Here is a 112,984-nt window from a genome sequence, read left to right as displayed (position 1 = left end):
GCACCTTCGGAGGGCAGTGCCTGCCTGCAAACAGACCCAGTCCTGCCTGCACTCAAGAGACCCAGTGGGTACGATGGACTAACTCAGGTGTGGAAGGCAAAGAAAGGGAAACCACTCCAACTTCTGCTATGGCCAGTGAGAAACCAGTCCCCTGTAAAGATGTGAAAAATGAACTGGTGAGCACCAAAGGCTTTGGGAAACATTTTCTATCTGTTCTCTGTACTGCCCATTTATGTTGGCCCTCTTCACCCTTCCCTGTATCATCCCCCACTGTTTTCCTTCCTCTTCAGTGAGGCATTACTGCTGCTGAGCAGGTTTGCACACTGCAGCCTCCTCTCTCAGAAGGACATGTAGTCCCTACAGAAGGGCTGTCCACGTGGTCATGGGCTGGCCCAGACAAGGGATCGTTTTAAGCACACTCTTTTCCCCAGCTTTCCTGAATCAAGGCTCAAGACCCATAAAGATCATATAGGCAATATGGTCTGGGGATGATCAGGAGATTTTTTTTTTAATAGATTATGATTTTTTTTAATATATGAACATTTTTGTACACAAAATTATTTATTGATTTTCACTGTAACACTGAACGCATGCAGGGACCTTCAATGCCATATGACACAGACATCAATCCAATGCTACAGCCTCTCATTTTGATCTCCCATGCCCTTAAGGTACATCTGCACTGCACCCTCAAGACTGTGCAGGCTTCGAGGCTGTGAGTACAGCCTCAGCATCCAGGCAGCTGCAGCACGGATAGCACAGAAAAGAGTCCCGACGCAAGTTTCTGGGTGCTTACAGCTCTCCATAAACTGCTGTATGGCTGCAGGGGCTTTCAGAGCAGGACTCCTGGGCTGCAGGTGGTAGAAACGGGCCCTCTGCTGTATCCGGAGTCAAAACAGAGCCTCAGAAAGCTTATGTTGCCTAATGTCAGTAGGCTGGGAGGGCGCGTGCCAAAATGGCACAACTCACCTTCGTCTGTACCCCGAGACATCAACGGTTATGGTTCAAATAAAGACCACTGCAAATGGGGCAAAAATCAGCAAGCCTTTTTGTATGGACGTGTGTGTGTCTGCCAAAGAAAAGAATAAATGGAAATCACAATACCTGAAATCGAGTGAGAGGATTTTTCATCCAAGAGTCCAGACTACACACTCTGCGCTTGGTGTGCCAGCCCAGGCTCACACATTTCAAACCACCTTCCCCTTCAAACCTAGCTCTCCAGTCCAGAATGGAATGGTATCTCTGGCTTGCGTGACACCAGCCTCACATCTTCACCTTCACGCCTGCCTGCCTGCAGCCTTTCTCTGAGGCTGGTAGATGAGGTGAGCCCTAGTTTCCCCTGCCCCTGGGCAAGGCACCGATCCAGCACCTCCGGGGCAAGTCAATCCTTCCCTTTGCAAGCCTGGGAACAGCCAGGCAGCCTCTCCCAGCCCCAAAGACCTGCCAAAGGCCTGGCTCTTCTTTTATTGCATTAATCTAACAGAGATATAATCTCTCCCTAGGAACTTCACCTTTTCTAAAACAAAAGCATTATTAATTTTAACTGTAGAAACCACACGTTATGTCAGAGAAAGGATGTAAATAGTGCACAGACGTCAGTCTTACATACATTCCTACGCTGTTTTACTCCAAGCCATTGAGCTCTGAGGGAGGCAGAAAATACTCTTCATCACCTGCTTTATTGCGGCAGGGGGGCACACTGTGTTTTCCCCTTTACACCCTTTCTGGTGCCTGGTCCCCGGTTCCCAGGCCCGGACACATCAAGCCAGCCAGGGCCGAGTTAGAATTGCTCTCACGTTCTGCTCCAGAGACCAGGAGGGCTAGGGACATTTCTGGGGCTAAATGAACTCAGGATGGGTGTGAGGACAACCCCAAGCTGCACCAATGCCAGTCATAATCCCAAATCAACCACTCCAAGCTGCTCATTCAGCAGGAACCCAAACATCCCACCACGAGCCATCACATTTGGGATAAAACAAGACTCTCTGGGGACACCGCGATCTCTGCAATCACCCCTTGCTGACCCAAGACGTCTCCCGTCCGCAAACTTAGGGAGGGCAGGGGTTTACAAGCCAGGCCGTGTTCTTGTTCTGCCTCCCAGCCGCATACTAGCATCTTGGGAGAGGTAGCAAAGAGGGAAATGGCCATCAATGAACCCTATTCATATACACGAGAAGGTGGACAGAGGGAAAGTGAGCCCACGCAAGTCCAACCAGCAAAAACAACAAACCCTAAGAAAACCCCACTGTAAGCATGGGCCCTGCTGTGTGCTCAAGGATTGTCTTCCCAGAATGTATTGGCATGAAGGGATTATCCATGAGGCTGATGGAGATCAGCCAAACCTCCCTGGCGCAATTCCTTGGCCCAGCCCGCTTCCCAGGCTCATTACTCAAAGCCGGGTGCACCCCAGAAGCAGGCACTGCCGTGTGTCCCAGTTGCACCAAGGCGGGCCCTTCCCTGGGAACCAGCAGTGCCAGGCAACACAGCCGACCTGCTGCTGGTTCCTCTGTCATTACCTCCTCGACTACTGGCTTGCAGCACACCTCCTCGCAGTGCAGTTAAACAGGTGACATCTTTCCCTGATGGAGGGTTTTATGGGAGGAGGAAAAAACACCCCAGACGTAGAGTACCTGAGTTACATGAAGGGGTCCCGTTAGTCAAGAGCCACTCGGTCCTTCGTACACACATCCTCATGGCAGGTGTCTGCTGAAAAGTACCACTGTTATCTTCATCTTCCACATTTCAAAGCAGGGAAACTGAGGCACAAGAGTTGGGAGAACAAAAAGCCTCAGTCAGAGCAGAGAACAAAGCTGGGCCCCGGGGCCTCGGGCAGCGTCCGACTGAGTGGTCCTGCTGCAGCTACATCAGTTACGGAGCCAAGCTCAGACCTGCGTTAGGAGACAGGGGCACAAACATGTCTTCTGGTAATGGTTTGAATGGCAGCTACCGCAAACGAAGAGCTATGGGAAACCAAAGGAGCAGCCCTGGGGCTCCAGTGTCTTGTGAGGGATTCCCAGATTTGCTCACTTTGGTGTAAAAGCTACCGTGGCCTCCCAAGGAGCTGAGCACCTGCTGCATGGCAGGGGTTTGCTGGGAGTACTGAACCCTTGAGGGAGCCTGGAGTTAGGGACCCAGCTCCCACCAAGCCCAAGGAGCACCAGCTACTGCAGGAGTGTGGAAAAGGCCCCAATCCAGGCCCTGGCCCAAGCCACGCGGCACCAGCACCAAGGCCTTCGCAGGGAGAGCAGCAAGGAGGGCGTGAGTCAGAGGATAGATCAAAAATCACTGCTCAGAAAAGAAGCAGGGAAGACCACATCCGAGGCCAGAACTGAGTCACCGTCCCATCCCCGCCAGGGTTTTGCATCCCTTCCTCTACTACTTAATCATGTTATTTGAGGGCAAGTTTTGTTTTATTAGAGGAAAAAAAAGAAATAAGCCTTTTATCTGGGTGATTTGCTCTGAGGTGTGTCGGGGACAGGGGAGGGATCAGAGTTAATTTTTACCTGTCAATGTGGCAGCTGGAAAGCGGATGCGTCGAGAAGGTCACAGGGCCGGGAGCGAGGGCTGGCTTTGCTGCACGAGGCAAAGGGCAGCCCACAATGCTCTTGGGTTTGCTGGGAGTCCGGGCAGAAGTTGATGACAGAGGGGCATTTCTCAAGGACCAAGGGAGGGCCCAGATGGTGAGGAGCAACGCAATGACACCAAGAGGCAGAAGCAACCTCCGCGGAGGGCCAACGGGGAGAACGCAGAGGCATGCTTCACATGGGGAGCCACCGCGCACCGGCCGCTGGCGCTCAGCCCCACTGAGCCCAGCCATCTGCTCACCTCCATGTGCAGATGGAGTCAGGGTGGTGGGAACAGCTAACATCGGACAAGGTTGCCCTTCACCATCACCGCACGGGCCCCGCAAGGCACCTGCTCCCCAGCCCCACAAGAGACGTCACTGGCTGGTTATCGGCAGCGGGGAAGGAAGGGTGTGTGCTGGCCAGGGAGTCTTGCGGAGCATGGCATTCCTCAGAAGGCCTTTGGGCAAACACAGCAGCCAGGCACAAACCTCCTTCCGCCTCGGCTCCTGTTTACAGATCCGCTTGGCCCAGCCTGGGTGTTATTACTGCTAAGCGCACAGATAACACACCATTAATGAGCACGCTGCCGATAGCGGAGGGGCAAACAGCCTTCCTGGCATCGAGCAGCTTTCCGTCAGCCTCCGAGTAAAGGCAGCTTCTCCAGGCCAGAGCAAAGCAGTGATTTGCACTGCCTAAATTTATACAGTTGATCCAGGTAGTTCAACCCATCCTCTCCCTTTCTGCCCTTCTCCTGGGGCTTGCTCTGTACCTTTTTGCTTAACGATTGCTTCTCTTGGTTAACTTAAACGTATTGACACAAGCTTAAACAGCTGCGCTTCCCCAGAACAAAGGCCAGATTTGCAGGATTAGCCAATGTCCCAGGGCCTTACAGGTCCTCTGTGTTTATCTCAGCTCCAAAATCAGGAGAGGGCAAGTCAGGCTACGAAGGATGCCTTCTCTTTGCAACCCATACGTACAGTCCTATTGGCAAAACCACTGGGGCACACAAACACCAGAGTTTTATTTCAGGCCCATCTTTAAAGGAAGAATCTCAGATTTCACCCAAACTTCTTTTCCCCCAGGATATATTGAGAGTCCTGGCCTGTTTCCCAACTCTGCAGAGCCACCCCAATTTAGGGCCCAGTATCCTGAAAACAGCCAGTTTTGTTAATGTCTCACATGTAAATCATTGGTTTTGTTCAACAAAGAGGCCACCAAATAGCACTTGGGGATCCCAGCTCCCTGCTAAGCTCTAAAATAGGGTCATGAAAAGAGCCGGGCACCCAACAGAGAGCCCGTCTGCCCGCAGAGAATCCCAGAGCGGCAAAGCAAGGCACAAGGACATGGGTCTCCGAGCAGGTTCCCAAGCAGCTGCTGATGCTTGGGGGAATGCAGAACAAATCTAACTGTGGGTAGTCATGAAACAACCAGCCCAGACCAAAACCTCTTGGCTTCAGCATGCCAAGGCAAGGCCTTGGTCAGACGTTAAACATGATGGGTTTGCTGATTAGACGTTAAACGTGATAGCTGCACCAGCACACACCGGGAGCTCTCACCCCAGGAGCAAAAGGGCCCCTTTTGCCCCCGCTCTTTGTTTTCCGTCCCTTTCGTCACATCTCACCACATGATAGCCTCTGACCCCTGCCTTCACACTCCTCCGGTCCTTCCTCTCCCTATCAGTTTCTTGTTAAGTGTTTCATGGCTCCAAACTCCTACCTCACGTCTTTGCCAGCTGCAAGAAGCCCAGATCTCAGGGCTTCATCCTGGGGGATACAAACAGCTTCTCCCCCAGCACCCTCTGGGCTCACCAGCTCAGCCAGAACTGCCAAACCCCAATTCCCAGGCACAAAACAAGGGACCAGTTCACCACACCATCCCAGGACAGAAGTCAGCTCACCCTACAGCAAGAACAGGGACAGCACAGCTGACCCCAGAGCACCCTGGGCCCCACACAGCCACAAGGTTTGCGCACTGTCTGGCCCAAAGTCAGCATTAACAGGTCATAGCTACCACCCACAAGAGGAGCAGCCTCCCTCCAAGAAGAGCCTCAGACCAATGTGGTCCCTGCACCCAGGCTGGACTGTGAGTCTGGGCTTTCAGGTCAGTTTGGTCATCTCTCACTAGAGGCTGCAGGGATCCACATTTCTGCCCCCTCCTTTGCTCGGTGTTGAGCACTTTGGGGACCTGATTTCTGGTTGTCTTGTTGCACAGATGCCTCCAACACAGGAGCTCCCAGCACACTGCCCTGTCCCCAAGACCAAACACACCTCGGACCACTCTTTCCCATTTTCAGGTCACAGTCCTGCTGCCAACAGCTAACGGCCCCTCTGGCCTTAACACGAGGACACATAGTGCTCACAACCATCCTGCGACCCCTCACATTTCACTGGCACAGAAATGCTGGCTCTGAACACAGACACTCAGTTCAGGCTCCGGACAAAAAGTCTCTCCCAGGCCAACCCTTGCCAGGCAAAGGAAAATCAAAAATGCACAATGTAGGGGCACACATTGAGAAAAACATCTTAGAAACTACCTAAAATCAGGGCAGTGGCAAAATCGAGTGGATTGTAGCCAAAGCAGCTTGGCTGAGTGCCCCCAGCTCTGCTCCCCAGAACAAGCCCACACTAGATAAGCTTTCAACTTGCTTGAGCCACAGCACAAATTAGTCACCAAGGCTTGTGGTTTTACCAGTTGGCACATCCTGTGCCAAGGCCATCAACACGGGGGCAACCCAGCAGGTGTACAAAGGAGCCGTTCCCCATTGGCTGTCCTCAGCGGAGCTAAGAGCTTCTCACTGAGTAATTAAAATAATGACAATAATAGACCCAAAGTAAACAAGGTGGAAAAAAAAATCAATGGACTCTGAGCAGAGGCCGCACTTGGGAGGGAGCAGCCCTGCTGGCTTCTGCCAGCGCCTCAGTCCCGCAGAGAGACTCGCACACGTCCCAGCGGCCTTTGAGTGGGTAATTTCAGCCCTGGCTGTAAACGAGGCTGCACCGGCGGCTGCTCCCGCTCAGCAGGCGGCAGGAGGCGGCACGGAGGTAAGAGCTGGGACTTGGCTGCTCTCAGCAGCTCCTGACTCCGGGGTCGAGGGGTTGGGTCCAACACAGCTGGCTGCCGCACACGACCTTGTCTGGGCATTTAGGGACCTCCTGTCGCAGCCCGGACATGTTTCCATCTGATCCTTCTGATTTCACGGTCTCTCCCTTCCCAAAGCAGGGTGGTTACAGCCCTAAGAGAGGGGTGGGCATTTGCTTCTGTACTGCCAGGACAGGAGAGTTTTGGAGCCAGAAGGGGAAGAGTTTAGGATCACCTCCACTGACAGAAGTGCAATTTGAATCCCCACAGATCAAAGGGAAGAGGGAAGCACTGAGATTCGTCCCCTCTCAGTCAACTTCTCCCCCAAAGCCTTAAGACAACTACATACCATTCCCCCTAGTGCATCTCTCCTGCAAAGGGGTCTGCTTTCACTCCAGCCGCCCCCCGCTGCAGCCAGGCTCACCTTGCTCCCTGGAGTGAAACAGCTTTTACCATATACTGAACCTGTAGCAAAGCCAGTCTTGCCTGATCGCTGTATGCGAGCAAGGAGATGTTCCTGTTCTGGGCAACACGGTCCTACTGCAATTTTTCAAAAAGTTGGAATAGAAAAGTTGCCAGGATCTGGATGTTTTATCTGGGCTGATCCCTCAAATTTCTGTGCCGGGACGCTCGCGGCTCTGTGCTTTTCCGAACACCACACTACAAGTAGAAAAAGAAAGCAAGGCAGGTGTTAAGTCTGTCCCATTCTCAGCCCTCATGGGTGGGAGGCTGGGTCTTTTCCCAAAATCTTGGATCAATGTTTAGAGACCCTTTTTTTCCTCTCTCCAGCTCTGTCACAATTTGTGTGACCGTACCCAGGAGCATGGTGTAAATCACGCAGCCTAGAAACACAAGGAAGAAGTCAGACCCATCACCCAAAATCAAACAGCTCTGAATTTTAGAGCAGGTCTGAGCTTGTTCTGCCTTTCCAGCTAATCCTTACAGCAACAAAAGAAAAGGACAAAACCTGAATGCAGGGCTGTACGCAGAGGAGGCGTGGAAGGTCCGGATGGGAACAGTTCGGGCACCTCTGGTACCAACAGCTCTGAGTACAGGCGGGGCAAGGCAGAGATATCAAATATCCATTTTAATGCAGGTTTCTCGGGACAGATTTGGGCAGAAGGGCCTTTCCTCAGTGCCCTGCAGGGACCCTGTCCAGAAGGACATTTTTAATACCTAATCTGGGCTCAACACCAACCTCTTTTGCCCCTTATTCAGCTTCTGGAGAGGGAAGAAGCTGCAAAGCAGCCAAGAGAGGTCTCAAACAAGCAAGGTCTTGAAAGGACCATTTTTGCCTTGCATGCAGGGCAAGTCCTGAAGAGGTCCAAAATGCAGGAGGCTGAGGCCTCCAAACTCGCCACACAAAAGTGGCTTTCATAACAGAGCACAAAACCTCTCAGCATGTCCCCCACCATCATTACACCTATTAACCCCCTCTTTGTTCAATGCAGCAGGTGACCCCCAGGCAGACGAGCCATGTTGGCCAACAGAGTCTCAAGGCAAAAGCCCTGCCATCACTGCAACCACAGGCCAGCTTCAGCTGCACCAGACACCTCCACAATCCACTATGAAAAGTCCTGGCTGTACCGTCACTGCTCTTCACTGGTGCAGGGGGACAGGCAGTCTCAGAAAGCCGGGCAGCTCTTCTCAGGGTTGCTGGCCATGAACGTGGTGTTTCTGGGCAGCGCCTTCCTCAGCAGCATGATTTTCAACCATGTGGCCATCACACTGGCAGATGTCTGGATCCTGCTCTCCATCCTCAAGGTCTTGTGTGTGTGCTGGATTTTCTACTACTTGCTGGGCACCAGCCGGCAACCACACGCAGTGCTGCACCGGGACTCCCACGCCGGGCCGATCTGGCTTAGGGGTAAGTCCTGCTTTTACATATCATTTCATGCCTTCTCCCTTTCTCCCAGCACTTGGAAGATGAGGAAATCCTTCCCCCCCTACTGAAAGAGCTAGTACCCACAGGAGATGTAATTAGGGCATTAGGAATCTCCCAGGGTCCCTGCAAGCTTGTGTTATGAGGCTGGGGGGAAGATAGAGACATAGCTAATGCCACAGAGAGGGATCAGAGCAGCCAGCAAGGCCTTGAGCTTGGCTTCCCTTCAGCCTCCAGGGCAAATCTTGCTCTGTGATCCCTCCCCAAAGCACAACAGAGGCATTTCTCACCCACAGCCCAGCAACTGAGCTTGACGGGAGAGACATAGGAAAGGTTTTATGAATGACCGACTCCACGCTCCACACCTTAATCAACCACTGGGAGAGTTGGGGTAGTACTAGGAGTGCTGTTTTGCTAAGGTTCCCTAATACTTAAACCTGCAGACAAAAAAAAGGAGAGAAACATAAGAGCTACAATGTGCTGATGAGAAACCCTGGACTCCTGCATTCTGCAAGAGCAGAGGGTGGGTTCAAGGCAGCCAGAGTGACCCCAAATCCCATGCTCAGCCCATCACTTTGCAAAGCAAGCAAAGAACCACCACATTTACCCTCCCATGATGTCAGCAGCCCCATGCTGTCCTCACCCTTGTTTAACATCACAGCAGTCCTGTTTCCAAGGGAAGATTCCTGTCCAGTGACTCAAGTTCCAGTGACAGCTGGGCTTTCCTTGGAGATCTTCCATCAGGTGTTCACCACAACTGCCCCACTTTGTGAAATGATGCTTCTCTAAACTGCCCTGCCTCTAGTCTATTAGGGAGTTTCTAATTAGCACACAGTCTTATTAATTAAGCATGGAGAACTAAGGGGAAGAGAATTGCAAGAGACCTCAGTACCTAAAGCTGCAGAGAGGTGCCAAAACACAAACAGAGCAACATAAGAAGGGCCTCATCTTCTGCAGACTGGTGCCGCTGAGACCTTCAGCCAGGCCTGCATTCATTTCTGATCTCTTCCAGCAAAGCAGAAACCACCATCTGCTGTTAGCTTTCCTCCATCACCCCAGATTGCACAGAAAAGGCTGAAAACCCTCTTCCTACACTGTATCTAAGCACAGGGAAGTGACTTACACCATCTCAACAACTTAAATCAGCCAAAGCACCAAACCAAGTTCAGGAATCAGGCTCTCCTTTCTCACCTTCTCTCAAAATCGTGAGACTTACAAACTGGAAGGCCTCCAGCTCCTCCCAAATCCAAGAGACACAAAGTCTCCAAACCCAAGCTGGGATCAGATGCTCCACAGACATGTCTTTGCTTATTTACTGGTGCTTTTGTTGTTTGCCCAGGATCACTACTGCTCTTCGGTGCTTTCAGCGTCCTCCTGAACGTGTTTGAGATTGGCTACAGTGTGGTTCACATCCAGTGCAAATCCCACGTGCAGCTTGTGTTCCCCTGCATCGAAATCCTTTTTGTTAGCACCCAGGTACTGCACGTTACCCTTCTGGGAGTCTGCTTGTTCTTTCTGTCCTATCACCAGGAGGCCACAGGGTGGGAGCAAGTGGGGAAGTGGGTGCATGGGAGGCTTTCTCACAAGCAAAGACATATGTACCATTTCAAATATCAAAGAAATAAGATTTTGAAATAAATATCTCTAGCAATACCTGATGTACTGTTGGATCTAGAGGAGTTCCACAACATTAAAGTAGGGAGAGATGAGAGGAAATTCATAGATTAGGCCAAAGAGATATCTTTGCACCAGTCTCCCTACATAGATTCAGCCTTCCTCTATTTGTAATTACACCCCCACACAAAACCATGTGCTCACATAAATATCTCACACTCTTTGCAACTTGTTACTCTCTGACAATAACGCTCTTTCCCCCTTCCTGCCCAGGCCCAAAGCCATATTTGAAAAGTAACCTGGTTCCCTCTCAGCAGCAAACACTCATGCATAACAAGACAGAGAAAAGCAGATCCCCTAGACTTCTTTTGGCATCAGGTACAGGCATACACATGCTAGAGTCGCCTAGGGATGCCAACACCTGTGCCAACACTGAAATGCAGATGCACACATGTCTCTGCACAGTTCACACAGAGGCAGGTTTGCTCCCGCTCAGACACGTGCCTTCTTGCCTGCCCGTCTCTCTCCGCCACAAGTGCGGCAGGCTACCAGCTTCACCCTGCTCATGTCTTTATTGCTATTGATTTACAGGCTCTTTTCCTGTGGCATCGCTCTAAGGACTGCATTCAAGTCCAGCACAACCTCACCAGGTACGAGGAGCAAAGAAAAAACTTTCTACTCTTCTCTAAAGAGAAACTTTTCCTTTCTGTCTATTCATGAACCCTCTTGCTAGACCTGTCTTCACCTGATCTTACACAACCTCTTTATATTCTGCATCACACAAAAACTAGGCTATGACTTGACCAGACCCATCCTCCTTCCATCTACCTGGGCTCACCAGCTCCCCCTGGTCTTCACTTGCACCTTGAACAGCTAAAGCCTATTACTTCCTCCCAATCCCAAACGCCTTCACATTGCATGGTTCAAGGGCTGATTCACTGACTGAGGAATGGGGGCGGGGGGGAGGCCTCCCCATTCCTATTGCTGGGTCCCACATCAGGCGCTGGAAGATGTCTCAGTCTTCCCTCCGGCAACTGCACCCAGGCCTAGGCCAGTTTTGCAATTGCTAGCAAGCCTGGTGTTGCCTGCCCTGCTCCTTTGCAAATGGCCAAATAGGAACATGCACAGTGGGATTTGCATGTGCAAAGTTGTGTGCCAATGGCCATATGCCAAATGGGCACAAAGCACTATGCTTGCATGCATCTGTGCACATATAAGCAAGAAACAGAGGGCAGCACTGCATAGCAGGTGAACACATGATCAGGTTGTAAGCAATCTCCATAGGTAACGTATGCTGAAAGAGCCTTTCCCTCCTCCCAGATGCGGGCTGATGCTGACCATAGCCACTAACCTCCTCCTCTGGCTCTTGGCGGTGACCAACGACTCCATTCACAAGGAGATTGAGTCTCAGCTACGTGACGTGGAGCAGCGACTTGCAGGCAAGACTCCTTTTTCACACATCCCTATTTGTGCTAGGCTGACACAGTTGACCTCTGGGGAGACAACAGTTTTTGGTCTCAGTGATTCAGGTATCTCAACCAGTTCCCCCAAAAGTTGCAACTTCCCTATTGATGGAGGTTGTCTTCAGCAGATGTGCTGCAGGGGAAAGACTTGCTACATAGAACCACAGAACTAGGGGCTAGGAAAGGAAAAGCCTTTTTTGCTCACATAATGACAATTATATTCACCTATCAACTGCAAGCAAAAGATTGTCAGATTAGGAGAAACTCACATAGCTGCTGTGCTCTACTTTTAAGAGTAAGGAAAAAGATAAAGGGAAATTAATATTCCAAGGGTAGAGGAGGCTCTGCTGTGAAAGAAGGGTTGTATGTATGGTGTTGACCAGAAGGAATACTTAGCATTTTGGGCAAGCCATGTGCTAAATCCTGTTATTTTGAATCCTTACAGCCTTGAAAACTGAGGACTGATCACTTAACTTCCTACCAATCACCATTTCTGAGATACATAAAGGCAGATGCTATTCCTGCACACACAGAGCTCCTGAAGATGGCCATGAAATTCAGGCCATCTCCCTTTTAACTGTTGCCTTCCTCTTCTCTCACTCCAGGTAACGAGACCATCTTGTGCACGTGCCCAAACACAACTGCCTGCGAGGTCTTCCAGAAGGGTTACATCCTGCTCTACCCTTTCAACACTGAGTACTGCCTTGTCTGCTGCTCCATGCTGTATGTCATGTGGAAGAACGTGGGGAGACGCATCAGCCACCACCATGCCTCTCACATTAAACCCAAATTCAAGCTCCAGGGTGTGGTCTTTGGACCACTGCTGGGTGCTGCTGCTGTGATCATCGGGATCTGCGTCTTCATGATGTACCAGATTCAGGCCACTGGCTCAGCACCCAGCCGCCAGATCTTTGTGATGTATTACTCCTACTACATTGTGCTCCTGCCGCTGATGAGTGTTGCTGCAGTGATTGGGACAATCATCCATGCCTTAGAAAAAAGAGACCTGGACACACTGAAGAACCCAACCCGTAGCCTTGACGTGATCCTGCTAATGGGGGCAGCCCTTGGCCAAATCGGCATGTCCTACTTCTCCATTGTCGCGATTGTGGCCACCGACCCCAGGGACCTGTTGAACAGCCTCATCCTATCCTATTCAGTCCTCCTCATCTTTCAGCACATCACCCAAAACGTCTTCATTATTGACGGGCTCCACAGGCAGCCATTTGCAGAAGCAATTGAGGCCAGACACACTGGACATGCTGGGCAGCATGCAGTGGGTTCAGAGCCCTCCCATGAAGAGACAGCCACATCAAAGAGCAAACAGGAGCACACACAGCCACCTCTCAGAAAAGAGGAAGAGTTGAAAGAAGAACGGGATCATGAAGCCCACAACCAGAGACGAGTGAGCGTGCTGGAGCTGGGACAGGAGATCCGGAGAGTTTCTCTGTCATACATCCATACCTACTCTCACCTGAGCTGGAAGAGGAAAGCATTAAGGGAGATCTCGTTCTTCTTGGTTTTGTGTAACATCATAGTAAGTATTGTTCTCTCTGCCATATCAAAACTTGGCTGAGCTCTATACAGACCCGTTCTCCTCTTTCCTTTGGGCCATCATTCCAGAGAAGCAACCTTTGCCCACCAAGTTTCAACCTCCTGGTAAGACCATCATTACAAGTCAAGACCAGTTTTTCTGTTAACGCCCTACTCCCATGATTCTAAATGCTCTCTTTTAAGCTGAGTCAAACGTGGCTAGGTTTTCTGGGTGCAGGGAAGGAGACAGCTCAAATTCTTGTGCTGTGATTTTAACCTCTGAGGAAATTATCAAACTCATTAAGGGTTTCATTAAAAATGTTTCATGAGATAACTGGAGAAACATGGGAAACTAGTAGTGAGTCTTTGTAATCAGTAGTCTCCAGGACTGAAACTCACCCATAAGCACACTGGGCTCTGGGATCTTACAGCTACATGGATCTTCATCATGGCCTTAAACCAGTGAAAGCAAATTGGCCAAGGCAGCAGTGAAAATCTGGACAACTCCAGTCCGCAATAGAAAAATGAAGCTGGCTGGGGCAGAATGATGCTGTCATGAAGTTTCCAGGAGTACAACAGGATTTGACTTAGCAAAGAGCAAGCAGTATAACTAGGGAACTTGCCTTCTCTCCTCTAGCAGGGAGGCCCCCTTGATACTCTTGAGATATTCCTAGAACCACTTGAGCCCCCAATGAGATCAGAGTGCAGATAAGGGACAGTTTGCCATCCTCTGACTTCTGCTCTTTTTTCTTACACCTCTTTAGCTGTGGATCATGCCCACATTTGGGGCTCACCCTGTGTTCGAGAACGGACTGGAGAAGTTATTTTACGGCTATTCCACCTGGTTTGCCATTGTGAACTTCGGCCTCCCACTGGGTGTGTTCTACCGGATGCACTCTGTTGGGGGACTCCTGGAGGTCTACATCTCAGCCTGAACTAGGCTGACTGCTCACCTCAAACACTGGGGTAGAAGGATGAGGCTGAACAAAGATGTGGTAAGCAGCAGACACACACATAGAAGGTTTTCAGATTTTTTCCTTCCAGCTTCTGCTTTGACTTCTCCTTACACATCTCCATGAGTTTCAGAAGAAAAGGAGGATGTTTTATATTACCATTTTTCTCCATAAACAACAGAATCAACACCCACACACTGTTTTACTGAGCTAAGGAAGCACATTGGTACTCTGTGGTAGTCTGCCAGCGGACACTATGGTAGCAAGTGGGACTTTACCCGCTCCTATTGAAATCTTCCAGACAAAAGAATACAAGAGCAACCTTCAACAAGAGCAGCAGAGACTGACCTACACTCCACTGAACCTCCAGATCTACAGTCACAGACACCAGCCCCTCCACTGCTCACCAATCTGCCATCCTGCAGCACAGAAAAGACTTATCAGTACTAGGCACACTAGAAGGACACACATCCACGATCATTCAAAAATGAACCAAACATACACTTTTTTACATTTAATTTCCCAAAAGATCAGTATATTGGGTAGCATGCTGTAATGGTCAGAACAAGGTTTATTTCTGCTTGTTCCTGGTGCTAACACTTGGGGAACCAGCTTGGATGAGTCCCATAGGGACCAAGACACCACTGAAGAGCCAAAAACTTGCAGCTCTCAACGACAAAGAGCAGGACAGGCCTTCAGACCTTCACCAGTTCAGTGTATCTTTTCCTGTTCTCTATAATGGAAGCAATACCATTACCTCACCTTAAGGAGAGTAAACAGATTTCTCCTTACAAGCACTCAGAGCCTTGAGTGAGAAGCTCTAGAGAAGTACTGTGGCTGATCTTTACTTGATGCTACTTGTGCATGATGTTATCACCAGTGCGTACTAGCAAAGGTCCTACCATCGCACATAAGCTAGTTCAAGAAAGAGCTACTGCCAAATCTACTGTGAATCTCTCCCACACCAACACTTCTCCCCACTACTGGTTCGCACACAATGTAGTGCATCCACAAACATTTCCCAAGGCACACTGAGCATAAAGAAATAAAAATACACAGCGTGGTGCCTGATCAAAGACCCATTAGTACTTGTTCCATAGAAGATGCTTGCTTTGGAAGCACGTGGGAGAACATGGGGGCTTGTGACTATGGGTCTCAAACACAGAGCTTGACGAATGGAAATAAAGACAGATTGAATGCTCACATATATCTGGTGAAATCTCTGGGTCTGCTCTACACTCAAAGAGCAGACTCAATGTCAGCTGACTTTGACTTGCACCACTCTTGTGTTCAGAGGTTATATGAGATCTAAGGGCAGGCCTTGTTTTACAATCAATCCATTTTTTGCTATCAAAATCCTTCATGACTCTTAACAAAATGCATCTATGTTACTGCTTCTGTTCCTCCATAAATCAATCCCAGGAGGAGTGTGGATCAGAGCCTAACAATGGCTTCTCCCCGCTCCAATCTCAGAGAAGCAAACTCCCCCAAGACAGGAACAGTAATGAAAGCTAGAAACTTCTGACCACACACATCCTAGCCTGAATGTTGAATCACAAGGACAGAGGGACACCTTCCTCTGAGGCTAAAAGCAAGAATGATAGCATGAGCATGAACTTTGCCCAATAAATGCTTTCACTTAGGCCTGTGTCAACAGACATATATCATGAGAAGTAACAGCTGGATAAATTAGGCTCCAATAAAGTTAATTATTATTCTCATTTCACAGTTTGTACCAAGGGATCCAAAGCAGATACATGCCAAGGTCTGGCCCTTTCAAATGATAAACAGGAACTCAAACCTTCTCCCTAGTTTTTGACAGCTTGGGGACAAGGAATGATGTACTTCATGGGCTAACCAATGACCTGGGTTTTATCTGTGATATAAACCTGCTTAAAGCTAGTGAGCCTCCACTGAACAGATGATTGTGGAGGTCTCCCATTGAGGTATAAATATGAAGTCCCATAAGTACTACAGACAAGTATGTACCGAGAGAGAAGTTTGCTTGTGATCTTTGTAGGAACAGGATGAACTACCCAAGTATCTGACTAACATGAACAGGAGGGAAGCCCACCAGCTCCAACTCTTGCAAACAGCCACTGTAAATCAAGTAAGTGGTCACAACCCTCTATGTCCTTTCCCAACAATGCCTAGTTCTAAAACGGCAGATGAAGGTAAGAAATACCACAATGCACAACAAAGGAAGCAGTCCTCCAGCCCAAAGAGGAGCATGGGGTCCTGATGCACCAGGGAGGGTTCCAGTTCTACACGACTCAAGCTTTGGGCTGGGTCTACTTTCTGTGAACATCCAGGAGGGGTAAAACCATCACCACACAGTTTGCATGCAATTAAAATTGCCCTGCCACAGCTACTCCACATGATCAACAGCAGGGTTGAGCACAGTAATCTGAATGCTCAGTGAGAAGTGAGCTAGCTGCGACTACTGAAGCCAACATAGCCATGTCACCCCAGGGGCCCACTTGCTCTCACCATCCTTTGTCATCTACCATCCATGAACCACTCTCAGAGCTCACCTAGGGCCAGGGTGCCTGTTTTATGGGTCTCAGCTGCACAAAGGTTTTAGCACACAGCTCACAAGGTCAGGAGACTTGGTCCTGTTTCATCTAGTTTATTTTCTCTTTCCTTTGAGGAAGGTGGCTTTGATGATGTCTCCTATCCATAGCACAGAAAGAGCCAAAAACACAGTTCACACATTTTCCAGAGTTCAATGTTCATTTTTGATTAAAGAAAATAAAACCTCACACATTGCAAAGGAAGTCTGCACATGTTCCCCTAGTAGCACAAATCACCCAGGCACAAGCCATCAAGATTATAAACCTTTCTGGGAAAAAAATAAGCAGCCAACTGCATGTTTCAGATAATCTTTATCTTTCTCTCTGTAAATAAGCAAATAGTTTACAGTGCAAGTTGATTTCCACAGAACAAAGATCAGACGCCAAACACCAAGAAACAAAAAGAAAATTCCAGAGGAACTCACAAAGAAACAGAGCAGAAAAGAGGACGGAAGAGATCGTGAGAACCAGCAGATCCATGGGAGGGAAGAGGCAAGCGCATGGGACACAGCATGCCCCGTTCCAGCTGCAAGGCATGAGTGTCGTACAATCAGAGGCTGGCCCCACCAAATCACATTCTTAAATATGAGAGAGATTCCAAGCAAACAGAGACCTCACCCTGTCCACCTCTGAACAGAGATGGAGTCAGGGTGCAAGTAGTGGTAGATGGCAGAGTGGATTGGAGATTGGGGAGGGGGGACGGGAAAATAACCTCTCTCTACTTCACATATTTCATGTCCTTCAGAAAAACAATTCAGGCTGTATTTCAGCTGTCAACTGGCTTGGGGACTCCAGCCCACTCTCAGCACCAAAAGGAGGAAGTCACTTAACTACCATCAGGAGCCACCAGTACACTTAAGCAGCACACTCTCTAGGAGAGGAAAGGCAGCTGTGTTGCTATAGCTCTAGCTTCAAAACTTAGGCAAGGGTCAGAAGACACAAAAGGGTGCGCCATATCTGTCCCCTTCCTTAAGGGCGTGAGAACAGTTCCCATGGAGTGACCTCGCTGGCTCTAAGCTATAGCAAACATCCCATAACCAGTGATCCTCCTGAGAGCCTGAAGCCCAGAGCACCAAGGACTAAGCTTTGGTGGAGAGAGAAAGGTCTCAGTTCATGGAAGGACCCCTCACATTTCACTGCCCAAAGACCACACAGGTCTAAGACAGTAGCCCTCCCAGGAGGGCATAAAGTTTGACTCAAACCCCAGGATGTCTCCACCTACCAATGTGCAATCCTGTGCTGCTGAACCAGGCCAGCAACAGCCAGTCTCCCGCTAATTCTCACTCTGGCTTCTCAGACTTTGCATGCTTGGGACCCAATACATTCAAGATCTGATAGCTTGGTCACTAGCAAAATGCCCTGAAGAATCCAATGTCGCCTCAGCAGTCTCCACTCCCTAGTGATATGGAGATGCTTTTCCTCCTGCAACTTCCAAATTCCTCCTACAGCTTCCCTGAGTGCCTCCCTCACTGCCCTAGACAGTAGCGTGCAAAAGGCCCTCCCACTCCCTACATTGCACCAACCTGCCAAGCAAAGATGGCAGATTATGGCTTCTTCCAAAGCCAAGTAACACTGTCCTTTCAGTGAACTGAACAAGCCTAATAGAGTTTAGCAGATCTATCCCTCCTTCTTGCTCCCACCAAACCAGCCCATTACTCCTGCATGCTCACATGGATCAAACAGTGCTTTCCTAAGTGACACACACTCTAGTGTGACAGCCCACCATGAAGGACAGGCTGGTGGGCCTGGAAGCCAAGGAAGAGCTTCTCATACCACACTGAAGCACTGGTTACTGCAAAAGCCCTTAAGCAGCTTTCCAAGAAAGGAGAAGAGGGATTCAGAACTGAGACAAGAACAAAGATCTCTGTCAGCAACTGCTCCTTTCATTTGACCAGGAAAGATTTCACCACCAATGTACAACTGAGACACCAGGGAGACACCTGCAGTCAGAAGGGATACCCTGGAAACTTTATGAAGCCACATGGAAGTAACTACAGGTTTCCAAAACCCCATCTTCTGCAGGAATAGCAGCTTCCCCCCCCGCACCCAATTTACAGCCAGTCTTTTTCAATTAAATGTTGACTCTGACCTGGGCAAGGACAGGGTCACATCGGTTTCCAAACCAAATCGAGGAGCAAAAGAGTAACAGAAGAGCTAAGAATAGTCTGATTTCTAGTGCAACCACAAGAGTGGATGATCCCTTAGACATCTTTCACTCAAGGTTCATGGTGAAGGGCAAGGGAAGAGAAGTGAGCTGGGGGGAGGGATGTCCAAGCAGATCCCAATTAAAGCTTAAAGTGACAGGGAGGTAAATGAAGTGATTGTCCTTTTGGTCTCTCAGCTGGACATGAAATGCAGAAATAGCTGTGATGAAGCAGCACACAGCAAAGTCCTTAGATCCAGTGTATTTCTCTTAGCAGAGGTAAGTGCTCTCTTAGACCCGCTGAATTTCAAACAGCTTCACATCTGTGTCATACCAGATAGGGGGATCCACATTCCTGGGAGAGAAAGACAAGACCCACTTTACTCTCTGTGACCAGGTACATGGAATTCAAATCCCACCACCAGGGTTACAGGATTGGCTATACAGAACACCGTCACCTTTGCAGAAGACAAAATCACTGGTTGAGAGAGAATGGGCCTTAAAGGGACGACAATTTCTACAACATCCCACAAAGCTAGAGCTTTGTATCAAATCTCTGCACCACCCCCTCCAAGCAACAACAGGGAATAGAAAAGCTGCCAGTTCCCAAACAAGCAGTGCTCCCAAGATCAACTCCCTTCATGTCTCCAGCTCAAACAGAAAGTTTCAGAGCAACTGATTCACCCTAGTCATTTCCAATAGAACCACATCCTTCTGTCCTCTAAACATGAGACAGCCTAGAGCTGGCCAAGTGCATGCAATTCCCTGCGGGCTGTAAAAATGGTTGTAAAATGACTAGGTTAGACCGCACCCAGCTGGTTTACCTCAAATAAATAACTCCCCACATGTAGGTCCGGAACCACATGGCAGTGCCCGAGTTTGCCTGGTACTTGCGAATGAGGATGGGGTGAGGGACAGGTAACAGCCCCACCAGTGTGCCATGCTGCAAAAACTTGAGGATCTCCGATTCATCTGTGAGACCCCTGTAAAGAGACAGAACAGGAGCATCCTTGGCATGTCCCACAGACACCCCCAGAACTGCTGCAGCAAAAAGTATCTGTTTAAGCAAATTCACACATGCACGCACACACAGCCAATGACCTTGACCACCAAGAACACACATTCCCTCCACTGAAAGAGGAGTTGAGAAGGGACCACAAAAACAACCAGCTTGGCAAGTGACATAACACCTCCTCTGCTGGAGTTGCGATGTTTTCAATTATATTTTACAAGAAAACAGAAATGAGTAAGTTAGACTTGCTGGCCCGATTTCCCCTAGAGGCCCTCCAAACCCAAACTACCAACCTCACAGAGCTCTCTACACTGCACACCCCTTCCTCTCCCAAAATGTACTTACTTGTCAATGCAGATCTTTTCCACCTGAGGGACCAGCACCTGTAAGAGCCGCATGATTGTCTGCAGGGGCAGCTTTGACTTCCAAGACATCACCTGTGAGTGGAGAAGCCCACAGGGAAATCAGTGCACAGGCTGCAATAGTAGTTTTTCTGCATTTATCTCCACTGTCTCATATCAAAAGAGGTTTGCAAAAATCATGAGTGGTGGATAAGCTAAACGCACCACAACTATTCACCAAGTCAGGCAGCACTAGAATTATGAGACATTCAGTGGGTCATTGGTTTAAAACAGAAACAAAATACTTCTTTACAGGTGGTAGTGAACTTCTAGAGTTTTGACCACAAGTCAAAGTATTCTCCATGAAGAAATCTGCAGCTAGGGAAGTCTGTGCTTTGGAAAAAAAAAAGCATTTCAGCCACAACTCTTTTTCTTGTTATTTATTTCCTTTGTCCAACTTTCCCTTACCCAGTCAGGAGTTGGGGTCCACTGCCCACTGGAGGATGCACTAGAGAGACGCCTTCGATCCCGTCGGGGCTGCGATGCCTCCTATCAATACAAAAAAAAAAAAAAAAAAATCAGTTAAGACCAAGAAATACAACCCATTCTCTGCTCAATGGTACCATTCCCCCTTAGCTTTCCCAGAGCACTCCTGGGCATGTCAGCTCAGCCTGTCCCTAGAACAGATCAGACCCACCAGCCCATCATTCCCCAAAGCCGCCTGCCTTGACCCAGTGAGTGGCAATCTTTGATGGAGGTTAAGTTGTGTGACCTTGTAAGCAAGGTTACAACTCCATCCACCACTGCTGATACTTCTGCTGGAACAATCTGTAGTGGGAGAGTTAAATGGGACTGATAAAAGGAGGTTCAGGCATGATTCTTTCTTCTAGCACAGAGATTAAATTACTTCTGCAGATAAAGACCACAGCTTTTGAGACCTATAGGGATACTGAGTACTGTGGGGTTTTTGGTGCCCATCTTAAAACATCTTCTGTTAATTCCAGCTTTTTCAAAGCCTAAACAGCAATGTCATTTTGCAACATTTGCAGTTACAACCTATCATTCAGCCAGTACAGCTTCAGTAACATGTCCCATCAAGCTTCTAAAAATAAAATTCATAAAAACATAAACCCCCCTGATTTCCTTTAGGTGACCCCACCCTCTTCCTCTTTGCTCCTCTCTCTCCCACAGCCCTTATCCCTTCCCAGCTGCCATCTAAACGCTGGCAGCCAGCTGACACATTTAGGAGATACAAGATAGAATTACGCTGAAATGTGAGGGCTGTTGAGCATTTCATGAGATGCTTTTGAAATGGTTATGACTGATAAATGGAGAACATTGCAACAGATAAGGGAAGGAACTTAAATCAGTCATAAGGGTGGGGGTCCTGAAATATACACAGCAAGTTCTTAACTCAATAGTTTGGAGACAGGATGGAGCACGGAAAGATCATGTTCACAAAGTCTGAAACACCATGATCCCTGGAGACAGGTGTGTGCCACCTGAAGTACCATGCGATAGCAGTGATGATTCTCCCCATAGCCTATCCCACACCCAGTGCTTTACCGCCTTTCACATCCTGTCTGCTTTTTGGCCCCAGTTCCATAAACATTCAGACACGCAAATAGCACTGCTGGAGCCAGGTGGGGCAACTAATGGTCAACTGTCTGCCTGACTGGGACCAAAGACTCATGTGTGGGCATGCGTGCACACACACACACACACACACACACAAGCAGAACCAAAAGAAAGCATCAGGACATAAGGGCAGAACATAAGAGTCTTTGGCTTGCTCTGCTAGCTCATGTCTTTGCTAACGTCCCCCCGAATAGCTCATGTGTAGGCAGACAGCTGGCAAGTGTAAGGAAGACTATAGCAGGCTACGTGCAGCCTCACTGGCAGTGCCAGTCCCCAGCCAGACAACCACCAGGGTAAGGGCTATGACTAGCTCACAAACATTACAGTAAAGCAATGAGGAGACTGGCAAGCCAGACAGTTTGTCTTTCCAGAGCCATCTGTAAAAAGGGAAAAAAGGAGGAAGCAACTTTTAAAGAAGAGCTGAGACCATCTTGATACACTTCCCAAATAACATGCTCCACAGCCTCATCTGTTTCCCAGGATATTTGCATTTGCACCCCAGTTCTGCAGTGCTGGCTCAGCCAAAAACATTTCCAGAGCAAAACAGATTGTAGCACCACCATAGTCCATAGGAGCTGTGGTAAAATGCATCCCAACCCATTACTCCCTGCCCAGTTTGCTCCTCATCTGAGAGCAGGTGTGTCAGTTTGGCCATTCCACAGAAAATTAAGAAAGGAGAAGCTGGGGAAAAGTTGTCTTTTACCACAGGGAAGTCATGGCTCCTTGTGGGAAGGGATGCAATGTCTTCCCTCCAACAAAATGGCTCAGCAGACAACAAATGCTTAGGCAGAGCCATGAGGCAGCACTGCATGCATAAATGTAGCCTTGCTGAAGGAGAGCACACGCAGAACAGCCCTTAGGAGAAGCTTTCTAGAAGACAGCCTGGGAGTTTGTGATACTGGACAGGAAAAGACAGACTGAGGAGTTAACAGAGAGCACTAAAACACAACTGCTCCTCTGAAATTGGAAGACAGCTATTTTATGGCTCTTGATGTAGGAAATTAGCAAATGCCAGGAGGCTGACACCACTACCAGAGTGCGGGAGACCAGTGCAGCCTCGATGCAAGGACCACAGAGCCTCTGTCTCATCTAGATGGCCAAGCAGCAGCCACTCTGAGGGCAGCATCTCAGTAAAGCCCTCATGGGAACACTCGTTGCTCACAACACCAGCAAGCCAGAAGATGCTGGCTGAGTTCTCCGTCCCAGAAAGGCAGGAGAGGGGAAAAAAGAAAGCAGTCAGGACCTGAGTTGAGAGCCTCTGGATCAGGAACGCATCCTTTTGCACCTGTGCACCTACTGCTCCATCAGTGACTTCAAGACAGAGAAAGGCCCTCTTGTGTCCTAGCTCTTGTGCATAATGATGCAACACTACTTCCAAACTACAGTGTTTTTCAGCACAGCTTGGGTGTGCGTACTGCCTCTAATACAGTGCCTTCCTCCATGGGCCCACCAGATCTCTCCTTCCAGAATCCCCCATTTTAGTCCATTTTACACCAAGCCCAGATGTTCCCTAAACACCAGAGGAGTGTCTAGCCTTACCCCACTCCAGGGCTCCCCATCATTCACAGCTGAGGGTGGGTTACCCTCTGGTAGAGGCTGCAAAGACTCAGGCTCCAGCGAACGCATGGTCCCATCCTCTGATACCTGTGACTTCTCTGTGAGCTTGTCGATTCCTGTGTTCGACAGGGAAAAAGCTCAGAAGCGCAAGTGAATTAAATATGCTTTAAAGTAGGGTGTTCTTCTCTGCCCTACATTATACAGACACCCTGTGCATCTGCTGACATCTGAAACACTCTCCTGTCACCGGGAGAAGCAAGGATTAGCCTTGATCTCACCACCCCAAAGGAGCTGGTTCATCTCTGGGAAAACACTCCCTGCTGTAATAGGAACACAAATTCACATGGATATAGTTAAACTGAAGCAAGAGGTCAAAACTGGGACAAAAGGCCATGTGAACACTCTTAGTCTGAGAGGAGAGAAGCTCACTGCACTTTACTTACACCTGACTGCGATCAGCTTGGGCAAGGTCTATCTGAAACTGAAGAGCAATAAGTCATTCATAGTTGAAAGCTCTTAATCTCTCCCACACCCAGTGAAAGGGTGAGTCCCTGATGTATCTCACAAACAACCCTCTCTCATGTTATAAAGATAAACTAAAGCTGACCTGGAGTAGCCACCAAACTTGTCTTCAACGTCCCTGGTTCAGCAGGAGCAGCAGGCCGCGACCCCTCCATGGAGACCCCATCCTGGGAGTTGGTGCGAGAAATAGGCTCAGGAGTTTTCTTCTTGCGCTGCAGACCTTTCTGGATGGACTGTGAGTCCGTGGGCAGGTTGGCCAGCTGGTGAAATACATTCCGCTTGCGGATAACAGCATAGACCAAATTTGAGTTCCCTGGGAATCACAGCAACAAAATGAGCAAAGAAGGAAGACTCAGAGAGCCCTGCCAATGTAGTCTAAGTCAATGGGAACATGATAACGCTAAGCATGATGGTGGAGACCCTGCAAGCTCAGAGAACCATGCTTCCACCCATAGAGGCAATGGTACAAGGGAAAAAAGAGCAGAGTTGTGTATCCCCTTATCCCCTACAAAGCAGTACAAGAAATTCTGTGAGATTCTTCCTAGGCTGGAAGACTTATGACTGGAGAAAAGGCTTAGAGAGTGACATTCAAATTTCTGAGAAGAAAAGGGACAGTTTAAACTGCATTAGCACACATTTTGGATGAAAAGGTTGCCAGTCAAGATTCAACATTCCTCCATCTTCAACAAAGAGCTCGGGGCATTCTTCTTGCAGAGAAATAGGCTTGAAATAGAAAAAACAAAAGACCAAAATTCTTACCATCTGTGAGGTGGCAGGAAACAGAATGAAATTGTACCCTAAAACAAAATACAAGCCACAGCCACAAAGGCTGTCTTAGGATCTGGCAACCATCACTTGCTAACTGTCCATTAGAGAAGCAGAATGACTACTCCTCACTTGCAGTTTTAACATTAAATTTTGAGCAAGGAGAAGTAAGAGCTCCCAGGAGGGTAAGGGACCTCCCTCTCTATTTCCAAGAGGGTCAAGACTGTCATGCTTTGAAGGGGGAAAGGATAAGGCATTTCCAGGAAATGCAGCAGGTGCTGGAACTTTGTTCAGACAGGGCTGTTTGACCTTCACCTTCAGAGACTGCCAGAGCAGAGCTGAGAAGCACTTTTAAACATTTAACAAGATGGAAGTTTTGTTCCCTCACCTACAAAACTGAGCAATGTGAGCAGTTTTACATCAGCATCCAGCCAGTTACACCTTGAGCATTAGTAAGCACTCAACTTTCCCACCCATCTACCCATCTCAAGTCTTATCTTCTGGTCTGCAGGAGGTAGAGGCTATGCTGATAACTATCTGCCATTTCATTTTGCTCTAATCCAGCCAGTCTGGGTCAGAACGCAACACTGGTTTCTTCCTAACCAACTTCTCAATCCTAGACAAGTCTCCATATAGTTGGTTTCTGCACTTCTCCCTCTCTCTCTCATCAGTTTGAATTTTCTCTGAACTTCAGTCTCGTGCTCTTTTGAACTAAACTACTAGAAAGCCACTAAATAGAGCAGTCAGTCTCTTACCATCAAACTGGTACTGAATGATGTTGTTGAAAACTTCTAGCAAGAAGAAAACAAGATGGTGGTTCTGGACAGCAGAGAACAGGAACCAGGTAGTGGAGAAAGCTTCCAGGAGATGCAGCAACTTGTTAGCAGCCACCATGGAGAGAGACTTCAGGTATGGAGACACTAAGGAAGGCAAAGAAATGAAAACCAGAGAATGATCCAAGGGACAACATAAATACATCACTAAAAATGCCCCTCTTACCGCCTGCCCACCCTCCACTTTCAGGAAAGCCTCATGGAATAGCTGAGCCCAATGGGGCTCCGCAGAAACCACCTAGCAAAAGCAGGCCTTTCTGTTTTCAAAGTCTTATTGTGCAGTTTTAGACTAGGAACATTATGTTTGACGCACTCCCTGAAAAGCCCGCACAACCCGAATCACCTGGACACCCACTAGACCCAGGGGAGGCCACTGGCACCACAGGGAGGTGGCACTCCCTGCTGGAGAGGAACAGCACTGCCACCACCCTCACCAGGCTGCCTGGGTAACAGCCACCCCAGAGGGGCTCCAGGGATCCCTCTCTCCCCCTCGCTGACCCGCCTGTCTGAGCCCAAGCACCACTCCTGCATGCAGAGCTGATCTTCAGCAGGCACCTCCAGCCCTGAGGGTCACCATTTCCAGCAGCGGCCACTGTCACTGGTAAATACTAAGGTGCAGAGGTAGGAGCGTACATGGGGAGGAGCGTGAAAGCAGCCAGATGTCCCCTCTACAGGTTGTTTCACACTGCGCAGCCAGGCGCTTACCGTTCACAACGATGGTGAGCAGGCAGTCGAAGAGAGGCTGCAGCCGCTGGTGCCCGCTGGTTATGATCTTGTGAAAGACCTACAGCAAGGAAGGAATTCTTGAGCAAGGGGAGTGCCAGTACCTTGCTGAAAGCATCCTCTCGACCAAAACCAGTGCCACCCCCATGCTAATTGCTTCCTGACACCATTCCTTCCTAGGCAGGGCCCTGCATACTCCACAATTACACAGGTGGGGAAGGCTGCTCTCACTGTAGACTTGCGCTCCAGGAGCACAAGCTTTCATTTCCTAGGAATCCTTTGTGGATGTGATTAGGACTCTACAACATCACAAACAGAAACCAACTGTGAGTTGTTCCAGAGTGCATAGACAGTCCGGGGGGGGGGACACGAGGAAGTAAGAACCATCCTCTTCATCTCCAATGGGTGTTGACTCTGACCCCTAATGATAGCTGCTTGAAATGCTAAGGAGCTAATGATTTGATATTTGATTTTAGTACAAACATCCAACTCAAATATTTGTCCCACATTTCTGAACTATGCCCTCAGACATGGAAAGACAACTGCCCCACAACCAGTTCAGACGCTTCCAGTCTTGTCTTTCCCCTCTCTGGCAGGCATTCCCATAGAGGAAGCCGGCGGCATAATGAGAATACAGGGATGATCTAAAATTAATGGAAAGTAATAGCAAAACAGATAGCACCAAGAACAGTCCTGGTGGGTGGATTTCTTCCTACTCCTTCTAATGGGAATCTCCTTCTGGAGGTTTATCAGAAGCTGCTAAGAAGTTCTAGTCTGAAACAAGCACTGCCATGCCAGGAGGGTTACTATATGCAGCTATATGCACTGCCAGCCACAGGGCTCTGTTTGTTGACAGTGCTGCAACGCTCAGCACTACAGACTGAGAATGAATGAAATCTTGCAGCAACCCAAAGCTGTGGGGCAGAGCTTGGCATCACTGCTGCCCCCGCTCTGACAGATGTGCTCCGCACAACTCTAGTTACACTGGCAATGCAACACAACTCTTGCCTTCCCCACCTGCAATCAGGTCCAGCAGAGATCAGGCATCCATCCCACCCGTGCCAGACCCTCCTTTAGGCACCAGGCCAGCTCTGTCTCGAATCCCGTTCTTTGGGATCATTTGTATGACATGTCCCCTGCCAGACACATCACCTCAGGCTAACAGGGGGCAAAGATCTCACTAGCCCTTGGATGCATCTCACATGCTTCCTAGCTACTCGGTGGACTGGCAATCTAGGCAGGACCAGTATACTGAAGAAGGAGGCAGACCAATTGCTGTGGGGGTAAGAAAGAGCAGCGAGAAGGGCCAGAAGAGGACTGCTAGTGCTGTACTCACTATGATGAGCAGATCTGCATGTGTCCCTGTGAAGACAGGGATGTCCATAGGCACTCGCACAGAATACGGCTTGTTCAGTCGAACTCCAAAGTTACGCTCCCCACTGAGAAGCAGGAGGATAAAGACCCCGATATGCATCAAGCCCACTCGCGCTGTGGAAACAAAGACATCACGGTGAGGTCTGTGGGCTCCTGGAAATAAGAGGGTGGCATGGCAGAGAGAGGAGAAATAAGAAACACAATAGGACTGAAGAGAAATTGCACAGAGCACAGCATCCTTATATGGGACACCGCACACAGAGCTCTCTCCACCTTCAGTACCAGCATCTGTCTCAAGCGTGTTTATGAAGCCAGTACAACATAAGTCTCACATGGATTATGCTTTTCTTTGTTAAGTTCTTGATGCAAAACCAACATCATAGTAGGAAAGATTTGACTTCTCCTTCCTACCACCCAGCAATGGAGTTATGCCTGATTTACACCCAGGCGAGAGAAGGTCACTCATTTTTCCCTCTTCACAGGACCAGGGGCACTGTTTTGGACCCAAGGACTCAAATAGGTTAGTACATGCTAAGGATCTCCTCTGCTGTGGTACAGATCATGTCCTGCTTCCAGCCCATTACAAAATTTAACACCCAGCTAATTGAAACACTCCACTGACTTCATGCCTGCAGATGACTAGGAATATGCATTCAAACCACAATTACAACTGAGCAGTAGAGAGGAAGCATATTAAAAACATTCTAGCTTAACTACTAAGTACGGGCATCCCCAGCTGTTGAAAATAACCAACTTACACTGGTCTGCTCTGGCATCGTTGAGAAAATACAAGATTGGGACAAGGATGTCAAGAACATCACTGCTCTTCAGCACAAAGAAGAGGAATTTCTGGAAGAAAGGGGAGGATTTCAGACAACTTTTTTGTTTCAACAACAAGCATATTTGGTTTTCTCCACCATCCACAGGACTCAAGGCAAGGTAGTCTCAACCTAACCAGTCCCTTAAGGCTGTTAGAAAGGCTGGTACAGACACCAGCCTTTCATTTTCATGTTACTTGAAGAGTTATTTTAATACTCGCTCCTGCATCTACCTCAGGCACTGATCTTTGGGTGCTACGGCCCCTCTCACAAGCTCTCCATGGTGCCAGACCCCACAACCCACCTGGGAAAGAACAGCACAGCTGACCCTAGTACCACAGATTTACTGTCAGCTACCTGCTTTGGATCGCACAAGCCTTTGCCAGGGCTTGGTCTAGCCAGAGCCACACCAGGCTCTGGGCACCAGGCAAGGAGAGGCAAAGCTTGACAATAAGCAGATCCACACCTTATTGAAGTCACAGAGTTTCCAGAAGAGGACAAGGAGCTCCTGATGGAATTGGATCTTCTTGGCAGAGTTTGGCAGGTAGGTCTGGACCAGCGGGTTTGATAACAAGCGGGCCACTCCTTTCAGGATGAACTGGAAATCCTGTCAACAGACCACAAAGAACAGTGGTGGGCCCAGGGCTAGTGCAATCAGTATGAAATCAGACAGGAAGTAGTTCATGACACCAGCACTTTACCTCTTCTCGGTGTATTCTTGAGAGATAATTCACAAATAGATTGTCTGGTCCTGGAGGCTGCATTTAAAGAAAATAAATAAAGTGCTTATTGACAACAGGAAATACTCAGGCAGTCAAGTGTAACCACTGGCTTTGGGGGCAAACATCTCACTTCAGCTTTCCTCTCTGAATAATCCAGTTTTAAACTGGAATTAATCCAGGAAACAGGGCACCTCGGGGGATCAGTAAAGTCAGGGGCTTTTCATTTACACGGTACTGATTCAAATCAGTGATCGAAACCTAGTGGTTTGGTCATCTGTGGCTCTTTAGTGTCCTACAGAAGGAAGCAGGACTGGGTCAGAGCACTTGCCAGCAGAGAAGCACACATAAGGGTTGGTTCTGCCACCAAGCAGGTAAGAGACTTCAGACTGCAAGGAGAGGAGTGTAGCTGGGCCCTACAGGTCAACATTCAATGCAAATCGTCATAAGACGACCACAGAGAGGGCATTCAGGAGAGCTGCACAGAAAGGTCCTGGCGTCACTCACATCCACATCATCCATGGCCGTGCCAGTGGTAGTGCCATCCACAGTGGGACTCGAACTGGTGGAGCTGTCATAGTCCAAGGTGACAATCAGCACCTGGGCCGCCTCCTCCACCAGGGGTTCGCGGTAGTCGGAGAAGAGCAGATGATTGTAAGGAATCCCATACCCCACCGGGTCATAGGCGCAGACGATGTTCAGAAGCGAGGTGAAGAGCGGGAGCGCGTGTCTGGGGAGGAGGAAATGTTCTCAGGAGGCAGGAGCAGTGAGCGAAAGGCACTGCCTTGGGGAGGGAGAGGAAGGGCCAAGCTCTCATTTCAAACACAGCAGGACAGAGGGAGGGCAGCACGCCATGGTCACAGCTACAAGGGTACAGCAGGTACGGACAGACTCCAGCTGGCTCAAGTCTGCAGAGACCCAGCACACAACACAGGCAGCAGAGCTGCTGCCCTGAGCAGAAGCAAAGTCTGTGTAGCACCATGCCAAACACACAGCTGCACAGACTGCCTCTCCACTGCTCCAGCCCTGTGGACTTCCCAGCTCAGCTCATCTCCCTGCTCCATATTGCCTGCATGGCAACTGCAACAGTTTGGCCCTGCTCTATTATGCCTTCACCTTCACAGCAGGTCTCACATTCAAACATGGCTCAGGTCTGTAAGGATTACTTGGAGGAGTCTGGGGTATTGCTCTAACCCTTCAAGCAACAAACATCTTTGTGACAAAACACCAGCATCTTCTCTAATCCAACTAACCTACAACAGAGGCCCACAACTGAGCAGGCCAGAAACAAAAGCCGACACTGCAGCTCCTAGCTGGGCTCATGGCCTGAAGCTGAGAGGGAAGGGGAGATGAAAAAGGTGGTGTTGCCTCCCAGAGGGATTCTGTCCAGCCATCTGAAAAAGGGGACAGGACCTCAAAGCTCTCCAGACTCTGAAAAGACTCAATTGGCTGCCTCTAGTCAGGACTGTGTTGCCCCAGATGGCTGACTGTCACCTGGGGAGCTGACAGTCCCAGAGACAACAATGTCACTAGAGGGCAGCATTCACCCGCCACCGAGCGCCGGAAGACAACCCACTCTGCAGTGTTGCGCTAGCGTCCACAGCAGGGAACAGAGACCTGCAGAACAGGGACCAGTCCTGCATCAGACTCCACTGAGCACTGCACTCTAATCCTTCAAGCAACAAACATCTTTGTGACAAGACACCAGCATCTTCCCTCCCTTTGCTGTCGAGGAACAGTTTTCACTAAGCAGAGAGGCTAATGGAGATGTAAGGTGAGACAGGGCCAAAGAGAAAGGGCAAGGAAAGCCACCATGCATTGACAAGAGCCCCTCGATGTTGGAGGGAGCAAGTACTAAGGTCCCCCGTTGCCAACACCCTCCCTGGGAGACATTTGGAGATACTTCTCCACCTGGCACTCAGCTCCTCACCCTCTACTCTCACCTGTTTTCAGTAGAGCAGAAGAACTGCACCCAGGGGTTGGCATTGCTGCTGTCTGAGGAGGGAGGCAAATACATGGCCTCAGAGAAACAGGTCAAAAGGAGCTTAAGCAGCTCTGTCCTGAAAGAAGGGAAGAAAAGGCCATGTCTTGGAGTCATCCAGGAACAGGGCACAGGCAGCACAGTCATTTACCACAACAACCCTTAAAGAAGGCTCAGTCCCAGCTACGCAGTCCTTCCAACAGACACCTGGGCACCCAGTTTAATTTCTGAAGCAACGCTGCTGTCTCTGACCCAAAGCACTACACAGAATTGCTGCTTTATGAAAAAGAAATACAGCAGAGAGGTCCCGGCCTGTTTCAAGGCAGCAAGGTTTTCCAGCTCCCATCGCAGACACTCCAACTTCCAAATCCCACTGCAAGAAGCAATCCAGGACTGGGATTTCTCTGTGCTACCAGCCCTGTTGGCTCAGCAAGGAGCAAGTAGAAGGACCCTTGGAAATCACAGACATCTTGAGAAGCAGGGAGAGCCCATCTCCCTCAGATCCCTCTCTCTCAAGCCCAGCTTATTTCCATTCTGCCCTTGCAGACCCTCTTACCTGTTCAAGTCATGGATGTAGTTGGGCTGTGGAGAGTGAGCAAAGCCCACACCTGCCTCCCAGATGTACTCACAGCTGTCGATGGAGTGGATATCCTCTGCTGTGTCCTGTGGGAAGAAGGAGGAGGTCAGAGCTCAGGAGGCAGGAGCAGGAGTTGACAGCCCTAGTGGTATCCAAGGCAGCTCAGCCCCTCTCTTTAGCAATGGCAAAGAAACCAGCAGATGAGCATCCAGACGTCAGGCTGTACACACTAGGGCCAGCCAGTGAGTACCACTGAGAGGGGACCTCTCATCTTCAACACATGCTGAGCACCTTTGCAGGATGAAGCCCTTTCTCTAGCATGCCAAGGAGCAATGTTAGGTGTCTCCACTGGGAAGGGTCACCTGACACCCACAGATCCAGCTCCTGGCATGACTCTGAATTGCTTTGTAGCCTGAGGAGATGAACCACAGCAGCTTGCCCTTCTTTGTCACGGTCAGTCAGGTCAGGGTTGAAGCAGCTTAGAGGATACAAGCAGGCATTGAAAACCACCTGTTTCTACCCCAGGAATAGCTGGGAGCAAGGGCCCACATGAACATACTTACATCAAGGATGCTTGGCACACCTTGCCTGTCTTTTTTCAGAGATTTAATTAAGTGAATTCTCCCGCCTGTCTTTTTTCCTCCCTGCACTCAGGGAGAGCAGCTCAGAGGACTGTGCTCCTAATTGCTTTGGCTTCCCATTGCATAATCTCCCTCCCTCCCACAAAGGCACTGACCTCAGGACAGTGGGGCTCAAGAGCAGCCAAGACACACTTAGCGCCTCAACCATGACGGCCACAAAAACAGCATGTTGACAGCAGCTACTGCCAAGACAGGAGCAACGGCAACTTCCTCCACAGTCCAGGCTTTTCCTGCCTTCCAACTCACCTCCTTCAGATAGTTTGGAGCTTGCCTGCTCTCAGGTTTCTCACCCAGCCCCTCACAACAACTCTCTCTGAGACTGGAGTGCCCAAGATCTCCCCCACAATTAAATCTTCAACATCTTCTGTCAGACACAGACTTCATGGAAAGAAATGCAGTTACACCCATATACCTGTTTCTACCATGTGCAACAGAGCATGAACACTAGGAGAAGACAGCATGTTACTAAGCACCATTATAGCACTTGCCCAGGCCTAAAGAAACAGATGTTGATGCCTTCAAAGAGCTCAGTCTTTGCAGGTAAATAATATAACACACAGGCACAGGCTTCCCATGACAGAGGGATGCCTAATCTCTAGCCATAATTCCAGAGCTGACTTCAAGAGGAGAGCAAACAGCAAAAGAGTACCAGCCACTGCCAGGTCTCTCTTCTGCCCATTCATCCCAGCACTCACTCTTCCTCCTTTCTCAGGTCTGCTTCAGCAACTATCAACCAGTCTGTGGCTCTGGGGCTATATGTAGTTCTGCCACGAGCATGAGGTGGTTCTACCCATCTCTCCCCTCTTAACCAGCAGTCAGACCCAAGAGCCAAGGTCAGAGCAGATCTGGAGAGGGAAAACAACTAGGCACAGGCCACAGATGCCACAGGCGGCAGACAGCAAGGATCACAGAGCACCCACCATCCCACTGCCTAATTCATCTTGCCCAAAACCCTGGAAAGTCAGGCTGGCTGCTGCCAAGAAAGAAATCACAAGTGCAGTGGGGGGGGCTTTCCCATCTGTTTCAGCCATACTCCCACCTACCCCTAGCACATCCATAGCTCTGATCCCACCTTGCTTCTTCATCCCTAGGTGACAGATTTCAACTGTTTCCACCATCCAGAAACTTAGAGCCAACTATTTAATACTCAGGTTTGTCAAGGAATTTTGCAGTCAACGTACACAGTGGTTTAGCCTCTCTCTCTTTTTTCACTTTTTTAAATCTTTACCTCATAACTATACCAAATAGAAGGGCTGCCCACTTTTGTTTATAGACTGGACCTACAATAAATACCCACAGAGGGGGACACAAGGTGGGGGAGAGGGAGTGAGAGATCAGGAGATACTCAAGAATCAGTCCTTAGCACATCTGGTAGGATATCCCTGAACTTCAGAGAACTCCTCTGAAGTAAAGACACAGACCACAGAGATCAGGACACATTTGTCTTTGCTGCAGTAATATGAAGAGGGAGAGAAAATGGACAGACACAGCAGAGACTGTTTATTCATTTATGTCACAGCACCTGCAATCAGGCAGACAGAGCTACTTCCATCCCTAGGCTGTGCCACATGCCAGTGGAAACAAGGTGCTAAAGGTCTCTGCTCTCCAGGGAACAACAAAAGAGCAATTGTTTGCCAGCATGATCATATCTTCCCAAGAGGTGAGCTGTAATGCCAGGTAAGGGACAGTCACACCAGCTAGGACTCACTTAGCTGTCTCAGAACACCCCACTTCTGTGGGTCTCCCCAGCCTGTACCACGCTCACAGCAATATCACAAGCAAGGCAAGGCACAGAGAAGCTTCCTGTATCAACACACTTTTGTGTCTTTGCTCACTTTGCCCCAGGCTCCCTTTGTTCCCTCAAGAGAGACTTTTTAAGAGTGGTTTCTTTGCTGTAGGAATCCCCCAGACTGACCTCCAAAGAGCTCAAGAGTTTACTTCTGATAGCCTCTAACCAGACAAGACACAAAAGCTCTAAACACAAAGCATAAAGACATAATAATGCTTTCATTTCCACATTTTTTTTTCCCTTTGCAGGTTCTCAATAGACTTTTACAAGCAGAGGTTATCCTGCTGCTTTGATGTCCTAACCTCTCGCCTTCAGCACAAGGGCCCTGGCTTTAGTCATAGATTTGGTTAAAAAGATGATGGATTGTTTTAAATCAAACATCTGTTGTAGAAGGCACAAATGCCATAAAGCCAACCAAAAACGTCAGAGTGTTACTCACTGTGTGTTCAAGCTCAATGACACAGTATTTTCCTGCCTGTCCATTTGCAGGAAGCTGCTCGGTTCTTCTAGGGTGCCCCCCTAATCTAATCTTATACCTCTATGCAGATAATCTTGTGATCCAACTTACCACCGTGCTTTTCCGGTGGCTCTGCACAGTGAAATCAGGACAGAAGAGCAGATCTGCGACAGCAAGGAGCAATGATTCAGCCAGTGGCCGGGCATTTTCATCATCTTCATCCCCCTAAAAGTGAGAAATGTGGAAGAGTATTGTCAATCCAGGATTAGAGAAGAGCACACAGTAACAGTACTATAACACAGCAAGAGAAGGCACATTCCCCATTAACACCCAAGAAGGCAAGAAGTTCCAAAGGGACAGGCAGGAAAAGCACACAAAATCCACCCAGTAGAGGCAAGGACTCCCCCCAGGAGGCGATGAGAGTCAAGTTGAGCAGGTGAAGGATCCCAAGCCTGGAGATGCTGGGAAGACAGAAGAGTTGCACCGGACCTTGGCACATGGAGACGCTTGGCTTATTGAAGACAAAAGGAAAGGAAACCATTTACAGAGAATAGGGTGCTACAGAAACAAAAGAAAATGAGGAAGGTGATACGGATGGTGCACAGGAGCCGGGGATAGGAAGAAGCCAGCCAGCAGCGGGAAGAAGTGTAAAACCTCTCAAAGGCCAGCGTGGGCTGCCTGGAACTGGAGGGGACAGAACAGGAGAGGCAGCGGGTGCCGTGCTCAGCAAGGGCCACCTCGGCCTGCCATGGCAGCAGAGGGGATTTTGCTGTCTCCAGCATTCAAAGCCGCACGGCACGGTCGTGCTCGGATCATGCATGGTTACTCCTCTGCAGCTGTTGCCAAGGGAAACCTCTCCTGGCCTTGTCAAAGAGCAGCCGGGATGCGTGGCCTTCCCCTGCACACGCTGCTGCGGGAGGGAAAGGCAGGGACCAGGAACGGCAGGGGCTTATCTATCTCGGCCAGGCCTCTGTCAGCCTGAGCATGACACACAGCTCTTCAATCACAGCAGGCAGCTAAGGAGATAATAGCCTGCACGGCTCGGGCATCTGTCGGGAAAAGCACTATCAAACAGATCCCGTATGTAAGGAGAGGCCCAGAAAGGATGGACGGAGCTGGCAGGCAGCAAGGATGCTTTTACTTGGGCTGGCAATCGGAGATGAGAGGAGAAGCATTAGGGTCCAAGGGGATTTCTTTTTTTAAGAATGGTCTACACTAATAGCCTCAGCTTCCAGGAAAAGTCCCTGCAGGCTCTGGGTACCAATACATCCAAGATGGGTGGCACACAAGAAGCCAATAGACCCAATGGAGAAGGCATCCCATTCCCCAGAGATCTCTTGAAGGGTTTTTCCGTCTTTCAAGAACTGTCACCCTTTCTGTTCCTAAACACAGCAACACGCGCGCAAATACAGTCCCTGTCTAAGTCCAGCACCCCTGCTTTGGGGCCAGCACCCACCCACACTCATGCTCCCTTCAGCCCCTTACAGGAGGGAGCAACCAGCCTTACAGCTGCTTCTGCACCTTGAACCACAACAGCCCTGCTAACATCCAGGAGGCACAACACCTGGGAGAGCTCCCACCCAGCACGATGCTGCTGAGCTGGATCGCCTCAGGGCCACCCCACCACCCTAAGGCTAAGAAACTCTCTCCTCCAGCTGCTGAACGAGGTGGAAACAGTGGTGACAGCAGCCTGGCTGGCTCAGAGCACCAAGCACGCTGCTGTCGTCCTCCCCAAAACAAGCTGGATTCAGCTCCTCTGTTTAGCCTCTGGGGCACTCCCCAGCTCCTGCAGGGATGAAAGGGTGGCCAAACACCCTCCCCATCACACAGATCGTATACCAGAGAGAGCAGCTAGCAGACTTCCCTTTCCACCACCCAGAACTTCCCCTTGAAGTGGCCTCAGGCAAAAGAGATTAGAGGTGACAGGCAGAGACGGCACAAGGTTCATGCTGTACCTGCCACTGCCGATCCCCGTCAGCCCTCCCCCAAAACAGTGCAGTCCACGTAACACACAGACAAAACCACCCTCTTCAGCACAGAGCTCAGCCAGGCTGGCCTGCACACTCAGAAACTCATAGCACAGTGCTCTCCATGCAGGACGAGCCAGCTGCAGAGGGAACAAGCAGGCAAATACGTATTTCTGGCCTAACAACTGTGTCTACAACGCTATTTCTCCCATCTGCAGAAGATCCCAAAGCACTTTCCCCGTGACACACTGAGACTCAGCAAAGCACTATTGTGCCCACTCTCCAGACAGAAAAGAGCAGGGAGGTTTAGAGATTCCCCTGAGGTTATACAGTGAGAGCCAGAAACAGTCCCCAGTTCTTTAATTCTTTAATCACTCTTGGTCAGTTGTGGGCTTCACCTACCAGACTAGGCCCCAGTTAAAACTGTATCACTCTGCTCCTAAACCGGGTATTGAGTCACAACAAGATGCTGAGAGTCTCTCCAGCACTATTTGCACTATTCACATACTAGCGCTCTCTTACGGCTGCACCCAAGGGAAAACTTCAGGAGATGCAGCAGCCTGTGCTAAACAAAGTAGCTGAGGGTGAGAGGAAAAGCAGCAAGAATCAAAGGGAGGAAACCAGCTTAGAAGGTGCCCCCTCGTTTCTGACCAAAGAGACACTACTGGAACAAGGTACCCCCAGAAGCATTTGGGTCTCCCCCATCCCACAACCTCCCCCTCACTCTCCAAAAGGAAGAATAAGCGCCAAGAGACAGACCCCTCCTCGGCCAGCCCCAGGGACAGTTGACCAGAAGAAACCTCTCCAATCTGGGTCCTCGAAGATGTAGGGCAGGATACGCGTGAGGAGCCGGCAGCAGTTCAAGACAATTTGCCTCTCTTTCTCCGTGTGGCAGCCGCTCTCTGCTCCCTGCACCAGCTTCTCCACAGCCTGAGGGAAACAAAACCAAGGCAGGTAGCATTAGCCTGGAGACACATGAGCAAGAGCTGAGCAGGCCTGCTGTGCTGGTGACATCCCGACATAGAATTATAAGCTGTTTTCCCTGAGTTCAATAGTAAAGTCTCTGTGCTGCTGTTTGAAAAACTGCAGAAATAGGGTTAAGCATCTTAAATGGACCTTCTTGAATTTCTACTCTCCCACTGCAAGACTGCTCACATGCCAGGGTGTGCCATGCAGCTCATGTGTTGGGTCATGTGAGACAGAGGGCCACAGCACCGCAGGAGCATCCCTTTTCGTAGACTCCTTCCATGACACCAGACACCGCAAAGAGCAGATCAGATTAAGCAGCCGCGTCACATGCGTGAGACTCGGGCCAGGACCAAGGCAGCAGCCTCGCACTGCATGATGTGAGGCACCAGCAGGGGACTATTACATGGAAACACAAAACTCAACACATCCATACGTGCCGTCGTGATTACAGCAGGCACCTCTCCTGACTCGGCAGGTGGGAGCGAAGATGCTGCCTACGCGCATGGATAAGGGCTCCGGAAGAGCCTGTCAAGGCCCAGCTCCCTGCTGTACTGCAGCACAGGAAGGTGGCAGCCCAGGTTCCCCCAGCTCACCCTGCGAATAGGACTGTTGCCCTGGAAAGAGCTTCTGGGCTGAGTCTCTACAGTCCATCTGATCAATGCTGAAACTGCCAAGGGAGGCAATCACACAGCTTTTTTTTTTTTTTTTTTTTTTTTTAAATAACAGGGATGTGGGTCTCGCCAGACAGCAACCACAGCGCCAGGAGGCAGAGGCAGAAGTCTGTAACTGGACAAAAAAAAGAGACCCCCTTTCCCCCCGTACCTGCACCCGCTTCCTCTTAATCCCTGATCCTGAGGGGACAGAGGGGGAATGAAAGCTGAAACATTTACCAAGGATTTACCTTGCAGCTTTTTAATTCATGGTGCCACATGTCCCTGCTTATTTTCATAGCAGACTGTCTGGGTCACTGACTCTGCTAGTTTACGTCACTGTCTTAATGGGTATTTAAGTGCTGCTTGTGTACTCTCAGCCTGTCCATGTACTGCTCTGTGACTGCGCTTAAATATATTTTGGGGGCATGCTCATGACCCTGTACAGTGGAGATATAGACTGAGTCCCCAGAATGACTACAAATGACATTTCAGCCATGCTGTTGTGCTTTCCACAAACACGCAGCGCTGCTAAGTCCGGCACCATGCTGCACCTAGTGCAAGTCAGTGCCCTCAGCCTGGCAACAGCGCTGCAGGAATCTGCAGGCTTTTCTGCCCCGACATACCAAGATCTAGGGCTCCTGGATGAACAACCCTGCCATGACCAGCTCTCCCAACACATCTGTTTCCAAGAGGGTGAACAGCGCATATTTTAGTCTTGTTTTTGGGGGAAAGAGGACAGGTGGGTTTTTTTGTTGTTGTTGTTGTTGTTTTTTTTACAGTCAGTACAGGTCTCCGAGTCCTTCTCAGTTCCCAAGCTGCTGATGGCCAGAACCCAGCACTAGGGAAACACCACTTCATTTTTCTTCATTTTTATATTCTTCCTCAGGCATCCACTACAGGCATCTGTCTGAAGCAAGATATTTAGTCAGAGTGACCTTCAGTATGATTCAGCAGGGCCCTTTTGCATTTTGTAGAGCAGGAAAGAAAAACAGGACAGCAACAGCCATTTGAAAATTGCCAAATGCCATTCTGCATGTTTCCAACACTCCAAATTCAAGGCTGATCTTTGTACGACCCAAATCAAGACTTATCAACACCTGCACTTTCCCAGGCAGAGCAAGTCTCACCAGACTGTTCCCTCAGCAGCCTAAGCCATTGCTCAGCAGCTTGACAATTTGCCAGTTCTGGCAGAGTAGGAAATGCAAGTCAATGTCCCTTGCGCTCCACGAGGACATGGCAATACCAGAAGCAGCACCAGGGACATGCTGACATAACAAAAGAAGGAAGACAAGGCTTAAGACTCCCCCCAGTTTCATCCAGGGACTTTTACAGTGACAAATTCCACATCCCTCTGGGGTTTATGAGTTTGGAGGAGAACTGATACAGAATGAGGAGCAGTTAGATGCAGAAAGGGAAACAGAGGCACCACATACACACAGTCTTGGTACAAAGTTCCCTAAGCCTGAAGCAGTCAACGTTTCGGGCAGGATTCAAGGGTGCAGGGACAAGAAGAAAAAAGCTCTGAACTGAGCAAATGCCAGCTGTGGTCTGTGGTAAACCAAGAGAGGAAGGGCTGAGAGTTATCACAAGGAGACAGGGACAAGCCAGCACAGCGTCTGGCGGAAGGAAATAAGCTGTTATCTGCCACCACACTCAGCACCAATGTGCCGCTATCACCCAGCGGGCACGACTGCTAGCCAAGCAAGAAGCCAGGGCTTGGCAAACATGCCTGGAGTGCCAGTAGCCACCACAACCACCCCCAGCCTAACTCCACTTAGCTGAACATCTTAAAATTTCCAGTCCACACAAGAGGGCCTTAGGAGCCACAGGACTCCTGGTCCAGGGACAGCCCCCCTCCACGAGCACAGGACCAGGGAAGAGGGTGCCCTCCTTACCTTGTAACACAAAGTAGCCAAGTTTGAAGGTGATTCTTCTCTCACCGCTCGGATCTCTGCGGCTGGTACAAGGGCAAATACATCCTGCACTGAAGTGGCTGTATCTGCCCAGAACTGGTCCCAAAAGGCATCATCCGTTGCCTCCACAGGCTACAGAAAGACAAACAGCGGTTACAAACGCAGAGCTGCTGTTCTGTGAGGTCCAAACATCACAGCTCAGGCTCAGGCCTGGGCCACCCCAGCATCAGCAGAACATACAAGAGGGTAAATGAGAAAACACACTGGCACTGGTTTTATAGCTTGACCTCTCTGTTATCAGAGCCTTGGCTGATTCGACCACCCAAACTAAGCATTCCCTCTGCAGTGGAGGTGACCAGCAAGACATTTACGTGACAAGTTGCATCAGACTGGAACCCCCCAAGTCTTTCACAAAGTCAGGACACGCACAAGGCCGCCTGCTTGTCTGCAACCTAGGACACATGCGACAAGGTCTTTTCCGATGCACATGGGCCAGGCTGCTGTCACGCATCCTGTCACCTTCAGAGCATGCCAAGGATGCCCTGAGCTTGCGCTGGAGTTGCATCTGTTGTAACCAAAGCCTCAGGGAAGCAGTCAGGGATCTCTCACGTTTGGGCACAAACAGACACCCGGAACTGACAGACCCACTCCAGAGCACTTACTGTTGCAACAGAATTGATCTTGCAGAATCAAATATTTATGGGGAACTGGATTCAGTGCAGCTGGTCCCTGCCAAGGCTTTGCTCTTAAAAAAGCACTAAAAGTGCAAGTCAAAGGGGGAGATGGAAAGAGAAGGCTGAGATACCAAAAAAAGCAATTTCAGGCCCACAGCCCAAGAAGCCCATCCCCCTGTGTCTGGGAACTCGCCTCTCCCTGCTACTCTTGCTGGCTCTGCAGGTGCAGACGTCCTCCTCTCTCACCTGCACTACCATCTCCTTCCCACAGTGTGAGAACAAGTATTCTGTCACTCCCCCAGAGGTAAAAAAGCCAATACTGTTTCTTTTAGCAAGAAGGCATCTCTATTACACATCTCAGGCATCCAAAGCCAGGGAGCTCTGAACCGTCAGGAAAGACTTTTCAGCCAGCCTAAAACTGAGCATCACTCTTCCCATCTAAATGCTCATACTTGCCAAGAAATAGGCAGCACCCAAACACAGGCTGGGAGTGTTCATCCAGCCCAAGGGTCCTCCTAGAAGGGTGACAGGAGCCTTCCTGAGTATTTATGCCATGCAGTGTGAAAAAGGTGGGTCAACAAGTTCACTCAGAAGAAGAAAATGGAAGCGTTCCCAAAGGGATTTCCCTGGCCCTGCCGAGGCGTGCTCAGCTTGTCAAAACACCAGCCTGGCTGAACACCCCCAACTGCCGGGTCAAGACAAGAGGGAACCTCCTGCCGCTGACGTGCAACAGCTCAAAAGCAAACAACAGCTCTTGCCAACTGCGATAATCAGCACTGTGGGCAGGTCTGTCATGTCAGATGGGAAAGGGGCAAAAATATGAATGCGTGTTTAATTTAAACTGTTCCTGCCCACTCCCAACTCCGCTGCAGTAGGCAAAAAGCTCATCTAGCTCTGTGATATGTTTCTAAGCGCAGCCAAGACCCAGCTCCAGGGAGAAGAGCTCACTCACAGCTCTGGCACCAAGAAGCACTGGATTTCCCCCTCGGGAAGAGGAAACACCTGCTGAATTAACAGCCATAAGCTGCAAGCAGGCGATGTGTCACTATGACCCCAAGGCCAGAAAGTGAGAGGAGCAGGCGGGCTGCCCCCAAACTGGTATAGCTGGTTATTGCCCTACAGCTCGGTTCCTTAACGCTCCAGTGCTACGAGGCCGCATATCGCTTGTCCTCTTCTTTCCCACCATGCAACGAACAGCCCAAGCTACTCCCCAGTCCTTCAGCAAAAAGGAGAAAAACAGTGTTCAAGTATCTTCTTAAATACTGCTCTAGTGCCCAAACCCTCTTCATTTTATCACCTAACCTATGAAGCAAGTTCCCACCAGATCCCTTTTCAAGGGAAGAGGGACTTTTTCCAAAGGATCCAAGTGCACAGCTCCACATAGGGGATCTGTAGAAACAGCCAGGCACTTAAGAGCCTGATTTTCAGGGGAATTCAGCTCCCGCACGTGAGGGAGCTGTGCTTTTCCAGAACCTGAGCCAGAAGTAAACTTTCTTGCAAATCTAATCTTTAAGTACACTCCTCCAAAAGAGCCAAATATTTGGAAATCCAATCTATGTAACGCACAAAACATCCTACACTTCCTACACCACCTTTCAAATCGTATACCACAACCGCAAGGATAATTGCCACATGTACCTCCTGGCTGCCGGCCACAGCCGCTCCCACTGACAGCAGCGAACAGCAATTGCTGCTAATTGGAGATCATGCATAAATAATGGCTTCGCCCTCATCTGGAGGGGAAGGAGAAAGCCATTTCCCTCCAGCGTGCACAGATCCCTTTACCTGCCATTAGCACACAGCCTCTTCAGAGGTTGAACACCGCTGCTATTTTACACAAGGTAACACAACAGTTAAGATGGAGTGAAGAGCACTGTGTCCAACTAAAATTACATGGAGAGAAAGACATAACAGCGATTACCCAAGTTGCAATATTGGATCCTGCAGTTACGTTAACATCGTGCCTGCCATCTTAGCAAGCAGATTACACTGAAACATCAGTTCTTCCATTTTTAATAGCTGCAGCGAGTCAGTTCCTCATCCGACAGATGGTATCCCTTTTGTACAATCCCGGGACATGGATTCAGTACCGACTGAGTCACTCACATCCCTGCAGCCCCCGGATTTTAACTAATAATCTGGCATCATGCAGCTACTTGATCTACGTAACATTCATCTCCCTAATAGAACATCACTGGATTTTTTTATGCTGATTGTACTTGGCACACCAAGTCTTTAGGGAATCTAAATATCCATTTGCTCATGCTGAGCTCATCCAACACCCTGTACCTAGCTCACAGAGAAGGGAAGAGATCTAGAGTTTTGTTCACCTGTCATGGATATCTTCGCTATGAAACTTTACCAAGGTTTAGTTACAAGTGCTGGTACTGTACATGCTGCAGGAACGAATCCCACAGCACCGCAGCTAACTTCAGCCACGTGCACAGTGCTTTAGCAATAAGAACTTCACGAAGAGCTGAATCCTCATCAGCAATATTGTGAACTAGGGCCACTTCAGATCCTCTGGGTCAGCACAGATGTGTCCTCTCTTGGCGGCAGAGCTGCAACACACAGACAAGAGCCAGCCAGATACACCTCCAAAACACTGCACAGGAGCAGCTCTGCACCAGGGATGCGACGAGAACAAAGACTTCTTCGCTGCAGCAATAAGCAAGGGACCAGTAGCTCAGCTCTCCTCTGGAAACACAAGTGGGACATCTGGAGAGCAAAGAGAAGCTCCTGAGCTCCCATACACCCAGCTGGGGAAGCTGCTGAAGTTAGACACTAGCTGGCAGAGACAGACACGCTGCTGCCCAAACCAAGGTCTCCGCGCAGAAGGGAGGAGACAGCTAGCACAGCGTGGTTGCCAAGACCACAGCGGGCAGACTTGTGATGCGACACCTCAGAGGGGGCAAGGAAGGCAACTGTTTTTTTACCTACAGTTCACCTAGGCAACGTGTAAAGACCTCTGATTGTATGCTGACCGCACAGAGGCAGAACTGGTCCTGTCGAGTACCTCCAGTCATTACGTCCCCAAGGCTGTAAACTCCAGGTCTGGGGTTCTTTGAAACATGCCATACACACACACGCTGCAGGAATCAGAAAAGGAAGCCGGTTAGATTTCAAGCATCTCGCCAGTTACTGAGCAGAGAATCACAGCCCTGAACAAGCAATCCCTAGACAGGATACATCAAAGGAAACGGGAAAAGAGTTGAGCTGACAACGTCCTGTAAACAGGAAGAGGTCCCAAGGCACAGCCTGCTCCCCGAATTTGTTGCCATCCTCAACCAAAAACTAATATCACCTTCACTTTTTCCTTCAGACACAATCCCTCACAAACTCGGACAGGGTACGTATTTGCACCCTCCTCCCAACCAAGATCTCTCTGTACTTACACCAAATGCCTGTTCCCAGTAATCCGTCCAACAGGTCCCTACCCCAGGCTGATCTTAAACCACCTCTAAAGTTGCTGCAAACTGTCAGCAGAGAATCAAGGACGCAAGCAGTCACTAGTCTTGCTCACCGTGTTCACGCTTGGCTTCCAGCCAACACCCCAAACAAGCATCCTACCAGTCCAGATTGCAAAGCATTTGGGGCAGGGACTCTCCTTGTCCTGTCACCAGGCACCAGAGCAGGGCCTTAGCCCCCGACCAGGGTTTCTAGCCACACTACCACAGAAATTCAGATAATATGTAACAGCAGTGTGCTCCTTTCTACCCAAATGAGGCAGAACTATGGAGTGTAATGACCACAGAGTCGCTCATGCAGCACTTAATTGAGTTCTAGGAAATCCGGCAACTCTGTACGGCCAGCTGATTAGTTTGAGGCAATTCATGCACCTTTAACGACCTGTTTTGAAGCCACTATGCACAAGGAAAGTCTGAGGACAGATTTATTTAGAATGTTAATAAGTAGCAACATTTGATCCCCACTGCCAAGGCCAGCAGCTCCACACAGTTTTCAGAGTTTAGAAGTGAGCTTTTCTATAGGATCCTTGCAGTTAGCAAAGGAAAACCAAGGCAAGACTCCAAATGGGTCTTTTTTCGCCAGTTTTCTGCTCCCGCAGCAGGGATAGCATTGCACAGTGTTGAAAAGGGGAACTGGAAAATGGGATTTGTTGAAGTCTGGCAGGAAAAGTCTAGGATAAGAGTCAGCTGTGTAAAGTGTTGTCTTAAAAGCAAAGCTGTAACTAACAAGTTTGCTTTTGATCAAGCCAATAGACTTGAATACTTGAATCAAGCTTGAATACTTTCAAAAATAGGCTATTCAAGACTAGACAGAGATCAGTTTCTAAGATGCACTGTCACCATGCTCAAATTAACAACCTGTTGTGATACCGCAGCTGCGTAACAGGGAGCAAGAAAGGGCTGGAGTTTGTATCCCTGTTGTTTGATCCTTCCTGTCTCTTTAAAAGCAGAGGCACAGCTAGCATTAAACTGTAACAAGCTGGTTCACAAGATCAGGTATTTCATATCTTCCAATCAGTTGCTTGCTGAAATCATTGAATCACCAACTGACTGAGAAAAGAAAGCATATGTTTCCCTAGCAATTAATAGACTCTCAACTTCAGTTTCCTGCTCTGCCGATGACTTGGTGCCACACTCGCAGCCTGTGCTTCCCTTCACCCATTACACAGGCAGCATTTTCATGGGTATTTTGGGTGGGCACACACATTCGCAGTGGTAAAGCACACAAGGATCCTCAGAAAAAAGATGAGGTTGCTTTATTATTAAAAGGGCCTTATAAATTTAATTGTGATGTAATATACATATCATATAAAAATCTTCAACCCCACTTCTCCATGTGTGATTATCACTATACATCTGCAGCATATACAAATACCTTCTGTCAGCTGCTACCGCCATCTTTTATCACTGAAGTCATTTTGAAGCAATTTTTCATTTTTAATGCTGTTGCAGCTTCAGAGTTTCTCTCTTGCAACTAAAAATCAGTGAAGCTGTTTCATTCTTGTCCACACTCAGTTTGGCTTTCAAGTTCTGGGCTCCACTTATGCTGCAAGTACTGAAGTGCAATGTTCCTTACAGATTATTTTTTAATGTCCACATGGGAAAACTTGTGCTTTTAAATTGACAGAAGTCTGGAGATTTAAGAGATTATTTTTAAGAAAAACTAACTTCAGTGCTAACTCTGGACTTTCATCAGTGAGTGAACACTGCTTTCTGCTATACCACCTCTGACCATCAAAGCCTTTGGAAACACTGCACAGTGCATTGCTAAGCTCAGGGTTTCATGTTACCAATGATTTGATGAAAATCTATTTCTCCTGCAACCTGATGTCAGAGTAGGAGGCTGTAAAAGAGGAGACATGCTGCTGAGAAAGCAATGTGTATTTTGAGCACATCACTTTGGAGCGGGGATCTGACTCTACCCATTATTTCAGCTTGGTGTGAATCCAGGGACTCACGGGCTGGGAGGTTATGTGGAGATGGCTGCCAGTGGGAGCTCAGAAGGTTTCAGGGGAGTCCAGTCATGCATCCTGCACAAGCAAACACCAGTGCCCTGCTGAGGTATGTAAATATGGGAGCGCCAACACCCCACCCTTTTGCCACATGGCAGTTAGTCTCACCTAGACCACAAAGACCAGTCAAGAATGAAGCTTTTTCTCCTTCCTTTACGCGGGGCTCCAGCATGTTCTTTCACTGCATATGTCAATAAACCAGTTGGGGGGGGGGGGGGAAGGGGGCACTCTCTTTTCCTGCCTGGCAGCATGACGGATTGCCCCATGCTGAATTTTCTTTGTGAACAGCAGTCTTGAAAGATCCCTTTAGCTAACGGAGGCACTGAGAAACAGAGGCTTCATTCCCCCTCCCCATCTCATTTTATAAGCACATTTGCTAGTGGAGGAAGGAGAACCCAAAGTCGAAGGCACTCTGAACTATTCTGGCATCCAAAAGAGACTTTGGAAGAATCCCCTCTAACACTAATTTGTCTATGTCTCTTCTTGCCTAGGGACATCGTGGAACAACCACAATAGAATATTTTTAAAAAGTTCACAAAAGACATTCTTGAGGGATGTAGATACAACTGGTGCTGCTTTAGAAAGTATAAACATGATTTCTCAAAGGCTCTTCCAGCCCTACTTTCTATGATCCATTTCTCAGTCCAAGTCTTTGCCTCATGAGATTTCACAGGTTTTTCTCTCGTCACCCCTTACCCCTTTGCATTCATCCCTTTTCCTTCTGACCTCATCCTCCTACCATTACATCACTTTCTGTCATCCTCCCCAAGCTGTCTTAGTTGCTGCCGTTTCCTCACCACCAGAGGTGGCTCAGAACACGAGTTCTCCACTGTAGCGCCGAAGAACTTGAGACGTGGTTTCTCAGCAGAGCACAGCCACTCTGCCCCTTAGACAAGCAGCAGTCCACGCCACTTTGCTGCCAGTATGCTGCTCTTACTGGGCTCCCAGCCTAAGAGAAGAACTGAGCTGGTTCCCAGTATGAGAGAAAAACCTGTTAGGCCTCCAGACAAACACCTCCCTATCCATAATCCTCACCTCCTTTCATTTAACTCCTGTTCAGCCTGCAGAAATACAGCAATGCTTTCGCAGGTCACAGATGGGAACTGCTTCTGCTGCAAAAAGCTCTCTCCACAGCACGCTTGGCCAACATCCCTTTCAATCAACCGCCACCCAAGCACAGGGCAAGGCTCTCCCCCCCAGTTATTCAAAAAAAATACAGAAAAGGGGCATCCCCAAGCCTTGCGCCGATTTAAACCTCCACACGAACACGCCAGGAGCTCGGCACTGCCCTCGCCAAAGCAGAGCCTTGGTCTACAACGCACGGCCGCTGGCAGCAGCCAAGCGCAACGTGTCAGAGGAGAGCCAGCGGCGAGCCGTCGCGCAACACCCGGCGTGACGCCGTGCCTCCGGGAGCAGCCGGCACCCCGCGGCCCGAGCTTCGTCCAGCCGGCGCCGCGTTCGCTTCCCCCTCTCCCAGCGAGCGCAGCAGGCCTCGGCGGCCGAGCTCCGCCGCCCACGGGAACAGGTGGCCGCACTCAGCAGCTCGCAGCGTGGGGAAACCCAGAGCGCCGCCGGCCGCGGCCGAAACACCCGGGGAGCGCGAGGGCCCCTGCGCCGTGCCTGGCTGTCGCCTCCGTCTCCACCGCCCGGGCCAGGCGCGGCGGCCACCCCGCGCGCCCCCAGGCCTCCACGCTCCCCTGTGCCCCCAGCGCTGCGTGTGTGTGTGGGGGGGGGGGGGGCAAATAATAAAGATAAGGAATATAGCGAAGGTGTCGCCGGGGCCGGGCTGTGGGGGACAGCAGGCCGGCAGCCCCGGGGAGGGGGGGCCCCGCGGCCAGGCGAGGCCGCGCCTCAGGGCGGCTCCCGACATGGCGCCCCCCCGCCCGCCCCGACATGGCGGCCCTCACCTGGGTCTTGGTGGTGAGCTGGATCACCGCCTTCCTGAAGTTGAGCTTGGAGTCGGCGCTGCCCATGGCGCGGCGGGCTGCGGCCGGGCAGCCGCGGCGGCAGGGCCGGCCCCTCGCGGCGCTTTATGGCGCCGCCGCCTCCTCCCCCGCCGCGGCCGGCGCTGCCGCCATCCCCCCTTCCCCGCGCCGGCGGCTCTCCCTCCCCTGCCGCCTGTCAAACCCGGCCTCGCAGGTGCCGCCCCGGCCCTCCCTCATCCCTTCCTCCTCCTCCTCCTCCTCCCCCCCCCGGCGGCGGCTCCTCCTCTCGCAGCCCGGCTCCCAGCCCTCCTTCCTCGGCCACCGCCCGCGCCTCTCCCCCTTCGCCTCCCCGCGCACCTTCCTCCTCCTCCTCCCTGTCTCCTCCCTCGCTCGCTCCCTCCTTCCCCGCTCGCTCCCCCCAGCCTCCCCGCCTTTGCCGTCGCTCCCTCTGCATCCCGCCTGCCAGCCCTTCGCCCCTTCCCTCGCCTGCCTCCGGCACCTCCCTCCATCGCCCCTTTCCACCCGCGCCTCCTTCCCCTTCGCCCTTCCCTCGGGGTCCCCCCCGCCGCACACGGCTCCGCTTCCTCTCCTGGCTTCCCTCTCCCGCCAGGATCCATGGCAGAGCACGGATTTTGCGCGTTCACCCTCTTCCGCTGGCCCTTCCTCAACAGCCGCCCTCCCCGCCGGCCTAGGCTTCCCCCCCCGCCGCCCCCTTCCCCCCCCGCCAGCCCCTTTCTTCCCGCTTCTCCCCTCGTTTCCCCCCCAGCGGCTTTTGTCTCGCGTCACCTAGGCCCCTCGCTTAGCTGAGCCGCACGAGCCTCCCGACAGTGCCACGCAGCCACCGCTTCTCCTCGGCGGTGGTGGCACGGCCTCGCACCGAGCCCACGGGCCCAGCGGGACGTGGGAGAGGAGGGCCAGCTCCGACTGCAGCCCAGCACTGCTCCCAAAAGGGCTGCGGGCTTGTAATAAATACCCTCTACAGCGCCTTGCAACGAGCTCTTTGCATGTGGTGGCCCATTAACCCTAATGAAATTCCACCCACCTGCAAGGAGAGCGTGTTTTATAACCCCAGGGACCAGGGATTCGGTGTTTGGCCCATACTGAACATCTCAAAGCAGCTGCTAGAGGCGGCTGGGTGTTGCCTTTAAAGCTATTGTCCGTGTTTTCTGCACTGAGCAGCTCTGTGAGCTGCAGACAGGTCTCTTCAGTGTCACTGAATTACATTTCACACGCTCAGCTCTCCAAATTGCATTTCCTCGAAGGAAATGAGGTAATTCTGATCATTCTGCAAAGAAACCAGTGTGTTGGCTCCCCCACTGGGGCAGATTGTGGGAATCCTCCTTTGCTGGCCTATAGCCTGTACAGTAATCACCTGTGCTTGATTATCTCAAGGTGGCAGGTCAGATCTGAGACATTCTTGTAAAATCTACAGGAAAAGTTATTTTTGCAAAATCCTATATCATCTGACTTTTGCTGCCAAACAACTATGACTTTGCATCTGGGAGTTCATTCATTTGGTATGGCTATGCTGTACAGATGAATGATGATAACTTATAGCTAGGAACAGAATACTTTTCACAGACAATTATATTTCACAGTTAAGATTTTCCCATTTCTATATTAAAAATGCTCAGAAAAAAGACCTTGGAGTCATATAGAGATGGCTTTCTCCGAAACATGCTAAAAGTGCTTCGTTAACTCTGCTGAGTTACAAATGCTGGCTTAAAAGAGACTCCTCGATGCTGGTCTGCACCTCCATTAAGGCAAAATACTTTCAAGGTAGTCATTGAATTTTGGGAGTACATGGATAAGGATAGAGAGGTCTATGATGAGACCAGAGGAATCACCTAAAATTCCTCTGGTTTTCCCTGCATCATTTCCCTCCTGTGTCGCTGTACACAAGAGCTGACTCCCAGCATTTGCTTTAATCATTCATGGGCTCTTTGCTGCCTGTCACTGCTGGATTGGCCAGAGTTTTCTGACACAGATCGCTTCTTTTCTGGATGCACAGTCTGCTGCTCTTGCGTAAACATCTTATATTGCCTTTTCTGTAGGCAGCAATACAGAGTAATGCAATCAAATATAGATCTAGGGAGTTTCATCACACAGCAGGCAAAAAATTTTCTAAACCCACTTTCACAAGTTACTTTGTACCTTAGAGTGTCTCACGGATTCCAGGGTTAACAAGGACAAATATACCCCTTTGGACCAAATTCCACACTAGCAAACATGAGCAAATCCACTTTCACTAATTCTTATTCCCTTGGACTGAGAAGCAACTACCAAAATCCCAAGCCTTTTCTGAACCTGCCTGTATATAACAGACACAATTCCTCCAATTCCTCCTCCAAACTCTACAAATCCTCATTTCCCTCAGTTTTAAGCTCCTTCCATCCTTCAGAAAAACAAAAAACAAACAAACAAAAAAAAAACCACAAGAGCTTGTGTTCAAACCTAAGAGAGAAGCTAGTATCAGAAGCAGTGATTTCTCATTAGGGTGCAAATGTAGAGGCCAAGGAAGAGCTCGAGAAGAGACACCACCAAGGTGATGCTCTGGGGTGGTTTATGCGGGGTTCACCTTTTAAACCCACACCTAGAGAGGTTAGGAAAAAAACCTCAACTTGAGGAGCAACGCGTCCAAACAGGCCAAGGCAGGGAAGCAACAACCTCCCCACTGAAGGATCCCAAGAAGAAGAGGCTACTGGTTGCCCAGACTCCCTGAGAAGGCCACGGCAAGGCCAGGACACCCTCTGCATCCCAACACGAGTCCTCTTCCCGGCTGCCTTCCCTGGGGGCAGAGATGCAGCAAGGGGTTATAACGGGGGAGGGCTGCACAGCGGCCCCCCTTCTCCTCCTTCGGCAGCCCGGAGGCAGCCGAACCCCCCCGGCCCCGCCGCCAGCAGCCGCCGCAGCCCCGCAGCAGCCGGGGGGCGCCGGCACCCCCTGCCCGCCCCGCTGGCAGCGGCGGGGCTGGGCGGAGAGGAGAGGAGAAGGAGGCCGGTCTCGCCTCCCCCTTCCTCCTCGCCGGGTTTCCTTGCAGCATTTCCATGCTAGAGGTCTCCACCGAGCTGCGGCGAGAGGATCTGCCTGGCTGCGCCGGGCCCTCTTCCTTTGTGCATCCCCCGGCCCGCTGCGAGCCGTGCCCCCCCGCCGCGGCGCCGCCGAGCCCCCTCGGAGCCCGCCGCGGCCCCGCGGGCAGCAGGCAGCCGCCCCCCGGGCGGGCAGAGCGGCGGCAGCGGCCCCAGCCCGGCGCCACGTCCCGCAAGCGGCCCGGCCCGGGCACCGGGCACCGGCGGGGCGGCGGGGCCGCCCTGCCCTGCTCCCGAGCCCGCAGCGCCGAGCCCGCAGCGCCGAGCCGCCCGCGGCCCCGCTCCGCGCCCCCCGGCGCCCGCGGATGCTGCGCGTCTCCCCGGGCCGCTGGTGCTAAATGCTGAGCGCCGGCAGGATGGAGGAGTTTCAGAGCGAGGAAGAGGAGCCCTGGTACGACCAGCAGGACCTGGAGCAGGGTAAGGACGAGGGGCCGGGGGGCAGCACCGCGGGGGGGGGGCGGCCCCGGCAAGGGGCAATGCGGGGCGGCGGGATGCCCTCCGCCCCGGCGCCTCGTCCCGCGCTGGCACCGCCGCAGCGAGCCCGGCTGCTCCAAACCGCTGTCCTGGCACCGCGAAGTTGAAACCTGACAGATCCAGGCAGGGAGCCCGGCTCTGGCCTGAGCTCCGGCAGCGGTGATTTTGGTGCGTGACATGCACAAGGAAGCTGGTTCCCCAGAAAACTTGCTGCGGGCAGAATCGCACCCGGAGAGTTATGATAGACTGCTTTAATCTCAGAGCAGTTGCAGGCAGAGTTATCCGACACGCTGGCTAGAAATGAATACATAAGGAATAATTTATTGTGAAGCTGGGGATGCTGAAAGTGTTTCCCCAAAGCTCCTGCTGTACAAGCCCAAATCCAAAGGGACCTTAAGCTTCTAAATCACCTAATTACTCTTGGAGATTTTATGAGGCAGCCATAAAAGCAGGAGAAATGGGGAAGGAGAGAAAAATCAATGTCATTTCAAACAGCAAAAATAGGTTGGTTGGAGAAAGATGAACATTCACTTGTGTAGTTTGCTTTAAAGTAACTGTACATGCATTTGCGCTAGTTCTGTACAATCTTTATCTTAAGGCTGGACAGTTGGTGGCTGTGTGTATTTGTTTTTGTTTTTGTTTTTTTTTTGCTTATCTTAACATTTGGAGTCAACACGCAGTAAGTAAACAGCTGGAAGAAGTCCCGTTTCAGATGAGTGGCCCCCAAAGGAACGAGATTTCTCAGTGTATAGGGAAAATCATTTATGCCTAAATAGAGTCGCCCCTCTAGGATGTTGCACTATAGGCATGTTACAGCTGCATATCTATTTCAGCCGGCTGACTGCCAGGGAGGATGTGCAGTCCCGCTGCAGCTGTAGCGCTCGGCCCACCATCGCTCTGGTGCATTATGTCACGATTTAAAGTTTACACAACTTCAGCTGCAGGGCAGAGGCTCAGGAGGGAACGATAACTGGCCCCCAGCGATTTTGCCGCTGGTTTTTAACCCCCAACTTCTCAGCTAACGGCAAGTACCCATAGCTGCATATCGGGCCCTGTTCTGTTTAATTCAACGCTTGAATTAAACCAGGGCAGAGGACAGAGCTGGAGCTATCAGCTGAATAAACAGTGCAGCCTTTGAACGCTCAGAAATTCACATTTCAGGGTGACGTCTTTGCATGGCTCACAAGGGGACCGGGCGCTGGGCCAGGGGCGGGATGCGGGCCGAGGGACAGCGGCACTACGAATGAACACGGGGAGGGTCGGACGACGCGGGACTGATTGATTTTTAGCCTAGCGCCGTCGCCGGTCTCAAGTTCATGAGTCAGCACTGGTAACGTACCACTAAAACACCTTACCGCTGCAGGCCGCGTTCCCAGCTCTGTCCCAGCAGCGTAAATGCAGAATAACTGACTTCAGATGCTGGATTGACGCTGCAGATAGACTCCACCTTCGAGCATATACAGAAAACAGACCCAAAACAAAGCCCAGCTGTGGGGTTTGCAAACTCCCGTAAAACCGGGGGCTGCCTCGACTTAGGCAAACCCAGACGGAGCACCGGGGAAGGCTTTAACGGAAATCCGTGAACCGGAAAGCTCCCGCGGGGTAATTACAACCCCCATCAATTCGCGCGATGCACAAAGCGTCGCTAAGGCCGGCGCTAGTCTTCGCCCGCGTGCGCCGGGCCCTGCCGCTGCGGCCGTTGCGACATCCGGAGGCTCGCGGCAACCGCGCAGCCCTGCGGCCGCTGGCCGGGGGCCGGGGGCGAGACGCTGGGCCGGCGCCGCGGGACCGCGAGGGCGGGAACGCCAGCGGCCGGGGGTCGCGCACGGGCGGCCCGCTTGGCAGCGGCGCGGGGAAGACGGATGACAAAAGCGCAGGCTGAAAGACGCGTGGTGAGGAGCAAGGGCTGGGAGGAATAAGAGCAGCCTAAGCCGGGAGCGAGGAGACGGTTCCGCGCGAATCGGTTGCTTGCTGGGCCTTTATCCCGATTTCACACTATCATCAAATATTTATTACATTTACATCCAAAACCGCTTGCTAAGCAACGGATGGCTTAACTAGGAGCTCTGCGATGATTATGTTAATTAACCATTTTAGCACCAGAGAATAAATCATGCCTCCAGCTCCACTCCGAGCACCTGTTACTTCCCTCCCCCATCCTCCAGCTCCAGCTTGCTGAAATAACACGGTTTTGGGGAGAAAACAATCCCCAACCCCTCTGTTTTTCTGAAGCACCCACAGTGACCGATCGCACCCGCCGCGGGCCTCGGAGGAAGCGAGAGCTGGTCTCCAGCCCTTGCAGCCTCGCTCGAACGAGGCCGATGCCACTGCGCTTCCCGGACCCGTTCCGCGGCGGTCGCCCGCCTGCTCGAAGGGGTTGCACTGACCTACCTGAGCGCTGGGGCACAGGCTTGGATCCCAGCCAGGCGACGGGACAGAGACAAGGGAACAAAGTGCTGGTGTCCTCCAAGGCGTTTCATTCCCATGATGTTCCTTTGAGGCACACTTTCTGATTTAAAGAAATATATAAAAAAATGGAGCGGCTGATTGCTTGCTAGCCTGGCTTTGCTCCAGGCTTCCCGCAGGCGTCAGCGCTGCTTTGGTTTGGCCACAGCCTCACCTCGCGCGGGCTGGGAAAAAGGCCTGTGGGATCGGTGTCTCCAAGCGTTCAAACAGGAGCACGTCAGCGGTCGGCACTGCCCAAATGCAGCTACGGGGAGCCGTTCTCCAGCCGCTGGGAGCTGGTGATGTGGCTACGGTTGCATCATGCTCTGAGCACAGGACATACGTGCAGCCAGACCCTGAGAGAATGAGTAGGACCTAAAATTAGAGAGTGTGAGCTGGGGAAGAGCGGGGACACCTTCCCCCTGCGTTAGACGCATTTGCGTTCACAACGGCCGCGTGCCAGGTCAGTCACATCTGCATCCAAACAGAGTGGAGACTGCACCCAGCAGCTTCTAGCCTCAGTCTCCCTCATACCAGTCTCCTAAAGCAAATCCTTCTCTCCTTCACCCTGCTGAATTCCCTGATCTTCCCAGCCTCCCCATCCCCGTGCCAGAGTTCAGGTCTAAGCCAAAAAGCACAAGAGTGCAGCCCCAGAGAAGGGCTCCAGACGTGGAGCCTGGACGCGGTGCAAGCCTTGAGGCAGTTCCTCCCAGGTAAATGAAACCGGCTAGCGCTGCTCCGGGTTGCCAGCAGGACCGGAGGTACTCCAGGAACCAGCCCAGCATCTCGCTGCCACTGCGAGATCGATAGTCCTCTCCTCCTGGGAAGCCACACAAACTTTTGGGCCAACCTGTCTGTAATGCAGAATTAGGACTTTATGGCTGTAACCTCTAAAGGTCTCCAGATCTAAGCATCTTATTTTAATTCCTCCCCCTGCCAAGCATGTGATTGCTTGCATGCTGAGAAGGAAAACGATGCAAGGTGCTGAGCTTGCACCACTCCCAACTCATCCGTGTAAAGACGTGGGGTCACGAGCGGTCCGGGCTCAGCCCTGCTGTCGCTGTGAGCGCAGGGGATCGGTGCTAACACCCGCTAGCAGCCACAACTGCCCATTTTCTGCCACCGCTAAACCCCAACAGGGTGGTCCACAAAGCTGCAACACGCGGCCAGCTTGCCCAAACCATTCGCTGCGCTGGGGAGCAGGCGGTATCCCAAGTTGTCCCTGGCGATGCAGTTATCCCGGCTGCCCAGCTTTGGGAATAAGCCATGCAGTTTTGGGAATAAGCCAGGAGCGCAGCGGTTAATGTGGTGCCTTTCCTCCGCCGCTGCCAGTCCGGGGGCCCGAGCTGTCCCTGCAGCAGCCGAGCCGCTCGCTTAGCAGTGCAGGACTGCAGGTAGCTGCCGGGAGCGGGAAGTTTTCAGTGGCTAATTGCTGAGCTGCCGGGGGATCTTAGGCTTGGAAATGACAAGAGAGACTAGAATGGCCCAGCAGACAAGGAACTAAACTGACATTTAGGTCAGTCTTTCAGAGGAGTAAGCAATGAGAGCCTCCAGATTTGCAAAAATATATATTCCTGGAACACAGATTCCCCTGGTACACGAGGAAGGCGGGAAAGGAGGGCGTAGGAGAGCCCCGCACAGAGCGGCTCTCAGGAGCTCCCTGCCAGGCTCGCACAGAAACTCCTTTCTCCAGCTGCCAAAACCGGGCACATACTTCCAGCTGTGGGAGGGAGTGGAATTAGAGGAACTACTGGAAAGAGGGAGAGGAGCAGAGAAGGAAGAAACCGGAGAGTTTTCTCCATCTGCCATCCGGAAGAGCCCGTTAAGCAGAGGCGTTGCTCCTTGGCAAGGCTGCGTGCGAAGGGTTTATGGTCCATCCACAGCTCCATCCGCAGCAACCCCGAGCCACAGGAGCTCGGCGCCTAGGAACAACCCACCCCCGTCGCCCTGCCAGCAGAGCCTGTCCCCCCGTGGATGCATTTTCCAATCCTCATTCATTTCTTCGGTACCAGCCAGCGCCGGCCGGTGACAGGACGGGTGCGCTGAGTCCGTGTGACAGGCGGAGCAGTGACAGCATGAGGGTCCGATCCTGCTTCTCCGAAAAGTAGTGCCGCTGCCCAGGCTAATGCATAACTTCTCGCATGCAGACACAGTTCTCTCCTCTGCTAAAAGGCCTTTTGCGAAGAAGCGGAGTGATATATCCCCGCCCCATCTGACTCTAGAAGATCTCTGCGTGCTCCTGCCAGATGCATCTTTAGGGCTTCCAAAACTACTACTTAACATGCTCAAAAATACATATGCAGGCCAAGAATTTAGGAAAATATGCCTCTCAGAAAATACCTTGGAGGAATGAGACCAGATGTTCAACAACTGCTGGTCTTCATGCAGCTGGGAACTTTAAACTGATTTTCTGTTGCTTTTAGTTTGTTTTTTTCCACAAGTACTAGACAAACAGTTATAAACCTTCTCTCCAAAAGGTGACAGTTCGTTTGCAGGTTTACACAGCGGTTCTTTTGGCGAGTTACTCTAGTTTATCTTGGTCTAGTACATGGTGCAGCCGCCTTGGTACTTCTCGGTTAACTTGTCTCCTCCTTGCCAATGTTAGCAGTTAGAGCATGCAGTATCCAGGTCCACTCTGACCTCTTCCAGTTACGGAGCTGCAGCAGTGGCAGTTGTAACTAGGATGTTATCGTGCCACCTTCCAAGTTTTCTTGGCATGCAAGCAAGGGCTCAGTCCTGGGAAGACGCACAGGATCATGAGCCGGTGGCCGAGCACCGCTCTGCGTTGCGGGAGGCAAAGGGAGGAGCAGCGAGCGTATCCCCTTAGCGTATCCCCTTAGCATCCGTCCTGGAGGCCAAGCAGCCTCCTGAAAACTAGTCCCGGTGCTGAACTCCTAAAGCAGCATCGCCCTGCATTAGGTCCACTAAGCGCAGTCAAAACTAGTGCTGGGTGTAAATAAACCAGCAGGAGATTTCACCGAGTGTTGGATCGCCCCCGTTCCTTGCAAACTCGGGCGGGAAGGCTGCAGCGCTGTGCTCCCACCCGGCACCAAACGGCACCGGTAACGCGCCTGAGGCCAGCGCCTCTTTCCGCGGGGGCCAGCACCGGCTGATACCGACTGCAGGAGTTACCCAGAGGGGCTGTTTGCACTGGGCACTCGGACAAATGAGGCTTCAAAGCTTTTCCTCGTAGCGGGTGGCAGGCAGCAGCGGCAGGCTAGCATCGCGCGAGAGGAGCTCGCTGTTCTGCAAAGCCAAGCTAGAGAAGACGGGCAGGTTTCCAGCGTTACTGCACAGGGTCAGGCTGTTTTCAGTATTTAACCATAACATGCCCATGGCAGAAGGATCCTCTCCGTCCCTGCGCACCCCTGATACATGCAAAGCGGTGCATGGGTGTAAAAGCGGCAGCCTCGGCGCTGGCAGGCGGCCCTGGGGGCTGCTCCAGCTGCAGGGCAGCCGTGGGGCCGGAGCGGGCACTGCCGGGGCTGCTCGCCGACCCACCAAACTGCTTGGGGACCCACGAGGCTGCCTGCGTCCCCCAGCGAGGGGACAGCAAGGGCGGCCGCACTGGCCTGCGATAGCCGGGAGTGGGAGAGCGCATTGCGGGAGTGCAGCCGGGACTGCAGAGCCGATGTGGCTGTGGCAGCCTGTCACTGGGGGCCGTTCCCTGCTGCACGGAGCGGCTGTCCTGGCCTCTGCCGGCTGCCCTTGCTGGGTGCTACACACACACATGCACGCACACACACACACACACACACACACACTCACGTGCGCACCATGTAAAGTCTCCCTCGTGCTAATCCTCATCGTCCGTCCTGGGTCTGTCACAATCTCCTGCCCCCCAAATCCACTGGGGAGATTCCTCCATGGCATCAATCCATGCATCTCTGCATCTTCAGCTTTAAAAGAGCACAAGCCTCTATTCGCACGGTTCTCTGCATCCCACCGTAATTAATTAGCTGGCACTCTCTCTGCTGCCTGGAGGAGGCACGTGCGCAGGAAAGCGCTGGCTTCCTTGCTCTCGCCATCTCTTTCCCCACCTGTATTTATTTAGGATGCTTTCTGATCCAGGTGCAGCATCGGAGTCTCCGAGTCACCAGCCACCGAGCTCTCTGAAACCATTTCAGCCGGCAAGGCAAACAGCCACGGAGGCTATTTAGATAAGAGAACAGCCGGCAAAGGCGCAGATGGGGCCCAACCGTGCTTTAATAACACTCCGTGTTATCATGCTCCGACAACACGGCAAAACGCACGTTGACTGCTGCGGGCCTGGGGATGGGGCTGCTCTCTACGTGTATGTATGGACACGTACATCTCATAAGCAGGGGCAGCCATCCTAGGTCTCAACCATCAGCATATCCACCCATCCAGAGAGACCTGGGGGCATGCAGTGGTAGAGGGCAAAAAAGAACGAGAGCATAAAACTAAATAAAAAAGAAGCCTGAAGTTCATCTGAGAGGAAAAAGGATTAAAGAGAGAGCCAATAGAAAGGACTGAAAAACAGAGAAGGCAAAGAAGCAAGCAGCAGGGTCTGAGGAGGCTGGAGGACCTGCGTCCAGCCCAGTGCGGTATAGCCGGGCCGTCTGTTTGCCCAGAGCAGGCAGGGCTGCTGCCCTCATCCCTGCTGGGGTTTTCCACTCCTTCGTGGAGACACTTTTGCTCAGGGACCAGCTTCTGCGAGGCAGCTCGGACAGAGCTGCTCTCGTTGTGTCGTGCTCGACTCCTCGCAAACCAGCCCCGAGCTTCTCCTGCTACCGGGGAAGCTGGCGTAGGCGCAGGCAGACCCCCAGGTACGGGACAGATTACCCAAAAGAAGGCAAAGGGAAGGAAAAGGAAGAACAAAAGCAAGCAGGAAATCCAGCAAATCTCATAAGGCTACCGGAGTACCAGAAATGTCCGTGTGCTCAACACCAGCTCAGTCTGGACAGAACCGCAGGCTGAAATGAAGAAGGGGAGAAGGAGGATGCGTCTGGGCTGCCAGGGATTTCCCGCACATGCCCACCCCTGCCGGCTGCACCAAAATGACAGATCCCCACTGAAGACACACACAACATCCAGTGCAAAGCTGATTTTGGTAGGACCATCTGATCTATACCAGCTGAAAAGGGACGGAGAATCCATCCCTTGGCAGAAACACTGGTGGTCCTCTCCAAAAGCTCTGCCTGGCCATGGGAAATCCTACCAGCTGTGGAGCGGGCATCTTGACAAGGCTTTGGCGCATCCACACATGCCTGTAGGTTGCGAGATGCTCTCAGATGGCACTTGCTTTCTCGGTACCCAGTAAGTTCCACTGCAAAGTTTACAAGCACTAAATACACAGAGTCCCTCCATCACCTGCCGTGGAGCAGCAGTAAGAGCGACATGCAAAGGTTGATCTTCACTGTAATGAACCCAGACTGCGCAATCCCTTGCAACTAAAAAGAAAAATAAATGAGCGGCAAGTACACCCTACGCTGGGGTAAATCAGCATAGCATCACTTATTTAGATTTTGAAAGGAATAATTTTACCTACCCTTGACTCTAAGTACCCACATGTAATGGAGCAGACAGCAAACGCAATTAAATTCAACATCAACAGCATTAAACATCAGCTCTTAACTCTCAGCCTACCCCATCTACACCAAGCACCCTGAACCTCCTCTGGAGACCCCCGCACCGGCTCCGCTAGCTGTTCCTCGGCTGTGCGTCAAACTTGGCCTATCCAAGCCACTAGCTAAAGCTCAGAGGTGGGGGCGGTTATTTAAAGATAAGGGGCAAAGTGCAGCAGCCTTTGCCTTCATTTGGCACAGCAGATGTTGAGCCCCGCCAAGCAGCGGGCATGTTTTCTCGCAGCCTAAACGGCTGAGTTGTTCCAGGTAAGAGAGACGAGGAGAGAAGCCAGAAGTGCCTGCTCCAGACGGCGGCTTCCTCTGGAAAGTCGTGTTTATGAGGCTGGTTTGAACAGCGAACAGACACAGTGCTGCCGGGAGCAGCCAAAACGTCCCCCACCAGGCACGAGACTTGCAAACCCCCAGAGCAACAACCAACAGACGCAGGCCAGCACCAGAAACACAGAAATGCCTCCAAACCCCCTTTGGGCCACACTGGGAGCTGCTGGGAAGCCCAGGGCAGCCGGGAAGTGCTCGCCTCCACGGCAGATCCCCGCAGCGCACGTCCGGCGTTCCCACGAGATGTTGCGTGAATACCTGGCAGTTCGCTCCTCAGCCCGTTTCAGTCAAGCACGACCTTCCACAGGGTTTGGCTCAGGATCTTCTGAAGTTTGCCCGGAGACACAGACCCCGCAGATTTTCCATGGGAAACCCTGGACAGCGGCACTCCAGGCCGGTGGCCGTCCCACTTGAAGGGAAGGAGCCTCCAAGGCAGCAGCACCTGGCACCGTGCTCTGCTGGGACTCGGAGCCCTTCTCTCTTCCCCTGCTTTCTACCATACCTTCTCTTGTCTCTTCCCCTCCCTCCCCGCCAAGGCACCTTCCCCACTGAAGCTCACGGGGAAATACGGCCTCACTGCCTCCGCCGAGCTCCCGACCCGGCTCTGTGTTTGGAGACGCAGGAGTCTCGTTAGCTGGTGTTAATCAGCAGGGTCACATCAGCGCTCGCTGCAGTACCGAGGGCCAGAGGGCAAAGAGCTGGTTGCGCCCAGGACACTTTGCAGCCATGCTCTGCGCTCCTTATCGCCCAAACAGGATTTGGGCGACATTGGGGCCCCCAATACGGTCTCCTCAAAGGCACCGTTCAAGTTGAACGTTGGCCGTTTCACTGGCGATGCCTTCAGCGCGGGCGGGCGTTCCCGGGCAGCGGATCGGTTGCACTAACGGGACACACGTGACCGTGCACTGCCTCCTGATCTCTTCTTCCAAGCCGAGCGAGGAGGGAGGAAGGGAGGCATCAGAATAACTGCTAAACTAGGGCAAGTTGGACAGTATCAGCTCTCTGATCTGACTGTGGAGAAGCGATGAGCAATATGAAAAATTATGGGGAAACCACAGCGCTCTGCAGAGAAGATCCCCATATAGTTCTCCCTCCATCCAAGCAACTTGCTGATAAATTCACCTTCAGCCTAGGGTCTCCGATGTCTCTAAGGAAGAGGGGAGCTGTGTCCTACCCAAGCCCCGTAGGGGCCATGGTTAGTGCTAGGAGCAATGGGGATCTGGTCTAAAGAAGGTATTAAAGCACTTCCCTGCATCGTCCCCATGGTGCCACAAGCCTGGGGGACCCCCAGGAGCCCAACAGGTGGGAAGAGAGGGCTCAGCTGCAAGGGAACGATGGAGACGGGATTACAGGGATGCCTTGGCCAGCGGCAGCACACACATCTCGATGGCTGCAGCTGTTTAGAGACACTAAAGGAACCAGTTCCCCCATATCCTTCGATCCTGGAGTCTCCCAGGCCCTTACGCTCAAAATGGAAAAGAAGAACCAATTTCCCGCTTGGAGCTCAGCCTCGTCCTTTCTTCTTTCCCACTTCTCCCTAAATGCTGCCCGTTTCCCCCATTAAATTATTGCTGACGGAGCCCTTTAAATTACGACGCAGAATCTTGTGCTGCCTAATCCACTTAACTCAACCCCAGCTGATTAAATTGGACGCCATATGGTGGGCGAGCACTGATGTAATCCACAGGGACGGCAACGCTCCCGACTCGTTCCCGGAGCCCAGCACGGAGCCCCCTCTCTGCACGCCGCTGTGCCGGGGCCCTCATTGCTGCGTCGCTCCAGCAGGACGGGACGCGGTTTGCAGCGTGCCGGTCACCAGCAGCGATACAGGCTCTGGCGAGGCAGCAGCGCAGGTCAATACAGCCCCAGGCAGCTTGAAGACACAGATTCTCCTCCATCTCTGCTGGCTGTTCCTGCCGTTCCCCAGCCAGTTTATCAGACACTCAGTCTCCCAAGGGCACTTCGGAAATTGGAGAAATTTCATGGCTGTAAAATAGGCGAAGGACGTCTGTCCACAGGGATACATGCCAACATCTTGATTACGCTCATAGCTGGGATGGCAGCCCTCAGACCAGGTCACTGTGCAATTACGGCTATTGTAATTAAAAAGGTCGCATCCTAGAATAACTCCCTGCAGTACAGGCCACAGCTGGAGAGCACATTCCCACGGTGGAGGGGAGATGTGGGGACGCACTGAACAGCTGTTGGCTTGGACTAGATGTAGGGAGCCAGCCCTCCGGCACCACTATAGCCACGCAGAAAGAAAAGCAGGCATCACGCAAACTAATACTGTAACGGTTCTTCCCACGCCGTAGCGTTAGCCGTCAGGAGGATCCCTTAGCACACGCTAACAGCTCCTCCCCTGCAAGCACTCGCGGCTGGGAGGTTGGTATCAGCCTCGCTTTATGGGTGTGACATCTGAAGCGCGAGAGATTCATGATTTTCCCAGGCTCAGAATCTATCCCAGGAGTCCTGGCCCCCCCACCCTCTCGTCCTAATGACCGGGTATCACTGCTTCCCAATCAACAGCACGGCCAAATTAACCGCTGGAAGAAATTACAGCTGCTCCCAGCTCCAGCAGGGCCTTTGCAAAACACGTCGTTAGTCGGGCACTAGAAATGAGAGTGTTACGACGGGCTGAGAAAATGCCTGGGCAGCAAACCCCGCTCCGCACCGCAGCATTGCGGCTCTTACGTATCCACAAACGGAGCGATGACCCTGCTGGAAACAGAAAGAGTAATAATACGCATTGGTATCTGTTCCTTACCTTCTGGTTTCGAAGGCTTAAGGTCAGGTTTTAGTTGCAGTCTGCCACTGCAAGAGCTGGAAATTCACCTTTTAAAGCACCGGGAAAGCTGGGAACCCCCGCGATCTCCCAGGAGACAGGGCTTTAAGCAAACGACCAATTGCTGTGAAAGTGGAGGGATATGGCAGGAGCCAGCTGTGCCATCCGAGGGCCACAAACAGCATCACCTGAGGCACTCAAACTCCTGCCAGCGCGGGACTTGCAGGGCTCCGGGTATTTTTTTTTAAGCAGGAGGTGACAAATGCAGCGTTTCAGCTGACCACACCATTAACAACCATTTTCTCTGCACTTCTCCTAAGGGCCCACTATTTCAGCAGCTTTTTAAAGGGGTGGAAAAGGGAGAATATGAGGTGGTTCTTCCTCACCAACCTTTGCATCACCCAGCTTCACTCAATCCACAGCAAAAGCTCCAGTACACGAGGGGAAAAGCCAGGAAAGCTCCAGCCCTCTCCCACGCCACCCCGCTAACAGCTCCCACCCTGCAGCCCCCTGCAACAACCACCGGCGCCAGCGCGGCGCCAGCGAGGGGGAGACCCAGCGCTGAGCTGGCGCCCGCGCTGCCCCCTCGGGGGGCCTGATCCTGGCGACGCTGCGCGCCCCGCAGCACCGCCCGGCCAGGACGAGTCCTCGTGGCACGGAGGTGCCGCGCACGGCCCCCGCCGCGCCTCCCCTCGCTCCCACGGCCCCGCACGGCGTACAGGCCAGGTCCTGCACGGGCCCTGAGCTCCTCTCCTCTCCTTTCCAGACTTGCATTTGGCAGCCGAGCTGGGGAAGACCCTGCTGGAGCGCAACAAGGAGCTGGAGGACTCGCTGCAGCAGATGTACACGACCAACGAGGAGCAAGTGCAGGAAATAGAGGTAGAGACGCAGCCGGGGCAGCGGGGACCGCTCGGTGCCGTCACCGCCGTCGCCGGAGGGAGGTGGCCGGGAAGGGGAGCCTCCGCCGGCGCAAACAGCTTGCAGAAACGAAGGGATGTACCAAGGCGGGTGGGAGGTAAAGTCCCTCCTGTATGTGGCCGAATCACGGGGATTAAGGCCTGGATGAGGTTCCCCTTCTCCCACTAATGGGTATTTTTCCCCCTTTTTGCACCCCCCCCCTCCCCCCAGATATGCACACCAGATTTCCGAACCAGCACTGGTTGCATCTGGGGCACATCTGGCCTTTCCCTGCCCGTACGCCAGCCTTCGCACCCGCTCCGCTGCACAGCTTTGCTCCGCTGCCGCTTTTCCCTGATTCCAGTTATTCATAATCGCGCTTGTTCTCGGCGGCCCCTCGGCACCGCTGTAACAGAGCCCTATTTTCTGCCTCTAACAAAGGGGGCTTTCTCAGGAGCTGCAATCCGAACCACTGTTCGATGCATCCTTTGGGGTCAGGGGACTGTTTCTAAGAGCCCACAGAACTGAGCTTAGAGGCTTAAACCTACTGTACGGGGAGGGGCTTCCTCCCCTGGAAAACTTCCAGGCATCTGCGAATCCAAAAAGGTCGAAAACCCACTGACTGAGGCAGGCGCAGGGCAGAGAAGGGATGAGAGTTCACAAGAGCAGCACGTGAGGGTGGCGAGAGTCCGACGGCTTACGTGCGAGGAAACCGGTGGTTTAGCTGCCCCCCGCACCAGCCCTTCAGGAGCACATCCCCCAAAGCCTTCGGGGTCCGACACCAGCCGGGGGTGAACCCTCGAGCAGATGCCCCTGCTTTGAAGGGCTGCCCTTTAGAAAAAAAATCACTTTTCTTCAGCCAGCAGACACTGATCCGCAGAGATTTGGCTCCTCACGCAGTCGCAGCCCCCGAGCCCTTGCTCTCCTGAGCCCCGGGCGCTGCAGAGGAGACCCAGGGCTTCGCAGCACATCTCTCAGTAGCAGACTCAGAAAGGCAGCGCGCAGGAAGGGGTCTGCGAACCAGCAAAGCCCAGGGGTCTCCTCACATTTCATGGACTCAGATTTTTAAGCCTGAATTCCAAAGGAAACGCGGCTTCTGGAGCTGACCTGTCAAATGATCCAGTAACCAACAGCCAATTTCAATCCGCTTTGGCGAAGGGGAACGATCTCAGGGATATCGGCTTTCTTTGGGTGTTGCGAGTAAAAGGGCAGCTGAGTAGAGAGGGATCGTACACAGAGGGCAGGGGAAGTTCAGCTGTATTTTAGACACAAAAACATCTCTAGTGGGCAGGGGGTAGGATGAATACTTCAAGCGTGGAAGCGGCTCCAGGCAGGTAGAGGATAACAGACACCATATCAAGGAAGCAAAGGCGGTGGGAATTCTGCTTGTGAAATGCTCTGGACTTTGCATGCGGAGTGTCTTTGTTTCGGGTTTTCTTGCAGTACCTGACGAAGCAACTAGAGATGTTGCGGCAGATGAACGAACAGCATGCGAAGGTCTACGAGCAGCTGGACCTGACAGCACGCGACCTGGAGCTAGCTAACCAGAAGCTCGTGCTGGAAAGCAAGACATCCCAGCAGAAGATACAGTGGTATGGCTTCCCTCCTCCCACCAGAGCGATGCCGGTTAACATAGGTCAGCCACGGCATAGGCACCCTTGGGATGAGGGCTGGATAAAGAAAGGACTTGGAAGCTGCCAGGAGAGAGGCACAGCAGCCTTCCCTCCTTGGTGCATGCTCTTCCTTGAAGAAGAGGCACGTAATCATATCAGGAAGGGCCCGAGCAGACAGCCTGTCAGGGACAGCAGGCACAGAGCCGCTAGGGAAACCCTGGCTAGCCCGTGCTGAAGCACCAGTTTGTCAATAACTTCCTAAAACAGGCCCATGACCAAGGTCATCCCTGGAAACAACAGACTGTTAAGCCACGTCCTTGCAATACCGCATCTTTTGCAAACGACTGTACAGAGAGGGAGTTTTAGAGCAGAGAGTTTTACCAACTGCATTCACAGCCAGGATAAAACCGAAATCTCCAGGCTGCATCTCCTTGTTTATTTTTACAGGAGAAACAAGGGGGGAATAAACTGCTGCCTGCTTGCTTGAGCCTTTTAGTGCAGAGATATTCCAAGAGAGCACTTATGCCTCAGAGGTGATTGTTTTAGCCAGCTGATTTGAGAACAGAAGGTCACAAATTAATATGATCCCCTGCTTCGATCCCCCACCCTTCTCTGTAAACACCCCCATTCCAGAGGAACCACGCAGAGAGGGACCAACCACTGCCATGAAAAGCAAGGGCTCAGCTGTCACCCTCCCAGGGCACACACGAGAAACCTGAGCTCTGTTGGGAAGTACCTTCCACAGATCGGCTCTCTCCTTATGGGAAGAAATGCTTCAAAGACCCATGGCTGCCGTGCCCACCTCCTCACCTGTGCTCGCGCTCTCTCTCTCTCTCTTCCTCGCTGCAGCTTGACAGAAACGATTGAGGGGCTGCAGAACCAAGTGGAGGAGCTCCAGAAACAGGTGGAAGAAATGCGGAGCTTGGAGCAGCTCCGCATTCGGCGGGAGAAGAGGGAGCGGCGCCGAACCATCCACACTTTCCCCTGCCTCAAGGAGCTGTGCTCCAGCCCCAGGTACAGAGGAGCAGGGAGGGCTCAGCCTTATCTCTAACACCAACTCCAACCTTCTCCCCTATTCCTCTGCCTGCAAGCAGGGGGCAGCCTCTCTAGGGGCACACATAACCCCCCCAACACACACCCATACAAATCCAGGCTCTGCATCAGAGCCTAAAACTTGATGCTGGAGATGAAGGGAGGACCTCCCTGTCTCCTGCATGCTCACCTGGGCAGGTGGAGTTGGCAAGGCAGAGCCTTCCCAGCCTAGCATCAGCGATGCCTCCAATGGGGAGATGTAACAACCTCTCTTTCAGGGGCAGGAATAGCTGTGAAGGAGGATTCAGTCGCCTTACGCAGCCGCACTGGGACTGGCCAAGGGGACAGGCACTGTCTGGAGAGGTTGTGGTTCTCCTGGCACATTGGCAGGAAGCTGTGAGGGAACGCACACCAACCAGGACGCATTGCCTGATCTCTTCATAGATCAAACCAGCCTCTCCCAGTACAACCCACCCAGTAACACATCATGTAAAGAGAACCATTAGCTTGACCTGCCCAAGCAGACTGGCCTCCTTGCCAACACAACTCATTTTCCCTTTGCAGCTGCCTCCCAACAAAGGACCGGCATCTCTTGCCCACTGAACCAGTGCATTTTTGCCCAATATGACTCCAGTAGCCCCTAAGAGCAGCAGTCACAGATCAAGGCAGGCTACATGGTGCCAGCTGCTCTACAAACTCCTTCATCATTAGCGCATACTTGGTTCTCCTGGAAACCCAGACGCTGTGTTAATTCATTGACCTCATGAGGGCATTTCTTCCTCAGCTTTGTCCGTAATAGAATCTTCTTTAAATAGATAAGCAATCAATAAACTTTTTTACTGAAAGCATCCACTGCCAGAGGATATGAACAACCAACATTTTTACTGCAGCAGCAACGGGGATGTTGTAAGGGCATAATCTAACCCCCAGCAAAATCCACTTAATGTCTACATGGTTCTTTTCCCCACCATCCCCCAGCACCGCTCTGCCCTCAATGCCACTGGACTGCACAGTTTGGCTTTCAGCTCTGCAGTTGGTTTGAAGGTCACTGTGCCCTCTAGTAACTCGGAAAGCTGTTCAATACCCCCACCACCATCCACGCCCCCCAGGGGAAGCAGTGGTGCTTTCTTTCCAATCTGTTCTAAAAAGATAGGATGCCATGGGCACTTAATTGAGAAGGAGGCAAAACAGATTTCCTGACAGCAAGCTGAGAGAAGGGGGAAGTCTATTTTACATCACTACATTGGTTCCACTGTAGTGAGCAATGAAGAAGGGGCAACTCTGTCAAAAGTCTTTTCCCACCTCCCTTGTTTTATAAATCTTCTCCCACTCTTTCTGGAGCACTTCCCAGACACAGGAAAGCACAGCCAGTGCTTCTGTTTTTCGACTGGGTGGGATTTTTTGTTGGTTTTTTTTGTTGTTCTTTATTTGTTTTAAGTCTAGAGGCAGCAATGTAAAAGCCTTAGTTCTACTTCTTTGGGTTTTGGGCCACACAGTTTTTCTTCATAAAAATTTTCTGCATTTACACCTTCCCTTTGCAAGCAAAGGTGAGCACCTGAACACAAGTCCTTTCACAAGTCCAGCAGGCATGGGGGAAAAGCAGCTTGCAGCTTCCTTAGGTGCTTTTCCATCCCATTATACCAATTCCTCTTTCTCCTCTAGTCCTGCAGGATCGTTGGGGCTCTGCCTTCACAAGGGTTCTTCCCTCTAGATTCTGCCAGTGTTATCTGGGCATGAAGGAGGATGGAAGGTGTGCAAATACCCCCAAAACAAAACAGCTCCTTTCCCCATCTTGCTCTAGGGTCAGGAGGCAGATGCAGCAAGTACCTTATGAACTCCAGGTGGAAAAACCCAAAGGTGCTTACTTTCAACTCAGACTGGTAGCACGTGAACATTCTTCACTGCTTCACAGCAATGTTGCTGGTTTGTCTGTTGACGGGATGAGTCTCTCACCTTTTAGGGTTTCATTTCCCTCCTGTCTTTCATCAATGTTGTCAAATCAGACAGTAAGTTCTCTAGGACAGAGATTGGTCTCCCTGTCCAGCAGGGCCTCATCCACCCATTGAGGTTCTGGGCACATGGGAAGGAGAAATATCTCGCTCCATGATCTCAGATACTCACTGGGCTCTTTCTTCTCTGGGCACCTGTGGAGTTACTTACATGACAATAAGCCACAATCCGAGCCCTTCATAGACCGTCATTTGGTTTATCTCTCTCAAGAGTCTTTTTCTCTCTTTCAGGTATGAGGACGCATTCCAGGTCCACAGCTCTTCGATGGAGTTCAACCAGAAACCACTGGAGCGGGAGAATGAGCGTCTCCAAGCCATGGTGAACTCCCTGAGGTCCCAAGTCAACCAGGAGAAGCAGCGGAAGGAGAGGGTTGAGCGAGAATACACCTCCGTTATTCAGGAGTACTCGGACCTTGAGCAGCGAGTGTGCGAGATGGAGAACTGCAAACTGCGCATCAAGGAACTGGAAGCAGAGCTCCTAGAGCTACAACAGATGAAACAAGTCAAGAAGTATCTGCTCAGCAGAGAAGACAACTTGTCCGAGGCCCTCCTTGAGCCGCTGAATAATGCCCCAGAAGCAGATTACATTGACCTCTCTGAGGAAGAGGGAGGGAAAAATCACGGGCCATCAATGACACCTTCCCCAAACCATCCTGTCCGGAAAAGCTGCAGTGATACAGCCCTCAATGCCATCGTGACCAAGGATGCTGTGAGCCGGCATGAGGGCAATTACACGCTGCATGCTAACAACGTGCGCAAACGGGGCATGTCCATCCTGAGAGAAGTAGATGAGCAGTATCATGCCCTGCTGGAGAAATACGAAGAGCTCCTGAGCAAATGCCGGCAGCACAAGGACAGTGTGCGCCACACAGGGGTCCAAACTTCCCGCCCCATCTCTCGTGACAGCTCCTTCAGAGACTTCCGGGGAGAGGGACATGAGCTGGAAGAGCGGAAAACCATGGAGAAGACCATCACCAAACATGTGGAAGCTGTGGACAAGCGGCTGGAGCAAAGTCAGCCTGAGTACAAAGCTCTTTTTAAGGAGATCTTCTCCCGCATCCAGAAAACAAAAGCAGACATCAATGCGACAAAAGTGAAAAACAAGAGCAGCAAATGAGTCCTGACTCTGTGCAGTTCCTACATACAATCTCAACAGCCAAGCCTTCTCTTTAGCCCCAGGAAACATTTTGTGGCCCCACTGCTTTGAAGGTTCAAGAGACCTCATGTTATATTCTTGTATGGGAAGGGGACTCTAAAAGCAAGAAAATGTCACAGAGACTCAAGTCACTTTTTTAAGCTAGGACTCTGGGCAACTTGTTGGAAAAATTGTACATTGTAGTTAGAGGATTTGAGAAACTGTACAATGAATCTCTGCATGAGTTGCTGCCGCAGCCAGAAATCACAACAGCAACAAAAACCACATCACAAAAAAGAAGACTGATCACTTCCTCCACCCTTTTCAGCTTGTCTTACAGTCACTATGATTATCTGCAAGCAAAAGCCTGGATGTCCTCCAGTGTTCTGCACCAGCTGGAGTGCAGTGTTACAAAATAAAACAGAAAAAGCCATCAGAACTTCAGGGGCTGCTTGGAAACATCAGTCCAACCCCTCCACTTTGGTTTTATGGCTAAGAACCTGCGCTTGTACCCGAGAGACTTTCATCTAACCTTTCCCCTTCCTTAAAGGGCAGTATGTTCTTGCTATCTAAGCCATTCTCTTATCAGTCAGGTTTTTCAGCTATTTACAATGCAAGCTCATTGCAACTGGACAAACTTGAAGAGAAACATAAAACTGGTTGTCCTGTCTTCATCAGCATCACTTAGTAATTCAGCCCATACTCTCCAGACTTTGTAGTCATATGGGATTTCCTTGCTTTAAATCTGCCCCAGTATTTCAGCCCAGGTCAATCGCTGTGCCTGGTAGGAACTTGATGACCAGGGCTTTCCCATAAGCTAGACAATAAGTGCTATTACAGTATCAGAGGCATGCCTTGGTGTCATGGTCTGGGCACCAGCCCTCTGTGCTGTGCTGTTCAGGAGGTTGTCATTGCCCCGTTGTAGCAAGCTCCTCCAACATAACCTGCATGGGCTTGCAAAAACTGACTAGTGACTCACATGTAGTAGAAGGATAACAACAGAGCATCGTATTCTTACAGCGTCAAGAGCACTGGCCCTGGCAGTAGTGCTGATCACACACTGTCCCACACTTTTGCTCTGAATATATTCCCAGATGAGAGGACAGATTTCAGTTTTCTGCTGAAAATAATCGAACTTGGCTGAGTTACTGTCTCCAAAGGTTGCACCTCTCATATTCCAGTTCACTTTCCAGCGCTGAAATCTCCTCACTGTTGCTTCCACAGACACGCAAACACAGCCAAAAGGCCACTGCAGTCTCAGGAATCACCAGTTTCCATTTTTCATGAACTAGATGTTGACCTCGTTAGGTCAGACATGCATTTTAGGCAGAGAAGCAGCATTTCATTACAGCTTAGGCGACACCCAGAGCATTGAGCCACAAGAAACGAGCAGTTCAGTGTAAGCTACCTATTCTGTACCCGCCTGGAAAAACTTTAGGCCAGATTTGGATTCTATATTTACCAGTTTACATCCCAAAATTGGTTGGGATTTTTGCTACATTGACTAAAATAAATCTCCCTTTGGAGGGGGAAGGCTGTTAAAACATAATTATGCTCCAAATCTAGGGCCTTGATGTTATGTGGAGCTACCTTTCTTTCTCTCGCAATGAAATGAATATTGCAAAAATACCCCCTCAGCCCTCTCTTCTGTTCAGATGGCTACCACTTAGGCAGGCTGGCGGGAATGCGATGCCCGAATCACACCACAGCCTCTCACATTGGCTTCCCCATAGGTTCCCATTCTGGAAGTATCCTCCTTGAACTACCCACCACCAAATGCTTCTCTCTTCCGTGCTCTGCGTTTTCAGGTGCCCCAAATTCAAGAAACATTAGGAGCCATGCGCACTACTGTGGCTACCAGCTCTGTAACAGTATGGAGAACCTTCATGCCTTATTTATTTATAATGGAAAGCAGTTGTATAAAAAAAATAAAATAAAAACGAACAACAGCAACAAAAGCAGTGTCAAGTTGATTTTCTCAGAGCATTCACCAGCGCAGCTGCTGTCAATAGCTGGCGCGACAAACATCAACACCCTACACTTAAATGTTTGTACCAGGGCATAGCTGAAGCAATGTTGTTTCAAGTCATCCAATGTTTGCTTTGCAGTCATCTGGTTATTGCGTGGGTGTGAGAAGAGGATCACCTTCACTTTCCGTTTTAAACACTAGTGTGTGAATCAACATCACAGTTAAAGTGCACATCAGATTAACTATATTTAAAAATGCTTTATTCTCTTCTTAAATAAAAAGGAACACCGGTATTCTCAAAGCTGGGGCTATCTTTACAGCTACTTTTACTTTTGGGAACAGCAGGAGAGTTATGTCTTTGATTTTCATGTATGATTTGGGTCAAGAAAATGCTTCAGGCTCCTTTGTAGAAAGCACAGAGAATATAGCAAACTATATTGCTACATTATTTATATAACATACATTTTATGCATTTGGACTACTAATATCTGCCACCAAAAAAAAACCAAAAGTGTTCTTTTGTCAGCTCTGAAGTCTCTATAAAACCGCCCAATTTCTAAGCTTGCAATTCAAATGCTATTTTTGTTTTGGTCTTTCTTGAAAACCACACATCAAAAAATGACTGATGCAAGTAACAGTATTTGGTTTAATAAAGGAACAGCTGCAATATATCAGCAGTTTGTTCAGCAAAGTGCTGAGGGCATTTTTTTTGCATCCAAAAATATTAGTGGCCATATATACATGTTCCCAATGACTGTGTGATTCACAGTCCCTTGACTTTTCTAAAGCGAGTATTTTGGTGATTAAAGGAGGAGAAAATAAGCATCTTCTGTCCTTTTATCCCACCTTCTATCTGAATTTTTCAATGCACTTTGAAAATACCAAGTAAAACTGCACAACTCCATTCAGAAGAAGAGAGTATTAAACAGCCACCTGCTTACCACAGAAACTGGTCTAATAGAAAGCAACACCTGTTTAATAGCACACACCAATGATTCAGGACAGAAAGAGAACAATGTTGTATCAAATTCAAATGGATGAGAAAAAACACTCTATAATAGGAAACAATGCCTAATTTCAGAAATTGGAAAAAACAGAGTCCCTAATCAGATCACACCATTGGGATTGATAAGGGACACAGCTTGCTTGTCAAGAATTCAGTTTTATGCTGAATTTGAAAGAGGACATTTGCCCAAGTGCATTTCCACCAGCTCTAATCTGGCATCTTAATTTAATACCAGTTTAAATACCCCTTCAGAAAAGCACCCATGATTAGAAATAGGGATGGACCCCTTGAAGCATGAACTCAAAGGCTTTCCAGAGCTTGAATTCTCACAGGGGGGAATACCCATTTTCTGATTCAGCACTCTTCCCTTGTCTTACAGGAGCGAGGACCTCCAGGGAGGTCCCTCAAAGTCCAAACTTGCTCCTGCCTTCCCGGCTTGTGCCCTCACTCACACAGAGTGAGCGGCTCTTGGGCACATCAGCCTTTGCCTCACGTTTTAGGGACAGCTTACCACTCCTCTTGCTCAGCAGAGACTAACATCACCAAATGGGATGAGTTTGCTTTCTCAGCCGGCATCAATACTGGGGCAGTCCATTCCTCAAATCGAAAAGCTTCGCTCTCTTGGGCCACATCAAAGCAAGACCCTTGCCACCCTAAGCCCTGCCTTCCCAGAAAAAGCTCCATTTTCAGTGCGGTCCGAGCAGAGACCATTTCCCTTTCTACAAATGCTCTCTGGACACCTGCATCAGCCTAGACAGTGTGGGAATGGATCAAAACCACAAGTGTCCTTTTACACGGGTCTAACTTGGATTGTGTCACCTTCAAGGTGCACTGCAAAACAACGCCTTTCTTGGCACGCGTTACCAGCAGAACAGTAACGCTGACACGTTTAACAACAGTTGGTAAAATGAGTCATCTCGCTTTGGATATTTCACCCATCCCTCTGGCTACAAATCACAAACGTTTACCTGCCCACTGATGGAAATTAAGGTCACCAGATGGCATGACTTGTCTCCGACAATTTTAGCTGCTCTCTTAAAGCATTCGGTTTTCAGCTGAGCTTGGATGGGGGAAGGAAAGCAGAAGAACCCCAGGAGCTTCTCTTCCCAAAGGCCTGCAGTGCAAAACCACAGAGGTCAGATTAGAGCAAAGCACTGCGCAGTGCCAGCCAGGGCAGGCGGGCCTCCAATGTTTGGCACTTGCTCTTTCCTGGGGACTACGTTTCTGGATTTTGCACCGACCATCTGGACGGGACCCAGCTCGGATCCCCATCACATGCTGCTCTGCCTTTACAGCAGCGTGGAAACACCCATTTCGGCTTCACCCGCAGCTTTAAACAAAAGCTCGTCAGCTCCTGCCAATCACCAGAGCTAATGACAGCCCCATCCCTGCTCCGTGCGTTTCCCGCTGCCAGAAATAGCGATTCCTGCCCATCCCAAGCGCAAACCCTTCCAACACGACAGCTGCGAGGCAGCTAAGAGCTGCAGGATTTCCGCGAGCTCCTGCCCCCCCTGCACCCGCCCCGCGTCGCTCACAGCCCTGGCCCTGCAAACGGGGAACGCGCCACGACACCAGCCGCCGCTTAAAAAGCTAAAACTAAAAGAGAGCGGTGCTGAGCAGGGACACGGCCGAGCGCCGAAGCACCCCCGGCGCCGGGGCGAGGAGGGAGGGCCAAACGCGGGACGCGGCCTCCTTTTCACGCGCGGCCCCGCCCGAGCCGGCAGCTCCCCGCGCCCCGCCCCCGCCCGCCCGCAGCCCGGAACGCAGCGCGCGCCGCTCCTGTTGCCGAGGGGACGCCGCCGCGGCGGTGCACCCTGGGAGCCAAGATGGCGGCGCGCGTGCTGCGGGGCCTGTGCCGGCCGCGGCCGCTCGCCGCGGGGCTCTCGCAGCGGGCCGCCGCCGGCGCCGAGTTCCGGAGCGCCTACAGCCTGGACAAGCTCTACCCGCCGCGGCAGGGCGAAGACGCCGGCGGCGGCGCGGGAGTGAGTGGCGGGGAGGGGGGGGGGGGAAGAAGAGCGAGGGGGCGGGGCTAAGCGTGGGGGCGGAGTGAGCGTGGGTCGGCGTGGCGCGGCGCTGGTGGGTTGGCGCTCAGCGGAGGGGGCGGGGTTCAGGGAGGGGCGGGGGCGGTGCGGGGGGCGGGGGCAGCATGGGCGGGCTTAGTAAGAGGGCGGGTCAGGGTGGGAGCTCAGCACGGGGAGGTGGGGAGCGTTGGTGGGCGGGGCTTAACAAGAGAGCGGGTCGGGGAGAGCTCGGTGCAGGGGCGGGGCTTAATGGAGAGGGGCGGGGCCTGCGTGGGCAGGTGGGGCTTGGGAGGAGCAGGTTAGGGTGGTGGCTCAGCGCAGGGGCGGGGCCTGTGCATGTGGGTGGGGCTTATCCCAGGGGCGGGGTCAGCCCGGGGAGGGCAGGGCACGGAGGCTGGTGGCGCTGAGGCAGGACACCAGGCCGGGGCATCGTGGCCCCCCAAGGCCTCAGCGCCGCTCCCGGCGCCCCGGGGGGGGTTGGGGCGACCCCACCCCCCCAGCACAGGCCCAGTGAAGGGCGAGCAGGGCAGGGCCTCGCTCCGGGCCTGACGCGGTCGCGCCACCATCTGCCTTCCCTAGGCTGAGACTAAGCCGGCGGCCCTCGACATTCCCGTGGGTGAGTCTCACCTCTGAAACGGATCCTGCCCCAGGCACTCGCGGCTGGGATTTGCCCCAGGTTACCTGCCCGGAGGTGGGTGAGGCTGCGAGGTACCCAAAGAGCGCGGTTACCTCTGGGAAACGGCTTAACGGTAACCAGTTAGCAAGGAGCTTCCCCAAACATTGGGAAATTACTCAAAGAACTAATCCAAAGTGTTTATTGTGCACAAAGGAGTCGCGTAGCAGGACGGTGCAAAGAGCCATGACCATGCTGTGTGCTCTGGCACAAGCTTTAAGAGCCATGGAGTATCCTTATGAGGACAGGCGAAACAGGACTGATAAAGGAAACAGGGCAAAAGGGTAATTAAAATGAGCAGGCTTGGACAAACAGGCTTCCCTCAGTCTTGCATACAGCATTTCGCATCACCTCTTTTCTCTGTTTTTTCTCTGCAGAAACAACTGTGGGGTTGTTTCTCCAGGTCAGCATGTGGCTATTCTTGTTTTTCAGATCGACTGACTATATCTTACTGCCGGAGCAGTGGTCCTGGTGGCCAGAATGTTAATAAAGGTATGAAAGATGTTCTTTGACTTTTAAGGAAAAATCCTAATCTTTTTGCAAGTATAAAAGTTGCTTCTTCAGTACTTTGTGTAAAATATTAAAAGCTAGAAATTAAAGAGCACTTTTGTGCCCGTTGTTAATTTTTCATTATTATCATCATTACCCCCATGTTCCTTAAAACATTTTAGCACAAGTTTAAAGGATCACAATGCCCAAGACCAGTGGAAGCATATTTTGATACTGTTCTCCTAAAAACACTCTTACTGCAGACATTGTTGCTAAGCTTGTCACATGAAACACCATCAGTTCACTGTCTAATTTGTTTTCATTAATCAAGAAACATCCAACATGCCAACTGGATTCTTAAACTTTCCCATACAGTAAACCCTCAGCTTAATTCAAATAAGAGAACTAAAAATACTTTCTCTTCTGCTGTTGCTGTTAAAGATAAGTCAGTTAGTGATGAGCAATAGCAGTAAGTCTCAGTGTCTAGAAAGGTAAATACCATGCAAGGTCTCCATAAAAATTGAGTTTCTCTTTTAGAGTGGTATGTAAAAAATGTAGCAAGGGAAATTGTGATTCATCAGGAAATTGCTGTTGGAATCATTGTATGTTCAAAGCCAGCTGTGAACAGATTCAATTATCTCAGAAAACTTAGCAATATGAGCCAATATGTTGAAATAAGAAAGTCTTTTTTCCTCCCCGCCCAGTGAATACAAAGGCAGAAGTTAGGTTCCACCTGGCATCAGCAGACTGGATTCCAGAAGATGTGAGACAAAAAATGGCATTGATGGTAACTACCTGCTTTCTTCCAGCCGTTGTTTAAATGTCACACTTTTAGCCAGAATGTGACAAGCATAACTAGGTTTCAGGGATCACCTCACATTTTTCCTTTTTTAGCACAGAAATAAGATAAACCGAGCTGGTGAGCTGATTGTGAACTCTGAAGAGAGTCGCTACCAAATGAAGAATTTGGCAATTTGTTTAGAAAAAATCAGAGTCATGGTTACAGAAGCTACCGAGAAACCCAAGGTGGTGTCTAAGGAGACTGCCCAGCAGCTCATAGCCAGGTATCTTTAACTGAAACAGCCTTTGATTTCAGAGGGATTCAGATTATCGTGTTACATGATTTAGTTTGCAGCCTGCCTAGACAATCGCCTTCATCGGGGAGAAGAGGCTTTCTGTCATTCTAGAAGCAGCTCTACAAATGCAGCAATAGGGTCTTTTGGTTAAAATAGTGCAGCATGGACAAAAAGCTGTTCATTCCATCAGGAAGCATTTTAATGTGATTTGGTAGTAGCTATTCATCTATTCAGTCCGCTCCTTTCCCCCCCCACCCCCCCAAAGAAAAACCAACAAAACCCACACACATACACACACACAAATCAGTGGCCCATTGAATCTTTTATCCATCTTCCACAGAGCTTTCCCTGATGCTCTTATAAAAAGTGCAAAATCTTCATGGGTGATGATGTCATTTCATTTTTGACTGAGGGAGGCTGAAGTAAGATTTGTTTACATCCATCTGACTGCGTAGATCTATATTAACTGTTTTCTTAGATAACTTCCAAGAGCAGGGACTGCATTATTCTGTCTACGGACATTTTTCAGCCCATTGCATCTATATTATAGCTGTGTTCAAACAGTTGGACACAAAGGTTTTCTATACACATTAAAAAAATCTTTCCATTTTGTTGTAGGGTGGAAAAAATGAACCGTGAACGACTGCGACAGAAAAAGATACACTCGAATATAAAACAGAGCAGGAGAGCAGACTTTGACTGAGAATTGCAGAGACAGAAGTCCTTGGCATACCATCTTTTGAAAGATACAATGTTGGCAACAACAGATGATACTCAACTCATGAGTTGCATTAAATAAAGCTGGTCCAAAAATGTAAATAAAAATATTCAACGTCTCTTTTTGAATCTAATGATACACTAACAGCCTGTTCAATAGTTATTTTGCAGAAAAATTATTGTTCGTGTTTGAGAGAAACCAAATATTCACGTTTCTGTCAGCCAGCTTGTCTTAAATTTTGTGTCCTTCATCGAACCTGTTATTTCTTACGAGAGCACCCTCTGCTGCTGAACAAACAGGAGGCATTGGATTCACAGGAAAAAGGGGAAGAGTAAAAACAGTCTAACCACTTATCTAAGCAGCAAATTTACTATTCACTATTTCAAGCAGTTTTCTTACATTTTAGTAAGTCAACTTTTCCTAGCAAAAATAATGTGTCATTTCATTAAATGAATGTAAAGCCATGGCAGGAATGTTGCTGGAGGCAATTACTTATGCAGCCAGATCTGTTAGCAAGCTTGAAGACAGAGACCATTCTGTAAATATAGGAGGTTTCCAACCCTTGAGATGGAGCACCATAAAACCTCTAGACTAAGTCTTACAATCTTCAAGCGTTCCTCATTAGTGAGCCCTATTTAAGTGGAACAAAGTAGTAGTATGCAGTGTCCTGTTGACAATAGACAAGATTTCACCAATACTGGAGCATTTAATTGGGGAAGTCTCATACAAAGTTTCTGAAATTAGATGTTTTTTCATTTTGCTGGAGTGCCCCAGTGGCCTAATGGATAAGGCACTGGCCTTCTAAGCCAGGGATTGTGGGTTCAAGTCCCACCTGGGGTGAAGATAATCATCGTTCTCTTAAATAAGAAAAAAATAAGGGTTGCTTGCACTGATTCCTTGAGTTTAATTAGCTTTCTCAGGGTATAATCAGGTATCCAGGTGCCTTGGAAGAGGGGAGTTTCCCCTCACACATTCAAGGTGAGGATTTACACATGCAAGAAGTAGGGGGCTCAGTCCCACATCACCCCCAAAATGGGCTGCAGCGGTGTACATCCTCTGAACCTGCTATTCCCAATGCCTCTTAATATCCCTCCAGGAAAACCCTGTACCTGCTCCAGCCAGGGAAGGACACCAGAATTTGTATCCCAAAAAGAGGGGAGAGGGAGAGAGTGAAAATGTGAAACCAGCTGCGACTTGAAAGGCTTTAGTCAAAGCAAGAAAAGTCACCAGGAGTTTAGGGGTTGAAAATCTCAGCGTACTTTTGGAGGAACTGAATGTTTCAGATTCCAAAAACTTCTTCCAAGACAAGATCATGCTTGTTCACTCACCTGGAAATGCACTTCTCATTCAGACCAGCCCCCCACAGCCTGCCAGAGCCCTGACGGATAACACATGCCGAGCCCTTCCCTCCTTCCCGCGACCTGGAAATGGAAAACCAGGCAGGATCAGCATGTATTTTCTGCACATCAGGGAAAGCAATGCTGTTCCCCAGCATGGGCCACCCAGCCTGACGAAGGTCAGCAGCTGACCCCACAAGCCAGGCACTGGGTGTGGGGGGTCAAGTGCTGCGGATGAACCTGCATGGGAGAACTGCTTTGAATCCCCCCAAAGAAAAGAGTCACCCCAGATGGGACTCGAACCCACAATCCCTGGCTTAGGAGGCCAGTGCCTTATCCATTAGGCCACTGGGGCTCCATTAAGCAGTATTTCTGGCACTGTCACTTAACTCTCTAATAGCCAAACGGAAATGCAAGGAGGATTATTTTCCCTATCATCGATCGAGGACCTGCTGGGGCTGGACGCCAGCCACACTCACCTCCCTTTTGCTCCCAGCACAAGCAAGAGTCAGCACCTCCCTCCCCAGACAACGCTCCTTTTCTCACTTGATCGCCTAGTTAAAAACGCCCGAGGAAGCCCCGGCACTACCCCCCCCCCGCAGTGCTCCGTGCGCCTTGCGCAGCCGGGACGAGCCGGGGGGGAGCGAGCAGCGGCGCCGCAGACCGCTGCAAAGGGCCGGGGGCGCCGAGGACCGACGCAGCCCTGCGGCCCCCGAGCAGCGGCGCCCAGCCCGGGGCGGCGGGCGTGTGGCGCAGCGAGCAGGGCGGCGGCCCGCGGCGTGGGAGTCCGCGGGTTCGAGCCCCCACTAGCGGGGTTTTGATGCTGAAAACCAGCCTGGTTGCCTCTGTCCTTACTGGATGCTACTTCGGGGGTGGGGGCAGCACCGCCCGGGTGCGGCGGCGTTCTGCTGTCGGCGCCCCCCACAGCAATCCTCCCCCACGGGACAAAAAGCCGCGGGTGACCCGGGTTAGCGTGCGAGGGACTACAAAGTAGTAGTATGCAGTGTCCTGTTGACAATAGGCAAGATTTCACCAGTACCGGAGCGTTTAATTGGGGAAGTCTCATACAAAGTTTCTGAAATTAGATGTTTTTTCATTTTGCTGGAGTGCCCCAGTGGCCTAATGGATAAGGCACTGGCCTCCTAAGCCAGGGATTGTGGGTTCGAGTCCCACCTGGGGTGACAGACATTTTCTGCCACCTCCGAGCCTGCCCCAGCGCCGCCTTTTCCCCCGTTTTCCGCCCTCCCCGGCTCGTTGCGCGGTGCCGCTCCCGCAGCGCTGCTCTGCGTCCTCGCAGCGCGCCCGCGCCGCCCCGCCGCGCTCCTCCCCCGCCCCGCGCTGAGCCCGCCCCCGGCGGCAGGCCGCGTGGCGCAGCGGGAAGGGCGCCCGCCCGCGGCGCCGGAGCTCCCGGTTCGCCTCCCTCCCCTGGCAGGGTTCGAATTTTGAAGGCCGCTGCTCCTGCCCTGGGGTGCAAAGAGGGGGCACAAATCCCCCCCGCGGGTGGAGGGGGGTTGAATCCCAAACCGGTTCCCTGCAGGTAGGAGGTTTTGCCCCCCTCGGGCAGGGGGTATTTTCTCACCCCTCAGGGTGTTATTGTCACCCCTGCAGTTGGTGGGTAGCAATGAAGTAACACCCAAGAGTCCACTTGTGTTTAAAACAACCACGAAGGGACACTCGAACCCTCAATCTTCTGATCCGAAGTCAGACGCCTTATCCATTAGGCCACGTGGTCCCTCGAACCCCTGCTGTGGGGCCAGCAGCAGGCAGGCCGGGGGTCCCGTGGGCCCCACAGGCCGGTTCCCTGCGCATCACCTGCACTCCGAGTCCTCCGGCATCGCCCAACGTGGCGGCCAGCGCAGGGGGTCCCGCACACCCCCGCCGCCTCCGTTCCCCCCGCGGCTGCCGACGGAGGCGGCGCTGTGCGGGCGCGCGGCGGGCCGGGGCGGTGACGCTGGCGTCTCTGCAGCACAGCAGCGCCCCGGCGAGCGGCACGGAGCACGGGACGGACACCGCGGGGCTCCCGCTTCTCTCCGTAGCGCCCCTTACACCATCCTCATGGCTGCTCCCCAAAATCCGGGCAGCTCAGCCAACCTTAAAAAACAAAGCATTTCCCCAAAACCAGCGCCAGGATTTTAATTTCTTCCTCAGCCGCCAGAGGTGTTGGGGGACACGTCGGTTCCTGGGTTACCTTCACCTCAGCCGCACCCATCGCGTCCTTCCCTAGCGTTTGGCAGCTACGTTGTCTCAGGAACGTCCTCCTTCGTGGCGTCCAGCCCAACGGCGACGACACCTTTGCCGAACAAAAACTGCGCAGGGGAGGGGTGAGGAGAAGCCGGGGCCCGAAAGCAGCTCTCAGGCCCCGCAGGCACATGAAGTTGTCCTGCACCTGCTGGCCTTGCTCCTCAGCACCAGCGAAAATCTCAGGGATTTAAATTAAGGAGATTAATTGTGTTTAATTAACAGGGTGAGTGTGGTGGCCAGCAGGGCGCTGAGTCAGCAGTGCAGGGGTGACCACGTGGCCTAATGGATAAGGCGTCTGACTTCGGATCAGAAGATTGAGGGTTCGAGTCCCTTCGTGGTTGGGTGGCTTGTTTTAATGTTGGGCCCATGGACACAGCCAGGAGAGCGAGGTGCTGGCCACGGCACCCATCCTCGGCCTCCAGCCTCAGCGAGGTGTTCAGGAGACCTGAAATGCCTGCTGCACAGGGGAAGCCAAGAGACCAGACCCTCTGAAAAAACACCCCAAGAGTCGCCCAGACTTATGAGGAATACCAAGAAACAAAAGTTCTTGCAAAACTTGCAAAAAAAAAAAAAATCTGCAAAAAAAACACAATCCCACCCTCCCCCTTCGGCCTGGCTGCAGCTTAAACCACCGGGCTGCAGCTAGCACCTCCCTGGTAGCCGGAGGGGCAGAAACCAGCTGGTCCCGGGCGGCACCAGCCTGCGGCGAACTCTGTGGCCACAGCATGAGAGTCCTTTCCTCCCACACCTATGGGAGAAAAAAAGAAAAAAAAGACTTAGAAACTTAGGTTTCGCTAGTCTAATATCACCCCGACCGCAATGGCCTTTTAAAACCCATTAGCACGGGAGGACCCTGCACTTTTCCTGCTCCGCAAAATTGGCCTTATCACGAACACATCCAAAGCCACACGCCAGAGCAGCACTTACCCAGCAACATCCTTGCGTAAGCGACTACATGGCCCGCAGCTAAGGCATCCTGTTCTCCTTTGCCCCTGGGCTTGGGGGCGGTTTGTGGTTGCTCCTCTTGGCTTTCCTTCCTCCCATCTTCCCCACCCTGGCCCTCTGCAAACTTCCCGTCTCTCCAGCAGCCTGGCTTTATTCTGGCTTCAAGGTGCGTTTCTGGGCTCTCACCTGGCATTAGACTCCTTAATTAAGATCTGTCATTAGGGATTAGCAATTCCTTCCCGTTGGCTGAACTCGGTGAGGTCCGGACGCGCCTCGGAGCGCTGTTTGTGGCACGAAAACGCGCAGGGAGGAAAGGGCACGGACAAAAGGCACCCTCACCCCAGATGGGACTCGAACCCACAATCCCTGGCTTAGGAGGCCAGTGCCTTATCCATTAGGCCACTGGGGCTGCATAAAACATGTGTCTGCATTGATGGAGAACGGCCCCAAATCCAGGGTCCCTTTGAACAGCAGCAGTGTGAGAGCACCATGCTGCGGGGACACAAAAAGCACACATGCACATGCACATGCACGCAGAGCTTCCTACCTGCTGCCGTCTCCTCCCCAGTGCCCCCTCGGAGCGCCGGCCTCGTCCCCAGCCCCGGGCACGGCGACACTATTTCTCTTGCAGCAACAAAGACTTGGAAACAGCCTTTAATCACTTCGGGCTCCCTGAAAAGGGAAACCGTGGGGAAACCTGCCCTCAAAGGGGAAGATGTACCAAGCGCAAAGGGCGGGGGCGGGGGCGTTTACCAAAAACAAAAAAAAAACAAAAACAGCCGACCACGAAGGGACTCGAACCCTCAATCTTCTGATCCGAAGTCAGACGCCTTATCCATTAGGCCACGCGGTCATTTGTGCTGCATCTTTTGCAGCTGCTGCTGCATCGCAGCATCACTTGCACCTGGCTGGATGCCCCCCATCAGAGACCCCAGCCCTGTCCCTGCTCCTCAGTCCCATCCCAGGTCCCCAGTCCCGTCCCCACTCCCCCAGACACCGGCTCCTCTGCCAAGGCACCAGCACTGCAGCACCCGGCTTGCCAGGGCCACGGTGGGATGCAAAGCGGGAATCCGGGAAGATGTGGTCAGGGAAGGACTGTCCATTGCTGCAGCTGGGTGGCTGTGGGGAAACCAAGCATGAGCCTTGCCCGCTGCGATTGCTGGACCCAGGGGACCAGGGCTCAGGTGCTTTGTGGGGGTAGAGGCAGAAGGAGGGTGCTCTGCAGGGAGGGCTCCCTCTGAGCACCCAGGTCATCCCGTCTCCTCGCCCAGCCCCACAAGCACCACCCAAATTCAGCACCCCCTTCTCTGTTCTTGGCTGCTCTTCTCCCAAAGCCACAGCTGCGGTGCAGGGGCTGCCTGGCTGGCTTTATATTTTCAAGATGAACCCACAGCTATCAGAGAGCCTCGACTCCTGGGCAGCGGTGTGTGCATAGCAGCATGAAGCCAGGAGGGGTCTGCAAGTCAGACCGTGGAAGCTGGGGAGGGTTGGGGGTTTCCCACAGAGAGGGATGATGGACAAGACCAGGGGAACATGGAGAAGGCAAACAGGGAACGCCTGTCCCCCATTTCTCATTGCATGGGGGCTGGGGGATTGAAACCCACTGAAAGCACCCCAGAGCGCACTGCAACGGGAGGGACATGTGCGCGGTGCAGCCGAGGACCTTGCTGCAGGTACCAAAAATTTATGAAAGTTGAGCAATGGGGCAAATCCACAGAATTACAGCCCAGTCCCACACACATTTCACCAGCTGCTGGCAAACATAAGGGATTTCTGGAGGCCAAGCCACCTCTAGCACCACTCTGTGGGGTCACCGTGGTCCCACCTCCAGTAACGCTGTCACCCCCCAGCTCCTACAACCAACACAGCCCTCCAGCCAGGTCATCCTCTCCTTTCCCCGTGCCCCATAAGCTTCCCACTGCCCCTCCACCTCCTATCTCAGACACAACACTCAGGTGCCAGCTACAGTGTCCCATCAGGATGGGACTTTCCAAGTACCCATGAGTTGGAGACATTGCCTCCTAAGGGAACCACCGCTTTAAGCAGCTGGAAGGAAAACGGCCTCTCCTCCACCTCCCCGGGAGCCCACCATGCCGCTGCAGCAGACTCTCAGCCCTATACACAAGACAAGATTTGCTCTTGAGTGGCTCTGGCTCCCAGCTTTTTCTTTGTGGAGCTGAGTGCTTTCTTTTCCTCTCCCTCAAATTGTTGGAAGTTTTTTAATGACATTATACCCTACCACAACAAAAGGCTGCTCCCAAGAGCTGGCTGAGTGCATCAAACCATTAGCAAATTCTTCTTCCAATGCAAATAAATACATAAAAAGTCTAGCTTTTGTTTACAAAATTTCCATCCCTCATTAATAAATATCAGATAACCATCTATGTAACAAATGACGTGTCTTGGAAACTGTTTATAAGATGCACAGTACCACTTGCACCCTTATTCAGAAGCAGGAGAAGATGCAGCGAGCTTTTATAGCTATCCTCACCCTCTCTCTTGGGACAGGTAAGTGCAAGAGCATTAGAAAAACTTTGACGAATTCTGTTCTTGCCTATGTGAAACGGGCTTTTCCTGTGCTAATGATCGTTTTCATATCCACAGCTCCACACCCTTTCTCTGTTAATACATGTCTCTCCCACAGGCTAGTCCTTTCCTGATTAGGTGCATTTTATTCTAGCAGGGGCTGCTCCCGGGTACGTTTGTACGTACTACGATGTTATTAAGCACCTGAACATTTCCTCTTCCGACAAGTTGAATACACGTGTGCTGCCAAAGAGAAACTGGAAGGAGCCTCTGGAAGTGAAGATGGATTTTATGCTGATGGCTATTCTCTCTGTGGTAAGGAAGCAAAAACTGCTGTCCAGTCTTTACAAGAGAAAGCTCTGCGCAGCTGCTAGATTGGAGCTGCTGGTTTTCCTAGAGGGGCCAAGTCACGCGCGGCCGCGGGTGTGAGAATCTGCCCCTACCGTTTCCTCGTCAGCCTTCTGCTGTTTGCAAGCATTTTTGGAGGGTCTAGAATATTTTCCCCCACCTACTTCTAGAAAAAAGCTTGGAGGGAGGCCCAGACAAGCAGTCCATTTTATAGCAGGCTCTAGGAACAAGCATACTGAGTCCCTCTGGGTCCCAGAAATAGCCGTAAACCAAGCCGTAACTGAGCAATTCAGGCAGGATCGCAGGGCGCTGGAGTGTAAATGTTAACGGCCATCTATTTTTTTCAAACTCTTGGTTCTTATGCTCTCATTTTCCTGTTCAGCCGTAGCACCAAGATCTCCAGCTCTCCTCCTGAGCCGTTTCTACAGTCTGAGCTGTCCACTGAGCAGTGACAGCTGCCGAGCTCTGCATCGTGTTTACCTAAGGAAATCGGCTAAATATCTTCCATTTTGTTTCTTTTCTTCAGGTTGAAAAACTCCAGACTGTCACTTTTTACTTCGTGTTGGGCTTGGTAGGTTCCTTGAAACCGTTTCTGTCCTGTGACAACCAGCACGGTTGCTGGTGCTGAGCCCAGCACTCACTTCTCTCCTGCGATTTCTTCCCCCAGGAGTGGACGAACACTTTAGTGACTTGGGACCCACGGGATTTCTGTAACATTTCCAAAGTTGTTCTGCCACTGGATGCGTACTGGTCCCCCCCAGTCTTCTTTTTAGAAGAGTAGGTTCGCATTTCATTTTTATCCACTGGCTTAAGAGAAATGCAATGGATGCAAACTGTTGGTGATATTGCAGGAAATGGGATGAATTCATGTGATTAAGGGCTATTCCCATGAGCTAACTCTGCCTTACAGCAACAGGGACCGCAGGCTAGACAAAGCACTTTGTGGCTCTGTAATGTTGTAACATCTCCAGAAATGCCACATCTGGGCTACAGCGAAAGCTGAGGAAGCAGAGACCAGCAATGCAGTGGAATGAAATTACCTTTAGCATTTTTTACAAGGTGCAGAATAGACGGTTCGGGATCTAATAGAGGGTTGGGAGCAGCCGCTGGCTCTTTGGGTGTGGGGGGGAAGGAAGGGGAAGCCCTGCAGCACAGCAGCGAGCTGAGCAATGAGCCTTTGCCGCAGGCAAGAGTGGGAAAGAAAGGGGAGAGCAAGGAGTTTCCACAGGAGCTGCAGGGGGAGCAAAGCAGCTGCCCTGCGTGTGAGCTGTGCAGATTCAGCTACTGCAAACCTTAGTGCAGAGGCACTTACCAGCCCTTCTCCAAGCCCCACATCTCCTCCCCTTGCCGCCCTCCTGCTACACCTCCTGGCTGGGTGACCATGCAGAGCCACCCCAATGGGACGCTTGCAGCCCAAGCTTTTGTCGATTGAGGAGCATTGCAGCATCTTGGAGCTATGATGCTCTTGACCCCTTGATTCCTCCAGAGTCAACGAACAGAAGTCGAACAAACTGGAGTACTCGGTTGTCACGCACAATGGCGTCTTCAACACAACCCTGCCCTTCCAGGTTACCGTCACATGCAGCTTGAAGATCCTCAGGTTTCCATTTGACACCCAGACGTGCAACATAAGCATGGCTTCATTTCTCTATCCAGGTACGGTGACAAGCTAGGTTTGATCACAACAGGGCTGTATTTGCAGGAGGAGGCATAGATGAGATGAACCCTGGTTACCACCTGGGTTCCTCAGCAGCACCACATGCTTCCATTTAGTTAGGGAGGTTGAGGTCACGTAGCACCAGGGCAAATGAGCTAGAACAGAGTCATGCCATTTTGGCGCCTCTCCCAGCAATGTTGCTGGAAGCATCTGGGCTGCTCTCTAGCAAGTCTTCCTCCTGGTACTGGTCTGCCTTACCAAGCGACTAGATAGGCTTATTGCAACAAGAGTACTTGTTCGCATATGACTTTGCAGGACTGATCTTTAAACATATCTGAAAACCATGAAAACTTGAGGAAATTAAGGACAGAATTTCAGGGAGCCAAATCTGCCCATCAGAGTTACTCCCAACAAGAAGGGCTGAAAAACAAGCAGAGGTGACATGAAAACCTCCAGCTCCCATTCACAAAAGATAATTGCCTTAATTCACCAGGGACTCCCTCTGATCCACAGCCCTAGAGGTCCCAGCCAAGTGCCTTCACTGGAGTCCTTTTAAATTTCTCTTGGATAAGGTGTGCAATGAACCCCAGGAGTGGAAGAACCATAGCCTTTCCCCATCTACGTGCACCTTGGTTTGGGAGGGCAAAGGGAGAGGAAATGACTGACCTCCAATGAAACTCTGAATTGCTGCAACATCTCTCCTTTTCTCCCATCTGCCCAAGCAGTAACGGACCTTGTCACGAAGATGAGACGGACACCAGCTGAGATGAAGAAAATGAGCCACACTTACTTCTTAAATGATGGAGAATGGAAGTTTACCAACCTGAGCATCATCGAATATGCAGAAAAGATGGATGATGAACAATTTTCTGTGACGACCTATATGGTACAGCAGTACTTTCATGTTATGTTGCACTGATTTGAAAAAAAAAAAACAACATTAGAGAGCATTGCCTGAAGATGAAAGCATTGGTTTTTTTTAAACGCAAGGGACATTTTGTCTGTTGTGTTCTCACAAGACTAAGTAACACCCCCAAAGAGTTTTGTGAGTCTGAAACATCTGAATAGTTTTGCAACTGAAAAAAGGAGATTTTTCTCTGCCTGGACCTCAAAGCCATCCCAGGGCTGCTCCCAGATGCCACCATGAAGGCCAAGCTTATAAACCCAGCCAGACCCAGCTGAGTCCCACCGGAGGCACATGGCTGAGTCTGTTCCTCACTCTCATCCTGGCAGAGCTCATTGGACAAGGGTCCTAAATGCCTTTCCCTAAATGAGACCCACCAACAAGGCTTGCTGCACTATATTATCATGTCCAAATCTCACCAGCAGGTACTCGAGAAGGGATCAGACAGTTGAGAGCACATGTACTTCAGAGCCATGGTCAGAAATATTGCCTACAGAATTCAGGGCTCTGCCACACAGTAAATCCAGGATGCATCCGGCTTGCTGCCCCCATGCTGCGAAGCTGAGGTGTCCAGAACCTCTCAGCCCCGCTGGCTGCTCTGTGCTCCATTTGTGCCCAGACAGTCAAATATCTCAAACCTTTAATTTTCGCTCAAAACATCCAGAAAAAAAAAAAGAGGGGTGGGGGCTAGCGGACAGCAAAGTCTGCTGCCCTACCTTGCCAAGGAGGAAGAGGCGGGAGCCAACAACACAGACATTTCTTTTAGACTGCAACACGGAAACAGAGCAGGTGTTGAAGCAACTCCAAGGGCCTTTCTAGAAGGCAGGGGGAAAGAAGGCTTATCGCAATGCATTGAGCTGATAGAGGTATCCCAGGCCTTATACCACGAAGATCAGCATTCACCCAATCCAGCACATTATCTTTTGCTTACCTAAATTTTGCCCTTCTTCTTTCACAGATTTCCATGGAGAGACGACCCATTCTGTACGTTCTGAATCTGATCCTCCCGACGTGTGCCCTGTATCTGCTGGATATGGCTGTGTTGTTTGGACCCAGCTCTCCCGAGGAAAAAATTGGTTTCCAGATTGCCATCATCCTCGGCAGTTCCATGTTGGCTGTGATCCTTAACAACATCCTTCCAACTTCCTCCAATGAACCACCCGTAATAGGTATTCGTCTTTACTGAATAAAAACTAACTGATTTTAACTCAGATACCAACTTTAAGGAAGGTAGTAAGGCATTTATGGACACATTCATGAACACTGAAGTCATGAACAGCTAAGTTTTATCAGCTTACTAGAGACAGAAATTTCCCCCTCCACCATCAGGCAACTGAGCACAGACAATACTATAGATTAAAAGAAAATTATGCCAATTATCAAGTGCTTTCTTTGCTTTTGTATTGTTTTGCAGTGGTATTTTTCCTAGGCACCCTCCTGCTAATGATCATGGCTGTGTTAGACACCCTTCTCCTGTTGTATCATCAGCACAACTTAGGCAAGGTTCCCAGAAGCTTCCAGAAAGGTAAAGCAACTAATAATCTTTTAAACAAGCAGATTAGGTTACCTGCACTTTATGGCAGGTTTCTTTGAGTGAGGGCGGGTTTCCTCAGGGCAACCACTGACCCAAACAGTATCAGTCTTGGTACTCATCCCCTAATCCCCCAATATTGACATTTGCTCTTTGCAGATGCGTGCACTGAGACAGCAATGAAAGACATGAGCAACCAGACCACAAAATACCTTGAAAAGGAATGCACAGAACTGCTTAACCTTCCCAAGACCCAGGAAAAAGGGCAGCAAACCAGGCACTGCTGTGCACCAAAAAAGCAAAACCCAGTTCTGCCAGTTCTGCAGAAGGTGATTCTCTACGGTCACTTCATCTTGTCACTGTTGTTTTTTATTATTGTTTTTATAAAATGGAGCAGTTAGAGACCAGCTCTCTGCCCTGCTCATTCAGTTTGCCTCCATCTTGTTGCTTCTACTCCCTCCGCTGCAAATTTTTTTCCTGCTTGATTCATAGAGCTGAAGCTGTTGTAGTCACCTAAATTTAAGAAAAACAGGCCATAGGACCTGCAGGGTAAGTGCTTTGTACTCTAGTTCAGTAAAACTATACATACTCTTAAAGCATTTGAGGGCTAGCAATTTGAATAAAAGAATGGTGGAATTGAGGGAGAATACCTTCATTCCCTCTGATAGGAATCTTTACCACAAACGTGACTACACGCCCCTTATGACAATCAAAAAAGGGAGTTAAGGCAGTTCTTCTCTTATGGAAATGTTTCGGTTTTGGGAAAGGTGTTTAAGAATTCCACCTATTTGAAATAAATAAATAAATTGATGCAAGTCTGAAGCGTTTGTCCCATTGCTTCAATGAGTTTCAGTGAGATCTATATCATTCAAAGTCCGGGACAGGAGTAAGATGATCACCAGAATTAAAGGGGTAATACTTGGGATGTTTTAAAAATCAAACTTCAGAACCTACATGGCTCAAGACCTCTCAACTCCTTCAACCAGTGTTCATAACATTTATACGGTGATCTTTCACATGAAGAACTCATTTTGCAATTGGTTGCACCTACTCCACCACAAGCTACCTAGAAAACAGCCCTACACTGCTGCTTGTAAAACTACTGCGATTTTATCTCCCAGTGTGTAGTAGATCACTACTAAACACACCCCAGCATCACGAAAGGCAGTGCAAGTCCATCTTCTGAACAACTTATTCCCCTGCAGAGGCAGAGTAACTACATTCCCTGTATTGTGTGGTTACAGGAGTGAACAGATGGTTTATCTGCACTACAGAAGATGCAGTGGGACTCAGGTTTATTGTCAAGTTAGCTAGCATCTTGGTACTTGCTACAAAAGCAAGCTCAAAAAAAAAAAAAAACCCACAAAAAAACAAAAAAAAAACAGACAAAGACCAAGAAAACTAGATTATTTGCATGTCCATAAATATATATATTGTTCCATGTTTCTCAAAACCTTGCAACCCCGTAACTAAGATCTAACCCATCAGACAGGAGGGAAAGCACTTTATTTAAAAGATTCTAGAATCTGGCAGTCATTAGATAAACTGCTTCCAGGCAACTTTACAGATCAGCAATTGGTTTGTGTGGCCAGTATGGGTACTTCTCCTTGTCCAGTTTGGTTTCAGGGAAGGCTTCATGTAAGTCTTCAAGCGTCATCTGTTCAAAGGGAATCATGCTTCTGAGCTTCTGAAGCTTGAAATGGGAGCAGAGACAAACATGTTATAAGTCAGTTGTCAGCAAGAAAGAGTAAAACACACACAAGTAAGAACAAGGGTTTTGCCAAACTGGGTTAAAGAGAATATTCACTGAGCAAAGTCCAGACTTACCTCCTGCTCATACTGGGCAATACGAGCTTTGGAAGCCTGCACATATTCAGCAGTGCTCTTTGTCTGCAGGAAAGCAGAGGCCATGGTGAATACACTTATGGTAAAGACAGTGAGCTACAGTGAACCTGCCATCCCTTGTTTTAAGTTTGCATCAATTCGGTATCATTACATTAGAAAAGTGGGCAGAATCTTGATCAAATCCCAAATAGCCAAACCTTTCCAAGTGCAGAGATCCTGTTGCTTAGCCAAAAGCCAGAGACATGTACAAAGATCAGAGCCGTGCTCTGTCTCAAACTGCCCTGCCTTCCAAAAGCAGATGCACATACAGAAAATACCATCCCTCTCAGCCCTTCCCATCTTCACAGAAGTCAAAGACAACCCCAGCATTAGGGAACAGTTTAAACACTTACAGCTTCCTGTTCTTGGGCATCAACTTTGGCAGTTTGTGTATCCACTGGCTCAGGAACCTTTAGCGCACTGAACTGTAAATTGAAAGAGAAATTTCCAAACAGTTTGCTTTATTGAAATAATCCTTCACATCAGAGTCATTTTCCCTAGCAGCAAAGTAGCATTTTTTCCTTCCTAGGATATGCTCACAACCATTTAAGTTACCAGGCTTTCTAAACCTGATCACTGCAGCTCAAATGTGCACTTCACAAGCAGCATTGCTTTCAGCTCTCAGTTGAGCAATCTATTCTATACTGCATACCATCAGCAGGACCCTTCCTACCACACACATTCATTGTAGCATTGCAGAGAGCAAAGCACAGTATCACGAGGAAACAAGAAACTCTGATATCAAAAATTTATCATATCACAGGCTTATTTCCCCCAAGACAAGTTCCCAGATGCATCTGAGGTCAGTGGATCCTTCCAGCCTTGCAGTAGCCAGTTCTCATCCTGCCAATGGCACCATGGCACCTTCAGCAAAAGCCTTGCTCATTCTTTTCAACTCCTGTTTGTATAGAGGATGGCAGCCCCTGCGGGCATCAGAGTTAGCTTTACACACTTCATGGTGTGCAGAGCCATATTCATGACCTTCTCCCACTCAGTGTGTTAGACGAACATTTAAAGTATTTTTCTAAAGACAGGCAGTCCCTGAATTCACTCCCATGGCCAACAGAATTTATGAAGTTTTGCTTCATCAGCTTTCTTGCCGTACAGTGCCACAGGATTCACCCTGAAGGATGGTCCTGAAATGATCTTCTCAAGGTTAGCTACACAAATCTGCAGAATGTAAAGCAGGGGCAGCTGCCTGCCAGAAACAAACAAATAACCCATTCTGGTGTTGTCTGCTCAACACCAAATACGTTTGCCGTTAACAAGAGCAACACACAACTGAGAAACATACTCACCTTCTTCTGAAACTCATCCACCATGCCAGCTTTAGCAACAGTAGCCTTGTAATAAGCCCAGTCGATAGTCGGGGGTTTCTCTGGCAGGGAGGCCAACCTATAAAGACAAAGGACAGCAGTCACCACCAGCTCTAGAAGCAACCTTCTAGAGTTATCTTTCACTCTGTGCCACAGTTACTCTCCAGAGCATCAACAGAGCCTGCTAAGTTTAACTGTAAATCTCTTCAGATCCCCCACTAACAAGAACCGATGAACCAATTCGGCAAATTCCTCCGTCCTTGAAATGGATTTTTTTATACAGACAAGAAGAATTCAGCCTACGGCCCTGCTCCACTTCCAATCACCAATGACTACAGCATCTCTCAATATAGCATTATGAGAAAAGACTAGGCAGTTTTTAAAGTATTGAATTAGAGACAATCAACAAGATTAACTGTAATAGCCAACAACATTTGGATCAAGCATTCCAGAAGACGCACCAATTTGTGCATCATTCGACAGAATAGCAAAGCTTTCTAAAAGCTTTTTCTGACTCACCAAAGCAACCTGATTTCATAGAACTGCTTTTTCACATTGCAGTGATTGCTTTAATCTGCAGAAGATCAAGTAAAGAATATCTGCCAAGAAAACTGCCGTCTCTGTCTCGGAAGTGACCTGTTTTAATGACTTTCAGAACAGTTTTGCAGCACTGAAATTACTGGCACTGGTTCAAGCCAGTACCGCAAAAGCTGAACAGTTCAACTGAAGGGTTGAATCACTGCACACACAGGCAAGTGCTCACCGAGCCGAGAGCGCATCGCTGCGGGTTTTCAGGGCGTTGAACATGGCTTTCTGGTTCGAGGGCACCCTCTCTGAGAAGGCCGCCCAGTCAATGGCCTTGATAGCAGCTCTGCGGCCTGCCATGATGTCCGGGCTGCGCCAAGGGGAGATCACACCAGGTGGGTTACGCCGGGCAGTACACGCCGGTAACCGCGGGGCTGCAGAGAGCGGCTCCCTCCTTCCCGCCTCGCTGCACCAGGAGACACGCTGCCTCACGGGCACCGAGCCGGCCCTACCAGGCCCCCCCAGGGAGCAGACTGGAGCTGGGGCAGTGGGACATGGGGGCACCGCTCCCGGGAGCTGGGCTGCACCAGGGTCCCCAGCCCAGCCGCCCCGGGGGCCTCGGACCCTCTTCCCCACCTCGGGCATTCCCAGGGCCCGGATCCCCCCTCGGTACCCCCAGGGCCTCGATTCCCCCCCCTCCCCAACGCCCCCCCCCCCCACCCAGGCCCCATGACCCATTCGCCCCACAGGCCCTCACCGGCCCTATGGCCCATCCGCCCCTCCAGCCCGATGGCCCGTGTCCCCCCCGGCTCCCCCGGTCCTAAGGCCTGTTCCCCCTCACCCCGGCTCCCCCTCGCCGGCCCCCCAGCCTGCCTCCCCCCGGCCAGGCCCGGCCGTTCCTCCCCCCCTCACCTTCACTGACCGCCACAACCGTCACCCTGCGGTTGACGCGAGCCGCCGGAAGTCCCACCCGCACTGACCAATCAGAGGGCAGCCTCTCCCCGGAAGGCTTCTCTTCCCCTCTTCCGCCCTCTTCACCCCGCCGCCCGGAAGTGCTGCCCGGCGCCCTGCCCCCGCCGGTTGCCGCTTCTTTCCCGCCCGCCGCGACGCGGCATCGCGGGGCCACGGCTGTCGCGCAGCCCCGTTCCCCGGAGGCTTCCGGCTTCCCGCTCTCCCCTCCGCCGGCCGCGCTGTCACCGCTGCCGGGGGTCTCAGGGCGGGGGCGGCGGCCCCGCCCCGCCGCCGCCGCTGCCCCGGAAGCGCTCGCCGCGCCGGAAGCGCCGCGGGGCGGGGCGGGGCGGGGGCGGTGCTGGGCCCAGGGCGGTGATGGCGGCCCGGGGGCGCTGCCCGCGCCGCTGAGCGAGGCCGCCGGGGCCACCATGGCGGAGCTGGCGGCGGCGGCGGACGGGCCGCCGCAGGGCCGCACGCCCAGCCCGGGGCCGGGGGGGGGCCCGGGGCCGCCCAGCCCCCGCTCGGCCGCCGCGGCCGGCTCCGGTGGGGGGCTGTCGTCGCCCGGCGCGGCCCGGCCGCCCGCTGCCTCCAAGTGGGTGCGCCTCAACGTGGGCGGCACGTACTTCGTGAGCACCCGGCAGACGCTGTGCCGCGAGCCCAAGTCCTTCCTGTGCCGCCTCTGCTGCCAGGACGGGCCCGAGCTCGGCTCCGACAAGGTGAGGCCGCGCCGGGGCTCCGGCCCCCCGTCCCGAGCCCGCCTGGCCTCGGGCCCGCGCGGCGTCCGCCCCTCCCGGCGCCGGCGCAGCCCCCGGCGGCAGCACCGCGGCTCGCTGCGGGGCCCGGAGGGTCGCCCCGGGGCCCGGTGTCCCCGGGCCAGCACTGCCCGACCCCACTGCATGGCTGGGCGGCAGCCCCGGGCCCGGTGTGCTTGGGGCCAGCATCCCCCTATCCCCCTGCATGCTGGGATGGCCCCTACAGCATCCCCTGCCCCCATTGCATGACCAGGATGGTGGCCCCGGTTCCCAGGGTCCCTGGGGCCAGCATCCCCTGATCCCCCTGCATGCTGGGATGGCCCCCACAGCATCCCGTGCTCCCACTGCGTGGCTGGGATGGTGGCCCTAGTTCCCGGCATCTCTGGAGCCAGCATCCCCTGACCCCGCTGCGTGGCTGGGATGGCGGCCCTAGTTCCCGGCATCCCTGGAGCCAGCATCCCCTGACCCCGCTGCGTGGCTGGGATGGCCCCCACAGCATCCCCTGACTCCATTGCGTGGTCGGAATGGTGGCCCTAGTTCCCGGGCCAGCACCCCCTGACCACACTGCATGGCCAGGATGGCCCCCATGGCAGCCCCTGACCCCGCAGTGTGGGTAGACTGGTCCCTGCAGCAGCTCCAATTCCCGCTGTCCCCAGGGCCAGTGCCCCTGACCCCCTGCATGGGCAGGATGGGGGACTGCACTGCTTCCACCCAGAGCGGGTCTCGCTCCCCCCCCCCCCCCCCCCCCCGGGACAGGGACACAGGTTGCTCTGACACATACCATCTCCTCATCCTTCGCATGCCATCACGTGGCCACAGCTCTGGCAGCATCCCCGAGAATGGGAGTTAGACACTTTCATCATCTCCATATCTTCCCACTGTAGCTGTAACACCCCAGTGTTGCAGACACCAATTTTGTCCTCCGCCTCCCTCTCTGGCATGACTTTCCTCTAGAAGCAAACCAACACCTTCCCACAGCGATTACTTATAGCAGAAAGTGAATTAGAAAGAAACTTTCCTAGAAGCGGGAATCGTAATGATTTCTCACCCTGGGGATGAGAAATAGCTGTCCCTTCCAGCCAAGTGACAGCTCATCCTTATGTTTTCTTTATATTCTCTTTTGCTCTCTCATGAAAGAGAGCAGTGCATGTTCTTTACTTTGCCTGATAGTTTTGGAGTCGCTGCAATTTATCATCAGCATTTTGCAAACACATAGTTACGCATGTAATCACAGGCTTTCTATAGGATCCACTGTACATGGTCTTGTAAATCGTTTGTAGATAGGCTAAACTGAAAATTGTTTAGGTCTCTTCCCACTCAGATAAGAGTTTAATCAGAAGTTAAATCCTGCTTGTGATCAAAGTAACATTCCCCACATCAGTTAGTGAGTAGAGGAGATGACATTTCAGAAGATCCTACAGGTTTTTATTGTTTTAAACAGACTGCTTTGGCAGGACATACATTGCTTTAAAAATAATATAAGGAAGTGATGTGAAAGACTTCCATACAGTGTTTGTCAGCACTTCAAAGCTGATTCGAGAGATGCTTTTGGTTGTGAGTTGTTGATGATTTGATGACAATATTTGTTGTACGCCAGCCTGTCAGAGATGCTTCAGAGCGATGGCCTGTGTGTTGCAATGGGCATTTTCGGTAGCAGAAAACTAAAGAGCTGCTTTAACTGTCAGAGGCTGTTAGCCTGGACTGGAAATCCAAATGCTGTCCTAAGGAGATGTAAGCTTTTCTACCTTTTGCAGTAAGATTTTATTTTTAAGTTTTTCTTAATTTCCTCAGAGAGTCTCCTAATTGAACTAGTTTGGAAAACAAATACAGACAGGACAAGATTGCTGGCTTTTGTTTTTTATTACTGCAGTGAGGAAAAACTGCTAAGTCCTGCTTTTCTCTAAATATATCTAAACTGTTTCTAGAAGGGCTTAATTTGAGGCATCTGCCAGCATTAGTGAGCTGCAACATTTGCAGTTTAGTTCACATAAAAAGAAAGATTGGTTTAAGCATGGTGTCACTAGTGCACCCTTTTTTTGCCTTATAGGCAGAAGTAATTCAGGTTCTCACAGAGAAACTGTTCAGTTTATCATTTTCAACTTTTTTTTTTTTTTTTTGGTACTGTTTAACCAGGATGAGACAGGGGCGTATCTCATCGATAGAGATCCCACATATTTTGGTCCGATACTGAACTACCTCCGACATGGGAAACTTATCATAAACAAGGAGCTTGCAGAAGAAGGTAAGGAAAAAAATACAGAGGAAGAGCTGCAAGTGCTGTTTAATAGAGGCCTCTGACAGCCCTTATCAGAAACTCGTCCGAGTTCATGGGGTTCCTGATCTGGCAGTATGCAACAGTGAGTAAGCTACATTTGCGAGGAATGTTGTTTATTGTTAGTTTCCCAGAAGGACGCTCGCTAATGGGGACTAAATCATTAGATTCTGTACAGTCCTGGAAGCAGAGGCCTCCAGCTTGTAACACAAGCCATCGCTGTTCCGCTTAGCAAAAGATCTGCTAGAACAATATTTCTTCTCCCCGCTGCAGACTGCAGTCCTCTTTAGCAAGAGGCTTTGGTGACTTCCCCCTTAATGGGGCTGAGGGAACAATGTAGAGATTGTACCACAAAGTTTTGGATAATCCCATGGAAAGGGGAATAATCTTTCTGAAGTATCCCAGAGGTCACAAAAGGAACTGACAGCTAGATGAGACAGATCATTTTCTTTCAGTCTGGGTGGGTGAGATCAGTGGTGCAGTTTATTCAGGATCCAGGGACTGTCTCACATGTGGGCTAGATTTGGAGTCAGTAGCAGGTGTATCCCTGTAGCAAAATCATCTTCATTCTACATTGTATACTAACAGAATTTCTGTCTCTGTTTTTGGTTCCTTTCTTAGGGGTACTGGAAGAAGCAGAGTTTTACAATATCGCATCTCTTGTGCGGCTGGTGAAGGAGCGGATACGGGATAACGAGAACAGAACCTCTCAAGTAATGCACATAAAAATTTCAGTTATGAAGTCATTCATTTTCAGCAGTATAGTAGAAGGACATGTATTGCTGTAGGAGGCATTTACTTCTTGTAGCAGTTCTTCAGTTTAGTTTTAAACAATGGGAATCAGTACTAAGTGAATCCAAGGCACAGCCAAGAAAGACTATCCACTGTGGTTTTATAAGCACAGGCCATTGAGTCGTCTTTTCCGTACTGAAGGGAAAAGCAATGAACAGTTAAATTTAAATTACTCATCTTTGCTCCCTGGACCCTTTAAGAAAAGCATGCTGCTTTGGGAGGTAAAGAATAGTTCAACAATCTGACTGATGTGAGATATCATGGGTGGGTCGCTCCTACTCAGAGAACAGAGTTTCCTCTCAGGGCTTTTCATTTGCTTTGTGGTTGACAAGGAAGTGAACAGGTGCTGGAGTGGCAGGAACATTCATAAACTCTGGGAGTTCCTGCTGTGTAAGATTTGCCTTGTTATGGCATGTCCCATATCCTTGGGCAACTCTCTCCTTAGAGCCAAATCTATAGTAAAGAAATGTAAAGAAATAACTGAAAAAATAAGGTCTACCCAAGCAATCTGCAGATGTTCTGTTCAGTTTTCCTATTATGATTAGACATAACTCATCCTTCTCCAGACCATTCTCTTCACTTGATATCTTTGTGCAATTACTGCTAAGCAGATATTAACAAAAGCACAGTAGATTGAATTTTGGAAGAGAAACATTTTCAAAAAACAGTAAATAGCTTTGAAAGCCAAAGGGGTTTTGGTTTCAGTGGCACTTAAGTCTCTAGAAGATGATGTGTACCCACCTCATGTACTTGTTTTAGAATCAGTTGGATGGTTGGAAGGAATGAAACTTCAAATTCTGCAGCATTCAGATTTCTCAAATAATGACAAAATAGAACAGAAGACCCCATGAGAGGCTAATTGATTTCCTATCTTGATACTAGTACAACAGTCATTAAATTCCTGATTGTTTTTCTTCTCCATGCTGTAGGGACCCGTGAAGCATGTGTACAGAGTCCTGCAGTGCCAAGAGGAAGAGCTCACACAGATGGTGTCCACTATGTCCGATGGGTGGAAATTTGAACAGGTACTGTTACCAAAGAGCGTGTCTCTGACCAACAGCAGAATCCCTTTGGAAGCAGCATATGAAATAAGCTGAGATTGCTGTTTCATTGTACTTCACACTGCTCTTTTCTGAGTAAGCAGTCTGAATTGAGCAGCAGTCCATTTATGTGGAAAAACTGGCAGGGAAACACAGAAGTCGCTCAAACCCCTTCAAGAGATATTTCATTTTCTCTTGGGACTTCTTGTATTCTTGTCAAATCTCAGTAGTTCTGCCCTTCTCCCACATTTCATCACATGCCCAGACCCAAGTGCAACAGTTCTATCCAGGGCAATTAAGGGAGCCATGAAGAAACACAACATGACTTTTCAGAGCTCAAAGGCATGACTGCTGCGTCTACTAAAGAGGTGTTGAGTGACGTGAGAAATACCCTTCCTGCAGATGCCTTTGTAATGCTGCCAGTTTCAAGGCTAGGTGTCAGTGAAGTTGCATATGGCATTAGTTCCAGATTTGGTTTCTGGAATACAGTCCTCTTATTTAGGAGGACAGAGAACTGGAAACCAGCTGGCTTGTGTGTTTGTGCTATATTAAGAAACTGCGGAATAGGCTCCATGGATTACAGCTCTGCTGTCTTCCCGGTGAGTCCAGCTTCAGTACAAGTGGATTCTGTGGGAAATGTGCTGACACCAAATGATTCATAGGATTAGCAACAGCACAGATTCTTCACTTGTCACTTGTTCAACTACAGCTCTGTTCTGTAATGCCTGAAAACTCCTATTGCATAGTGGAGAGAGAGCAGAACAGCCTTGTCCCCTGAGCCAGCTAGGGAAACTTTCATATGACCAAGAGCTGCTAGCTGCTTTATGGAAATGCTGTTTACCAACATGCAGTTTTGCTTTCCAAAAGTTTACTTAACAGGTGCTGTCTTTGACACCAGCACATATACCCTCCAGCCAAAAGCAAAGAGCTGTAAGGCAGTGCTCTACCCAGGAATCTGCCCCCTCACCTCTTCCCTAGTCTGGCTTTTCAAATCTATAACTAACTGTAGGGTCAAGATACTAGTTATAAGCAAATGTTGTACGCTCCCTTCCTTTTCCCTCCCTCTGCCATTCAGTCTTTGAGGTCCCTGCCAGCCTCCTTCCTCTGGTACGCAGCAGGCACCAGGAGAATTTCCTACACATCCCACTCCAGCATGCTCCTGCTATCGGGATCCTGTTCTTGTCCTCCCCTGGGACTTCCATTCAGCTCAAACACCCCCAAAGGCACCAAGTCTAACCAGGGCTAAACCTCACTCAGCAGTACAGCCTCTCCAGCTCTGCGATGGTCCAAGCTGGATCATAGAGAGGAAAACAGCAATGGTACTATGCTGCAGCAAGGAGATGTGTCCCACACTGAAGTGGGCACTGCAAGGAGGCATACTTTAGCTGCAGCCTGTTGTCAAGGCCTTTCCCCAAATGCACAGCTCAGCATGACTTCTGCCCCTTCCCAAAAGTCAAATGACTTTGCATGCTGAGATATGTTAGGAAACATGCTAACATACCATATAACAGGGACAAAAAGCCTATTGCTAAATCTTAGCCTGGACACCAGTGATTGAACAGCATGAATATTCCTTTAGCAAGCTCTCTGGATCCAATCACATCACAAAATTTAAAAGACAGTGGTTCAGAAACCCGTAGGAAAGCCAGAAGTGGCAAAAGCTGTTGCAGCCTCATTACCTCTGTCAGGCATGGGTCTTCAGAGGAATATGGAGCCTTTCAGATTCTCTGCCTTGTAGCATCGAGTCCTGCATAAGTTAAGGATAGAATAGAAATTTGTTCTCTCAAAAGGAAATCCATTCTCCTGTATACCTACATTTCACTCTAATAGGCTGGAAAGCTACTATTTTCATCAAAAGATATTTTGTATACATTCAGTAAATTGTGGCGTAAAGTGTAGCGTTGAAATGTCTCAGGCAGTCGGGGGGGGGGGGGGGAGTTGTTCCTATCTTGAGTTTGTCTTTTGCCCTCAGCACAAACATCAAAAACTATTAACAGTACTAGAAGTCAGTGTGACAGCCCCCAGTCTTCCTGCAGCTGCAGTGTGACCATACAGATAATCATCTGTCTAGGAAGAATGTAGACAGTCTGAGACATATCTGTCATATATAAATACAAAGGTGTCTCCTTTAAAAGCCCTTAGGACATGGAAATTGGGGTACACACTGCATATTAAAGTTCCCTAAATATACGCAGTTGGTAAGGTTCACAGGGCTTTCTTCAGATTACTTAGATTTGCTATTTGGAAAGCAGGACTGAGTTGTAAATGACAAATTAGCTCTGCCCTCCAGGACATCCTTTTAATGTAATAACGATAAATATGGGACAGATGGGATTTCTTGGGTCTAGTCCAGACTCCTCATCACAACAGTAATGTAATATAATACCATTTATACAGATATCAAACTTCATCTTGACAGCATCTATATAAAAGATGGTGCCAGTTTGCCACATGTCCCATAGTTAATCTAACATCTGTCTGCAGTAAGGAGTTGTCTCTCCAGTTTTTATGCAAAGTCAGAAGGCGAGTTCAGAGCTGAATTCAACATAGGCATATAGTCTGAACCAAGAAGTTCCTAATCCACAGAGGCTATGTTGCCTGGTCCTTATGTAAATTAGCTGTATATTATATATTGCAAAACCTGGTGCGTTTTCCCTTTTTCTGCCCTCATGGGGCATGGAAAATGCTTTGCATTCAGCATTACATTTTCAGGCTGGGATTTCTTCCTGGGGCTGCTGGTGCCACTAGAGGGCTCTGGAGCTTGTCTGGTCTCTGCCTCACGAACACACACAGGAAAGCCTGTAAAACAGGAGAATACCCAGGAGAGATTTGGCCTACTGACGCTTCAGATCAGAACAGGTCTCACCAGACAATCGTACCTCACAAAGCAATTATAAGAATAAAGCAAAAGTCGAGATTTCTTGATAGAATCCTCCTTACCTTGGCTACCTCCTGTCGCAGCTGATCAGCATTGGATCTTCCTATAACTATGGAAATGAAGACCAGGCAGAATTCCTCTGCGTTGTGTCCAGGGAGCTCAACAACTCTACCAACGGCATTGTCATAGAGCCCAGCGAGAAGGCAAAGGTAAGAAACCTGCTCAGGTGTATTGACTTCAATTCACCTATGCAAAAAAAAACCAAATAAAAACAAATAAAAACACCAAACCCACCATTCCTATGCTAGCAGAGCCATAGTTTGCAGTAACAGTTCTCTGTACCAGCTTTCCTATTTCCTACTTTTTCATGACTTTCTCCTCTTAGATTTCCTATTTTACTGTAGGACAAAGCTACCAGAAGGAAGGGCTCTGTGTACACTTCAAATTAAGACAAAGAGGAAAAAGGTAGACGAAGGACAGTATAGCAAAGGCCCTTGAATTTGGTCACACTAACTGATGGATGCTGCAGGGAGAACCCAACACTCTTCCTTCAGTCAGCTCTTTCCCCAGGATGGCAACAAAAGAGGGCATTCTTAACTCCTTGCAAGCCACTAAGCAGGATTTCTAGAGAAGGGACTTTATCAGCTTTAATCAACCTGTCATTCATTATGGTAGCATAAAAGCCAGCAACTAACTCTCCTCTCATTAGTCTATTTTTCCTTCCTCTACAAAAAAAAAAAAGAAAAAAACAAGGACTCTATACATGAACTTTTGCATCTAAACTTGTCCAAATTATTTATAATGACTCTCTTTTTCAGATTCTTCAAGAGCGAGGATCCCGGATGTAATTCAAGCATCCACTCTGTTAAAACTCCCAGATGTCAAAAGGGCAATCTAGCTGGGCAGAGCATCTCTCCGCAGTTCAACCTTGCCCTTGTACAGTAACCAAGCTAACGCAAAGCAAAGCCGAGCCTGTCCTGCCAATGGCAAATAATTCTGGTTGTAACCAAAGGCTTCCCTCTTACACCGGAAACCAAGGAAGGAAAAGACTTTTCCAGTTGGATAGTCCTTTCCCTAAGTATTTGTTTCATTTTCTTGGCCAGCGCTGTATTGAATTTTTTCCAACAATGGCTGGGCCGGATTCCCAGTCGGAGCCTTTGCGAAGGTTGCTCAGGTCCACAGGCCCTTGTAATCAGTCCCACCTTCCACAGGCTGGTGTAGGTGGGAATATCATCTGTAGTGGAGCTGTGCCATTTCTTGCACCCAAGTCTACCACCAGAAAGGTGCAAAGACCTTGCAATGCTCCCCCTCCTGATCAGCCAACCCCCACAAATCAGAAGAACAGGGCTTTAAAAGGAGGAACAAAACAACCACTTGTAGAAAACACACAAACTTTTCCCATTCTTGCTTTGTATTTGTTCCTTGTCCGATTCCTAAGAGCTGAATTTAGATACTAACCAAGGGAGGGGAGTTGTGTGTACATCTAACATGGGTCTTGCTGTTAACACTATTACATATGGGCTCCTGGCATTTTCCAAAGCCCATCTCCTCTCATGCGTAAACAAAGAGACCTGTGTTCATCCAGAATGGCTATAGAGTAGTAGTCCTGTCCTTTATACTTCTCGATTGAAGAGTGGCGACATCTTCTTCCCCTCCGATATCTTGCCACGGCCATATCTTATCTTAGCCTGGTGCAAAGTCACAAGGTTAGGGACTTGTTGCTGCCAAGTTCAGCTTTGCCTTGTTTGTCTCCAGCAGCGTGGGCTCTGTCTCCTTTCTCCTCACCAAGGGAGGACTTCAGGCAGGATTTCTTTTCTACTGTAGCAAGCAGGTAGGTTTGTTTTAGCCCATATGATTCTTTGCGGAGGAGATCCCCCATTTACATGCAGTGATTTATCTGCAGCCCCCTCATGTCCCCACCATTAAGAGTTCACCTCAAAGTAGAGGGGCTTCACAGAGTTGGGGGAGGGGGGTATTGGTGAAAAGTTGCCAAACTGTTGTAATGTTTCTTGTCCAAAGTGACGTGTCAACGTCTGTGACTTTTCTTTCCTTTTTTTGGAATGCCTTGGATGGATGTGCAAAATGTTCATTTGTGCCTCTCTTGAATTCTTATCTTAACCAAACTGCAGTCACTGGTCCCCTCTGTTAAACTGTGCCATCCCTAACCAGGGGCATGTCCCTCCTAGTCTGGTGAATGGAATTTCTTAGGAATTTGCTGCATGTTTCTCCCCTTTCATCCTGGCTTTGTTCTTTGTAGCCCAAGTGTCCTGGCACCTGGGTCTTTTGAATCCCAAACTGACATTAAACACAAAGCTTCAGAGATGCTGGAATTCACAGACATTGACAGGTTCAGAGCAGTTGTGTCTTAATAAAGTATCAGAAAATTCCTCACCTGGACTGAGGAGTTTGGCTCCTCTGGAGGAATTCAGCTGCCTGTGGTCTCCTTAAAGTTTTGAGATAGAAATAGGCAGGCTTCCCATCTCATCACTTCTTTGCCAACAGGGCCACAGGGTAGCAGAACGTTATCAAAGGTCCGACAACCAGTCCAGCAAACAAGATGTGCAGCAAAGGCACCGAGTGACACTGCTACGCTCTCTCTGCCTCTTTTCGGTCCTTCTGTACGTATTCCTGCCTGTCCTTTCCCATGCTGCTTGCCAACATACCTCCTCCAGTGGAGGCTTTGCCTCATTCTTCAGAAAGGGTGGTCAATTATCTGTGCTAGTTCAGTCCTGGTAACAGACTGTGCCAAACGTCTTTGAATTCACATTGTGTCAGTCACAGGCTGTTGAAGTGCAGCTGGCTTGCCATCCCACTGAAGACCCCAGCTCTCCTTCTTCCCTCCATCTTTCCTGTTTATAATGTGGTGAGATGGTATTGGTGTGATTAGACCGTACGCCTTGGCTGGGCCTAAATAACACTGTGATGTGTATAGATCTCTCCTCTGTCAGTATCTTGTAGCCTCAGTCATTGTCCGTCTGTGCTCACAGCTGACAAATAAGTGCATGTATGCAAGTTAGCAGTCTAAAAGCCCTCTTAACACATTCACATTCATCTCTCCTCTCTCCCTTCCTCAGAGAAGGGAGTTTCTGGGAACTGGTCAGGAAATATCAACCTAAAGGCAACAGGAACAGGTTGAGCTGTGTTTGTCACATCAGTGCCAGCCAAGCACCTTGCTGCTCAAACCGCAGAGCTCATAGCAACACTAGTGGTCGCGTAAAGGGAGACAGTCAGTTCAGTACAGCTCAAGCAGATAAGAGTGATACCTCATTGTCTTTCTGTATCACCAAAAATCCCATGCACGGTGAAGCCCACTGGAGGAACGCCTAACGCAAGATCAGTACCATCCCTCTCCCCTGAGCCACAGAGGGCCTAACAATTACCATTACCAGTTGAGTGGAACAGCTATTCTTAAACTCACATGCACAAGAAAGGCTATTGAAGTTACATCTTGTTTTTCCCCTCCACACTGCTCTCTGCAGTAGGGACATGCCAAGGGATTTAAGTCTCCTTGGGTTCAATCACCTCATCTTTAAATTCAACAGAACAAGTTACATGTTAAAAAAACTGATCTGATAGTTACTGGATGCTCTCAAGTTCTTGCGTGTTATTTAGGACCAGGCATGAAGTAATCCAGAGCAGGTACATTCCCAGTGGAGGATTTCTCCTCTTTCCTGACTGCGCTAGGTCACCTTTACCCTGAGACCATGGACTGATCTCAGCATTATGCACCGGTTGCATCTCTTCTGTGCTCAAGACAGAGCTTTTCCTTCCATTGCCTTTCACTCAGTCACAACTCTATCAAACTAAAACTGAACTAAGTTAAAATTTGTCCCATTCACTCTAAAGAAGGTAGCATGTTTTGGCAAGTAGGGTGGATGAGCAGGGGTAGGAGATCTGCTGGATATCTAAGGGCACTTGCATCTCTTGGAAAGGTTCACTTTAAAGCATTAGCCCTGGGAATGGAGAGTATGACTTTGTTTCCCAGCGGCCTAAATTGTTCCATTACAGCAAGACTGGAAATAACTTCTTAAAGTGTCTTTGTTTCTGCACATTTTTAAAAAAATCGATCTTCTCAGGGGTGACTGAGTGGGCTGAGGCAAAGGGGGGCATGGTGAGCTGCAGGGCGACGGGACGGAGCAGCTCCCCAGACCTGCAGCTGGGCCGTGGGCTCCTCCCCTCAGGTTTGCCTGCAAACCCGGAGGTTTTGTACAGTTTGTCACGTGTCAGTGCCCTTTGCTACTGTTTCTCTTTGTTTATTAAATGTGTTTGAATAACAGTTGAGATGCTGTGATTAATTTTTTTCAATAAAGACTCTGAAATAGGTTTGAAGTTTGAACCAAGTCTGCAGCCTGCTGCTTTCTTTGCATCCATTTGCCACCTTACCTCACAAATGCTCTGTTATGGGGAAGGAAACTTAGAAATTAGGTACCTACTTCTGACTCCAAGGCATTTAACAGACTTGCAAGGGGGAGAACATCATTAGATTCTGAAGTCCTTCTTGTGCCTGAAGTGTTCTCCTGATTTTCAATGATACAAGAAAGTCTAGACTGCATACATTTTTACCAGTCCTCATTTCTAATGAGCACCACAAACAAACAGAAAGTTAATACAAGCGTTAAATGCAAGTAGCTGAGAAAGGAAAAGGATTTTAGGCAACTTTTGTTTGTTAAATCCCTACTTGACTGCAGCCCAGCACGCAGGGAAGGAGAAGAAAGGAGCTTTGACACCAGTTTGACAGCTCTGCCCCTTCCTCTGTACCACAAATGTCTGCAGGAACTCGCAAACAGCCCCCCAGGTTCCCACACAAGGCCAAAGATACAATGTTCTTGCTATTGCCAAGATAAAAACAGAACATGAGAAAACTAAATGCAGTGTATCATCTTATGTAAAGTTTCCCCTGCGTTCCCAGCCTGCAACTGTCTGTGGGGAGAAAGTGCCCTGGGCATAGAGTTAGCTCAGAAACCTTGGAGAGTATTTTAAACATTGTTCTATTACTTCTGCCCAGAATACTGCCGCCTTCCCCCTATTTGCATCTTTAAAAGACTGGTGGATTAGCTGGGATTTAGTTTCTTTCCTGTTTACAGAGCATCGCAACCCAGAAGTGCTTGAAACACAGAGCTACCAACAGATGGACAAGCAGCAGGGAAGAAAGAGGCAAAACAGATATTCAAGCTTTGGTGGCACTCAGAGTTGGATAACATTGGCAATTCAGGCTCAAAATGGGGAGGAGCAGAGAGCTAACGAGTGAAGAAGGGGAAATCCTGAATTAATCTAGTCTTGATTTTGACTACACCTGGCTGCTGCCTCCAGCAGCCACGCTGATGGCTGTCCGGCAGGCATGTGCCCACCAAGCCCTGCGTACCACAGTGACAGAAGGAGCCACAAAGCAGGCAATGGGTCAGCGCAGCCCTACACCGGGGGGTTACCCTGGAGCAGTGGAAAGATGAGACACTCCCAGCAGGGCCACACGAGGGACATCCACAGACATGGGGAGGCAGAAACTACAGCAGATCCAAATCACCATGCAGCCCAGGTAGAGTGAAGAAAGCACCTTAAAACCTCACAGACCGCTCTCCGTGCAAGACCTGCCTGCAGGTAGTGACTGCCAAACTCACCCTGAAATGCCGCCCAGAGCAGAGCCACGCTCACCAAGCCAGCAGCACTTGGGCAGAGAAGGGCATCCATGTTCACAAGGTAGGACTTGTCCGCAGCAATCCAAACCACAGCAGGCCTTTGGGGGCCTGCAGCCATAACCTCCCTGCTCTCCTGCTTTAGCACTGTCCTGTACAAGCAAATAGCCTGGAAGGGCCCTCGTACTGGACACTTTGCCAGCTCCAGGCCGTGAGCCAGGCTGTTTCTCATGACACTTAATGCAATGCTGCATCACCGTGCAGGAGACACAACCGTTGCCCGGCGGTTTCTGTGGAAACCACGAGCTGGAGCAGCCAGGCCTTTGCACCGCTGCCTGCCTTCCCATCCAAAGCTGTGCAACCCGCTCAGCTTCTTGTTTTAAAATCATTTCTTTACTTCCAGCTGCAGAAGACACCAGAGCTATCCTGGCGTTACCAAGAGTGAGAGGCTGTGCTGGATGGGCGGCAGCACTGCATGTGTTACCTTACTAAGAATAAAAATTAACCCAATATTCCATCTTTTAATAGGAGATCCTGCTGTTTCCAGAGGCCAGACCACAAAGCTCAGCTCTTGTGGTTCCCAAATTACAGGCTGGTTTAGGTCTGGGGCAAAAGGAGAAGGGAAAAGGGAGCTGGCTTGCAGCAAACAGGGCACAGCAGAAGGCTTTTGGGCAAAGCTGAGGGCTGCAAGGATTCTGTTGGGGCACCCAGGCTGGGGCGCGCGGGGCCGTCTCCCTGCAGCCGTGGGGTCCCGCAGCATCACAACCGGCACCGCTGTGATGTCGCCTGCCAGCCCTGGCCGCTGCGGTGCAGAGCCAGGTGGGTGTGCTGCCCTGAGAGCCTCCCCCGTGCGCCCCCTCCCCCCCCCGGCAGTGCTTGCTGCCATGGGCAGCCCCACAGGTCAGGTAGGTGCCCAGGTGGCCCACGGGGCCAGGAAGGCGTCAGCTCCCGGCCTCGGCTCTGCAAGAGCATCAGCCTCCCATTCACGCAGGAGGAGCTCCAGCGCAGGGCGAAGGTCCCCTCGGCGGGGACCACGGACCTGCCCCGTTACCTATGCTGCTCCCAGCAGGAGAGGTCGCCCCGATCCTGCCCGCGGTGCATGGGGCGTCTGCGCAGGGACTGCATCCAGCCCCAGCACACAGACACAGCCTTCAGGAACCGCTGGTTGCAGGAGCTCCTCGAAGACTGGGAAGCCATGCTGTGCTCTGAGGACCTCGAGCTGCAGGGCTGCGACAGCAAGGTGCAGGAATACGGGATGAGGAAGCCCAGGACCTGCCCGGAGGAGCGATCCAAGCAGAGGGTGAGCAGGATCCAGCCTGGGCAGGAATGCGGCTGGAGGCTCCATCAGCAGCTCCGCAGGAGGTGGCTCCTTCGCTACACAGCTGATGCTGCGCCCCGGTCACCCCATGCACCCATAGCCCCTCCACGGGTCTCTGCAACTAAACCACAGCACGGGTCTTCTTTTCTAGGCAGAGATCAAGCAAGTACAAGCCAACTTGGAGAACCAGATCTTGATGGTGGCCTCTGACAGCCTCAAGCACAAAGCGAGGGTGATCCACCTCACGGTAAGGCCCCTGCTTCTGCACTGCACAAAATTCCACCTCCCCAGAGCCAGACTTGCTCTCAAGGGGCCATTTAAGAGCATTTTTAAAATAATGCCTCCTGAGTCACATGGAGAATCTGCTAAATGGACATGGGTTTGGTGCCCCCCCACAAGACAGAGCCAATGCTCTGCCAGCAGCTGTGCTGACTTTGCCATCACATTACAGACACCCAAGGCTCCATCCCCTCCTGTGATTAATAGCAAATCATCCAGGATTAGCCGGAAGGACCCATTTTGGGAGAAAGCAGTTGAGTAAGACCATTGCAATTGGAGGTTTGGTGCCCACAGCACGTATCTCCTTCCCCCAGAAAGTGATAGAGCGGGCGCGAGAGGAGGTGAACCGGGGCTTCGCTGAGATCCTGCAGGAGCTCAGGCAGCTCCACGGGAACCTGCTGGGCTTCCTCGACCAAGAGGAGCATGCAGCCCTGCTCCAGCTGGGCGACTCCATCCAGGAGAGGCAGGAGAAGCTCGAGCACCTCCGGGAGCAGGACGCCTGGCTGACGCGCCTCCTCGAGGACAACAGTGACGAGCAGCTCTGGCGGGTGAGGGCCTGCGCCCTGAGGTGGGAGAGGGATGGCAGCACACACTGGTGTCACACAGCCACTTCCAGACACCTGGTGCCTGCCCATGGTGGGACTGGGTCCCTGCATCCCCCAGGAGCTGACGGGAGTTAATAGACCTCCACGTGGCTTTGCCAGGTGCCTAGGAGGAAGGCAAGTGAGAGAAAGCATTGCTGAGATTTCCCAGTAGCCACAGGGCAAAGTCAGCAAGTAGCACACACATCTAAGCCTAGGCAGAAGGACTTTAAATCCCTTTTTCTGCCTTTTCTGCATTGGAAAGGGCACAAAAGGGGTGCTCCTGCATCCCTTCTCTGAAGGAAGGGCTCCTTCTCCTGCCAGGACTGAGCAGCGTCACGGCCAGGGGCTGCAGCTCGCCTCAAACAGCAGCAATACCACAAAACTCTCATTAGTCACACCGAGCCAGTGGCTCGGCTTTCCCGCACGGTGCCAGTTTTGCCTGGAGCACAGCAATTCATTTGTTTTTCTGACCTGCCCGCTCATGTCCGCGGACAAAGAGGAAAACTGAATTGCCATAAAAGATGCGGAAGGGTTTATGCCTGCCCATGAATCCATCCGAGTCCGACTTCTCAGACTGGGGCTCTGGCGAAAAGGAGGGGAAGCCCCTGCTGCGTCCCTCCTCTCCTCACCATCACAGCGGGTGACACCCAGCAGCACAGAGATCCAAGCACAGCTCCAAATGCATCTTGCATGGCACATGCTCTGCCCTGGGCACTCCACGTAAAGATGAAGGTCAGTTAGTCACCTACCCACTCACCTGCACTCTGTGCAAAGTCATCAGGCCAGATCTATTTGCAGAAGAAAGCCTGTAGGTATTTCCAGTCCAGCTTACTAACTTGTTTGGGAAACAGAGACCTTAGCTAAGGAGCCGTGTCCTTCCACCTAGATCTGGCTCTCAGGCAGTGGCTGAAGGTTTAATCCAACTTTTATCTGAACAAATAACCCGCGCACACCCTATCCCTTCCAGGGCTGGAGAAACAAGCTGGTTTCTCCAAACCCCAAAGAGCTTGCAATCCCCAAGCAATTGCCATCAGGTCGTGGTGTAACAGAGGTGAGCAAAGGCACCAACATCCGACCCTAAGGCAACGTTTCCTAGCAAAAGCCTCTGTCACTCCTAGGAACTCCCCAAAGTTAAGGAGATGGGAGTCTGCCGCAAGCCTATCCTCAGTCCCAAGTGTGAGGAGTCCTCAAGTTTCATGGGCCTCAAGCAGATTCTCGGTGAGCTGAAAGCTCAGCTGGCAACAGTTGGTCTCTGCTTTGTCAAGAAAATCCTTGGGAAAGGTGAGCACCTTCCACCCGATGAGCTAGCTTTAGATTTTGCCTGAGCAATACATCTATGGCAACAGCAGGAAAAAACACGCACTGATGATCTTGATGAATTCAAATGGTAGTGGCTAAAAATGAAGAAAGCTAGAACAGTCCCAAAGTCAACCCTATTCCCAGGTTGTCACTTGGTTGCATTAGCTTTCTTGCTCCTTGGAGATGTCATCTCTGGTGCCTGCAGCAAGGCCGTCATCTTTCAGTGCTGCCCATGGCCCATCACAACTCCAGCGTCTCACTAGCCTCACCATCTCCTGAGCTGTCCTGTCCCCCCCCATATTGAGCAGATTAATTCCCTGCAGGTGACACATGCTTAGAGCTGCTCTTTGCAAGGCTGCCAAGCCCTGCAGACTGACCTCCGTGAATCTTGGGGAACTTTACATGAATATCTTGGGAATATTTTTGCAACATTGCAAAGATGCTCATTTGTTGCAGCAGTATCTCCATCTCCCAATGTCCACCTTCATTTTCCCCATCTTACTAATTCAAATGCAGAGAAACATATGAAAAGTAAGGAGAATGGGATGCCTAGATTTGCCAAGCAGAAGGATTTTGCTCATATCAGGGCCTCAACACCGAATTTATGCTTGTAAAACAAGCACTTGGTGGCCAGATTTGCTGTCCCCCTGCTCTCTCCCCCCCAGTGGCCCTAAGCCTGCATTGACCTGCATTTCCTAGCAGGATGAACAGCTCTCATCTCTTCTTTTCCAGGAATCACAATGCTGAACAATGAAGTTGTCCCTCCAGATGTGGACAGGAAAAGCCTCCTAAAATGTAGGTGCTGGCACTACATTATCAGCCCTTCCCTGCCCTGTTGTGGCTCCTGAGCACTGCCTTCACCTTCCTTGGAGTAACCATCCTTGGACAAGAGGCTGAGCAGGACCCAGCCAGGGCAGCTGCCAAGCAATGTGGCCAAAGCCTCTTCTCTTGGCTAGAAACTTGGAGCCCAGAAGCCTGCCAGCTCCCTAAAACCAGACTCCATGAATTTTGCCTGCATGCCTTTACTGCCACACGAGCCTTTCTCTGCCTGCCCCAAACAGGGTGCCGTGCCTTAATGAGAAGTTATTAACAAGAGGAGAGACAAAAAGCAATTTGCTTTAAAGGTTCAAATCTTCCTGGCATTACAGCTACAGCCAGGGAAGGAGCTGCTGGTCCCAAGCTATATCAAACCTGACTCCAAGAGAAACATGGTGGGAGGGCTGTGCCATGCCATCGGGCACCCAGGGCAAGTAGGTTTCCTGAAACGAGTGCAATGCCCCCCAAAATGCCGGGGCTGCTTGTCAACAGCCACCCTGCAGCTGGTGGGATTTACACCTATTGCAACAGCCAGCCACGGGGCAACACTCGGTGTGACTTCTTTCCCATCCAGAAAAGCCAAGGGCAATGCCAGCTGGGCAGCTGAGCAGATAGATCAGACTGGGTGGTGGGAAAATTATATGCATTATTATATACTATATATCCCATGAGCAGGATAGGGTCTCCGCAGGGCCTAAGCGGGACCCCCCCACACACACCTTTCGCCCCTCTTGCGAGGCAGATTACTGCGAGCTCAGCTGGGACGCGAGCTCGGCCAGCAAGGAGCTGCTGCTGCTGCAGGAGACGCGGTCGGCGCTCAACGTGTGCATCCTGCTGGACGCCTTCGCCGCCTCCCGCCCGGGCTTCGGCTGCTGGCCCCAAGTGGCGTGCTCGCGGAGCCTGTGCGAGGGCCGCCACTACTGGGAGGCCGAGGTGTCCGACTCGTGGCTCTGCCTGGGCGCCACGTACAGCTGCTGGCGCCGGGCGGGCGAGAGGCACGTCTTCTACCTCCTGGGCAGGAACAGCGCCTCGTGGTGCCTCGAGTGGGACTCGCTGCAGCTCTCCGCCTGGCACGACAACGTCCGGACCGCCCTGGAGGGCGGCTACTACCGCACCATCGGTGTCTTCCTGGACTACGCCGCCGGCTCCTTGACTTTCTACGGCATCACCAACACCCCCAACCTCATCTACCGCTTCCTGGCCACCTTCACGGAGCCCCTCTACCCGGCCTTCATGGTGAGCAGCGGCGGCTCCATCACCTTGAAGCGACACCTCAAATAGAGGCTTTTTCCACCACCTTTTCAGATGCTATTAAAGCTCCCATCTGCCAGGGGTGCGATTCCTGGGGGCTGGCACGGTGTCTGGCCGGTCCTGTGGAGCGCAGCTTGGTGCCTGGCTGCAGCCATCGTGCAGCTCGTGGTTTAGGGCAACCCCATCTCCTTGGAAGACCCAGTTTTCAGGGAACGCCTTCCTCCTCCCCTTTGCAAAAGCAGGGAATTCCCTTTGCAAACGCACCGGCAGCTTCCCCAGGCCCCCAGTAACCTCAGTCGGGTCCCAGCAAAGCCCTTGGGATCGCTGGCACAGCGGATGTCTCCGCGCTGTCCCGTCACCACTCCCAGGAGGCGACGCTGGGGCACAAACTCGCAGAGCGGCACAGGGCAAGGCGGCA

General features: G+C 50.9%; 8 protein-coding genes, 1 long non-coding RNA gene and 7 other non-coding genes across 17 annotated transcripts; 9 read left to right on the top strand and 7 right to left on the bottom strand.

Moving 5' to 3' along the window:
* Positions 1-558: 558 nt before the first annotated feature.
* LOC106485664 (uncharacterized) lies at positions 559-4,797 on the bottom strand. The gene is made up of 3 exons (XR_001292752.2): positions 3,504-4,797; positions 2,631-2,756; positions 559-1,069 (listed from the first exon to the last, which is right to left on the bottom strand). It is a non-coding gene; the product is annotated as an uncharacterized lncRNA (long non-coding RNA).
* Positions 4,798-8,120: 3,323 nt separating this feature from the next.
* OTOP3 (otopetrin 3) lies at positions 8,121-14,071 on the top strand. The gene is made up of 6 exons (XM_067308351.1): positions 8,121-8,511; positions 9,866-10,002; positions 10,732-10,790; positions 11,461-11,579; positions 12,209-13,140; positions 13,901-14,071. Exons 1-6 carry the CDS (start codon positions 8,121-8,123, stop codon positions 14,069-14,071), a joined length of 1,809 nt encoding a protein of 602 aa, XP_067164452.1.
* Positions 14,072-16,959: 2,888 nt separating this feature from the next.
* HID1 (HID1 domain containing) lies at positions 16,960-48,216 on the bottom strand. Its single transcript, XM_067308139.1, has 19 exons — positions 48,115-48,216; positions 40,037-40,186; positions 37,279-37,449; positions 34,664-34,777; positions 31,645-31,751; positions 31,051-31,167; positions 29,615-29,837; positions 29,090-29,146; positions 28,855-28,995; positions 28,329-28,419; positions 27,533-27,684; positions 26,179-26,257; positions 25,396-25,560; positions 23,961-24,188; positions 23,336-23,469; positions 20,627-20,707; positions 20,163-20,254; positions 19,630-19,788; positions 16,960-19,160 (listed from the first exon to the last, which is right to left on the bottom strand). Exons 1-19 carry the CDS (start codon positions 48,178-48,180, stop codon positions 19,097-19,099), a joined length of 2,391 nt encoding a protein of 796 aa, XP_067164240.1. The 5' UTR covers positions 48,181-48,216; the 3' UTR covers positions 16,960-19,096.
* A 3,302-nt stretch (positions 48,217-51,518) lies between these two features.
* Positions 51,519-71,484, top strand: CDR2L (cerebellar degeneration related protein 2 like). The gene is made up of 5 exons (XM_067308176.1): positions 51,519-51,638; positions 63,619-63,731; positions 65,193-65,341; positions 66,212-66,376; positions 68,635-71,484. The coding sequence occupies exons 1-5, from the start codon at positions 51,560-51,562 to the stop codon at positions 69,518-69,520; spliced, it is 1,392 nt and encodes a 463-aa protein (XP_067164277.1). The 5' UTR covers positions 51,519-51,559; the 3' UTR covers positions 69,521-71,484.
* A 2,826-nt stretch (positions 71,485-74,310) lies between these two features.
* Positions 74,311-77,623, top strand: MRPL58 (mitochondrial ribosomal protein L58). The gene is made up of 6 exons (XM_067308196.1): positions 74,311-74,495; positions 75,114-75,150; positions 75,640-75,699; positions 76,401-76,483; positions 76,591-76,760; positions 77,391-77,623. The coding sequence occupies exons 1-6, from the start codon at positions 74,340-74,342 to the stop codon at positions 77,473-77,475; spliced, it is 591 nt and encodes a 196-aa protein (XP_067164297.1). The 5' UTR covers positions 74,311-74,339; the 3' UTR covers positions 77,476-77,623.
* A 634-nt stretch (positions 77,624-78,257) lies between these two features.
* On the top strand, positions 78,258-78,330 carry TRNAR-UCU (transfer RNA arginine (anticodon UCU)). The gene has a single exon. It is a non-coding gene; the product is annotated as a tRNA-Arg (tRNA).
* A 779-nt stretch (positions 78,331-79,109) lies between these two features.
* TRNAR-CCU (transfer RNA arginine (anticodon CCU)) lies at positions 79,110-79,182 on the bottom strand. The gene has a single exon. It is a non-coding gene; the product is annotated as a tRNA-Arg (tRNA).
* A 753-nt stretch (positions 79,183-79,935) lies between these two features.
* Positions 79,936-80,008, top strand: TRNAR-CCU (transfer RNA arginine (anticodon CCU)). The gene has a single exon. It is a non-coding gene; the product is annotated as a tRNA-Arg (tRNA).
* Positions 80,009-80,484: 476 nt separating this feature from the next.
* On the bottom strand, positions 80,485-80,559 carry TRNAR-UCG (transfer RNA arginine (anticodon UCG)). The gene has a single exon. It is a non-coding gene; the product is annotated as a tRNA-Arg (tRNA).
* A 777-nt stretch (positions 80,560-81,336) lies between these two features.
* On the top strand, positions 81,337-81,409 carry TRNAR-UCG (transfer RNA arginine (anticodon UCG)). The gene has a single exon. It is a non-coding gene; the product is annotated as a tRNA-Arg (tRNA).
* A 940-nt stretch (positions 81,410-82,349) lies between these two features.
* On the bottom strand, positions 82,350-82,422 carry TRNAR-CCU (transfer RNA arginine (anticodon CCU)). The gene has a single exon. It is a non-coding gene; the product is annotated as a tRNA-Arg (tRNA).
* A 371-nt stretch (positions 82,423-82,793) lies between these two features.
* On the bottom strand, positions 82,794-82,866 carry TRNAR-UCG (transfer RNA arginine (anticodon UCG)). Its single transcript has one exon. It is a non-coding gene; the product is annotated as a tRNA-Arg (tRNA).
* Positions 82,867-84,433: 1,567 nt separating this feature from the next.
* Positions 84,434-88,634, top strand: LOC106485657 (5-hydroxytryptamine receptor 3A-like). Its single transcript, XM_013944080.2, has 7 exons — positions 84,434-84,521; positions 84,694-84,854; positions 85,414-85,458; positions 85,555-85,664; positions 86,374-86,543; positions 87,267-87,430; positions 88,407-88,634. The coding sequence occupies exons 1-7, from the start codon at positions 84,434-84,436 to the stop codon at positions 88,632-88,634; spliced, it is 966 nt and encodes a 321-aa protein (XP_013799534.1).
* A 1,834-nt stretch (positions 88,635-90,468) lies between these two features.
* Positions 90,469-93,719, bottom strand: ATP5PD (ATP synthase peripheral stalk subunit d). Of its 2 annotated transcripts, none has more exons than XM_067308173.1 (6): positions 93,617-93,719; positions 92,943-93,074; positions 92,162-92,258; positions 91,217-91,288; positions 90,807-90,869; positions 90,469-90,672 (listed from the first exon to the last, which is right to left on the bottom strand). In XM_067308173.1, the coding sequence occupies exons 2-6, from the start codon at positions 93,062-93,064 to the stop codon at positions 90,541-90,543; spliced, it is 486 nt and encodes a 161-aa protein (XP_067164274.1). In that variant the 5' UTR covers positions 93,065-93,074; positions 93,617-93,719; the 3' UTR covers positions 90,469-90,540. The 2 variants fall into 2 exon arrangements, with proteins under 2 accessions (XP_067164274.1, XP_067164275.1); XM_067308174.1 differs by having other exon boundaries at positions 93,627-93,693.
* A 364-nt stretch (positions 93,720-94,083) lies between these two features.
* Positions 94,084-105,725, top strand: KCTD2 (potassium channel tetramerization domain containing 2). Its single transcript, XM_067308299.1, has 6 exons — positions 94,084-94,371; positions 96,541-96,649; positions 97,301-97,392; positions 98,401-98,496; positions 101,473-101,598; positions 102,208-105,725. Exons 1-6 carry the CDS (start codon positions 94,084-94,086, stop codon positions 102,235-102,237), a joined length of 741 nt encoding a protein of 246 aa, XP_067164400.1. The 3' UTR covers positions 102,238-105,725.
* A 2,987-nt stretch (positions 105,726-108,712) lies between these two features.
* On the top strand, positions 108,713-112,596 carry LOC136993702 (tripartite motif-containing protein 16-like). The gene is made up of 5 exons (XM_067308630.1): positions 108,713-108,721; positions 108,931-109,164; positions 110,319-110,481; positions 111,232-111,294; positions 112,058-112,596. The coding sequence occupies exons 1-5, from the start codon at positions 108,713-108,715 to the stop codon at positions 112,594-112,596; spliced, it is 1,008 nt and encodes a 335-aa protein (XP_067164731.1).
* Positions 112,597-112,984: the final 388 nt, after the last annotated feature.

Source organism: Apteryx mantelli, chromosome 19 (assembly GCF_036417845.1).
Source record: "Apteryx mantelli isolate bAptMan1 chromosome 19, bAptMan1.hap1, whole genome shotgun sequence".
Lineage (NCBI taxonomy): Eukaryota > Metazoa > Chordata > Aves > Apterygiformes > Apterygidae > Apteryx > Apteryx mantelli.
The sequence above is the reverse complement of the archived record's forward strand: the minus strand, read 5'-3'. Positions and strand labels throughout refer to the sequence as shown.

What these genes read in the sequence shown, in the direction of transcription:
- OTOP3 (XM_067308351.1), top strand. Translation starts at nt 8,121, where the DNA reads ATGTTGGCCAACAGAGTCTCAAGGCAAAAGCCCTGCCATCACTGCAAC. An exon ending in CGGGCCGATCTGGCTTAGGG is followed by an intron (nt 8,512 to 9,865) that starts GTAAGTCCTGCT and finishes TTGTTTGCCCAG; the next exon opens with GATCACTACTGCTCTTCGGT. An exon ending in GTCCAGCACAACCTCACCAG is followed by an intron (nt 10,791 to 11,460) that starts GTACGAGGAGCA and finishes CCCTCCTCCCAG; the next exon opens with ATGCGGGCTGATGCTGACCA.
- HID1 (XM_067308139.1), bottom strand. Translation starts at nt 48,180, where the DNA reads ATGGGCAGCGCCGACTCCAAGCTCAACTTCAGGAAGGCGGTGATCCAG. An exon ending in ATGCAGATCTGCTCATCATA is followed by an intron (nt 26,258 to 27,532) that starts GTGAGTACAGCA and finishes TCCTTGCTGTAG; the next exon opens with GTCTTTCACAAGATCATAAC. An exon ending in ATGGGGAGCCCTGGAGTGGG is followed by an intron (nt 20,708 to 23,335) that starts GTAAGGCTAGAC and finishes TTGTATTGATAG; the next exon opens with GAGGCATCGCAGCCCCGACG.
- CDR2L (XM_067308176.1), top strand. Translation starts at nt 51,560, where the DNA reads ATGCTGAGCGCCGGCAGGATGGAGGAGTTTCAGAGCGAGGAAGAGGAG. An exon ending in AGCAAGTGCAGGAAATAGAG is followed by an intron (nt 63,732 to 65,192) that starts GTAGAGACGCAG and finishes GTTTTCTTGCAG; the next exon opens with TACCTGACGAAGCAACTAGA. An exon ending in TCCCAGCAGAAGATACAGTG is followed by an intron (nt 65,342 to 66,211) that starts GTATGGCTTCCC and finishes TCCTCGCTGCAG; the next exon opens with CTTGACAGAAACGATTGAGG.
- MRPL58 (XM_067308196.1), top strand. Translation starts at nt 74,340, where the DNA reads ATGGCGGCGCGCGTGCTGCGGGGCCTGTGCCGGCCGCGGCCGCTCGCC. An exon ending in GACAAAAAATGGCATTGATG is followed by an intron (nt 76,484 to 76,590) that starts GTAACTACCTGC and finishes TTCCTTTTTTAG; the next exon opens with CACAGAAATAAGATAAACCG. An exon ending in GCCCAGCAGCTCATAGCCAG is followed by an intron (nt 76,761 to 77,390) that starts GTATCTTTAACT and finishes ATTTTGTTGTAG; the next exon opens with GGTGGAAAAAATGAACCGTG.
- LOC106485657 (XM_013944080.2), top strand. Translation starts at nt 84,434, where the DNA reads ATGCACAGTACCACTTGCACCCTTATTCAGAAGCAGGAGAAGATGCAG. An exon ending in TGATGGCTATTCTCTCTGTG is followed by an intron (nt 84,855 to 85,413) that starts GTAAGGAAGCAA and finishes TCTTTTCTTCAG; the next exon opens with GTTGAAAAACTCCAGACTGT. An exon ending in CCAGTCTTCTTTTTAGAAGA is followed by an intron (nt 85,665 to 86,373) that starts GTAGGTTCGCAT and finishes TGATTCCTCCAG; the next exon opens with AGTCAACGAACAGAAGTCGA.
- ATP5PD (XM_067308173.1), bottom strand. Translation starts at nt 93,064, where the DNA reads ATGGCAGGCCGCAGAGCTGCTATCAAGGCCATTGACTGGGCGGCCTTC. An exon ending in TGGATGAGTTTCAGAAGAAG is followed by an intron (nt 91,289 to 92,161) that starts GTGAGTATGTTT and finishes TTCAATTTACAG; the next exon opens with TTCAGTGCGCTAAAGGTTCC. An exon ending in ATGCCCAAGAACAGGAAGCT is followed by an intron (nt 90,870 to 91,216) that starts GTAAGTGTTTAA and finishes GCTTTCCTGCAG; the next exon opens with ACAAAGAGCACTGCTGAATA.
- KCTD2 (XM_067308299.1), top strand. Translation starts at nt 94,084, where the DNA reads ATGGCGGAGCTGGCGGCGGCGGCGGACGGGCCGCCGCAGGGCCGCACG. An exon ending in CCGAGCTCGGCTCCGACAAG is followed by an intron (nt 94,372 to 96,540) that starts GTGAGGCCGCGC and finishes CTGTTTAACCAG; the next exon opens with GATGAGACAGGGGCGTATCT. An exon ending in ACGAGAACAGAACCTCTCAA is followed by an intron (nt 97,393 to 98,400) that starts GTAATGCACATA and finishes TCCATGCTGTAG; the next exon opens with GGACCCGTGAAGCATGTGTA.
- LOC136993702 (XM_067308630.1), top strand. An exon ending in GTGACGAGCAGCTCTGGCGG is followed by an intron (nt 109,165 to 110,318) that starts GTGAGGGCCTGC and finishes TGTCACTCCTAG; the next exon opens with GAACTCCCCAAAGTTAAGGA. An exon ending in CAGGAAAAGCCTCCTAAAAT is followed by an intron (nt 111,295 to 112,057) that starts GTAGGTGCTGGC and finishes CTTGCGAGGCAG; the next exon opens with ATTACTGCGAGCTCAGCTGG.